The 144,179-nt window shown below is 41.5% G+C and overlaps 1 protein-coding gene across 6 annotated transcripts; it reads left to right on the forward strand.

The window, feature by feature from the left end:
• Positions 1-18,291: 18,291 nt before the first annotated feature.
• On the forward strand, positions 18,292-79,032 carry LOC132965696 (ephrin type-B receptor 3-like). Of its 6 annotated transcripts, none has more exons than XM_061033789.1 (16): positions 18,294-19,067; positions 48,185-48,249; positions 52,621-53,293; positions 56,624-56,779; positions 57,764-58,099; positions 60,459-60,595; positions 61,133-61,295; positions 61,757-61,865; positions 63,427-63,479; positions 63,680-63,886; positions 65,921-66,168; positions 66,695-66,910; positions 68,256-68,405; positions 68,781-68,980; positions 72,308-72,463; positions 74,552-79,032. In XM_061033789.1, the coding sequence occupies exons 1-16, from the start codon at positions 19,004-19,006 to the stop codon at positions 74,658-74,660; spliced, it is 3,042 nt and encodes a 1,013-aa protein (XP_060889772.1). In that variant the 5' UTR covers positions 18,294-19,003; the 3' UTR covers positions 74,661-79,032. The 6 variants fall into 6 exon arrangements, with proteins under 6 accessions (XP_060889776.1, XP_060889777.1, XP_060889772.1 ...); XM_061033792.1 differs by having other exon boundaries at positions 63,680-63,802; XM_061033790.1 differs by having other exon boundaries at positions 60,459-60,583.
• The last annotated feature ends 65,147 nt before the right edge of the window (positions 79,033-144,179 follow it).

The following is a 144,179-nucleotide window of genomic DNA, read 5'->3' on the forward strand; positions in this document are numbered from 1 at the left end:
GCACCTTTCAATTTGCCAGATTAGCAGCCCTATTGTACCTCTGGCATGTTCAGGAGACAGGAACAGCACAGCAACCCTATCCTAAACACCAGCCCCCCCCCCCCATCCCCCCGCTCCTCACCAGCCCTGCTCCGACCCCTCCCTGTCTCCCCAATCTTATTAAGCTAATTAACTCTTTCCCCCCTTCACCAATTTCATTCCATCTCATTTATTTGCGTTCACCATCCCAGACTCCCTTTTTTAATCATGTTTAAGGTAAACTTAATGCACCACTAACAGTACCGCTCGCTTTCGGGCATCACGAGCTGTGACAGAGAGGAGCCTGCCATTATCAGTGTGTTCGTTCAAACTGTATCTCCTCAAAGGAAAGAGAAAAAAAAAAACTGCCTCCATGAGACCAAAAAAAATATTCTGTTTCCATGGCAATATGGTCTTAGTGAAGCTTCAAGTAGCATACCATATGAGAGTTTAAGGTTTGATTTTTTTTTTTTTTCAAGTGAGGGAGCCAACAGAAGATGCTAATGGCTGAACATTTTTTGATACAAGATATTTGATTTTTCTATTTCAAATATTTTCGCCCAGATGAAAAGAGCAGCTTGCTGATGATGTGTGCTTTGATTTACTGAAAGTTATACTTTTATTACTTGTAAATAAAGCCCGATGTGCATGTACATATTAATGAAACTAATGGTGCAATAACAACAAAAGGATTATGATTATGATGATAAAATCATGGAACTTTTACAGTAAAATTGGAATAAAAATCCAATACCCACCATCAGATGCTGATATCAGTGTCACTGCATGTTAATAGTTTAAAGTATGTATGTACTGGATACAAAATAGTGTAGCAGTAAAAATAAACATTTTTTCCAAGCCACAAATCTTTATACATCTGCCTTCTGTTGGAAACTTTGTTACATTTTCATCAGTAACTGAAAAAAACACCTTGACCCTAACAATTTTATCGATAATGTCACAAACCATTAATGGCTAAGTGAAACAAAGAATACATGAGTGCATTCTTTACTTTCAATCGCCAAAGCCAAGTGTTTACACCAACACATAAACACAGAGTGGAGGGGAAGAGAAAGCGACACTCCCCTCTCCCGCAGCACACGTCTTCTCAGAGGAGAGGATGTGACCTTTCCCTTTCAGGAAGGAACACTTATGTGCGATGAGAGACGCTTCATGACAGTCTAACTCAAAGGGATCCAGGTTACCCTCCATTTTAGAATAACAAACATGCAGGTATAGGATTATTTAGGTATGACATTGTCTTCACAAGTACACACAACCAGCTTCCTGTTAATGACCTCTTCAGAAAACAGGTAAAAAAAAAATGTTGAAGGGAGATCATAGAGAAGCAGACCTTCTCAACTTTACATTTTGTTATATGGAACTGAAGCTCTCAACCAGATGGAGCTTGAGTATTTAAACAAAGTTGTTCTTTAATTTATTCTTCCTATCAAAACATATGACTATTTTGAAGTTCCCTGGAAACAAGAAAAAAAGTTATCTGCTTTGGAACACCTGGGGTCCATTTGCTGACAAAGACTGTGAGATAAAATTTCAAACTTAAAAAAGGGTATCTACTGGATTGATTTTATGGATGTTGTTGTCGCCAATTTTATGTGTTTTATCGTGCGTGTGTGGTAAGTCAGGTAAACATTGCTCGGCCACCTGCGCACCTGGGCATAGGTGGTAATTACAGCCACAGGCAGCGAGAAAAGGGAGGCGCAGGTGAACGGGGACAGGGACTCAGGAATTGGAGGAAGCCACTCAAGTTTTTAATTCTGCGTGTGTGTGAATGTGTTTTTGGGGTCCTGTTGGGTTTGCCTAATGCAGTATACACTCTTTTTGTAGGTGTTTTTAAAGATGATTAATTGTCAATAAAGAGTTCAAACGTTTCCCCTCAACGGACTTTATTTTTTACCTACCATGAGTTGGAAAGACTTCAATTTCCCTCCAGTGGTTTTTTTGGTTGTGAGATTGCCACTAGATGTTCTTTTGCCAAGAGGTGGTCAATTTGAGCTCGGATTTGATATCCCTATTAGAGTCATTTCTGTAACTTTTCAAAACCCACTGTCCTTCATACTCAATGAGCAATGTGAAAAGCCAAATACAAAACTATGTACTCTATGTCTTCTAGTACCTTTTTTCCTTATATTGCGATATTGCATCCCCTCCCTCTCTTTGACAGCCATCTTTACACACCTCTCGCAAATACAACACGTAATAAAACATATGCTCCCCCTGGTTTTCACCTTTTTTCTTCATGGTTTCAGAGAACCCAGCTTTGATCACGTACCTTCTGCACATAAGGATCCTGTGAGGGCCCAAACACCCCCTCCACTTCAACAGGACCCTTCTAAGAGATGGAATGATATGAATAACCCATTTCTGATTCATTATGTAGAACTTATTGGAGTTATTGGGTTCATCATATGGGCAGTGGCACTTTATATAAACCTTTTCTGAGCTACATTTTAATATTTGCAATTTTGATTTCTCATATGGAAACCCTAATGGTCCTCAAGCTGTACAAAGAGGGGTATCTATCTTCTCTCTGTCTCTCTTAAGATTTTACCACTTTCCTCATGCATTCTAGTTGATCTTGAATGGAGCTGACAGAACGGTTAACCATTTTGAAAGTCCAGTCAAATCTGTCTGGCTAATCCATCTCCACAACAGGGATTTTCAAAGAGTAACTTGACAGGCCCTGGGGTTCTTTTCTCCAGTGGTTTAACCTTTCACCTGGCTGCAGAAGGACTCCATGACCCTTTTGGGTGTGGTTACAGGTACAACAGAGAACACCCAACTAAATCATCTGTCATGTAGTCAGATGTGAAACAAGCTGGAAATGTCTTGAGGAGAAAAGGCAGAAAAACACAGCTTTTCAGCCTGCGGTTAAGTTCCTCCTTAACATCATCAATCTACATTCCTAGACATTTCTACCCTTGCTGGTACATTTCAGGCAAATCCAATAGCCCACACGTGGAAGGTGACTTAGAAGCTTAACACCCTCATGAGAAGGTTGCATGACTGTGAGAAGCCTGGCTATACAGTCTGAACTGGGATTGGGAAGTCAGTATGAAGAATCCGGCCTCTTTCACAACTGGTCGATAAACAAGCTGCCCAAATGCTTTCCAAGACCTTATGTCACACATAAATCATCCTAAAGACTACAATTGAAAATGTCTTTAGTCCGTTTCTTTTCAGTGAGGTCACATGACTTATTGTTTTGTCTGTTTTCAACACTCTGACCCTCAACAACCTCCCGCCCCTGTTAAAAACAACAGAGCACCTTGACACAACAAAGCCACTCCCTAACCACACACCCCTGACAAGCCATTGATCCTGGATTTTAAAATCCGGATCCTGCCTTTTCTTTCAACAACCTGCAAGGTAGAACCCCCCCTCTCAGGATTAAAATAAGAGATGGAAACAGGGAACGGACGGAAGAAAGGATGAGTCCTTGGTAATGGGTGCTGGAGCAGCAGCTGACAGAAGCCACATTGTCAATAGGGTGTGAAATTCCCGCTTGGATGGGACCTCCGTCTGGTAAATAGCTAAAGGGACAGCAAGGGGGAGGAAAGCGTCTGCCTGTCTGCCCACCCTTGCTCCTGTGAGCCTTCCCATCATGCCATGGACGAGAGGAGGGTTTATCTGTGGTTGTTGATGCCCGACCAACCAATCCCCCCCATTGACCTCTGTTGGCAACCAGCGGGGAGGCTAAAATAAAGGCCAACATAACACAAGGAGAAGCGGCCTTGTTGAAGCGGTGTGTGGCCCGAGCCATTACTGAAATAGCTCATGGTACGTCATAAAACAATGCCACCAGCTGGGACCAAAGGGCAACAAATGAAGGAAATGTATCACATAAATGTACCCGAGAGCGCCGTCAATTCTAACATGCTTATTGCCTCAGCATATCACTGTGATTTCTAAGTTGATGTAATGTGAGGAAACACGTCCTTTGATGAAAAAAGGAAGGAGATAATAGACTCAGCTGTCAACTTGAATGCACAGCTGTCACCACAATATGGCTTCAAAGCAGCCTGAATACTTTACATATTGCCACCATAATACAAAGAAATGAGGATGCAAGCCTCTCGACAAGAACGACCCGGGGCTAAACAGGGCAAGAATCCGTCTTCGCTTTTCAAGGATGTGAGCGAGGTAGATTGATACAAAAGTTAACTCTATGAACTTAGATTGGAAACTTCCACAAGGTTAAGAAATGACCCAGTTCCATCCCATTAGCAAAGGACCTAAACCTTTATTGGACCAGGGTCGCGCCGCTCTACATCCACTCACCTCCAACTCGGTGACACATTTCTCCAATAACAGCCCATTAATTAGTTGAGCGCATTAGCGTGTTCAGAGTTGGGACAGTTCGTCGCCTGGAGCTGTCCAAATCCGTCTCAGGTGGATAGACACATGCAAATCTGTTTGTTTCATCAAGTGTGAATTCAATTTGCGAGGGTTCCTTTTTAATCTAGAGCACCTTTGCCCCCAGCGACCACAAAGTTCCCGTTTTGACTACGTTTTTTTTTTGACAAAGAGCACAAGGAAGGGCAAAGGGAGAAGAAGAGGGGAACAAAGTGAGGTAATTATTGGTGGGTTGTTGTTTGCAATGGAGGAAGACCGAAGGTCCTGCAACCTTGTAGAGTCTATATGAAATGCTGCAAGGATCTATCCCCCCCCCCTATCAGCACCCATGGGATACTTCTGAACATTCACACTGAGCAGCATAAAATGTCAAACAATGACTGATACCATAGTCTCAGACAGAGACAGAAGAAAAAGAGACGAACTAAAGAAGACTGACGTTATCAGCATTTCTGTAGCCGTGCTTGCCGTTTGTAGTCTGTTTTGTCAGGGCGTTTCTCAGGCTTGTCTGTAGATTGTGTTGTGTTTCCCTGGTGGATGCAGCCAGTCGAGAAAATAGGGATTTTGCTACAAAGGCAGAATACCACTTTTTGTGCTGAAGTGGTTGGAGGAGAGTATCACAGTCCCTCGTGGAAAGTTTCCTGAAAGCATGAGAGGGGAAGTGTGGCTGCTTTTCTCACTGAGATGTGTCAGAATACTCACATACATCCAGACTTGCCTACAAGAATTTATGCTCACACACTTTAAAAAAGAAAAACACTTTGATGTATGGTCTCACTCACCAAACACCTTCAACACAACAGATTGTTGAACACACACCCACATTTTGTAATTCCTTGATCCAGTCTAGTAAACACAAAGCAGTCAGCTGGAATGCAAACACACACAAATAATGAACACAACGACTGTCGCTCAACTGACTAACTTGTGATTGTTGTGATTAAGTGCCATGGAATGCATTTGGGGAGAACCAAAAAGAGACACCTTACTTCCTATCTACAGTGACTCATTCAGGTCCGTTTGGGTGTAGGCCAGGATGTGTCAGTGTGCATTGATGACAGACAGCCCATGTTGGCTATGTAGGCCTTACACTGTCAATGCTGAGGCATGCAGTGACATGACATAGTCTGTTGTCACATAGATTTGAATCAGCCCCTAAAGCAACCCACTGCAAATCAGCGCAAAAAAACGAGACAACATTTTCCCTTTTTAGGGAAAGGGTTTGGTGTATGTGTGTGTGGGGGGGGGGGGGGGGGGGGGGGGATAAAGGCTCCCTGGGCTGAATGGAGATGACGTTACTTTTTTTTAAAGGGCTGTAGTATAGTCTCAAGTGACTGCATTTAGACATGCATTGTTGGTGCAAAGGTATATTAAATGTAGATTTATACAGCATGGCGGCTAATGGTGCTATCCTTACTGGCATTTGTTTCCCACCGTTTCGGCGAAAAGCAAAGGAATAATATTCTCTGCCACTTAATTCAAACTAAAAAAGAGTCGGCTTGGCAAGTGTGACCATAAACAACATAATGAGCAATTAAACCACAGAGGAATGCATCCTCCTTTATGGTGCAGGGAACCAAGTCCCCAGAATTGTAAAAAATAAAATATATATATATATATAACCATGTTTTTATCTGTATATCTTCTCCCTCTGCTATTTTGAAGAAGAAAAAAAAGACAGGAAAAAAGGAATCAGGGGGAGTGGGGGAACAATAGGCTTGTTAGGAAATATTAGAACAGCAGGGGTGTGCATAACTGTATGGTAAATATGCGGTTTTGTTCAAAATAGCAATGGGAGATGTGAAGCATTGCAAAAAGGAAGGAAAAACATTAATTCTTACATGATAAAATAAACAATGACTAAGGATTTTAAAGCTGGTGCAGGTAGTTAGATGACTTATTCATTTAACTTGTTTTCTGATTTAGATGACTGTGCCTTGTGTTGTGGATATTACCATATAGGGCTTGACTAGCATATGACCTCATTCAAATGTAGCTCTATTGGCATGTTAACTCATTCAAATCTACTTTTAACCTCTCATTTACCAAAATGTGTCCAGTACAATTTTATCAGAGCAATGATTTAGTTTATGCTGGTAATTCACCAAGAACATAAGGTCTTTAGTTTTGTGAATGTTTAGATGCTTCATACTCCAACGATCAGTATTTTCTTTAAGGTCAGGCAGTACTTTTTCTTGGAGTAGTTTTGCGAGAAAAATATTTAGGTTTCTGCTGTCTTATCACCAAACCTTGGTGTGTACTGTTTTATCTTTTCTTTACAGTAGATTCTCTGTGTGATGACTTCTTTTTCTGCCTAGATTAGCAGTGCGAAGCTGGTTCAGGCTCTGGCTTAGCTCTGTGTGGCTAGCTGGTATGATGACAAGTCGCAGCAGCCCTCAGGGACGAGGACAGACAGTCTTGACACACACCACGCCGCTGTACTGCAGCACCTCAGAGGGTCGCAGTAATCCTACCGTATACCATTACACTCGCCACAGACTAAACACAAGGCCAGGTGAGGGAATGACGGAGTGTGTAAGCATGCATTTCTTTTAGCTGAAGCAGTTGCGTCAAAGTGTGTGTACTTGTGCATGTGCGGGCCTGCTGGCCTGTCTCACCCCTGCGTCTCTGCTCCCGCTTTACATTTGTGGGTAACAACAGCGAGCGTGCGTGCAAGCATGCTCGTGTGTATGCCTACATAATGCAGAACAGCTACGACTTGGAGGGGAAAAAAAAAAAAAAAGTCACAGCAAGGAGGCCACTTTGAAATACCAGGTGCTCATTTGGCAAATCCAGGCAACTGGGGTGTTTACATTTCAGCGACTGAGAGGGGAAAAAGACCAGATGCTCGCCAGCGTCCATACAGAGATCACTCACATCGCCATGGGTGACAGACCTGTGTGTGCATGAGCGTGTGTGGGGGTCGAGAAAAGGGGTAGAGGTATTTAGAGAGCGCTGGGCAAAGTCACTAAACACCTTATGATGACTTGCAGCAGGGCGACATGATATAGTGCAACAATGCTGAAAATCAGCCACTATTAGAAAGTTTGTTTGCTTGAATGACAACCATTCTCTCTCCCCACAAACCACAAAACACAGACACACACACACACACACACACACACACACACACACACACTCATGCCTCACACTCTCGTCTGTTTTTCTCTTTCCTTCTTATTACCCCCTTCTCCTTCATTCAGGGTTTTTGAATAGCTCTATTGTCCTCTCCCATTGTTGACACACTGTTTGCAAACACCTCAAGTACTTCCTTATCAGTTAAGAAAACAAAGGGGCATGAATGCAAGCATGTAATGAAGGGTTGGTAAATTGATACACACACCACGTGCACACACACACACACACACACACACACACACATGCATGCATGCACACACACATGCAACCACAGAGCACCTTGTCCCGGCTGGCTCTGCAGACATTTTTATTGTTTCATTATGTCTACTATCAATTTACCAGCAGTAAATTCACTCTGTCGAGATAAAACATTGCCTGTCAATTTACTTCACAGCACCTGCTCATAACAAATCACTGAGGCACTCCCTCTGACTGATTGCTTCTTGGCAGAGCATTTTAGCGTTGTCTGTTTGTATCAGCGGCGGGCATTAGGCGGCTGACTGGTGGTTATGGGGTGGTGTGTGTGGGTTGGTGCTGGCAGTGCAACTGTTTCCTTGTGTGTGTGTGTGTGTGTGTGTTTATCTGTGCCATGGACGATGGGTGGGGCTACTTTAGAGAGGGAAAAAAAAACTGCACATTCATAAGTCGTCTGTGTCTGTGCATGTGTGCATTCAAGCGTGCATACTTAGTGCCATATTAACAATGAATTATGTTTCATGATAGACTGCACCCATGAAAACATAGCAGCAAATGTCTTGTTTTCTGTTTTGTTCCGCATGCATTGCTTTTTAAAATTAGAACACTTTCTATAATAAGATGAGTTCAAAACCTGAATCCAAAGCTGCTTTCAAGGTTTTTTGAGAGAGTCAACCAGTGCGTCATGTAAATGTCATCAGGGACTGGAAAGTGGCCACCTCATGCGTGTCGCTGTCTGTCAAATGTTTGTTGGTCACAGTCATGGGTTTGTGTGCGCCTGCACAACTGCATGCATTCATCCCGTCTGCCATGTGGATACTGTGCAGCCTTGTCTCTGCATGGCCGCATGTTCTTGGATTACATATCCGCTATACTAAATTCCCTACTCTGCGCAGGCATGTTGCCGTTCCCTCAGTCTGGTTGTCACAGCATGCATAAGGGGAGAAAGTTCAAGATGGACATGCTTTAACATGAGTCCAAACCCCATATTTAGTCCAACACAACCAGCGGAGCCCCTCGTTCATCTTTTAGCTTTGATTTTGTGAACATTTAACATTTAACATTTGACATTTAACAGTGTATGTATTTTAAAAGAATGTATGTATGTATTTTCAAAGAAAGAAAGACACACACAACTTAATGAGTCTCGCTGCAAAATATAAAGTCTGAACAGGATATATTTAAAAAAATGTAAAGGTTAATTTCAATCTCAACACAGGTGAACTCAAGATGAATAAATGTTGAATCAGCAAGATCACATGTTTACAGAACGTCATCTTCAGTCAGTCTATGATTATTGCTTACAGTGGCTGCTTCCTCTGATAGCAGACTTAATAATATAGTGACTAAATGTGAAACAATCCTCCTGCAGCAATAGCAGCGTAGCTTGTTGTTAGTCATACGTAGGTAAATTGTTATGAGTTGCAGCCTAGCAGCACTAGCTTCACTTGTTGCTCCCAAATATTGATGATGTAATCATATGTAAGTGCACAGACACGTCAGAGCCCTGAAGCAAAACATGAAGTCACTCAGCTTTGTTTGTCTCGAGTTTTAGTTAGAGGCCAAGACATCTGTGAAACTGAAGGATAGTTATGACGGTTTGTTTCATCTGTGGCGAGACTTTCATGTGATCGAGTACTCATAGGGGCCATATTTATCCAAAAGCAGAAAATAAAATGCAGCAAAGACAGAGTCATACTGTATGAACATGAAATGCACAGACTTGAAAGATGGAATTTTCACAGCTAAAAGTCTTCCCAGTTGGACCTAATGTAGAGCTCATAGTTTTGGGACCAATCTTTTATCTCACAGTAACATTGTTTAACTATTGTGTACAGACATTCATACTGTGTTTTACTTCATCATCTGAACTTGAGAGTTGGAAAATCAAATTTCTAAAATGTTAAGTCATATTATCTAAACAGAACTTCACAAAGTTCACAAAGAAAAAAAATCTAGCTTTATGCACAGTTCACTTATTGCTCAAGTTTGATATTTTTCCATCCCTGACACAACTATTTTTTTAACATCTCTTGTGAAAAGTCAAGTGCAACTTTGAAATGTCTGGGACAAAACACAGTCTGAAAGTCTTAACTGCATCTACAATACTGGACTGTCCTCTGTTTGCTAATCGTGTCATCATACAAGCTACTTCTTTTCAAACATATTATGTGAAACAGAATTTTTCCAATGCTGTAAAACCCCTTAATAACGAACATAGACTTCTATATTCTCCCAGATTTGCAGTTCTGAGCTTATTTTACAGAAACAAAGCATTTCCTGCTCCTTGTATGCAAAATATGTAGTTACACTAAAACCCTTTAACACTCAGTTTAATAAAATGTTGTGCTTTGTGATGTAGAAACCAGATGCCTGGCCATACAGCGAGCAGTGTGATTTCTTATTTCAATAAAGAAAGCGTCAGTGATTTAAAATCCTATTAGTCCTTTGTCTCTGAGAGTATTTACTTGCCTGTATCAGGGTCAATTATGTTTCTACCTAATGTTTGTTCTTCTGTGCTTTATTATTTACATGCTAACTAGTTCTCAGGCAGTTTCTGGTTAGGAGGTAGAAGTTTATAAGCACACACACACAAGCACAGTACCATGCCAGGGTAATAAGCAGTTTGTTTACATGACACATACACTAAGGTAATAAGGACTTAGCACGCACACATACACAGACCACCTCACCCACACATACTGAGGTAATCAGGGCTTGGCTTGAACACACTCACAGAGTACACACTGAATGACTACAGTCTTACACCATCTTAACCATCTTTAAGAGTCTGCTCTAGGCATAGCCAGAAGACTGAGTGACCAACTGAATCAATCAAAACTCAGAAAAATAATCTTCATCCTCTTAGAAGCAAGTGTTCATTTTAAGATGACTCAAAAGAGCCCTTTGACACAAAAATGCAGAATCATTAGGAATATTATTTTCCAAAGATGTGGATGACATTACCTATTGGATTTTCAGATTTCAAGGTGGTGGTGGTTGAGGCATTCTGCTTCCCATTACACAGCTTTTGGGTCATGACACGTCGTATACAAGTGCTGTGATCGCACAAAGAAGAGAGAGCGACCGGATGGGAACCATGTTGAATGGTAGCAAGCGCTAAACTGAAACCATGTGCTTTTGTGGTTTGAAACTTTGGCATGACTAACTACCTCGGGGAGAGCAGGAGTGAGGCTGGACACTGAGGAGGAAGAAAATCCCATTTCACCTAACTGACAATAACTAGACAGGGACGATTTGTTGTCGTTTAATGCTTATAAAAAGCTGACAGCCAGAGCTATTGACCTCTGCTTCTGCCAATGGCCTCAGCTTAGTCTTCAGCATGAGATAAAGTGTAGCAGTAACGGTGCTATCCCAGAATCTAATGTTGTTCCGAACAGCAGAAAATCCCTTCAGTACTTTTTAATAACTGAATTTCCTGGCTTGTTTTTGAGAGGTGTGTATAGGTGACCTCCTATAACCTACAGTGGAGAGCATCTGCCACTGTTTGCCACTGCTGGCAATCCTCAGGGCTCAAGACTGCGTGGAAGATTTCATTTTGCAGCTGGACATGCTGAAGGGTCAAAGGTCAGAAGAGGGTTTCTGGGTATGAAGGAAGAACGGCGCCCATGAGGGAGGCACAGTGTTGACATTGTGTTTGGACACTTTGAACAATGTTATCTCAGACAGTGTGGGGCTCTGGGCAAATCAATCATTATGTTATTGGACCAGCACTGGTCATTATTCATCCTGAACCTTTGATATAGGCCGACATTAAATGGTTCCTACATGAGCTGCCTTTTTTCCCCTCAGTGTTGCGACTTTGTACGTGGGATTATTTCAATGCTATTTTTCTCTCGAAACATTAAGTAATTAAAGAAAATGAGTGTTCTTATGAGTAATGTGAAAGTAATCCACTGACAAGATGGAAATGTCCAGCAAATGTATGATGTATGAACCACAAATAAATCTTGAGATATTTCAAGCTCAGCCATGTAAAGAAACCATATAAACATTTAACTCTGGAGTATAAAAAGTCTTGGTAATGGCAAAGTAGCAACACACGGCAGACAGGATTTTTTTCCATTGTGTTAATTGGAAAAGCTCTGGAGCATACAGTTGTGTCGTACCCAGGTCAGACAAAATACTGTAATACAGGTAACATGGGTCATGGTGGCAAAGAGCAGGCTGAGAAAACATGTATGACAAATTAAGGGTTCAGGAAAGTGACTGATATATGTTTGATTTGTTTGACTTTCAGCAAGGGCTTTTGAGTTAAGATTGTGTCCAAACTAGCTTGTTAAAATCAATGATCAAATTGGCCTACGTGCTACGTCAGCCAAAAGATTTCCATTAGGAAAAACGGGCTGCAAATTTGGAATATGCCCATTTTGAAAACACATTCCACGGTCCAGAACAAATCACACAATGGACATTTACCGCAAATGACAAAATGTGCTGCAGAAATACTCCAACAAAGACATGTAACCCAGCCACTGGAAGGTGGGATAGGCCCACAGGTTGGCTACTGAAACTGAACACAACTTTTGAGATCAACGGAGGTCAGCTTGATGACAAAGAATACAGTACCAAGGTGGTTTCCCTGCTAGGTTTGACTCCTGCATCCCAGGCTAACCATGTTGAAATCCCACTGATGCCTCCAGATGTGGGCTCTGACTGATGCCAGACCTTTATCCTCAGCTGTCCCAGCTGTGTCGTTGTCATCCCCCAGAGCAGAGTGCTGCTTTGGGCTAGCTGTCTTCTAAGTTCTGTAATGTAAACTAAACTCCATGGGTCGAACTATTTCAGTCATCCACGCTTAGTTAAGCATTTTTAATAGAGCAACTCCTTTATTTAGGAAACAAACAAAAGGAAAAACAAGTATTATTCACTTTTAAATTGTAAAAGCTGGACACATGACGTCTTATACTACGCTGATGATGCAGTGTTCTCAGTGTGTACGCTCGAGGTTTTGAGTTTTTACATCATGATATTATAAGTTACATAATGGAACCATGTACTCCTCTAACAGCATTTTGATTCTTAATTATCTCCACTTATTTACTCCGTGTTGTCTGTTTTAACTAGTTTAAGGTAAAGCTTTGTTAATGTTGTAGGAAACTGGAATCGTGTTGAGTTTAGAAAAAGGCCCTAGTGGCGGCTTACAAACGTTACATATCCTTCCAAGCTCAGAAACTGAACTCAGTTCAGAGTTGAAAGCGAATGTAATCACTCATCCGCCAGCTCAACCTCTATACCCGAAACTGTCTGTTTCTGTCCATGTTCCTCAATGTAGCCCTGACATATTGGTGAAAGGTTATTTCTCTCACCTTTTGTCCATGCAGCGTGTAATTTACGTGCTCAGGCTGTTTGTCAGCCGCGCATGTGTGCGCCTGCAAGTCACAGCGATCCTCACACACACGTATGACTGCGTCTATCTATGACTGCCGGTCTGTCTGCATGTCGGCACAAAGACAGTGGGGTCGGGGTGATGGGAGGGTGAGTCATAAATCTGCAGTCGGTGGAGACAGTGAAGTATATCTTTTCCCAGTTAGGTAGAGGAGGTGATGAAAGGTGGGGGATACTCACCATGAGACAGACAGTAGCTGTTTGTGGCACAAGTCTGGGGTGTTGTTGGTGGTGGAGGCTGGCAAGGAGGTGCTGATTTACAGCAGCAGCACTGGAGCTGAAGGCTAGACAGTGGATGTGTGTGTTGTGTGTGTGTGTGTGTGTGTGTGTGAGTAGAAGAGGGTGGATGATGGTGGTCTTGAGGGGGTTCAGTCAGGGCTGCATTTGTGATACTGGTGCTTGGTCAGTGATGAAGGCGTTTAGGATTAGACCCAAAAACCCTCCCCACCCCCAAAACTCTTGTAAACAGCCCCCCTTTCTCCTACACACACACACACACACACACACACACACACACACACACACACACACACACACACACACACACACACACATATCCCCTCATGCACACACACACAAACACACACACACCTACTCAATGCCTGGATTCCAGCTTTGAGCCCTTGTGAGATTCTCCAGAGCCACCCACCACCAACTCCTCCTCCTCCAGCATTAACAGTCCTTTTTGCCTGTTCTCTCTCTCTCTCTCTCTCTTTCACACACACCTACACATGTGCACACACACATGTCAAAAGACACTCTAACATAAGCAATGGCTCACCATTCCCTTAATATTGCGAGAGTAAAGCGATCCCCTCACACTCACATCACATTAGTGCTGCTATTAGACCATACCCAGACATAAGAGCTATGGTTGTGTGGTTGTGTGCGTGTGTGTGTGTGTTTGTATTTGCATCCGGGCTTGTGATTTCAGAGGGAGGATTGAAAAGTTTGGTGTGTGTGTGTGACTGATTGTAAATGTGTGTATGTGTGCGTCTACTTGATGTGTTATAGGAGAGAAAGTAGAGACACTAATACACTGGCACGAGATGAGTGGGAGGACGGATGGATGAGGTTAGCGAGAGTCTGGCGAGGGCTCACTAGGTGTAAGCTTGAGAAATTTCCATGTGGCAGTAAAATGTCTGCCACTTTACTTATTGAGTTTTTAATGTGGGCCAGGTGCTCCTCAGGAGCTTTTAATGGACCATTCCTCTCTGTCTGCCTACAGTATGTGTGTATATGTGTTTGTTTTAAGTCGCATTTGAAAAAGAAATGTCGACTCTTACCAGACCATCTATCGCTTTGGGACAAAATTGGCATCCAAAAGTCATTCTCAGGGTAGTTATATCAGGCATAGCTGAAATGTCCTCTTTGGGTTTGATTATAGGGTAAAGGTAAGGCCAATGGCTAGGGTCAGGCATGCTTGGTTATGGGTAATGGTCAGCCTTATGGGGAGAAAAAAAAAATCAGTGCAGTGTCTTCAGAAATAAGCTGCCATTTGGTGTCCGAGCACCAATTTTTTTCCTTTTACAGTCAGTCTATAACAACAAGGCTGTATGAACAGTTTTACTGCCGCCTTTCATAGACGAGAAAACTCTCAACCGTCAAACCGAGCCCCCGATGATACACACTATAAAATATAAAAAAATAAACCTGCTCCATAAGTTTAGTAAAAACCAGAAGCTTCACTTTTAAATACACAATTGTTGATTTATTAATGTGGACGTTCCATTCGTTGGAAATAGTGTCCCTACCCCCAAGAGTGTTGGTTTATACTGAGTCCATATTTATGGTTAGACACACTTTCTTTTTCACATCGGCAAACAGTTGGGGGTTTGGGAATTCTCTGAGGCTTACCCCAGCTAATCTTTTGTTTATCAAAGACCAAGATTTTTTGCCTTGTGATCTTCTGGAAGAAACCTTCAAAGCTGTGTCAGACCCCCGACAAAAATCCATGTTTTCTTTTCTTGACAAAGTTGCTCTAAAGTCTTTCTAGCTCATTTCCTTTAAGAGCAGACAGGAGCGGGTAGAAGAAACAGAAGTAGCCGACGTGAACTCGCTGTGCTTCTGGTTGCCCTTTAATGGCGACCGGGCAGCAGAGCCAGGGCTGCAGTGGTTTTGGCAACAAACAAGACCGTCTGCTTTGAAGCAGCCATGGATCCTCTTACCCCTTGTCACTTCACTTCAAAAATATTTTTCCTTTCAAACCTGTGAAGTATACAGCAATTCATATGGGAATTTGACAAAATTGTTTCAGTAAGAAGTACCACCCAAAATGCCCTGAACCTGAGGGAGGCTATAAAAGCCTTTTTCTCTGTGTCTAGAGTCTATCTTTTGATTTCAATAAAATCATTCTTTATTACAATTATATTACAATTAATCCAATATTAATTTTTTTTCGACAACATCAGAAAGGCTATGATACCTAACCATTGTTAAGACACAGTATTGTTTATTTATCAGTCAATAACTGTGCAGATATATTAGGAACATTATTAATTAAACAAATACATAAATATATTTATCATAATGTTTTATTTCGGTTGGAACAAATGTTTTTTTCAGAGCTCACATGCTGTGCTGCTGTATCATCAACAGTAATCATCAAAAGGAGAAATATTCCTAAACACGCTATCTATCTACCAGCAGTGATAGTTTTATTTCACTCTCTATCATTTATCATTTTGTTCAATCTGGTTTCTGAGCTGACCTCGGTCCAAACTGGTATTTTGACCTGTAGAGATTATTATCTTTAGTCATTATAAAACTGGTCAAATGAAATGGAAATATAAAAAGTCATTTTCAGACATGAGGGCCGAAGTATCCATTCGACGGGTTGACCTGTAACACCAAGCAAGAAAAGTTTCCATTTACATACACTAGTCCAGTGTTTTATGTGTATTCTTCCATTACCAAGTTTTTAAATAAAGAGAAGTTCTACAAGTGGTGGACCTTTTCACTTCATTGAATCTTCCGACTCTGAAAGGAACATCACGACCTATCAAACACACTTTAATACATTTTAGCTAAGAACATTTTTTTACCCCTTACCACAATTCAAAGAATATCTTCCATTTCACAAATAAATCAAGCAAGACATTTTTTTAATAACTGTGACAAATCAAATTCACTCCTTATTGGATTATTAAATTGTCACATCACATTTAGAGAAAGTTTGTTAGAGATGAAAAATATATTTTTTTAAATCAATTAATTTGACAAACACACTCAAAAGTTGCAAAAACGAGTCAATTGACACAGAATGTTCTCTTAACACTATTTCTTCCACCACACACGTGTGATAGCGGCTCCACTGACACATAAAACCGAGAGACACACACCAGAGCACGTCTGTCTGCCTGCCCCTCTCAGGAAATGGCGTCCAATCACCTTTCAACTTTACACTAACAGACATTTGGCTTCACTTGGACATTTCACAGGGCTGGTTTCCTCTGAGCACACGTAAAACATTTCTTTATATTCCTGCTGAATGGACGACGAATTCCATTGTGTGAACATAACTGTTATTCTCTGCACACGGGGTGAAGTGAAGAGTTGAAGCAGCACCGCCTATAGACTGCACTTCATTTACATGAACTTTAATAAGTTTATGTGAAGAGCTGTGCTCAGCTCCTCGCTTCCTTCTTATCTCCAAATACAGCAGTGAAGACATCAATATTCAACATAATTAATAATGTAGACTTCAGTATCTCAGTATTAATGCTGACTGTGCCTGTCTTCTCTGGACATGTTATATATCTTACTGAATGAAAGGAGCAAGTTACTAAACTAAACAAGATAAGAAAAAATATTACTCAGCACTTATATATATACATGTCAATATAATTGAAATGATCCTTTTATATGTATGCCTATAAGCCATGTGTTGAGTCTCAGGGGGCTTTATTTTGTCAGCAGTCCCCTACAGATCACAGCATTTTATTTGACTCACCAAATGGCAATTTCTGTTGATTTAAAGTGCCACAATGACCCACTCAATATGAATAATGTGATAAAGAAAAATGTTGTTTTTCTCTGAGTTAAGTCACTTACAATTAAGGTTGTCTTTTGCAATAAAATTAGAATTACTCATTAGATTAGTTGACTTAATTTACTCGTTTTTCCCCTTTTAAACTAAAACACTTACTGCTACAATAAAAACCAATGTGAGGGCTGAGCAATTAAGGAGAAAGGCTGTAAAAAGCCGGGTCGTGACAGATGCCCCTTCTTCCACGTTTCCAAGGAAAAAGGAAGTAGATCGCAGGTTTGTTATCTTACAACAAAACAACAGCACATTGCCTGCTGCCGTTTGTACCGATCGATTGAGATAAAATATCTCAGTGTACACAAGCGAGGGGAATCAAACAACAGTTGAGTGAAATGTTGCGCTCAAGTCACACAGTCGCTTTAAGTTTCTCATCAAAGTTGTCTGATTTATGTGACAGCATTTTCGACGACACACTGCAGGGCCTAACTCTTAATGTGATGTTAGTGGATGACTCTGATGTTCTATAAAAAGAGATGTGTTGCTGTTGTACTTTTTTTGAATGTATTTATATTGCATAGTTTAAAAGATATTTTGTTTTAAATAAAGCAACGACTCAGCAGAAACTTTCCTCTGCTTTGAATCGGATCTGTAGGACCCGCAGGGAGGCGCTGTGCGTCCATGCCTGTACATAGGAGCGGAGAGAGGGACGCGCTGCACAGAAAAGATCAAGTCTGTGTACAAAATCACCGGCCAGACAACTAAGATATTTGTTTCAGCCTTTCACATTCTTAAAGAATGCAAATTAAGATAAACGTTTACATTATAAAAAAAAAAATATCTATTGTAGCCTGTATCAATTAAAAAACATATATTTAAACCAATGTGATGTGAAGTCGATCGCTTTGTATTCTGAATTAATTGTGCGAGTGTGAGAAATTCTCTTGGAGAAAAATAAATACTATAAATGCAATATGGTTTTAAAAAGACTGTCAGTGACGACAATTTTACCAAGTTATTGTTAAAGTAGATATTTTATTTTCAATGCAGTTGCTTCTAACGTAACCCCTCCTCCTGCTGGTGCCCCGTCTCTCTCTCTCTCTCTCTCTCTCTCGCTCTCTCTCTCTCGCTCTCTCTCTCTCACACACACTCCCCCCGTTATTTTTGCACAGCCCTGAGCTTCGTACTAGTGCAGCACGAGCCGAGCGAGAGGAAAAGACAGACGGTTCACACGCAGCAGCCAAAGCTGATCAATTCGCTCAGGGAATAAATATCTACAAATCGCGCGGCTCTTTCTTCATATGAAAGGAATACCACTTGATCGTGGACGCATGTGAGCGCGCACATGCTTATTTGGGACTTACATACCATGGTTCTTCTGACACAAGTGCGGCTGTCTGTGCTTGTGCTCCTCTGACCATAGAGAGGGTCTTTGGATCTTCTCGAGAAGGCTGCTAGTTCTTATTATTTCTTATGTTCTTCCATTGACGGTAAACGAAACAGTTCTGGAAATATTCTCCGGATGGTGACCCCGGACTGGACTACCTGTTTTCAGCTGCTCCGCTCCATGCGAGGGAAAGGGACTGGGAGACTTGAGCGCATTGCATTCTTTCTGGTTTAACCAGGCACGTTGGAGCTCACATAAAAGGGACACAGGGCTCATAGATTTACACATTTTACGAAAAGGAGAGGTCTTTCCACTAAACACTTATCTGTGCGCCTTTTGGTGAATGGGAGGTATATAGTTCCAGTGGGTTTTGACACCGCTGGGACCAGGACTTGGACTGGGACGGGTCTGGGTGCGTGGAGCGTCGGATCACCCAGGATTGTATTCCCTCCTCTCTCTCGTGGGTTTATTTACATGTCCGACCTGAACCCTTTATGACAATGGATTACTTTCTGCTTTTATGCAGCCTCTTGCTGCCTGTGGTGTCCGCCGTTGAAGGTAAGAAATTTCATCTTTTGTATTTATTTTGCAGGATGCCTTAAAGCGTATTTTTGTGAGCCAGCACCAATGCCTGCTTGGCGGTGCGGCGGGTGAGGCTCCTGTCTTCACAAATACTTCATTTTTTGTTTTCCTCGGTTTCAAAGCAAACTTTTCACTTCCAAAGTGGCCATCTGGCTTCTTTTTAGGGATCTTTAATGGCATTATTGGCTTTACGCAGCCATGCGCTGTGGCCGGTGCAGGTTCCACCACACAATTGTTATGCGCGTCGACTAAAGCTCATCCATTTCAATAGAAGTTGTGTATTCTTTTTTGCTGGATCAGCTACTGCCGGGTGCTGGTGCTTTCTTCGTCACTTAAGGGAAATTAGCTCCACACTGTATCTCATCGGGGAGTCGCGGCTCCAAGACCCCCACCAGACACTTTCCCTCAGGTCGGCTGCGTGTATTTTAGTGCTGTGTGAGTGCGTGGCCTTTTGACATAGGACTATCAGTGTAAGGTCAAAGTAAACACTCAGAAAAAGGCGATAAAAGGCTATATCTATTCTCTATTTAGTTGTAAATACTGACATGTGATTGTTTATTTTTTTTATCCGAAACCTATTAGGATTGTAAAAACATTCAACTTTTATGAAGTAATTTTTCAATGATTTCATTTCTTTTTAAGTCGTGTTTATTTTATTCCAACAGAAGTGGGGTCGATTGATCATCGCTTATATTATTATAATTCATAGCAGTCGCTTCCAATAACAAAGCCATCTGTTAAGGCTGAGTGTTGATGTTTTACGTGCGTAAAAATCGATGGAGAATTCTAGCTGTCTTTTCGCCCCACTGAGGCTTCTCTTATTTTAAAAAAAAGAAGCTCTCTATCTGCTCTGTTTTGGGGAATAAGAATACTGAAGAATGGAAATAAGGTTGAAAGGGGCCTAAAGCATGACACTATGAATGCAGAAGCTCCGGCGAGGCTCCCGGATGGCTTGGGATGCCAGTATAAGTAGGACAGTGTGCCAGTGGCTCAGTTAACGCCTTTCTCTCTCGGTTTGTCTCTCGACCTGTCCACTCCAAGTCTCTGGAGTTTCTCTTATCATAAAACATGTGAAAAACGCCAACCCCTTTTCCCCAAGGCAACCTGTACTTTGATTTACAGTTTTACTGATTTGAAATTGAACTAAACACTAGCCACGTACAGTTGATAGGCTGCATAAGTACAGTAGATACAAACGCCGAATAAACAAAGGAACCTACAACATCGTAACTGTTTCACATGATCATTATGGTACAATTTATTCATTTAAAAAAAATAATAAATCTCAAACATTAGCTTTGAACCGCGGCACGACCTCAGTCTGTGCAATTTAGATGTAAGTTTTTCTCACTTTCCAGATTGCTGCTGACCCTAATATGTGAAAACATCCGCAGGCCTGTTACAGTCTGTGCTGCATGAGAAAAGACCACACTGCCGCTTGAACTCTTAATCACAATTCGGATCAAATTGCCCTTTACACCAGTGCTTCTTCTGCCACGGCCAGAGTGAAGCATGTCTGATAAGTTATATAGTTTTATTGGTAGGCTACGTATAAATAACAGGGCGATATAATGGGGGCAGTTATGAGAAAAGAGACTCATTCGCCCAAAGAGACTTTAGTAAATACGTGATTCAAACTTTTGATGTTGTTAAATGAAGAACTGGATGAATTAAAGGCGCACTATGTAGAAAGTGAGGGTAAAGCTGGCTTGAGTTACACATTTTCATATGCCCACCTCTCCTGAACAACATTATTTTGAAACCCTAGTTCTTTATTTTGCTAGGGACCCCCCTGGACAGCTCTCTGTGACCCCTGCAGGTCACCGGACCCCAGTTGGGAACCACTGACTTAAAACACATGGCTTGAATGGATGAGTGGATTCTTGTTGTGCACAATTTGGGGGGCACATAAGGTAGATATAAGGATGGAGGAAAGGAAAATGTGAAAAAAGAGAGAGAGAGAGAGAGGTAGAGGGAGCGTGGTGATTTCTTGATAATAGTAACGAGTTAGCTGCGCACAGGCATGAAGTTCATGCATATGGTTAGAACAATCTATTCCCTACACAAGTGATGCCATACATTGTACCTGACCGACCTATGTGGAGGGTTTTTTTTCCAAAGCTTTTAATACAGCTGGGTGATTTATGGCCGCTGCTGGGACTTCTTTCGGGGATATCAGGGTTTATGGAGATTTAGGGAGGAACAAGCGGCCTGCTGGGGGAGTTTCCTCGGCCCCACTCTGCGTCTCTCCGCGGGTCCCAGGGTCACACCGCTCGGGGACAAGCCCTTAATGAATTCATGTTTTCTTTTCCTTTTTTTTCTCCCCCGTTTTCTTCTTTCCTTTACTTGTTCACATCCGCTCCTTAAATATGGCTCTCGTAGTAAAACCCCAATCTCGTATGTTTAGTTTGTTTTTAATTATTTAATAAGAAGACGATTCACTCGTTTGAATTCACTGCAAATACCAGCGCTCAACACTATTTTTTTTTTTTTTTAACAAACTTTAACACTTTTGACTGATGGGCGCTTTTCAGTGGCTGAAAAAAAGTACATAAAGTTGTATTGCAAAGGATTTATGATACAATAGCTGTTTTGTGTCTGCGCAGGGACAATACTGAAATGTCCATATGACATCTTACATGTAGATTTCTTTCAGTGTCAGTTGTCTAAATATCATATAACCTTTCATTTAACTTCAGTTATTCATGCATACAAAAATGAATTATTTTTTCGTTTTTTATAATGAGAAATTGATCGTCACGATGCTCCTGGGGTCAGAAGATGTCCTCCTCTGGTGTCAGAGAGGCCGTGGCTGTTGAACTTCAGGCTGCTCTCAGTCTGCTGAGGAGACAAATTGTGCCGATGACAGTCCTGTGTCGCGCACAGGATCTGTGGTTAGTACTGGGTGTAAATTACTTGTGATGAAGGGAGGAAGCACTGACAAAAGACACGAGCACACAGGCACCATAATTATATTCAGGCCGGGCCAAAGAGCTGTAAACGCGATTTACTCAAGTTTAATGTCTTTATGTATTTTTTTAGATGATATTGTAGTTTGATTGATTCTGGTAGAATAAAACCTGTACAGTGTCTGGTTTTAGCACTTAGAGTTCCAGTTGAACACACTTGTATTGAAGTTAGTAAAGTTGAATAGTACTTTCTAAAAAAAAAGTGTGGCGTGTGTTTATTATGACAAAAACATCAACTTCATAATGCCTGCACTTTAGCCAAAAGCCCAAACCTCTCAAGACAACTTCAACCCGAACAGCTCTCACCTGGAATAATTATCAGTCCAAACGAAGACAAATGGGCTTTTATAGTCACAGCTCAGGGTTCCCCACTCATTCTACATACTCGTTTTTTTTTTCTATTTATGGTGGTGTGTTTCGTGGAGTGATTACGCACAAGCCGTGCCTTTTGAAGCGCACATGTTTATGTTTTTACGTGGGTGAGATCACACCTCCACAGGAGCTTTCCTGTGCCTGTTTGCAGTTGGCACATTTCTCCTCTTACTCTCTCACATGATTTATTCTCAACTGGTCCTTGTTTTTTTTTTTCCAATGCAGGGGAGGTCCCCTCGTCATGTTTTATTATTTTATTACCAAGATTAGGAGGCTATCGAACATATGCCGTGATATCATAAACGTTTGGGATTTAAGTGTTTAAATAGTTCTTAATTGACGAACACAAAGCAAAAAAAAAAAACGATCTCACACGCATTTTAAAATGAAATGTAAGATGTATGGTAGCTTTTTTTTCAGCAGAAGTTGAACATATGCGTAAACCACGCCCTTATGAATATAAAATATGGATTTTCCTAATTAAAAAGTAAGTGACTTGAATTCACGTGATTTTAAGGCGAAAGGCTGTCCCTGACCACATTTTTTTTTTTACACTAAACTAAAAAAAAATATATATTTTTTTTTCCAGGCCCTTCAATAAGTTTGGACTGTTTGGACCTTGCTGAATCACAAACTATACAGTAATGCAAAAGGAGAAACATGGCCATAGTGTCCGGCACAGTTATCGTCCGAAGGCCTCCGCGTGCACCAGGCTCTCTATCAGTCTGTGTGGCCCGAGCAGGACTCACCGTGAGGCTGCTGTGTTCAGCTTTCCTCCAGGAGGTCCTCTACATTACATTCAAAAGCAAACTACTGAGCAAATGTATTTAGAGTCGCAATTGAAGTGACAAAGGGAACTATTAGTGACTCTATGGCGGCAATCACGCAGACCATTCAGAGGTTCGAGTGGAAACGCACTAAAGAGGCGTGGAAGTGGATTAGCAAAATAAAAGCAAAGTCATTCTGCCTGTCCTGCTAATGAATCAATCCCGAGGGAATAAGGAGGTCAGGTACATGTTAAAGATATCTATCTATCTATCTATCAATCCATCTATTTATCTATGAAATATATTTTTTCGACTAAAACTCGACTTATTTAATACAAATAGCCTACGTGTTTTTTACGTAAATTACATCTTGCAGCGATGTAAACAGACAGTGTTTCTACGCACACACACCTACCTCTGTGTGTTGTTCAAAGTGTCAATTGATGTGGTCTCATTGATCGAGCAAATCAGCTCAGCCCTTTAAAACCGCACCATCGGTTCTGGTGCGCGAGACTGCGAGGCTCTCTCTCTCTTCACGCTAGAAGCAATCAGCAATGCATGAGGATATTTATCAATGAGGTACTGATCAATCAGCTGCATGAAGGATAAGTCCGCCTCTAGTACAAAATTGCCTGGAGTTCACATTGGGCAGAAAGTCAGAATTAAGGAAATTATTGTTTATTATCATATAAACCATTTATGATCATAGTTTATTATTAACCCTTTTTATTAATATATTATTGTACATTTTTGTTGAATGGTTTCCTGTCATGTTCATTAAAATGTCAAACTTTTCAGTTTGGTAGTATCCATTTGATTTAATACTTTCTTTTAATGTCACAGTAATGCAGATTGATACCATTATTCACATACAGTGATATATATATACACGAGAGGAAACAAAAGTACCAGTTCATCACCTCCAGCAGTCCTCTGGTGGATTTGACCTCGTCAGGCAGCACAGTCTCTATAGGTCATACGCTCGACAGCAGCCATGTTGAACAGATGTACAGTGACTTAGGTTCAGACTGTCCTAAGGCGCTCAGAAAGAAGGGGGAGCGGATGACGGCATGTTGGGAGTCACGGTGGGATGGTATGGGGGCTGTGGGGGGGTGGGGGGGGGGATTGTGAGGTTGTGTGCTTGGTGGCAAATTTGGATCAGAAACCCAGAGAGCAGCAGAGTTGACAGACTTTACAGATGCAACGGGCCTGCGGGAGCGCTCATGTGCACCCACTGATGGTTCATGGCTCATATGGCGGCCTCGGAAAGATTCACCGAGCTGGAATTTCACATGTAGGCAAGCAACAGCCGTGTCCGGCCTGCTGGGGCTTTTTACACACCAGGAAGTGGACCGAGCAGGATGACCAGTGGAAATAATGCAGCAGCTTTTGAAAACGCAGATGTTGTAAACTCTCTGTAGCTGTGTGCTGTAAGGTTTATTTATTTTATTATCAAATATGTGACAAATATGACACAGTGATGTTGTCAAGTCTTGTCCATTTCACCGTATTTGTTCAAGGCTTTACAATTAGCTTTTAAAGCTTCAAACAGGATCCACAGACATACAGTGTTAAACCAGCAGCAAAGTCATTCCATAAGGGAAATATGGGTGGAAGCACATTAGTATTACAGTATTCAAATATGAGAAATTATTTTGCAGTTATTTAAAGTGATCTGCATATCAAGCTAAATACTAACATGTTTTATCTGATATAAATAAATACAAGTCCATGTCTGTCCATACTGTACGTACGCATAGTCATTTAATATGAGTTTGAAGAATAGGATGAAGGTGAATTTATATTAGAACTTGCCCCATTTATCTAAATAGAATCTGAGTGCAACATATGACGCATTTACTGAAAATAAAACATGCTTTAACATGAATTACAATTCAAATATAGTTAGTATAGGTGCTCAATGTGTCCGATGCATATCTATTACAACTGTTCTCACTTATTTTAAGTTAAATCTTTGTGTTCATGAAAAAAACAAAAACATATTGAGCTGATGTCAGCTTTATAAGAAATTCTGGAGATACGTTTTGGACAATTTCTTAAGCTGTCCATGTGTGTACAGCTTGTGCATGTGTGCCTGTGTATGACATCCGTGTGTGTGTGCAGTCCATCCTGGCATCCGACAGAGGGGCCTTGTGGGATGGCAGGTTTTTGACACCGACTGTTGAGCGCAAGCAGAGGAGGGCGAATGTGTCTGGGCCTGCCCTGCTGCACACACACACACACACAAACACACACACACACACACAGCCGGTGTCTGTACTCAGTCGAGCAGAACAAGGGAGAGAGAGAGAGACACACACACACACAGGCACAGGGAGGAACAGAGAGTGAGGTAAAGATTTTGATCACGGGGAAAGCAAGTTGGGTGGGGCAAATAAGAGGTAGGAGTGTATTTGTGTGTTAGAGAGGTTACAGGGGTCGGGAGTGTGTGTGTGTGTGTGTGTGTGTGTGTGTGTGTGTGTGTGTGTGTGTGTGTGTGTGTGCGTGTGTGTGTGTGTGTGTGTGTGTGTGTGTGTGTGCTTTGCTGGGGGTACAGTATGTCAAGGTCTGTATATTCCTGAAAGTTAAGGTGGATTATATTAAAACAAAAGTAAAAGAGGTAGGTCTTGGCCACCATTGTACAGGAGATTTGTTTTTATTGAGGCACTTCCTTGTTTAATATATTTAAATAAATTAAAAAGTCATTGAAAGCCTTTCACTTAATTTTTTACACTATTACCTTGATTCAATTTAGACTCGATAATTATTTCACGATCTGATTACCTTCCAGAGGGAAAAAAGTAAACTTAAAGTGACTTAAAGTTATTCACAACCTGATAATGTTATAGGAAAGCCCAGCATATGATGATCACATATAATGAGTGTTTCACATTGCTCTGCTCAGCCAGACAAGGATGCCCCTCATCTTTTTTTTTTCCTGATCAAACTATATAAATCAACATTAAAATACTGATAAGATGTTAAATGAATGCCTATCAGAGTTACTATTTTACAGGCGCTGTCCATAAAGTGCAGCTGAAATGACCATGTGTCAAAATGTCCAGATTCTAAGTGAGCTAGGACCTGCTGTGCTTTTCCACCCACACTCTGCCCACGTCCTGTGACCCCGATCTGGAGATCATGAGGGTGTCCTGGATGGATGGATTTTGAGGGGGGGGAGGGAACTCCCAAGGCTTTTTTCTCTTGCAACAATAGTCATCCTAACACAATCAAGCTCCAGGGGTTATCCTTTTCCAGTGGCGAATAAAAATACATCGAAAGAGGATGCGTATATTTAGAGAAACCGACTGTGCAACTTTCCACGGCTCGTTGACACATCGAAACTAACACAAACATACCGGGGTCACATGCACAGCCGGAGACTGGGTCAGAGATGTGCGCTTGACTTCTTTTTTGTCGTCTTGGGCAGCTCGCGTATCAGGGCAGTTGTACTATTTTCATGCACGAACTGGAGCACATTATGAGAAATGACATGAGGCGGCCATTAAGCTTCACGTTACTTGGCCAGCACAGTATAGAACCAGTGATGTTCAAATGAACACAGGGTGGAGTTTAAGGGGGCGGGTAGACGTTTCCCAGCAGCAGTTTGATCCACCTCAGGGCCTCCTCCCACCACTTTCTTTACGAGCTACAGGCTCTTGTAACAAATTTTGCCGATGGAGCAGAAAGAGATCTTTGATATTTTTCTTTAAAAAATAGCCAGTTACATCTGTCTGGAGGGTGGACGCTGTTGTAAAATGTTTTGCCTTGAGGGGGGGGGGGGGCACATCACCTGGTTTCAGCCTTTTCCAGTCTTTTTAACTAGAAGAAGAAAAGACAGCTGGGGAAATTCTCTTTGTCGAGTTGAACCATAACTGGAATGTTGATGGGAGGTTATCTACATTTTGTGATGATAAGACCAGCTTCAATAGTAAGGCTGTAGTGGTGACTGGTTGTAGGCTTAAATGTCCATCGTAATAAAAAAAAAAAAAACCTGTGTGAGTGTTCAGCAATGTATATTTGACTTGCGAAGGGATATTTGTGTTAGTGTTCCATATTACATTTGCGTGCAGAGTAGCACACCTTGTCCCGCCCCACTTCTCATCCTCTGTGTCAAAAACACTCGCCACCTGCACTTCATCTACACTTCAAAAAGCCCCGCAGGCGAGAGGAGGGCTCCCCACATCTATAAAATATTTCTCCCCGTTCCCTTTTTGTCTTCTTGAGAACAGCAGCAGGTTTAACCAGAGGCCCAGTTCTCTTATTAACAGCGCACTAAAATTCACTCTGAACATCTGAAACGCGCCCTCTTCGGCTCGCACACGCTGAATTCAAGACATTTCAGTGGCAGCAGCACCAATCACACGTGACCTTCTGTCAAGACATTTACATAATCCCCATGGTTCCACGCTGCAAGCGCTTGGAGAAACTGCCAGCTGTGGGGAGCCTCTATTTAACCTCAGCTCAGGTTGAAATGCCGTGACATAGTGACTCTTATGTTCAAGTGAGCACAATATTAAGATAGCAATCGAAGGGAGGTCAAAGACTGATTATTAAGGACAGCAGTTCATTGGGTAATTTAGCAAATGTGGAGGTGTTTTTTTTGGTCTTTTGTTCCTTATAGATTGCCCTAACACCTGACCATTTGGTAGATGGCAGAGAGCCATAAAGTGGTATGTGTGTGTGAGTGTAAAGATACACTAATAAAGTGTGTTTTCAGCAGCAGTCAGATGAAGGGAAGGGAGGCCACCCCGTTTTTGCCATAAGCTTCAGTCAGTCAACAGAGCTGTGGGTCCAATGCTGCAAAAAAGTATTCTCAGGAGCACTGTCTATTTTTGATGTAACTGTAATTCTCCTGTGAGGATTTTTGAACTGATAATGATGCAGACTGAAATTAATATTGATACTTTATATGACCTTCAACAGCAAACAGTAGTAGTTATTTTATGCCACAGGGTACATGTCAGACAAAATGACTAACATTGGCTGCCAATACTCACTTGATATTAAAAAAAATAATAATCAAAAGAGCACAATGCTGAAAGTTTCTCCCTGGTTCTTTTTAGGTATAATTCTTTTCCTCAAATTAATTGAAACTTAATTTGATCATGAAGTCCCTCGACATTTAAGCGATGTTTTCTTTTCAAATCTGTCCCGATAAAAGATTTTTTAAATAATATCTGCTTTGCCGCAACCTCACATTTTAATTCTGTGCTTGTATGGCCATATGACATGCTTGTTGTTAGCTGGGATTGTACCAGGGATTTGACAACAAGCGCTGTGAAAGACTAATTGCAGTGAGCCAGATGAAAGCACAGGACAATATAGGGCTGACCCCCTCCCTCTGTGCCAAGTCAGGCCATAAACAGCTTCCCTTTCCCCTCTAACACCCTATGGAAATCCCTTCTGACCTCTCAACTCACACGTACACACATACACACAAACACTTAACACACATGAATGGTGACAGTTGCTTAATCATAAAGCTATACACATGCATGCACACATTACCTCCACCCAATACACATGCAACCCGCCACCAATACACACACACACACAACATCGCATCCACCCCCTTCTTAGGGTCAGAGCGCATGACCATATCCACATCCAGTCACTTCTCTGCAAATGAATCAATCAGCTGGTTCCATTCATTTCATCGCTGTCAAACCCCATCGATCAGCCCCTTTTCTCCACCATCCCAACAGAGCAGCAGGGGAGCTCAGAGATCGAGAGGAGAAGAAGGGGCTTGAAACATCCTGGTAGTTCAAAGACTCCTCATTTCTCATCTGCTTTGGTCCCCCAGAAATGTGGTGTTTTGATGGTGTGTAGCTTTGGGTGTGTATATGAGTGTGAAATGAAAGAGAGAGAAGGGATTAAAAAAAGATCAAGAAGGCACGATGTCTTCTCCTACAGTTTATACATGATATCTGACCTTTCTGTTACCTTTGCAAAGACTGCCGTGTTAGCAGTGTGGAATCCATCACCATGGGTAGGATGGAGATAGCAGGAGGCAGATTGTAAGCCAAGCGCAAGCCCATACACATCCAGGGATGCCCTTTTTTTTGTACCATGAGGTATAAACCTCCTCACCACCCTACTCTGGAGTCTGAGCCTGTAGCTTGGCTACGTGAACGATGTGGATGATCGGTCCAACTCTCGCCATGCTCCATCCTCCCCACATACTGAGTCAAAGTCAAAAAAGGTTATTAGTCAATAAAGCCTCTCAAAGTTGGAGCTTTGAGTGAGTGAGGCCATGCGTAGTGAGAGAGGGAAGTAAGAAAAGAGGGGTTTTCATTTTTCAAAAGCCATTTACTGCTGTTTATTGGCTGGCCACTTCATCTCAAAAAGTGTTGAGAGAAGTAACTCGACAGAACAGAGATCGCAAGAAGCCAAGGTCAGTCGTGTTGGGGTTGAGGGGAAAGGACTGGAGAAGGAAAGGTGGAAGGTGGAAGAAGCAGTTTCTGAAACTGTGAGGTCGGTTGGAGTTTGGGTAATCTCCAGATTTGGACACTTTCCATCATCCTACCGTGCAAGCTTCCCCTTTTCACGACATGCAGCTGCATCCCAGATACAAGATTGTGTCTGGGAAGGAAGATCCATTGCAACAGCACCTCTCCCTATTTTAAATCCTCAGTCTTTATATCTCGCTCACACATACACCCTCATCAGTCCCAGATGAACAGCCTTGGCTTTGATGCGGCCTGGAAGAAATCTGCCAGTGGTTTTTAATGAATATGACAAGCAAGCCAGTGCCGATCAATTGAAATGTTGTGTGACAATTTCAAGATGCAATCTCAGATAGTGTCAGAATGCGGGAGTCAATGGCAGATGGAATGTAATAATTAGAGGTGGAAAAAAAGGAGGAGTGCGCGAGTAAACACATATTTCACATGAGTCATTATTGCAGCCTTACAGAAAGCCGAACATTGTCTTTTTATGACCGGAATCGCGGTTAAATGTTGAATCGAAAAGCCGTGTTAAACTTTGTTATGAACAGGAACAAAGCATTTGACTAAAATAGTTATTGATTTATATGTCCCAATATGTTTTATGTTTTTAGCACAGGTTAATCAGGTAGCACAGATGGAAAGGTCCCAGTAGGTTTTGTACCAGCCAGACAGCTTGGCGCTTTCATTCTAGAGAGGAAGAAGCAAATGTTTCATGGCTTTCCACCAATAAAGGTGGGCATTAACAAAAATCCTCAGGAGACAAAGCCTCCTTTTAGACGCTGTTTACCTTCCCTTTCTTCACCTGCTGTCACTTTCTTAGGCTTTTACTACTTTCCCAGCCTTGCCCTTGGCCAATGGTCTCTTCACCCCACCTTTTTAACTGTCACCCCCATCCTTTCTTCTTTCTTCCCATCCATTTTGTTCATCGCTCTGCCCTCTGCCCCTCTTCAGTCCCCTCCTCTGTGACCCTAGCTTATCACAGTTACAGTAGGTCCTAATTGCAGTATTATTTTCCTTTCCCCGTTATCTCACGTCCTTGTGATATCAAAATCCCAGCAGAAAGAGTAAGCAGCTGGGAGACATATGCTATTTACTGCTCAGAGACCCTTTGTTGTTGCCCAAGACTTGATAAGGTCTTGAGTGTCAAGATGACTTCCCCTATTGTGTATTGAGAGAGGAAAGTCTGCACTTAAAAGCCATCGCAAATCTCCCCTCATTCCACTGGCTGAAGCATTTCCTTACATGAAAATTCTGACATGCACTTTTCTTTCAACAAAGTCATTATCACCCTTGGCTTTTCGACAAAACATGTCTTGCCTGACAGCTTGGACAATAAAAAAAAGATTAGAACAGAAGGAACGCCTACAAAAAAAAAAAGAGAAAGACAAGAGGGCTTCTGCGAGCTGTAATACAATATGTTGCTTTAGGTGGCAAAGGGTGTCTAAGTGGGAGTCGCGTGAGGTGTCTGGGTTTTAAATACCTCAGCCAAACAGCTTAGAGTGTGAAAACAATCGGCTGAGACATGAAAGTGTGAGCGAGAACACACACAGGGGTCAGATAACCCCCGGCCAGATGGTGATGGTCAAGTGAGCCGGGGGGGGAAAGGTTGTGCAGGGGATCGCAATTTTTTTTGCCACTAGTGTCAGAAGAGGGATACAAAACCATTAGCCCCTGAGCCACTTTTGGCCTCTGTAAACTCCCAGGGGTTCAGATATGAAAGGATAGTGATGATTAGAGATTCAATTTGGCTTGCCATCAATCAATGCCACCAAGTTGGTCAGGGTTGCTGCGGATAGCCCATCCTTGCAACCAGATTGGGCTCTTGCCTCTTGGGATTCACGCCCTTTTTTCACGCTTTGTTAATTAAGCGACCAAGCTGCCCCTACACTTACTTATTTATGAATCTTGGCTTCGACCGGTACTGGAGACCACTTGGTTTCCCCTAATTAGTCCCTCACTAATGGCTCAGCTTCGAAACAATCCATACAATCTCAAACCAGGCCGCCGACCCCCATTCTGTCATTTTCACACACGGAACCATAACACCCATATGACCTTGACGCTACACAACCCACGCTGTCTGGTGTTGTGTTTCTGGGGTGCTGGATAAAGTGCTCCACATGGGATAATGAGGCAACACTTAAAAAAAATCAATATCCATCTCTGTCCGTCTAAGTAATTCCTCACCTGTTCATTAACCCAAGGAGAGAGCAACACGGATGTATTGAGGCTTGATAGTCATTACATAAAGAAGAGCACCTGAAGGAGCACTGAGCCCAGAGCTGCAGGGCTTTTGCAGAATTAACTCTGCCATGATTTATTGAAACGTGTATCCACTTTTAAACAAGGGCTATTTACAAGCACAGAAAAACAACAGATGTGTACCGGTGACTTCATAACACCTTTCTGAATGATGTATGCCAGTATACATCATTGCTTTAACCACAGTCTTGTAATTACTGGAACTACCAATTGGTCCTGCAAACACCCTGCCCAAAAGCGTTTTTCCCTTCCTTCCAATGAAGTCACTTCTCAGGGTCAGTAAGCCCATCCGCTGTGGCCTTGTGTGGTGTGGTTTGAGTCCCATAAACACTGTTCCCGAGTCAGATTTACTGGCCAGCAGCCCTTGGGATTCATTTGTATTCTACCCACTTTGGCTGGTTCAGGGTCAGGGCCGGTGACTAATCAGGTCAGTGCTGATCCACACCCTGTGGTTAGAGCACTACCAACCCCACCTAGCTCACTTGGACCACCAAGAGGTCTGGCTCTGTGTATTTGTGCGTGTGCTGAAGGTAGATGGAACACATTCAAGCTGCATGGAAACAAACTGATATATTTTTTTTAAGAAATCCATTTCCCATGGCCCTGGTCCTTGCAGAAAAACAAACCTGCAACTCGTTGTTGTTTATTCCCTTCAGACTGTATTGCCACAGGCCACAACAGAACTAGACCCAGCTGAACACTTGAGCTAATGGGTGAGCTTAGGCATAAACATTGGGATCGTTATTTTTTAACTAGCTGAGTCCGCCAGGGGCTGTGTTATAAGGATCACAATAAGGTAGGTTGGGTAGGCGGGGAAAACTTGGGTTAGGAAACCCATTTAACCATTAAAGTTATTAACCATTGCTATGCTGACTTCCCTAATTTGTGTTGACTTGAAAGTACCCATCAATGTATATTAGTGCATGAGTCTTTGAAGAAGACAAAGAACTGAAATACAAAAACTCTTCTCTGGTTGTTTGGGCTGCAAAAACAGCGAAGTTAACTTATAAACTTGCTCAAGACCTTCCATATAACACATAACCTGAGCAAATGTGTTAATAAAACGATTTCCCCGTTGATCTACCTTCCATATTCCTTTTACTAATCATTTTAATTTCATTTTCGTTTTCACATAAACCACCCATCCCTGAATTTGATTTTCTACGATAGTTGAGTCAACAGAAAACTCTCCTATCCCCACACAAACACACGCAAACAAATACACTCGTACACATACCCAAACACAGCTGCAGGTGTTTGCTGATGATAATGTAGCATCCTAATACTTCTGTAGTCCTGTTGCAATTCCCAAATGACATTCTATGTCCCTCCATGCACAGACACACACAGATTGCACATTATTCAAGATGGGAATCCGTGTTTCAGATACAGTAAAATGTTTGTGTGAATGTGTGTATGTCGTAGAGATACACGGTGTGTCAGCATATAAATCAATTGGTGCCTGGCGGCCTTGTGGCTAGAGCTACTCTTTGTGTGTGTGTGTGTGTGGGGGGGGGTAATTGGTGACACCCTGCTCCCTCCAAACTGCCAGATTTAGTTACACATCAATGAAGGGTGAATAATACATTAGCCAGGGTAGCCCATAGTCCTCCTACATATCCCAGGAGCAAAGACAGAGGGACGAAGAGGTAGACAGCTGACAGAATAAAAAAAATAAAGTCAAAAGAGAAAAGAAATTTAACCCAGGTATCACAGTCCCCTCCTTTATCCCATTTATCATCCACACCATTTATCCAAACCGTCAAACTTCATCCTACCTCCCTTTTTGTTTAGATAGGCTCCCTCTAGTGTCCCTACTCCCTTGGCTTGATATATGACGCACCTCTTTCTCCCAGATTTATGCTGCTGTTCAGGTGCTTTAAGGACAACAGGACACCTTCAGAGGGAAGCGGAGACGATGCATAAACTCTGGCCCAGTCAGCTGGCTCCGGTTTTTAGCAGGCTCGCTGGAGTGTGCGAGGGTCCTTGAGCATGGATCAGTGATGCAAGTGGTTCTGTAATCATGGTGCAATTATTTAGACATCCATCTTACTGTGAAGACGACAGGATGACTTTGTGCGCCTGTTTGTCTTTGTCCATGTCAGCCTGTCCACTGTGTGTGTGTGTGTGTGTGTGTGTGTGTGTGTGTGTGTGTGTGTGTGTGTGTGTGTGTGTGTGTGTGTGTGTGTGTTTGTCCTTGCCAGTTTTAATGTTTCATTGCTTGTGTATCTGCAAATACGTGTTTCCCTGTGTGTGCGTTTCTGAATGCTGGATGGTTTATTCCATCTTTCTCTGGTGTTGCTGTCTGGGGCCCTCGTATGCCGTTCCAATGCACAGAGGTCTTTATGTAATTGAAGTGGGCCCTCTGAAGCCCCCCTGCCATATGGACCAAAGCAGCCTTGTCTGCCTGCCTGTCTGTCTGTCTGTCTGTCTGTCTGTCTGTCTAATTGTCCACCCATCAATTTATTTTAATTGCCCAGTGCCAGGACTGGTTGCTGTGACCATATATATCGAGTGGTTTCTCAATAGGTTAAATACATTAATATGTAATAAGGTTTGGGACATGCACAAATCCCTGACCATGAGAATGACCAGATAATGCTGATCTGGGCTGAGGCCTAAGCCTGCATGGATGCAATTTTCCCAATCCTCACCATTGTCAATGTTATAAGCATCTCTTTTGGTTTAAAAAGAATAAAAATGTCAAACTCCAACTAAAGTTGCTCTACGAAAGGAAGGTGCAGCTACTTATTTGTTTTAAGAGTGAACATAAAATGTACCAAACCAAAAGAAAAAAAAAAAGAAACCACATTATATTGGGAACATCTTGCTGTGGCAGTTGAAGACAGATTTGTATTGTTTGCTCTACAAATGTCATAAAGTTAATTCCCGTCTGTACTGTAAAGTTATATAGCCTGGAATCTGTGTGGCATAAAAATGTGAAGTGTGTTTTGGAGGTTCAGATTGCCAACCCTCACAGCAGTGATTTTGTTTATTACGGTAATTATACTAATGCCTTTGAAAAAAAAAACAACCATGTTCTGAATTTATTGAAGCAATACCAAAAGCCAGAAACCTCTACCCCGTCTCCTCAGCCATTTTATTTCCCTTTAATTTGAATTATACTGCTAAAGTCACACACAGGTTTTGTTGCATCTGTTGTGAGAATGCTCCAACTAATGTGAGCATTTTCACATATCATCTTGCAATGTTGCCATCCAAGTAATTTGAGCTTTTTTCTACAGCAATGCAACACTAACAGGAGGCTATACCTTTCAGGAGGCTAAATGGTTAAAAACAAAATTTAAGGAAGATGCAGATAATAACACTATCATCCTTGTATTAAACTGTTTCTGAATGCTCTGGCCGCTCTCTTTCTCTCTCTCTCTCTCTCTCTTTTGGCTGGTTCATTACTGACGCTTTTAGCTGCTAAAGAGGCAAAGTCCATTTGCACAGAGGAGGTCTAACATGTCAATATATTACATCAGCCAAGTATTAGATTAATTAACTCAGTAGCTAAGAATGCAGGGTTCGAAGAGGATCTCGACGGAAAGACACACTGATAGTGTATATGAGGGAGAGTTTCCACACAACAGATCAACGTGATTAATCTCACACAGCCATTTGTGGCAGTGAGAAACAAAATAGCCATAAATAATAATGAGCTCACCACTGCATCTTTTACTCTAAGGCAGGTTTATCTGCCACCACTTACTTAAGAATTTAAATAAAAAGCCTGGTAGTAAGAATAAATACACCATTTTAAACACTGTAAATCTGCTGCCGTTTGTCATTATAGAGTGCTATGTCACGCGTGAGAACAATGCTGCTGCGTGTTTAAAACTTTTAACTACTTCCCTTGAAAGCTCAAAAGATTGTTAGTCCGTTAAAGTCAGTAAACACACACCAAAGGAGGATTAAAAAAAATAAATAAATGGGAGCGGTAGTTGTATGTGTAAATGAGGGACTCTGTCAGAAAGTATAGGGACAAAGGCAAAATAAAAAAGAAAGAAAGAAAGAAAGGAAGGAAGGATTTGAAAAGGAATGAGAATACAAGGGGTAAAACCAAGCGACCTTGCCCGGTTTACCGTGCCCAGTGTTTGATGAACAGCATGTGTTGTGTGCATGCATCCGGGCCATTGTTCCTGTTTGTGTTTGTATTTGCAATGTTGCGTGCCACATTAGAATTTTAATAGTTTTACATGAAGTGCCACTCCTTGAATTCTGTTTGTGAGGGTACCGAGACAGAGATATCTGTGCTTTTATGTGCTCTTTGTCTGTGTGGATTTGTGTGGCTGTAACAGAAAGGGTGTGTGCATGTGTGCGTGTGTGTGTGTGTGTGTGTGTGTGTGTGTGTGTGTGAGAGAGAGCATCTCCGTCACACAGGCCCACAGAGCCCTGACCTGGCGGGTTGCATTCCTGACTGCAACTGCCCTAACCTCTCTTTTGTTCAGTGTGTCTTTGACCTGAATGGCTAATGACCGAGCAGGCAGGTAAAATGTAACAAGCCCTCTGTCTACCTAACGAGATGGTGTGAGACGCAAAGCCTTCCCGCAGGGTTTGCATGTCACCTGGATCTCCTTATTTCTCCTTTTGAAACGTGGAGGAGGAGGAGGAGGAGGAGGAGGAGAGTGACGTGTATGTGTGGCGGTTGACGGGTTGAGTGTAATTACTCATCTACTAAAACTCCCTATCTGCCATTTTTTTTTCTCCCTTTCTTTTTTCCCACCCTGTTCTTCATTTCTCCCTCATAGGTAAACGAGGGCATACCTGGGAAATTAACATGACTGGCGGTGATAATTGACTTGATAATTACCCTACAACATCTTCATAAATCATGAGTGGTTGCTCGGCGAGCCAAAAGACAGCTTTTACAACGTCTAGCCGGATCTCATTTTAATAGGGTAGTCCCCAGCTCCTATTTTGGTTCTTTTTTGTTATGTTTTGTTTACACTGTCTGTTCTAGTTTCTGAGGAGAAGCAGAAAAGAAACATGCGGACCTCAAAGACTTTTGGTCTCCTACCACCGCAGTAATTTTTAAACCTGTTTTAAAGTAATTGGAGGCCACTGGCATGTGGAAAATGTGGACCGCATTGGGGCTTTACCCCTCACTGCAGACACACGGGCAGCTGTTCCGGGTGTAGCAGGAAGTAGCCATCTTTAATTAGATTCAGCACAATCATTACATGCGGCATGGGAAGTGCGTTGTAAGGTGATCTGATATGTTGGCAGATGACTGTATTAGGAGAGACTGTATTGAGAGAAACAATGGTGAAGGGGCAGAGAGAGAGAGAGTGTGTGTGTGTTAGAGAGAGCAGGGACATGTGTTTGTGAGGGAGCCTCAGTGGCTATTGAAACAGAAAGGCAAAGCCGGGTGCTAAGCCCTTTTCTTGTGGTGCTCAGCCATTCAAAAAGCCACGGCTTTTATTCATTGCCCGGTTCCAGTTCTTTCTAGTCTACACCCCCAGTGAACGGACAGGATTTTAGTGTGCGTTTCACTTCTAACGTGCCTCATTTTTTATTTATGCCTGCATTGGTGTTATTATTGTTTTAACAAGGTATCATGCATAATGTGCATGCATTAGCATCATGTAAGTGAGTACAGTATGGGTTTGTGTTCCCTAGTGATTGACCTGTGTTTGTGGAGTCAGCCATTGCTGACACACACAGTTGCATAAAACCCTGCTATTAGAGCTGTGAGGTAACTGCTCACACACAAACTGATGGCACACACCGCACAATAGCCCAGCGCCTATTGAACAAAAGAGTGTGTATTTATGTCTGTGCATGTTTAGACTTCTAGTGCATCTGCAACAGAAAGATAATCAGCAGCTTGCACCCATGCAAGCAGATACACATTCATTCGCACAGGTGTGTGTGTGTGTGTGTGTAGACACACAAACATCATACTCAGCACCAATGATTCCATTGAAATTCTCACATAGCTCCCCAAGGGCAAGTAGCTGCTATCATGTTTTCATATATTTGGTCTGGGAATATGTGCTGCTGTCCTCTATGCATTCTGTTGCCAAGGTTAGCAAGCTGTTGTGAATGGGAGGAGAGGAGAGGAGAGAGGAGAGGAGAGGAGAGGAGACAATACCCTGCTGGGCTGCAGTAAGGCAACAAGCAAAAACAGTTCCCATCATGCTGAATGTTAAACACAGACACTTCAGGCAGACACACACACAAACCCAGACTACACACACTTCTACACACTGTCTCTGAAGGCCGCTGCATGTCAGCATGCCAAAAACACAGTGGCAATGAAAGAAGCACAGGGGCTGCTGGGAATACAAGAGAGCGCATACCAGCTCTCCATCCTCTCCTCTCACTCCTTTTTCTCTCCTCTGTGTTCGTCCCTCCCTCCTGCTCCCCCTCTTTGTTACCTTCCTGGTTCCTCTTGCCTTTCATTCCCCTCCATTTCTCTGCTTTGCCCCCCCCCCCCTGCACACACACACACACACCTTTTAAATATTTCTACTTTCCTTCTGCATTTCTGTCCTTTTCCTTCTTTTCTCTTTGCTGAAATCTAAGGAGACTTACAAGCAACGCTGGGATAAATGAGTGTGCTGAATGACTTTTTTTTTTTTTTCCGAACAGCCACACCCAAAGCTGGGAATCTCTTTCCAGCTCCCTTTCTCTCTTTAATCTCCTCAGCCTTGCTTATCTTGACAAATAAACCTACATTTAATGGTACTTTCCTTTGTGCTGTGGCTCTATCACACTGGGAATCAATGCACTGAAAAAGCAGGAGACTTGGCACATATTTTATTGTTTTTGTGGTTCAATCTAACATGAGCGTTCCAACATTTGAATCGCATTGAAATAGAGCCTAATTTTCTTTGTCAAATAAATCTTACGTTCTATATTAGACACATGACAAAACAATGTGATTTTAAAGATACAACGTGGTTTCTGTAAGCAGAAATTGTCTCTCGGAAAGTCTTTGCTCTCACAAAAGGACACACTGACCATGTTGGAATGTGACTGCAGCAGAGGTCGTTGAAGGTAAAGCATAAGGGCAGATTGTTGGCTGTCAAAACCCCCATTGGCAGACTTGACGTGCTAATGTGACTCGGACAAGGATAGCAAGTCCTGACACTCACCTGTCACAATGTTAGCCTGCACTGCTAATACCCAAAATCCTTCAGAGGGGGGAGAGGCGCCAGGTGAATTTCTGCTCAAAGACACACGCACAGAGAACCATAATGAAGAGATGATGCCGATAGACAGACAGACAGACAGACAGACAGACAAATAGACAGACAGACAGACAGATGGCTCAACTCCATTTGTATGTGTATATTTAATCAGCATTTTTTTTTATGCTTCCAACATTTAAATGAGACTGTTGACTAAGAGCAAAGCCCATTTCAAGTCTATTTCAATCCCGATATATATCTCTCCCCTTTCTTGTTTGACCTTTAAGGCACTTCATATTTATTATGCGTGTCCTCACACGTTTCCTTTATCAGTGTTTAAAGCTACTAAGCGGTGTTTGTTCATTAGCCATATCCACCAGAGTCATCAGAGCAGTCTGCAGGTTTGGCCAGACAAAGCAGCAAATCAAAGAATATCGACACTGATTTATCTTGCTGAGTAAATTAGTTCGCCGCCCCCCTTTTTTTATTCCTTTTCTTCCTCTGTCTTTGTAGACGAACATATAATGAGGCCATTGTTGAACATCAGAAACAAAATTCAAGTGAATGCCACAGTACGTGGAATACGGGATGGTTAGATAAAAAGAAAAATATATCTTTTTGCAGATAGTAGTTGTATTCAAATATGGAATATTTAATAACAGTATTTTCATGGTGTCCCTTTTCTAGATTTTATAATGGGTAAATGTAAGAATAACCCTACAGTATTCTTTTCTTTCCATAGTTTCACTGCAATGCCCTTGAGCAAGGCTTTGATTCCCCCACATTCAAAGGAAGGTAGTGCCTGAACAAATAACAGAGTGAAGTTTTTGCTATAAATAAGTGCAGTTGAAAGCAAAGTAATAGTGGATCTGATGTTTTGAGGAACGCTTCCTGCCTCTTATTTTTCCATGTGTCAAATAAATATTTTCATAGAAGTTGAAGGCGTAAAATATGCACCTACATGTGTTCATGTGTACGTGTGCGGTGCATTTTTTTCACCTTTCATCTGGGTGGCAGACTGGAAAATTCAATCAGAGCTTGCTGAGGTTGCAGTTACACTATATTGTGCTTTAAATATGAATCCAATTCCAGGTATTGCCATGCCCCCCCAGGGAGTGTGAGGTGAAACGCAAAGAAATCAACAGCTGTAGTGACACCCAGGCATACTCTATCATACACAAATACACATGCGGACAGACAGCCAAATTACTCTGTCTCGCTTCCTTTCTTACTCTGAGTAATGCAAACATACCCACACGCACAGATACCCCACAAAACTCCACAGTGAGATCCCTATTTCCATATGCAGATCCTTGGGGCAGAAGCGAACCTGCTCCTTGGTTGCTTGTTTGCATTTTTCAGTCGCAGTTGGCTGAGTCATTTGCCAAGAAATCAGATGATGGCATCTCGGCGTCTCACGCAGAGGCACACACCACACAAGTCACCCCCCGCCCGGTTGTAGCAATCTAATTCATAACTACAGTGTTATGCTTAAACAGTGTTTTCTGTCAGTGCTTGACATTTGATATAATTTGAGGAAAAATATATATATAACCCACGGGCTGAATTATGAAAAGTTGTAATACATACAGAGAGGGATGTAGAGAATTTCCAGGAAGCTTGGTAAGTGAAAAGTCACTTCATTTATGGTAACAGTTGAGGCAATAGTTTCCATGCAAGGTGATGTAAACATCCCATGTCCCTGCAGAAATCTGGTTGTGTGCCCATTTCCTGGTGGTGGTTAAACACAGGAACACATGGGGCCCTTAGCATAATCATTCGCAAATGAGAAACATGAGTTTCCAAACTGGAATAAGCAGTAAATGTGACAGCAAACCACATTAAAATCAATACTATAATAAAGAAATACGTAGTAGATTATCACTAGATTTAGTCCAAAGTCATATGCAGTGATTAAACCCTAATTCGCTGTAAATGTAGGTGTTCAATTTCCATTTCCAATGATGTCACGATCAAGTATGTTGCCCCATGCTTGGTTTTCCAGTAAGAGGTGAGTTAAAGCACTGGCAGCTCTAATTAGATTCCACATGACAAGGCCAAACATCTCAGTGTTGTAAATCAGCGGGGTCTAGGATGACTCCTTCAGAGGATTATTTCAGAGGGGAATGAAACCCAGTAAACTTCATGTCACGCAGAGAGGCAGGCCTGTGATAAAAAGAAACAAGGTGGTTAGGACTTCTCAGATGAGGGCCCTGAACTCTATTATTAGTTTGCAACAGTCAGAATCAGCAGTTCTGAAGAAGCAGCACATGCACGTGAAGATAGTTGTGTAGAGACATAAAGATAAATGTGGAATGTTCTGGGCGGCAAACAAAAGCTTTTTGGAGTTCCCTTCGTAGAGCAGAATGTTAAGTGCAGCCCTCGCAGGATTGGGGGGAAAAAAAAGCAGTAACTGAAAGGTTGCAAGTTCAAAGCTGTAGCTCAAGTGCTCATGGGAAACACCATGTCATGGCGTGACTGCAGTCAGCTGTACATTAAGTGGCTTGTCTCGGGCACATTGCTTTGCTGTTATTACATCAGCATTTGCATTTAAAGATGAAAAATGACAAAAGTGTTCTCATTAGGTTAAGGTATACTTACAGCAAAGATTGCATTCCTGATAAAATGCCCACAGTCCCACTATCAAGGATTCCAATTAAACCTTTTCGAGAATCAGATAGGTGAAGGTAATCTAAAGTGCATCTGCTAAAGTGCAAGTAGCCAATAAAACAAGTGCTAATGGTCCAACCCCCAACCGAGAATGTGTGCGTTTGTGTGGGTATGTGTTATGTTGTCATTGCTGTTGATGAAGGGGCTGCAACTTATTCAATAGCAACCAAACACAGAGTCATTCAATGAACCCCGGGGACAATGCAAGCAGCTGTGAATGCTGGGTCTCAGGCAGGGTGAGAGGTTGGCTGGTTAACAAGGAGGTTGGGGAAGTAAAGGGAGAGAATTTGCACATTCACAGCCATATGAACACACACCAACACTCAAAATAAGAAGGCAGAGGCAATCACTTAGGGGGACACTCTAGCTATTGTTAGCTTTCCTTTAAGATAAGATGCTAAATGTGGTAAACTAGTGATTTTAAAGCTCCTGTGAGGAACTTCCTATTTGTGTTTATTTTGGCACCCCCTATGGACAAGGCTGTATAATTAACAGCTTAAACACTTTACAGGAGCTTTAAAGTGAAACAATGAAATTAGCGAAAATTCCAATATGGCCGACATAAGAACAACAAACCTAAGAGGTAAAGGTGTAAAAGCCACAGGGACAAAAAAAAAGCATAAGCTCCAATTTCAACCACTTACATTTACACTTTGATGAGTTAAACAGGCATATGTACAATGAAAAAGACTGAACATGCAAACATGCACTCACACTTAGTCATACGCACTACTGCTGATGCACACGTATTTACACACATATAGAGGCACACCTGGTTTTGTAGACAGCTGCCCTAAGGGCTACCTGTTCGTCAGATCCTCTGTGCTTTGTAATTAGGGGAGGTAGTGAGAGAAGGGGAGAGGGTGGGGTAAAGACAAAGGGGGGGTCAAGGAATGAGTGCAAGGAAGAAAAAAAAAGGGAGGGGGGTAAAGACAAAGAGGCCCATTTCATCAGCTGTACAGGAACTAGACTAGACTTCATGAGCTCTTGAAGAAATGCAACACACACCTTGGCTGCAGTGGACACACACTCGTGCACATATATGTGATTTCACAAAGCAGCTGCACTAGTTCATATTTTCCTTTTTTCTGCGATCATAGCTCCAACTTTGCTCTCTCAAAGCCTCCTACTGGGAAAAAAAAAACATAGCTGTGTTTCTTTTTGTTTATTTATGACAAGTCTGTGTCATCAAGAGCTGCTTGTCTAAAATTGCCTCTGTAGACACAAAATAGAGCGGACAGACAAAAAAAGGCAAACTGCTAGAACCTAAATAGCTTTCGGCCCTGATGTATTTCTTTGACGAGGGGAAAATAATTGAGGGCAGGGGTGTAAGTGGCAAACACAGAGGGCAAATACTGGCATTAATTAGACTTCCCCACTGTGAGAGATGATGAGTAAGACTGAGTAAGAGGGAAAACATATTAGGAGTTAAGGGGAACAAAAAGGTATAAGAGAGCTTATTTCCTCTGCATCGACGGCAAAACCCTGTTCGCACACACACACAGGACAAATCTCTTGTGTGACAGCCATTGTGGGATGACTGACAGTGAGTGGTAGCAGGGGGAAGTGTGTGTGCGTGTGTGTGTGTGTGTGTGTGTGTGTGTGTGCGCTGGTTTGGGAGGGTTTGTCGTCGGAGGCCAGTCCGTTTAGGAATTCCACAGAGGAATCACCTCCTTGGCCTGTCCATGTCGCAGCAACCAATTACCGTGACTGTGTGTGTGTGTGTGTGTGTGTGTGTGTGTGTGTGTGTGTGTGTGTGCGTGTGCGTGGGGGGGTACTGAGGGGGAGGTTTCGCCATAAAATGGAAGGGACTTCTCCTAATCATGGCACTCTGGCCCGGCACAAAGGCAAAAAGGCTGCTCGGATGATTTGAATTTGAATAGCATCTCTCCTCCTGCTCTCTCTCTTCCTCCTCTTTCTCTTCTCTGCTTCACGCCGGATGACAAAAGTGCAGCCAACAAAGCTAGCGCACAAAGCAATCAGGCTAATAGCGCTAATAAGTTGAGCGTGGGGTCCTCACTCTCAATGTTGACACATTTCACTGTTTTCTGTGGCTAAGCAGAGGCTCAAGTGTTTGGCAACCAGGCAGCATAGTATTTTAATGGAGTGGCTACCCCATGCCAGGTTGCCATGTGCTCAGTCTGTTTGACTGTAGAAGAACACAACAAAAGCAGCTCGGAAAAGAGGTGGGGAGATGATAATTAACTAGCGGAGAAGCCCGTAGGGAAGTGTTTCAGGGAAGAAGTCATTAGGGGGCTTTTTCATAACTTTTCCCATCTTAAAAACATATCCTGCTGTCATCAATTTATCAATTTATTCAGCAGCTAATGCTAGCAGAAGGAGAAGCCATTTTGTTTTGGAAATTAAGCTAAGAAGAATTTCAACAAAAATAAATCTTCTGGTTAACGTAGTTCTTTTTCTTTAACAGTCGTCAAGGTTGTCCAGACATATCTTTTAGCTCCCTGCAGGCTTGGGTTCAGTTATTTTTCAGTTGTCATCTGACGGGGTCACGCTAACAAAGACGAGCATGCTAAAAAGCTCAAAGCTGTCGCGGTGAGATCCAAGCTAAATCCCTCACCTGTCCGCTCCTTGCAACCCAAAAGACTTTGTGAAATTACTACACATTCCTCTCTTTCTCAATAATAGCCTTTCTTCCCCTTTCCTCTTTCTGTCCTTTTCCCCCCCTTTCTTTTAAGAAGTCTGCTTGTTTGAACAAAGAAATGTTTTAAGAGGCTTGTAACTCTGCTGTGTGTGTGTGTGTGTGTGTGTGTGTGTGTGTGCATGTGAGTGTGTGTTGGATGCGGCCATAGGGACGAATGCCTCAGTGCCCTCCCCTGTTATTAGGCCTGCCCTGTCATTACGGGATTAGAGTGTAGGGGTTGGCTTCTTGTGCGTGAGTTTATTTGTGTGTTTGTGCACGTATTTGCCTGCTGATCTCTCCGAGCCTCTTTGTATTCCTGCAATTTTTCTCACACAATCAGAGTTGGCAGAGAAAAACTAATGTCACTGACATCCCCCCCCCCGTGTTTGTTATACTAATCCCAGGTGCATTTGACCTGTATCATAAATAACACTTTCCTAAAGCAATCGTCAGCTTACTCAAACAGTGACTCGCTAATTGAACAGTCTTCATGAGCCGTAGGAGGTTGAAAAAGATTCCCCTTTACACCGCACGTCACATCCATCACTGCACAGCATGAAAACACAAGTGCTGATAGTATTGAGATCAGCAAGAAAAACACAAGAGGGAAGAGAAAAAGCAAAAAAAAGAGGAATAAGAACCTCTCACTTCTCAGTAAAGAAAAGAGAGAGTGAAAGTAGCTCATGAAAGTTTAGGGATTGTTGAGAAAGGATGGGACATAAAAGAAGTGCAAGTGTGCATAAGACATATGTATTAAAAAGTCCTGTTTGTGTATCCTTATTCCCGTAACTACTTTAACTTCCCTGTCACTGTTTATAGACAGCTACATTTGCATCTTCATTTGCCTAATCTACTCTGTTTGCCCCTTTCCTCCAATATTTCCAGCTCTCATTGACACTTCCAGCCTTTGAAAGAACAAAGTGAAACGTAAAAATCCAAAAAGCAAACAGGAGCGCCGTCTGCGTACAGGGGAGGAGGGTCCTCTAGTCACACCGTTGCTTTTTCTCTCACAACCTGTCCGTCTGGTTTTTCTTTGGACTATTTTTGTTTTCTTCTCTGTCTCAACCCTTCCCATTAGGCGAAACGCCAGCTAAGTCTTACAAGCTTTAGGTGTTTGTTGCTTTTTAAAAAAAAAAGAAAACCTTCCCTTCTTTAATCTGTCCGACTCTGCCTCTTTGTCATCCTTTATCACAAACATAGCACGAGTTTGTCAGTTTGGCTTATGAAAAAATGACTTCTTTGTGTGTGGGCACATAGCTCTATATTATCCAGCTTGTTTTGTTTCCTTTGTGTAGGTGTTGTGTTTATTGTGACTGTGCAGGTGTCTGAATTTACTGTGCAGTCATGAATATTGCAGTGAGAGACTATTTCTTGATGTAAATGCAATATGTAGAAACAAGGTGGATACACACACACACACACACACACAGACACACAAGCACACACAGACAGACAGAGAGGGAGCGGCCAGGTTAGGTCAGGGTCATTCAGTGCTTTTGCTTTGGCCCATTGACTCAGGATTGGTGCTCCACTTTGAGCACAATACAAGGCTTTGCACAATACACACACACACACACACACAAGCAGAGCTTAAACAATGCAGATAAAACGAGAAGGGAAGGGTTACTGTCGCACATGCGCTCCTGAATGACCCACTGTTTAAACCAGGTTCAGACTGAGCAGCTGTAGCCTGTGTGTTTTTTTTTTTTTTTGCACATCTGACTTTCTGCTCCCCCAGCTCTCGTTCTTTCTCTCCCATTCATTCTCCCTCCCCCTCCCCTGTTCGACTCCCCAGGTCTGTCATTGTGTTTCACCGGTATTGTCATTTTCACCAAGGTCAGCCGTAATGACAAGCCGACAAACTAGCCGTACACACGCCTCAGTCATAACAGTAAACAGCAGGCAGCCGAGGTGTATCATTTCCCCACCACGTGGCTTACCTGCCTGCTTAACTGTAGGTAACAGGTCCCAAATCACACACTGTCACCGTATGAGTCAGGGGAAGTCCCGCAGCTAATATACACCGGTTTCAGAGATAAAAAAAAAAAAAAAACATTGGTAGGCCCTTATTTGTTCAAGTGACAAATACGGCTCATTTCAAAAAGAGTATTTGTCAAAAGCAGGCTCCTAAAGTTTTTTTCAAAGCTTGCCACTGTCATCACACAAAAAAATGCCCACAGACGGGCTAGAAAGAAAAGAAGTGCTTGTGACAAAGGTTGAGAGCTGGTTTTGACCCTGTGCTGCTGCGATTACATGACTCGAGCTTCCAGAGCCACTCCCCGAAAATACAGATCTCATTGCATGAACTCTCTCACAGTGAAGCTTCCGGACCATTTCGCCTGAGGGCAAAATGCCAAAACTACATTCAAAATATGGTTGTATGTGCTTTTTTTTCTCATTCTTAAAAGATGTCTCCCTTTGGCAGGAACTCTCTTAGAAGTTATGTTGCCTCAATAGGCATGCCAAAGACATTGTCACTCAAAGCGCGAGGGGTGGAATTCAGTGGGATTTTCCAGCTGTAGGATTGTGCCGTGGCTACAGAGGTAGACATAACCCACATGAGGTCTTTGGGAGGTCTTTGTCGCTTCTGCGTACTTTGTTGAGAGCAGGTACTTGGGGGGAAAAAAGGAGAGTGAAATCCTAAGGTTTACTCTTTTATTTTTCTTTCAAGTCCTGTTTCCTGTCAGCTTTCCCAGATTTCTTTTTGAAGGATGAAAGAAGAAGCGAGAGGCAGAGAAAACCTCAGAGATAGCGGTGGAGTATTAGTGAGCTGAGAGACTATCAGTTCATTTCCTGCAGCTGAAGCAGGAAAAAGAAAAAAAGGGAACATCTCGCTCTTCCCTCCATGACGAGGGACAGTGCAAGCTCACTCTCTGGCAGTGCCCGTTTCATCATCTTTTACTATCTTGTAGAACAGCACAGCGGTTGAGATAATAACGGTGGTTGCGTACTGCGCCTTGAGCGCCAGGTAGTAAAAGACTCAACATTTATAGTCTTCCTTCCCTGCTCTCACAAAGATGCTGCCTTTGCCAGTGGAAACAACAGAGTGGAAAGTGAGGAGGAGAAAAGGGATCTACAGGAGAGATCCCTGTCCCCCCTTTTTTGTCTGTATTGTCTGTGCATGTTCTTAGTGTGTGCAAAGACTAAACTGAAATAGGGTTATTGTGTAGAGTGTATGTGTTCAAGTTTTGACAAAAAGTGAAACCAGTTCAATGATATTGACCTCCGTTACACTCAAGAGCAGCTCTTTTGTGACACTCACTTTATAACCCCCCCCCTCTCCAGTCAAGCCTTCAGTTGGGTTGTATATCTTCTTGAGTTTTACAACCTGTTACTTGCTGCATGTGTGTGCGCGTTGTCAAGTGTGTGTGTGTGTGTGTGTGTCCCGCAGCGCCCTGTTGGAAGCGGAACCATTCCCCAGTGAGACCGAGACTGTTGTTTCCTTTCCCCTGCATAAAAGCAAACGTCTAATTGAAACTAATTAGCCAGACAAGGAGCTGCAATAAAATGTCACACAATACCTCACGGATCACCCACCTAGATCTCTGCCTGGCTCTCCCACCGACTCTTCTTCCTGTCACATGCAGACACACAGTTCTTCTTTGTCTAATTGTCTCTCGCAATCGCTCTCAGCCCGCACTTTTCTGTCACTGAGTCATTCAGCGGGTTTTGTGATAACAGCTTATGTTGAATTGCCTTATCTTACTCTACGAAACAACTTTTATGACATTGTTGTAACACTATTGAAAGTTCTATTGATCAGTCACCCTGTTTATCTTTGTCTGACCTGGTTGTTTCCTGTCTGCTTCCGTTCACAGAGACGCTCATGGACACGAAGTGGGCCACGACAGAATTAGCCTGGACTGCACACCCTGAGACCGGGGTAAGTTTTTTGTGTGCCTATGTAGAGTAAGACAGATTTATTAATGGAGGCGCAGAAGTAGAATGAAAAGAGATAATGTGTTCCAAACATGAATGCCTTTTACATTTTAGTTTGTAAGTGAAGCAATACAGACATCTAACCTTCATTGGCATGTCACTGAACAGGATGTGTTTTGGGATTCAAAATGATGCGCTTCTTAGCGAGCAGAAAAAGAAACACTGCAATCCAATTTCACCGACCCGCCCAGCCACAGATGTTCCCCTTTCCTTGTGGCTCAGTGCACTTAAAACATGTGAAGAACATCAGTTTCCCCATGAACTAATCCTTTTAAACTCGAAAATATCTCTTGGTGTTGACCTATTGCACGTCCGGGCATCCAAATCTACCACACACAAAGTGCCAAGTGACAGCCTCATCTTGCTTTCCCATGTGGTCGCCACAAAGGCCTAAAGAGGAGTAAAAAGAGTCTTGACCCCTTCTCAGATAGACTTCAAAGACCCCAAGCACTCCTCCCCTTGCCTTTGTGTGGCCCTCTGACTTGGCTCTTGTGTTTTGAAAGGTGGGCCCCCATTTTTTTATATTTTTGTTTTTCACCCCAACACTCTAGCAAGGGAGATTCCTCCCCGGCTGTTCGAAAGTCGCACACCCTCTTGTCTTATCCCCTCTATTTAATTCCAAGTAACTAAGCACTAATGAAGCCAGGCACACAAGCCACCTCAGCTGCAACAATCAGGAGGACAAACCCCCTTCTCAGCCTTCTGTGCCCTCGATCCCCTTCCGCCTTCCCTCCTCTGTCTATCTTCTTTTCCCTCCGTGTGCCCCCCCTCCTCCTCATTAAGCTACAATGCAGCAGAGATGCTCCCACTGGTCCAATGCAGAATGGCATAAGGGGGAAAAAAAAGCCTCCCAGTTTCTTTCCAAGCAAACACGCAACAGATGCTCCTTTTCAGAGATATACATACAGTCAGGAGCCTTTGCACTCCAGAATTCCCATATTACCTCCCAATAGACTGGAGAGGAGTTTCTCCCCTGCCTTTTTTGTTTTGCAGCAGAGCTCGCACAGACGGTAGCTGTCCCTGAGATGTCTTTCCAACATTTTTTTTCCCCCCCTCCCTTTATTCTTCTCATTTGTCTTTCTTTTTTTTTCTTTTTTTTGCACAATATGCTGAATGTTTATTTGTATGCGTCTGAGGTCCTGAAATGAAACTTTTCAAGCCTTTTTTTTCTTCTCCGGGCTGATGAGTGCTTCAGAAGAGCCGATACTGTTTCTGAATACAGCAACAAAACAAAAAAACCTGAGAGAGCTCAAAAAGAGAGGGAGAGCAGTGAGACTGAGATTAAATAAAATCCAGAGAAATGTCCATACAGAGCGAGACAGCCTATAGGAGTAAACAAAATCAATTTCTAAGAAAAAAAAACTCTTAGAAATAGACCCACTCACAGACTACAGACACTCTCCCAGGGATGCTGTCCAGCCAAGTGTGAGTCACAGCGTCTCTATCCTTGTTTCAGTGTTGCACAACACAGATAAAAAGGCTGCACAGAAGGAGCATAAGCGGTGTCTATTTTTTGACAGGGAATCCAGAGACAACCTGCATCGATGTGCTACTACAAATGCAAACACTCTTGGCATGAGAGGGAAGCAATTTGTGAAAGTCTATTTATAGGATTATATTCAATTACTGGTAACGTCCGACTGAAGATCCTAGCAATGCACCGCCATCACATGCCGTGATTGAAGTGTTCGTGTGTGTACATGTATTCTATCCTATTCTTCCACCACTCTGCCTGCACTTTGGTATGTGGATTTGTCAGTTTCACTGTCTAGCCCGTAGCGTCTTAGCATCACGGTGTCTGTGTGTGTGTCAACACCTTTCTCGAACTGCTCTTCTGTTATTACATATTTACATTTTCACTATGACTTTCCCTCTTTTGTGTCTTTGACCATACACTGCATCATTTATCTTCCAAAACAGATGGGTCATGGAGGGGAAATTCCACGTTAAAGTATGGCTCCCCTCAGACTCAGGATGGCACCAACACTAATAACAATACTCCTTGTCAGTTAGCTTGGGGAGATAATTATTGTTGCTGTATCATTGTCTGCTTCACAGATCCTCAGCATGCCAATACATGTTATGAGCAAGCTAAGATATATTTGACATTAGCCTTGGAGAGCTTACTCATACCAACACCAAACAGAAAAATGAAGTACTGCAATTACTACAGCTCTAGACTGTTTGGAGCCAAAGCATTGTATCTAATGCCTAAGATAAGATTAACTTGCTAGTTAAACAAGCTAGTTTATCCATGTTCACATCAAGGCTACTATCAGGTAATGTTTCACCTTAAATCAAAAGCAAAGGATAGAAAAAAAAAGGTATGTTTTTTGTTGCTTTGTTCAATATCAATAAGTACATTTCTCTCCACAAAGTTCAAGTTCTGCATAGTATTGTAAAACAGATTTTTCCATGTGGGCTTCACTGAGGGTGTAAGTGCGTCACAATCATTGTTCATCGTCATCTAAAAGTAACATTACAAGACTTGATTGGGAAGGACAGAAAATGAAGTGGATCGCAAATCTTGCATAACGATTTGTCTTGTTGGAAATCGATGCCAAGAAACTTGACCCTTTTTCACATGACCTACTTAATTCATTCAGGCTTGGTAAGCAGGCGCTCAAAATGTTTGGCCACTGGTGCGTATCTCAGAGGGGATGACCTCTCTCTAAAGACACACACACAATAAGACACACCTACAGTTACATACACACACACACACACACACACACACACACACACACAGAGCAAAAAGACACTCAGGCAGACGGACTCACACAAGCAAACACACACACAATACACACACACAAACACTTGGCTGCGTTGCTCTTTTGCAGTGGGTGATTTATTATAGCAAACTAAATACCCATTGACACTTCATGCTTTTAGCCATCCCATTGACCTGGCTGGCGATTATCGATTCCCTCTGGTCACTTCCTCTTTTGCTCTCTCGTTGGGCCATCGTTTTAATGCCACCGCATTAGAAGTACGCCCATACTTGCTCTCTCTCCCTCACAGCCTCCAGGGTCTTGGATGAATAGCCTTGTCTCCACCACATCCATATCACAGCCTTAATTAAGATGCTCCGAGCTGCAATGGAAACAGCGGGCTCTGGAGAAGGAATTTGTGTGTTTATGCCGGAGTTTGGAGACAGTCAAATGTTCCATGGCAAACTTTGGTCAAGAAATGTAATGTTCTTTTTAGTTTATTAATGTTACTAGCTATTACTATTTTAGTTTTTTTGATGTTGATGAATGGCAATGTGATGTAAAGTAGTACTGGGTTTGAGCATCCGTAACCACACACTGACTTTGATTCCTATCACGATTTTATTAATTCTGTTTCATTTTCATACTCATTGTCTTCTAAATGATCTAATGCACCGTCATGAGTTATGCAAAACGGTTTGAATTGGTTTTGTATTTGAAATGCACTATGCAAATAAAGTTACAAGGCCTTGGCTTAGTTAAAAACTAAACGCACTTCGTTTCTCGGATAGGAAAGGGGAGCAGATCCCTCAGCACACATGCACACTCTCAAAGATATGATATACACACAGGAATCGCTATTTGAAGTGAAATGATTTAAACGTAGTGTCCTCATTTGAGATTGAAAAATGCATTAGATTACAGTGTCTCAAAGAAAGCTTTCATAGTCTCGTTTGCTTGCACTCATTTAATGAAGCTGGTAATCAAAGTTTAGAAAAATGAATCCCATTTTATCCCAAGTAATTCACCCCCTGGGTATCGCGGTAGCATTGAAAGATGTAGAGGAGTGTAAAAACAGAGAAGCATGAAGGTTAACCGGCGTCTTTATTAGAGGACGTTGTGATCATTGCTCTGTAATTGAAGCATAATTGGTTGTGAAGCAATGTGGCTCCTACTCCCAAACAGATATGAGGTAAACATGCTGTGGTGGCTCTGTGAAAGGGAGGTGACAGGTCGCTGTAATTGTGATGAATTTGCAGTTCCTGTCCCTGGCTTTTCGCAACAATAACCAGAGAAGAAAGGCGTAGCATGGCAAAAGCAAGGTTGAAATGGAAAATACCCAAAGTACAGAAAAAGGAAAATAAGTGTTTGGTTATTTTTCTTTAAATTGCCACATATCCCCTATTTCTTTCATTCTCTATGTACCTTTCAAACTGACGAAATGGTGCTCTAAAAGCTTCAATGCAAGATGTATGAAGATGGAGGAATTGTCCGGCCAGACATGATGTCTCGCTTTGGCACTTGTCAGACCAAATCTATCAAAGTTACCAACAAACATGTACAGCCTTTAACCTGCTTATGTGTCTCTTCTACTTACTTTTCAGTGGGAAGAGGTGAGTGGCTACGATGACGCCATGAACCCTATCCGGACTTACCAAGTCTGCAATGTACGTGAGCTGAACCAGAATAACTGGCTACGCAGTGACTTCATCCCACGAAAGGATGTACTACGTGTGTATGTGGAGATGAAATTCACAGTACGTGATTGCAACAGCATTCCAAACATCCCAGGTTCCTGCAAAGAGACCTTCAATCTGTTCTACTATGAGTCGGACTCAGATTCAGCCACAGCCACCAGTCCATTCTGGATGGAGAACCCTTATGTGAAGGTGGACACTATTGCCCCCGATGAGAGCTTTTCCATGCTCGAGTCTGGACGGGTAAACACAAAAGTCAGAAGTTTTGGGCCGTTGTCCAAAGCTGGTTTCTACTTGGCCTTCCAGGACCTTGGTGCTTGCATGTCCCTTATCTCAGTGAGAGTCTTTTACAAGAAGTGCTCTACCACCATTGCCAACTTTGCTGTTTTCCCAGAGACAGCAACTGGGGCTGAGGCAACGTCCTTGGTTATAGCACCTGGAACTTGTGTCCCCAATGCTCTGGAGGTGTCAGTTCCACTGAAGCTTTATTGCAACGGAGATGGCGAGTGGATGGTTCCCGTAGGAGCCTGCACATGCTCAGCGGGTTTTGAACCAGCCATGAAAGATACCCAATGTCAAGGTGAGTGTTTTTACAACAATATCTTAGGTTATCCACAGTGAATGTGTATCAATCTAGATTTAGATTTTTTTTTTAAATGGGGTTTATGAGCTCTTTGTCTGCTGAAATGACAAGTTAGTGCATTTGTATAAATCTACAGAGCACTGTGCTATTTCCATATAATATATATTCCAGAGTTTCACCTTCCTGGAAAATGACAGTGGAATTGGCAGGGGATTTCCCTTTGGTGTTTAATTATTGATTGCATTATGACTGCTAAGACAAGTTCCATTTGCATTTCAGGTGGATGGTATTACATGTTAGGAGAATTACAATATGAGAGTAGTAAGGGATCTTACTGAAGGACACCTCATCCAGACACAATCTGCGAGATTGAATCGGTATTGTTTTGGCTACAGGTTACAGCCTCTATCACTAGAATGCCCAGCTGTCACATTATTATGAGCTATTTATATGCCTTGTATTTTTTGACTTATCAATCCCAACGACTAGAATGTAGAATAATACACACTAGATGACACTGTCAGCAAGCGACTGTTCCCCCGTCTGACCTCAGTTTTGCCTGGCGGTTGGTCGCTAAATAAATGGAAATGCAGGGGAGGCTGTTTGCCTCTGCGGGCTCGAAGGCTCTATGATGGTTTCAGGTCTGATGGAAAACATGACGGGTTCACAGAGGTTGAGAGCAAGGTGAATTTAAACAGCAAGGTCTCGGCTGAAATGGAGTGCAGGTGACAGCAGGAGGATGGGGAAGGATAAATGGAAAATGTGTGTGTGTTGAGGGGTATGGGGGCGTAAAATTAGGCTAAGGTCAAAAGGAGACAGCGGAATGAGAGACAGACAGGGGTGGTGGCAGGGATATTGATCAGGAGGGTTGAGATGGAGGTGTCTGAGCAGCGCATGAACAGTTGATGTATGTTTTGCGCGGCATTCTTGCCTGACTGAGTTCAGAGGGCTCATTCTTCGTCATATAGTCTGGAGAAATGAGTCTGGAAGACATTTTTGCTCAGTAACTACTGTGGCGATCAGGCAGAGAGGGCATGGATACAGCACTAAGTATTGATGTGTGCACAATTTAAGAGTTAGAGTGTAGGTTTGAGAGAGTATAGTAAATCTAAAACCTGGAGTGTATGTTTGTTTCTGGCAGCTCAAGGTTAAAGCCCTGGTGACTGGGCCCTGATAAAATGCTCTCTAATCAAGCTTCACTGGAAACCACAAGGCATAAATCTCCCCCTCTTTACCCCTTCTTAGGTCCACCCTCCTCTCCAACTACTTTACTCAGGACACGTTTCACATGTCTGTTCCTTTTCTGCTTTTCTGTCCTCGGTTAAACGGTTAAATATCCCGTATATACTGCCCCACCAACATTTCTCACCCCTTCTCATTACTACCTCTCCTTCACCCATTCCCTCCCTATCTGGAGGCTGTTGCTCTCATTAAAACACCACTAGAGTTACTGTAAGAATGTCTGCATTAATATTAATTGATGAGTTTTTTTTTTCTTCTTGCCTTTTCCAGTGGTTTACTGCAGATATTTCACCCCCAATAGTCTTTACTTTTTTTTTCTTCATGCTCCACACTTTCCAATTTCAGCATACATTCTAATCAGTTCCTTAAGCTCTATGTTCTGCATGAGAGGATAAGACACAGGGGAGTGGGGAATAGGGGAGAAAATGCCTGCAGGATTAGCATTTTCAATGCCTCCACCTCTTCCACCTCTCCCTCCCTTTTTCTCCAGCCCCTTGTCTCTTATTCTTCCTCATTCTTCAGTGGTTCCTCTAAGGGGGAAATGGATGAAAGACAGAGGATGACCCTTTTTACTCGTTGAAAGTGATTGATCAGCACTTTCAGCCTTTCCCTGATAAAAAGCTTTTCGCTCAACATCTTTCATTAGGCTAACATGTTCAAAAAACCAATTGCCCCAGCCCCAGTGAGATGAGAAATGGCTTGTAGTTTACTATTTTGAATGAACTTAAATGAACTAGTTCGGGTCGTGTTACAAAATACAAGAAGCAATTCTTCCACCTGGTAAAGCTCGAGGTCATTTCTTATCTCTTTATCAACATATCCTTCTGTTGGCCAGAGGTGTGGATCACTGTGATTAATGGTGAAAGAACAAATACACTTAGTGCTAATGTACACGTTGCAGTTAACTAGCGGTTTTGTGCTAATATTGACCTTTCAAAAACAGGATAAGAGCAGGAGCAGGAAGCGGCCTGCTGTAGATTTGAACTCCAACCTTTATTTTCCAACACAAGGTAAAAAGAAAAAAAGCGTAGGAGCTAAAATTATCATTCAGGGGGACAAACATAGAGCTGTGGCCTTGACTTTGACGAGCTAGCGCTCTAGTGGGTCAGCTAATCAACTGGCCCCTGTAAACTTTGACTGTCTTACCTGCTCTTGTCTTTTTTATTAAGCACTGCGGCAAACTCATTCATCTTTTAACAAGACTGTTTATCAAAGATATGGAGCCTGCCAAAGTGTTCTGGTTCACAGTGCCGCCGTCAGTGTTTCCCAGTATATCTGAAACTTATCAGCTGAGTTATAAACATCCCAACGGCTGCTATAAATGGAGAGGGGACATCAACAAAGGATAGCAGTGTTTTCATCTGATTAACTAGGCTTCAACAATCAGGAGCCAGTGTAGGTAAACAACATTTTAGATAGTTTTGCAAAGGTCTGTGCAGGGAGTGATTGAAAAGGCAGAAGGATGCTGATATGCTATTTTTCTTGAGAAAAGCATCTTATTATTGAGCACATTACAACAACTCGAGGACAGGATGGTGTGTGTGTGTGTGTGTGTGTGTGTGCAGAAGTAAATCTTCGCCTGGTTTTCCACAAAACCATAAACACATCACCACTTGTTGTGTGATTTTTGTCTGTGTATGCTTATTTGTGAATTCCATGAAAGCTTCATTCATATGAAAGCATTCTGCCAGCATTTTAGCTTCAAAGGGTTGGGTTTCTTATTTGGATTGACAGTCTCTTTGTGTGAACCTGAGTTAATGCAAAAAAGCTACATGCTGCTAAAGAACATTTTGCCTTTGCTAGTTGCAGTTTGCTGAAGACCCACTTTCAGAAAAGTGGGGGAAAAGGGAACATGTAGGTTGGGGGGATCATGTGCACAATCGACCTATGAACACGTGTTAATACACAAGCCAAACACATCGCATCCTGCACCCTACTGCATACTGCCTATTGGGAAATTTGTCTTGGAATAGAGAGGGAACAAAGATAATTCCAACGTAAATACTGTGCATTCCTTCAAGTCCAAAATTATTTTAAGTCAATACTCACTTGTTCATTTCTCAATTTCTCGCTCTTTTCCATCAGCTTGCAGCCCTGGAACCTTCAAGTCCAAACAGGGAGATAGCTTCTGCTTACCATGTCCAGCAAACAGCCGTGCCAGCTCAGGGGCATCTAGCGTCTGCTCCTGTCGAAATGGTTACTACCGCTCGGACACTGACTCTCCAGACTCTCCATGCACTAGTAAGTAAAGACTGATTTACTGCATCACACCTACATGAGTCAACAATCTTAATGAAATATGCAATATAACAATTCCTTAAAAAATGCAATCCTGTCCATGCTCTTTTTCTTGCTCAAAATGCAGGAATCGCTAAATGGGTCATAATTAGACAGTTATCACGTTTATTGGTAGAAATAAAACAATATTCTGTTGGAATTGTTCTGTCAGACTTCCCTCTTTGAATGGTGCCCTCAATTGCTTATGAAAGCTCTGAGGAGTATGTTCCCACCACACCACACGGAACAAGTCTGCTTGCTTTCCCAACGTTATCCTGAAATGTTATCATTCTACCCCTCCCCCCTCTGTGCCTCACCATGAGGTCTATTTGTTACAATACTGCTGTCTCTTTACAGATAGACAGTGGAGGAATTTTTCCAGCAGCAGTGTGTTTGCTAAGAGACACACACACGTATGAGCTAATTCATTTCCTAGTGAAGAGAGAATATCCTTTTTTTTTGTGTTGCTGGGGTGGGGGGCTGATTCTCCCTTAGTGCAGTGAGAGATAAGGCTCCGGTAATTGGATAAGAATTGCCAAAGCTCTGCCAATAGTTTGTCTCGCTCGTCCCCCCAAGCACTTTACACTCACACATACATACACAAATACATACACATTCAAATGTGAACTCCTGTTCTCTTTCTTTCTCAAGAACTGCTGCAACAATCTCTTGTTATACAGCAGAAAAATATGGCTAGTTAAAGCATTAAATATCCACAAATACCACAGCCAACAATTGTGTCGATAGCAGCTGTGAAATAATTAATGTACGTGTGTATAATGGTATGGAAACTGTCTTTCGCAATTTGAATCCCTCACTATTGTCAGTATGTCTCTGTGCTGTCACCAAGACCAATTTTTTTACACCTATTGTGCATGGGAAATTAAATCCATTCTCATTCCAAACCTATTTTTCTCATCTCATCCACGCTTTGCCTCTCTTTTTCAGCCGTTCCCTCCGCACCGCGCAGTGTCATCTCCAGCGTGAATGAAACCTCTCTCGTACTGGAATGGAGCGACCCGCGTGACTTGGGCGGCCGTGAAGACATCTTCTACAATGTCATCTGTAAGAAGTGCCTGCCCGAGCGGGGGATGTGCTCACGGTGCGATGACAATGTGGACATCTCGCCACGCCACCTGGGCCTGACCCAGCGCAGAGTGGCCGTCCGTAACCTACAAGCCCACACGCAGTACAGCTTTGAGATTCAAGCCGTCAACGGCGTCTCCAACAAGAGCCCTTACACCCCCCAGTTCTCGACTGTGAACATCACCACAAATCAGGCTGGTACGTAAACTTGCAGCCTCATGGCTACCTGTCAGAGATCAATACTGAACTGGTAGGCGCTGCCAGCTATCGAAGGCTAGAAAAAGATGTCAGAGAATGTCTTCCGTACTTAAGAAGTAGAGATCAATTCTTTGTATGCATGTAGGAGTATGTTACATATTTTTCCTTTGAACAAGGATTGAGAAGGAAGACATTCTTCTGAATGAGCTTAGAAAAGGGACCTTTTTCACACACCCACAGCATGCTCTGTACTAACACGGCTGCAAATAGCAATAGCGAGGCAGTGTGTATTCAAAGTGTTCAACCTTCAGTATTCTCGCTGCCCACTGCTTGCAACCCACCACTCATCCAACCCACAGCAACAAAAGTAACTGGGCCAATGTAGCAATCATTGCAGGGATTAAAATGTTCATGATGTACAGAAAATGTAAACCCTGATGATATGCAGAATCATTCGGGGCAGTCTTGGTAAGCTACGCTATTGCATGAGTGCCTTGTAAACTGTCAGTTTATAGTCAGGGTTAATTGTTTTTGATGATAATTGTTGAAAGGTAGGTTGGTAGGCAGTTGTGCAAGCAGGGAGGCATATACATCTTTTCTAATACAAGAAATTTGGTCATTTTAGGCAGATCAATTAACTTAAAGAACCGCAAAATATTTCCATGCTATCATGCTTAGTCTCTCTAGAGTTGGTCTCTATATTGAGGTTTTCCCTGGCCCCTTAAGTTTTGCCTTGGATGTGTTTAGCCGCTATGTAAAGTTTGCTATATCTGCTGGCTTAAACAGCGCCATGGATTACCCCTTTTCTCCCTCTCCTGTCATCGCTCTCTTCCATCCATGGCCTTGTCCTTCTAACCTCTAGCCTTGAGTTCCTGCTCCTTATAGATGTTTTTGGAATGCATGCTGTTTGCAGGTCTAGGACCCCAAAGACCCTACAGGACCCCATATGAGGGTCTCATTGTTTCACAAAGGGTCTGGTACTGGGCTGACAGGGACGGCTGTCCATCTTGGATGCTTAGGGGTCAGTTGGGTGTAGAGAGATAGAAGGGTTAGGGTAAAGGAAGGGGCAAGAGAGCATCAACTGTGATCAGATTATCCCCTGGTTTAGTTCCCAAACCACCCCTGCATGTGCATTCACCTTTTAAGAACCAAAATAAATAAAAGGGCGGTGATAAGCCCCAGAGGCCACCTCCATGGTTACCCCAATGTCTTCTCCCTGAGGAGGGCCCCTAATCCCCTGGCTAGGGTAACCGGGGATTCTGCCTAGGAAGCATTGTCTTCTGGGGGAGAAAGAGAGAGGACCTTGGTGGATGGTGCTGGCTTGGGAGGGAAAGAACCAGGGAAGGGAAGGTTTGGGGAGAAAAGAGAAACAGAAGGATGTCTGGCCACAAACACAGACAGCAGAAGGAGAAGGTGAATGCATGGGGGAGGATCAAATAACTTAACACTGGGGATTAAAAAGCTTGGAGGAAAGAAGTGAGACTAGATAGTTTGGACTTTGAGGTTTTATGAAAAGTGAAAAGTTGTGGCGGAAAAGCGGGGAAAGAAGAAGGTGGTTGAAAAGTGTCACTTTACTTTTGAAGGTCAGATACCAATGGAGATAGACAGTTGAAGTTGAAGCAACAGATAAGGAGTAGACTAGGGGGAGGAAGTGAGTCAGAGGTATAGAACAAACCTGCATTTAGAATAGAGTAAAGAGACAGGGAGGCAGTCAGCAATTGGCCATTAATAGGCACATGTGAACTAAGCATAAAAAGCTCAGGTGGGTGGAGGGCCAGTGTGTTTATGCTTTTCTGCAAACATTTGTGTCCGAGGACCAAGGCATGCATGTTTATATTTGTATTGATTTGAACATTATATTAATTATGTTGTAGTGTGTTGGGTACATTTTCTTGAGTATTAGTTGAACATGTTTGCACAGTATCTAAAACATGATTTTGACTAAGAAAATAAACTGAGAATGGAGCAAAAGTGCAGCAGTTGTTCAGTGAGGATGAAACGAAGAAAAATGCAGGAAAAGGTTGCATGTGTAATTGTCGGTTTCCAAACTTTTCTAAAGTTGGTCCAGGGAACTACGTGTTCTAGAGATTTATCCATCAGTTTTGCAGCTAGATTCTTTTGTCACAGGAGAATTAGACATTCCCTCTCCCTCCACGAGGACTCAGAGAGAGAATTTGAGCATTAGTGGGGCATGGTTCAGCATACTAACTACTGGCCGAAGCTTTGAAAAGGACCAGAGCCCAGGACTTTGTGTTTATCCTTGTGTGGATACACAAAGGCTATAGAACTTGAAAGACATAACACAGAAAACAACAATCATTAAAGCTAATTTTTCATTTATTTTTTTCCCCCTATGTAGCTCCATCTGCAGTGCCCACAGTTCACCTGATGGCAGCCACAGCAAGCACCATGAGCCTGTCCTGGCTGCCCCCAGAGAAACCCAACGGAATCATTCTGGATTATGAGATTAAGTACCATGAGAAGGTAAGCGGCAATGTAAGTCAATGCCTCTAATTCAATCCAATTTCAATGACTTGCATGGTTTCTGTTTAACCTGTGTGTCTGTAAGTGTGGAAAACAATGTCTCTGCTGATAAGTACATGGTTGCAGTGAGAAACGTCACCATTTCCAATCTCAGCCTCCGTGATCATCCTTCCCTACTTATTTCCCTCGCTCCGGCCTTCAAGCCTTCCTTTCTTTTTTCTCCATTTTCTCCCAATCCCCCATATTTATATTATTCTCTGGCCTTTTCTGTATCCCCAATTCCATCTCTTTCTTGCCTTCCCTAGTATCCCTGTTCTTTTCCAAATCCATACATCAGAAAGTTTTTGTATTTTTCGGGCCAGAAGTTTTGACCGGAGCTGCCTCAGGGAGAGAATAAAGGCAATTTTTGGAAATCTGCTGTTTGTTGTCTTGTCCTTCTCCTGTTGGATTAAAAAAACACCAGCACTATTTTCATTTCTCTTTCTCTGGCTTTTGTCTCAGACAGCTGGAGCTGGATATTTTGATCACTGACTGTCTCTTTCTTTGCAGGATCAGGGTGAGGCCATCGCTCATACCATGACTGCCCAACGGAGCAATGCCCGCATTGAGGGTCTCAAGGCTGGAACACCTTATGTGGTGCAAGTCCGGGCTAGAACAGTGGCTGGTTATGGCCGTTACAGCAGCCCAGCAGACTTCAGCACCAACCTGCAAAGTATGTCCAATACCTACTTCATTACCCAGGGATATGATAGGATATGCTGGGCTTAGCAGTATTACCTCTATAAAAGTGCTGTGCATAAGCTTGGGAACATAATTGAGGCTCAAAAGCTTATGAAAAGAGAAGCTACTACGACTATGTTTGGTGCAAAAGAACTGAAATCCTTTTCGAGAAATCCACTTTTGATTTGGTGGAATCTTCCATTTCTTTGAAATCAGTCATGGAATTCGGCCTTATCTTGCTCTGCATACTCATAATTTTGCAGACAAAATTTTATAAAAACTAAAAGTCTGTCTTGACTGAAGAACAGGAGAGTATAGTTTTGCATTTGTAGGCATACGACGTAAAGAATTGCACACAAGGTGGTACATTTTGTAGCTAAAGAAATGGTCTGTAGCTACTGTTGGTCTACGTTGTTAACTACGAGTAACCACTTTCTTTCTCACTTTCTAAAGCTGATCCTCCAAAGCCATGGCAGGAGCAGCTACCACTTATCGTTGGATCGGCCACCACCATCTTAGTATTCATCATTGCAGTTGTGGTCATCGCTATTGTCTGCCTCAGGTCAGTAAACTCCCCATCATCCTTTCAAATAGTCAGCTCTTGTGAAAGATGAACATGGGTAATTTGGGTAGCAACTGCAAAAAGCTGCTTGGTAAAAAAGACTTCTACACTGACTCATTTGCCTTTGTATGTCTAAAATAATTTATTCCAACTGCAAAGGACTTGCAAAAACATTTGTGGGAATATTTTACCTTCAAGTAAAAAAAAGAAGGGGATACCTTCAAATGTTAACTTTTTTTGTATGTCCTCTAAACCACCCCAAAACAGTCTCTGTGCCACCTGTGAGGTCACTGAATTCCAGATTAGCCTTCTGAATTTGTGAGTAGTAAACAGCTTTGGCCAAATTGCTACTTTGCTCACTGGACACAGCATGGTGGAGCAGCTGTTAGGCCTGATAGGCCTGCCCTCATGGCCCAGCACTCAAAATCATCTGTGCAGTTGCCCAACCACAAAGGACCCTGGATGCGCCCCTGTCTGCTGGGCCCAATTGACTGGGAAGATGCGAGCGGCTGCTCAGACCTTTCAAAAAGTCTGACACTGCTTCAGCTGAGTCTAACCACACTCGTTTATCCTTATACCACTCATTTGTCAAGCTGCAAATGCAGTGCTTGTGTGTATATAGGTGTGAAAGGTTGGCACCCACCGCTGACTGGCGCCCACTGGCTTCCCTCCACAAGTCAGTTCAGGCTGTGGCTGACAAGCGTGGGCATCAGTCACGCTAGACTGAATAATAATCTCCCTGGCTCCCCTCCTCTCCTGCTCCCCTCCTGCCTTTACGCTTGCCTCTATTTTCACACCACTACATTGTGTCTCTCTCAGGGTCTTGGCTTAGCCACTGCTTTGACTGCCACAGAAGAAAAAGGAGAAAATAGTCATCATACAAAACACAGAGCTTTGGCATATTCTGGATCGGAATTAGAATTTGAAATAGGATGCAAATCACCATGGGGTATTATTGCCCTGGTTACTGGTTAGACAACAAAGGAAGCACATTAACATGTCATTTCCACAACCAAGCCCCCTCACTTTGTCATCATCTTTGTACACATCCAGGAGGATAAGGATACAGACTGAGAAACATGAGTAAAATAAAAAGCAGGATAACTATGGAAAGAGAAGTAGTAAAGAATGAGAGCACGAGAGAGAAAAATAACAGGCCGTTTGAATAAAATGAGCAACGGATGTCTACAGGGCGAGCAAGGCGAGACAGCTGAGCTTGCAGTTTGAGTCTGCTTTTGTCTCGGCTTCTTCTCATTTTGGGGGTACCAAGAATGAGTGTCTTTCTCTTGCTCCTTCAAACAATGGTATGATATTCTTTGTTTAGAGTTGTGTTACAGTCCCCGAGTATGAATCATTTCACCGGCAGGCATTGATGCAATCTTTATCTACGGAGTATTCCTTGTTCCCAAAGCCAAAAAAAAAGGCACATTGTAGTTTGGCTACATTTTTGCAGACATTATTAGGGTCTGTTTTCTCCTCGTGCCTTTGTTCCTTCCAGTACTTGCGCCCTGCTGTGTCGAGTCCACATGACTAAGTGTGTGTTTTTCATCTTTCTCTACAGAAAGCAGAGAAACGGTTCAGAGTCTGAGTACACAGAGAAACTGCAGCAGTACAGTAAGTCTCTTTGCTGAGATGCCTGTCATTGAAGCATTTTTTAAATTCCAAGATTAGTTTTCCTATACCTCAACTTAACAACTACCTATACTTGGCTATTATAGCTTTTTTTAGGAACTTCACATACGAAATCATGCTGTTTAAATTGTGTTTGATTGCATGTATTCACTTTCCTGTTCTTGCCACTGAATCCCCAATAGTAACGCCGGGAATGAAGGTCTACATTGACCCCTTCACCTACGAGGACCCCAATGAGGCGGTGCGCGAGTTTGCCAAGGAGATAGACGTTTCCTGCGTGAAGATCGAGGAGGTCATTGGCGCAGGTAACCCACCAAAGCTCCTGAGCTACAGGGGGAAGGCTGCTAGTCACCTCCAGGCCATACCGTTAGAGGACTTCACACCAAGCGGTACTTTCACTCAATTCATCGAAAGCCCTCTCCTTGCTCCCACCCCTCCCACACTCGTCACCTATTAGGAATCCTCCCTCTCCAGTCTTACAGTCGTCTCCAGCACTCCTGTGTTTTAAACATCACTAGCCATAGTGTGCCCTTTAACAGTTAGTTTGACTCACAGTCATATCACCCTTTCGTTAATTTCGGAGTAGATGTTGTACCTTTTGTTCGACGTTATATCATCTCACCCAAAAACAAAATTGGAGCTCAATCCTGGAAAAAGAGTGATGCAGTGTGAGTACATGCATTTAGTAAATACAAGTAGGAATAAGTAGGATCATTCATAACTTATTAAAGTTTCTTTCTTGAGTTTGTTGTAAGCAGAGTTTGGATAATGCAAGTCTGCAGCTCCATACAGACAGGATTTATTTCTCTTGGGGAACTTTAAATCCTATCCAAAGGCAAATGTGTATTTTTCCCCTTATCTCTTCCAGCATTATTATTTTTTGGCACACTTGTTTGCCTTCCATTTTAAAACTTCTCAACGGATAGACACATCATTTAACTATGAATACTTGCACATGCATTTCCCCAGTTTTTAAGTTTGTATTTCAACAGCCAGTTGAGTTCTGTAAATGGCAGACATTTTTAGAAACTCATGACTTGGTGGTGTTGCAGCAAGCACCATGGGGGAAGGCTTACCCCCTATAGGCTTATCAGCTGGGTTAGGACTATCATGCATTACATTGTTTTAATGCGTCTCAGCCCAGGGTTGTGTTGTGCAAAGCAACTAGCAACAAAGCAGGTCTATTTCCTTCATCCAGTGAAGTATAAATTCTCTCTGGATGGGTTGTAAGATCATGAAATAGTTTCCAGGATTGGTGTCTCTGATCCTGTCCACTTTTAAATGTCTTCAGAACCTCTTTATCAAAGAGTGCTTCTACTGGATCACTACATTCGACCTCTGTTCCGAGCACCGTTTCCACTATTTCATTGTGTCCCCTCCCTTAGAATCCCTCCCCAACATTTGATGTTGTAGATAGTAGAATATTCAATGCTTTTGATGTTCTTGAGAGTAATATATATCTGCTCAAAAGCTGCAGGACTTGTGCCAAATGAGGTTGAGTTTTCTTAGTATTGTTTCTGAGCCAAAATGGAGGACGTTGTGATGGCAGAGATGGGAGTCTCTACTACTGCTTCTGCTACTACCATTACTACTGCTACTACTACCTCAAGAGCTCTTCTACTGCTGAGGCTACTACTTGAAACCCGTCGCTCCCCAGCATTCGCCTTTAAAGTGACAAACCCTCAAACCCCTGTCTTCCCTGTCCCCCTCATCTCCTCTACCCCTTCCTAAATCCATCCCCCCCCCCCCCCCCCCCCCCCCCATTCCTCCATCCCTCACCCTCTCCACCCTGACCTCCCTCACTTTTGTCACCTTTTCAACTATGTTGACGCCACATTACTATCACGGCCTATCATTAATGCACACGCTTGGTGTAGACTCTAAACGTAAAGCGTCCACGACCCCCAAAACCCCAAAGCTTCTTTCTCCGCCTATCTCCTCCTCTTGTGCCCGCTATGCAAGCCCTTCCGAAGCTTAGCAACACCCCCCTGATTCTTACCCCCCTTCCTCCTCTGTACCCCTCAGCACATTTTACAGTGTCACCCCGCTTTGCCCATTTATTTCTACAAGCATTTCCCATCTTCTCACATTTTGTCATCATGCCTCACATTCATCATGCTGTTTCTTTTAATCCGTAGCTTAATAGCACCAAAAACACTGAATGCTCCCCTGTCACCATCATCCATTGACACTGGCCTAGAGTCCTGGCTTCTCTTGCAGTCCCCCCCGTCCCACTTCCCTGCTACCCTTCCCTGACTCCTTGGTTCTAACCAGTTAACTGTACCCTCTCCCCTCTTTCCCCCCACTCTCCTCCACTCTTCCGTCATGCCTCTCTCCCCTCCCTCTTACTCTCACTCTCCTTCCATCTCTCCTATTCCTCTTTTTTTTCTGTTTCTCCTGCCGTCTCACCTTGGCTCTCGCAGGAGAGTTTGGCGAGGTGTGCCGCGGTCGCCTAAAGCTGCCTGGGCGCCGAGAGATCATCGTTGCTATCAAGACTCTCAAGGTGGGCTACACTGACCGCCAGAGGCGAGACTTCCTGTCTGAGGCTTCCATCATGGGCCAGTTTGATCACCCCAACATCATCCGTCTGGAAGGTGTGGTCACCAAGAGTCGGCCGGTGATGATTGTGACTGAGTTCATGGAGAATGGAGCGCTGGACTCTTTCTTAAGGGTAAGAGCAAATTAAAAACAGGAAAAAAAAAAAAATCTCCAAAATGATCAAGTAGTTATAAAACATGTATTTTCTAATTTTATCAATAAAGCTCTATCCAGCTAATAATACCATCTAAATCTGCTTGATAGATTTTAGTCATCTAAACCTTATAAGGTCTGCTTAAGCTCTGCTGCAGAGTTTATAAAGAATAAATGCATTCAGGAAATTGATGACATTTACAAAGCCCTCATACTGCATGAATCACGATGTCAGAGTCACACAATATTTTGTATGCTATAAAAAGGAGACTGATGAATAGCTATAGAGAAGGGATGAATGGAGGATGTTTAGATAAAGCTGAAAAAGACTTAAATGTGTGATGTAAGAGGACATTAGAAAGTATTCTTAGAGATACTGAAAAGAGAAAGACAGGTAGGACAAATAAAGGTAAAAAGGGTACAAACATAAATATTCATTCCTTTGAACATACAACCTTGATCTACAGTCCAATTTATCCCTGCCATTCTCTCTCTAACTTTGCCAGCTCAATGACGGGCAGTTCACAGTGATCCAGCTGGTTGGCATGCTGCGTGGTATCGCAGCAGGCATGAAGTATCTGTCAGACATGAACTACGTGCACAGAGACTTGGCTGCCCGAAACATCTTAGTCAACAGTAATCTGGTGTGTAAGGTGTCTGACTTCGGCCTATCGCGTTTCCTCGAGGATGACGCAACAGACCCCACTTACACTAGCTCCCTGGTGAGTCCGGCATAAAAACATGTGTGTGTGTGTGTGTGTGTGTGTGTGTTTGTATTTTTGTGTCAGTGTACTTGTGTTCGAATTCAATGTTTAACAGTGCTACATGTAATGTTTTAACATCAATACATCATAACTATATTACTCTAGTAGTTTTACTAACTATTTTACAAAAATAGTTCAGTGTCAAATCAGTTCCCAAATGTCCTAATCATTATATTCTCACTTAGGATGTAAAGCTTTGAACAGTTGTAAATGTCGATCAACACAAAAATATAGTTCAGCTGAATTTGTGCTTAATTTTGAAATTATGGAATTTTTTGGAACAGATAAATATTTTCTAAGGAGATCATTTTTGACACTTGTAAATGCAAAATGATTTCCTGCACACGTTGCTGTTTGTACCTATAAAAAGATTGGCCAGATATGGATCAAGATCCTTAGCTGACAAATGAATGGACTTTCTGTTATGAATTAATGACTTATAGTCCCACATGACCAAACGTGTAAAATTGGCAAAAGAGGTAAATGCACAAAGGCAAAGTTGGATTGTCATAACTAAACATGAACTTTGGCTTTAGACAGACACACATACTCCTCAGACCTGTACACAGAAATGTAGTTTGAATCCTCTAAGTGTGTTGACTTTTAAAACAGGAAAAGGTGTCTCTCCATCCAATACAAATCTGCCACAGTGTTTTGAATATGCCACAACGACCTACCATAAAACAGGTCATTTAGGTGGAGTGAAAGATTTTTCCAACTCGTCTATTCTGTTAAATAAAAAGCGATGGAAAGCGATGGTGTTAGCTGGGAAGTGTATTCTTACTTCAAACACTGTTAACATGAGATAATCGTGGGAACCACAAGAGTCTGCAAGCTCGTGTTTGATGACCTCAGGCAGATGGATATTCAGACAGGAATCCAGCTGACTCCACAATCACATCAGTATTGACTGGATGGGGGTTCTAGTTACATCCAAATGATACATGTTGGTTACTGCGTTATCTAATGTCAGGCTACCATGAGAATTCAGTCAGCTTGCCTTAAATTTAATCTGTTTTATGAATTATTATATGATGGTATATTGATGTTAAAAAATACAATTAGTAGCACATTAAATATTACAGCCTCACTTGTTTGTACATATCATTTCCTGTAACTGTGTGTCACTAACCTTGTGTGTATGTGGCGTTTGGGTTGCATGCACCCACGTGTTGTGCATCAACATTTCCCTTAGACTTGTGTTTTTTTCTCACCCTCTCTCTTCCTCTTGTATGTGTGTGACTGTGTTTGTGCCCCATCCTTCCAGTATTTCATGCTCACCTACTCATTCGCATATCCACAGGGAGGAAAGATCCCCATTCGCTGGACGGCTCCCGAGGCGATTGCCTACAGGAAGTTCACCTCAGCCAGCGACGTGTGGAGCTACGGCATTGTCATGTGGGAAGTAATGTCGTACGGCGAGCGGCCGTACTGGGACATGAGCAATCAAGATGTAAGCAGATATAAGGTTTTTTTTGTGTGTCATGTGATATATTCACACTTGTAAATAATAAGAAAAAAAAGTTCTTCTGTTGAAAAATTCATGAGAAGTAGCATTTTGCGTTTCAAGATAATTATTGAAGACATTTAAAATTGTAATAGATCCTCAATGTCTTAAAACAGTTTCAGCTTTTATTTCAATGCTTTCCCTAAAGCCTTTTTTCCTATTTATCTCTGACACTCTCATCATTTTCCTCATCCACCCGCTGCTGGCACTACTCACCTGATCTTTTTATTGACCCATCACTCACATTGTATTGTTCCTCCTCCCTCTACGCCAATCTCTGAGATTAGAAGTGATTGTGATTTCCTTGCCGCCCTTCCCCAGGTGATAAACGCTGTGGAGCAGGACTATCGACTGCCCCCACCCATGGACTGCCCAACGGCCCTGCATCAGCTCATGTTGGACTGCTGGGTGAAAGAGAGGAACCTGCGACCCAAATTCACCCAGATTGTGGCCACGCTGGATAAGCTTATTCGTAACGCTGCCAGCCTCAAGGTGGTCACCAACAGCACACAGTCCACTGGGTAAGTTGGAACATGGTGATACAAAAATATGTTGGTCACATTCAGTAACAGAAGTTCCTGTTAGACAAAGATAAAAGCAAATGCCATGTCCTTTCTATGTTGGTTGGAGCATAGAGTAGTGAAAGTAGAGTTTAACTTTGTACCTGGCTACCTCATTAAGTTTTAAGATAAGATTTTCCTGAAGCAGGCCTGCACGGTGGTGCAGTGATTAGTGCTGTTGCCTCACAGTAAGAAGGTTCCTGGTTTGAATCCCCCATCATACAGAGACTTTCTGTGTGGAGTTTTTTTAATGTTCTTTCATGTATGGGTTCCCACATGGTGAATTGGTGACCCCTATTTGCCAGTAGGAGTGAGCATGAAAGTCTGTCTCTGTATGTCAGCGCTGTGACTGACTGGCAACCAGTTCAGGGTGCAACCTGCCTCTCGCCCAATGTCAGCTAGGATCGGTTCCAATCCTCCCCCGTGACCCCGAATGGGACAAGCGGTATAGATAATGGATGGATGGATGGAAGGAATTTCCTAAAGGGCAATGATGTCCAATTATGTATCATTTGAATACTTGTGCCGGTTTTCTAAACATCTTCTCTGGTTTTCTTAAGTCATACATTGGAGTAGACCTGCAGGACTCACTTGATGGATTGCAGTAAAAGGTCATTGGTTGATCATAAGAATACACTTGACTTTTTAGCCACAAGAGTACTGGCCGAGCCATTTTATTTGGCAGTAATGATTTCCAGTGTGCAAACATTCCTTATCCAAGTGTATAAGGCGGGTGTGAGCCACTCTGACTCAGCTGTAACACTAGTAACAACTTAAAGTGCAGATTTCTTCGCATGCAACTCTCTAGTTCTCACAAATGCAGCCCGGGCCATTATGCAAATCCAAATTACCATGGCTCAATAAAGCCCTTAAAGCAACTCCCCTGCCAACTGGGAGCTCAATCAATGATGTCACATCTACATTTAGCTGCTCTCCCTCTCTCTGCAACCTGTTTCTTGGAAAGAATTCGGAGGATAGAGGTTGGCAGAGTTGGAGCGATGGGGAGGGGAGGAGGGGGTTGACCTACCTATCTGTCCCTGCAACAGGGTCTTTCTGTCTTAAGGGAGGGCTGCAGACAATCCTGGTTTGGGCTCATGGGGGAAACCAGGGTCTCGGTTGGCCACCTAAGTGACATTCTTGGAAGATTAAGCTTGCGGTTAATTAGCTCGATTAGGGCGATGCAAAAAAAAAAAAGTTGGGAGCGCCTTTTAATTAGCCACTAACGAGATTTTAAACGGGCCAGCAGAGAGGTGGCCTCCTGCCGAACAAACCTAACAAGGGAAGAGTGAGAGATGAGACTGTCATCGTGGTTGCCACTGAAGGATGGCTGGAGGTGAGATGACACTGTCTGGCATAAAAAGTCGTTTGGCGGTTTTGTTCTTGGCATGGCTGTATTGTTGCATTGTAGGATTAAAGTATCATGAGGAATTAATGTCAGGCCTCCTTTGTTAAAAGTCATTTCTATATTTATTTTAACTGTTGAATCTCAGTTGTAATTGCAAAAGTCAACATTTAAAATTGAATCACATCCTCTTTCCTGCCTTCTTAAAAATCCAAATTACTTGAACAAGACCTGGTGAAACTGCAAAAGTCCCAAGCATTGACCTTGAACCAGGCTTGGCCTTTAACTGTTTCACTAGCTATTGAACAAAATTACCCAGCTTTCCTGCCATTTCTGCCTGTGGCTCACATCTGGCCGGCTACAGCTTGGACCTTTTTTGAAGCCAGCTTTAGAGAGGGAACACTAACAATACTCCATTAAGAGAAGCCAGAGTCTGGTGTTAACGACGGCCCGAGGCCTTGGGCTCCAAAGCGCAGGCCTTATTAAAAATCACTCCATCTACACCACTCAATGGAGCCTCTGTATCACTGTTATTAACTCCCCTCTCCATGCCTTTTTCCTCTTTTCTCCCTCTTTTCGCTCTCCATTCCTCTTTTAATTGTTAATGAATCTAATGCCATCAAAAAGGATGACAGGGATCAGCCGAGCAGAGAGGAGGGAAGACAGTGGTGCTCTTTCAGTTTGCCTGCTCCCTCATCTGTTTCTCCTCCTTCACCTCCCTGCCTCCCCCCTCCACCTCCACCTCCACTCTTCTTCATCCGCTCCACTTCACTCTGAGTTGTAGACCAGTTTTATTAAAACTCCCAAGGTGGCCTCTCTATCTACAGCACTGATCAGACCAGGAGGTTTGCTTTTTCTTAAGAAAGGCCTTTTTGGGTTGTCAACAGGTGCTCAGGAACATGCAAAACACATTTTCAGGAATACACACACACTCACATTCACCCTTTAAACACAGCATATTAATATGAACACAGATGCACAGTTAAACACTCCTTCCATGTATTGCCAGCATCAGCAAAGCCACGATTAAGTCCTACTTTGCTAACCACACAGGGATTGTCAGACATGTTCTAATGATGATGTTCTAAAAGCAATATGCATATTCAAATCAGTGAGACAATGTAGTCCAAATGCAAAGACTTTGTTCTACAGAGCATCATACTTATATAACCTGCAAGGTTGGTTCCTGTGGCCCAAATCTGATATGCGCTGACAAGATAAAACAAATGGAATCCAATTTTCTTGAATCAGATTTAGACCAGATTTATAAATGGTTTTGAAGCGCAACTCCATAAAACCATTTCATTCTGTGGTGGGTTTTTTTTTTGCAATAGGAGGAACATAAACCAAAAACAGATATTACCATTCCATCACTGTTCCATTCCACAGAAATGTCCTTAAACGTTTGACATTTAGCATTCATTGAGTCACAGATGCTGCTAATCAAATGCATGCTTGACTAAGAATATGCCCACATGTTTACTGTGAAACCTGTTGTTTTATTAACAGCAATTATTACAAAATGTAGTGTCGCAACATCAGTGTAATTTGGACCCTTGTAAATAACAACTTGCTGACTCATCAATTAAGAACAGATTTGACATCTGTTCTATGAAAACATCTCCCAAGCCTCACCAGCTGCAGCACCAGCATCCACCACCCAAGCCTCCAGCCAGTCTCTCCACAATCATAAAAGCCCCCCCCCCCCCAAATATGCCCCCACCCCACCCCTGCACAGAACTCCTTACATGTGGAAGAGAGGAGAGGAGAGGAGGAGAGGTGGAGAGATGGAGAGGTGGAGAGATGGAGAGGTGGCGCTCAGCGGGGTGCATTTGGGGATGAGGTTGAGCCATTAGAGGCAGTAGAGTGACGACCTTAACCCTCTCTCTCTCTCTCTGTTTCTCTTCCTCCCCCCCCCCCCCCCCCCCCCCCGATCTCCAATGTAGGGTATCCCAGCCCTTGCTTGACCGCTGTGTGCCAGACTATACCACTTTCACCACTGTGGGGGACTGGCTGGATGCCATCAAGATGAGCCGCTACCGTGACAACTTCGTCAACGCTGGATTTGCTTCCTTTGACCTGGTGGCCCAGATGACGGCAGAGTGAGTGGAGAGGGAGTGGATTCAGTTAATCAAGCCCGCTGTGATCGACTGGGCTGAGTTTGAGAGTCAAATTAGTGTTATAAAAATTTACCTTCAGGGAATAAAGACAGTCATGTGGCCAAATTAAACTTTTTAAGATGTGGAAAAGGGACTGTGATTGGGCCCAGATATCAAATGACAACCTTAAAGGAGATAAATACACATATCTTACTTTTTTACTTTTTTTTTTTTTATACATTTGGCGGATAAGTGCTTTGGATAAAAACAGAAATGTAAACAAATATTCATTACACTTGAGTGTCTCAGTACTATGTACACATTTTATTGTATTGATAACAGTAGTTTTAAATAAAAAAATGTGGGATTGTTTTGCAACAAAAATTATGTAGAGAGTAGACATGATGATAAATGATGGCATGGTGCAAAACAGGAAAGACCCAAATCCTACTTGCTCTTCCTGTAATTTGGTTTGTGATTGACCAATCAGGAATGGTTTGCTGAAATAGTAATCAGAAGGGAACTTGTAACAACCATCTTCTTCAGAAGTGACCACAGCAGATTAAAAATCAACCCCCCCCTTTAACATTAAAGCAGGGATTTGTTGGAAAGCACTTAAATCCGTTTCCTTTCCTACGTTCCCCAGTTAACCTTGACCACTCACCCATCTTCTGCTGTGTTTACTAACAGGATATGATGTAATGGAAATCATGGAAATCGGAGGCTAGTGATGATCAAATAAATGAATTAGGATTATAATGATAAATAAATTATCTTCATTAGCCGCATAATAGGCGATGGAGGAGGTGGCAATTTGTTTCAATTTGGCCAGGCTGACAGGTGTGGTGTAGTGTGGCTCTCTGTTGCCCTTAATGGCCAGTAATTCCTCTAATGGTGCCCATTTATTATCATTTCATCCTCCATTGCTGCACTGATGGGGAAAGCGAAATATGAAAAAACAGAAAAACATCATTTATTTGTGAGAAATTGCCGTGATGCACCCTTATTTAGCTTCAGAGGGGATGGATGAGAAGTGGGGAATTGTGTGTGCTTTCATGCACTCGTGTGTGTGTTGAGGTGCACACATTTGTACTACAATAGATTGGACCACAAAGTCATTGAGACAAGCAGAGTGTATGCCGTCTGTGTGTAATATTAGATTATCCAGTATTTGTGTGTGTGTGTGTGTGTGACTAAACAGAGAGGACACACACTTTTGCAGAGCCCCAGTGGTCAGCTAATCACAGCCCCAGACGCCGTCCTTTTCTTTCAGCTATCAACTCGGGAAATCAAACATGGAAGCAGAGAAGTGAGGGTCACATTGTATTACTGTGGTGTTAAACCAACATGGCCATGACGATTAGATTATTCCGGGAAATTATGCCCAAAGCAGGTGCGTTCCTCCCAGGCTTCTCGGAAGATGTAGTAATGTATGTTTGGAAATTCCCACTGAACCCTCACGCTGAGGTTAAAGTCCTTTACACACACTAAATATCGCACTGAAGCTCGTGTTAGCCCTCGGCTACAAGACTAATTTACGCTCTTTCTTTGCTTTATGTTTTTCTTGGATGTGTTCAAGCATTGAGGAATGTTGTGCTAGTGTTACGATTAAGCTGATTTCACAGAGAAGTTTCCAAAGCATGAAAGATGGGCTCCATACCGAGTAATCATTCTAGTATCTAGCATTTAGTTTTTGCGGTAGGCTGATGTGAACACTGTGAAGTCTGCCAGCCGCTGAACAGTAGCAAATTGTCCTCTTTAATCATTAACTATCGCATGATGGCTCTGTGACTCCCCCTTCTCTCGCCCACCTGTCGGGCAACAGAAGTATGTTACGTGAAGCGCGACATTCACTGGATGAGACTCCACATTTTGTTGACTGACCCACTGTTAGACATTTTATAGGTGATTGCCCGCCTGCTTCTCGGTCCCTCTTCCCACCTGTTGGTGTGTTTACTTTTGAATGAAAAGTGAAATGTGCACTTCTACTGACATGTCTTGTTTAACTACTTTTTTTTTTGTTGTTTGATAACTGAGCCATCTGTTCTCATTTTCTTCCTCTTTTTTTTTTTTTTTTACTCCCAACCACAGGGACTTGCTGCGGATAGGGGTGACGCTGGCCGGCCATCAGAAGAAGATTCTTGGTAGCATTCAGGACATGAGACTACAGATGAACCAAACACTTCCTGTCCAGGTGTGAGCGGCTGGACACACACACTGATGCAGTTGAAAAAAGGACAGCCAGACAGGAAAAAAAAGGGGGGAGAGGAACAGTGCAAGAGAGAGCCATTGGAAAACCCTAGCTGCCTGACCCCAACTCTGCCAATTAGACGCTTCGAAACTGGCTTGCAGTGCCTCTGACTTGTATTTTTCTTTATGTCACTACCACTTCCATTTTTCCTCTGCTTTTTTTTTTTTTTTTATAATTCAGCATTGTTTCTTTTACCATCCAATCAGATTTTGTGTGTTTTTGAAAGAAGAAGAAGAAGAAGAGGAGTTAACCCCCCCTTTATATCCCATGCGTGCCTCACCAGCTCTGGTGTGGGTTGACGTTTGCATGCATGTGTGTTTTTAGTGAGGTTGGCCTTAGCCCTGTAACTGAAGTGACACACTTCTATCCTCGTGCTAGAGTCCCTCCCCTACACCTCTCTACCCAGCTTTGATGGACAAAGTCAAGAATAGACATCCTGCTGTGAAAAAGTGGATAAACAAAAAAAAAAAAAAAAAAGGACGGTGTCTTGGACCCACAGGAAAAAAAGAGGACGATTCTTTCCCTGATATCTTACTGTGCACACGTGTGTCGTTCTCCATCTTCATATTGAAGGTGTGTTATCTTTAAGGGCACTTGCTGGAGAAAGGGGGAGGCGGTGGAGGAGGAAAAAAATGATCATCAGGAGGGTGACAGAGGTCAGAAAGGTCAAAAGAGGGCAGCCACATTTTTGGACACTTGTTTTGTGCTGCAGAGTCCTCAAAAGGTCACCAGACCTCTTCACCCTGACCTGACCAAGGATCGTTTCACAGCTTGGGTTCACCTGCTCATCAACTGTGTGTTACACATACAAAAAAAAAAAAAAAGTTTGATTTCTGTTTGTCCACACAGCATTTTTTTTCCCCTTCATTTTCAAGCTTTTCTTACACATATTTGGGAGATATTGTGGTCTGAACATGGCCGGTCACATCTGAGAAGGCCCCCCCCCCCCCCCCCCAACCCCCTCCCCCCACTGGACACTTTCTGTGATGAAGTGGAAACAAGGACTGTGGCAACACTAGAGAAAGACCACTTGGCCTTTACGCGTGTGTTTTTTTTTGTACGTGTGTGCGTGTGTGCGTGCGCATGTGTGAGTATATGTGTGATTAGGTGTGCTTGGATGTGCGGGTGTCAAGTTGCACACGAGTATACTGTACAATACGGCTTCCGCTATTTGCCACCGTGGAGAGTTAACGCATGAACTGAACAGTGACAAGGAGCAAATATATCTGAAACAATTACGCTATATTCTGTGGACAACTGTTAAACCTTTTCTATTGAATCCAAAAAATGAACTTTGGAAGAACCTACATATATATATATATAAAATTATATATATATGCTTCATGGAGAAACAGAGACACCTTGACGGACACCTTACTTTCTACTTACTATTATCTGGATTTAGAAATAATGCATTTTCTTGGTTTAATTTTTTGACAACCTGCCCAATGTATTTATTTGTACCTCACCTGTTAACCCCCATCCTGCCCCCTCCCCCCCTCACCCCACCAAAACCCAGATGGACTGTAGGCCATATGGGGGAAATGGACTTGGAACAATCAGAGGGACGAGAAGCTCTCAAGAGGATTTGCCCAATGAATTGATAATTATTAAACAAAAAGAAATTGCATATTAATTGGATATTGTATTTTTGTTGTTGTTCTAAACAGCCTGTACATGTTTTGTAACAAAAATATCATAAATAACAAAAGAAAAAAATGGTGTTTTGACAAAAATGGAAGTGCTGTTGTGAAATGTTTGATTCAGAGTGAAATTAACAGAAAGCAAAGAAAGAGGCGAGAGAAAGGAAGGACGTTAGGAGGTATAGAAGAAGATATTTACATCACTCATGGTTTAAATTTTGGTATTGACGTGTTGCCATTTTGCCCTCCGTCCATTGCTGTTTGAGTGTATGTGTAGGTGTGTCTAATTGTGTGTGCGTGCGTGCCACCTGAAACGACTATTAAGCTTCCAAATCCATTCTCATTCTAAACAAACATAGCATTTGTGAGGCCCTGAGCTGTCACAAATTGTCTTCCAAGTACACTGCATTCAACTTTAAACTTCCTGCTAACCACCAAAATGCATCTCCCTGGTTTACCATATATTTTTTGTAAGTATTTACCATCACATCCAACAATAGAATCCTCCCAACCCATCCTACGTAGGACTGTTAAGGAGCCATTAGGTGGAAGGTCCATGAATGATGTAGCCTACCTGCCAATCATTTCAATCAAATACGATGTGGCTCCCTCATCAGAGAATCAGACCTGTCAGAAGAGGAAACATATTGGTCTGGTCTTTTTTTTCTGTCAGGTTGATTAATGCAGCAGCCAATCTGGCATTGGGAGGATACGCGCATGCAGCGAGTGCAGACATACGGCGTGCTGACCTATCATTATCTCTCTTCATTTCCTGTCTGGCCTGCAATCATCCTGTCTCAGCTCGGGCTGTTGCATGATTAGTACAGTGCAGGATCAACAGCCGCGGCACGCTGACAGACACACAAAATCTGCAGGCCCCCTCGTCCTAAATGATCGCAGCTGCATCACGGAGAGCAGACTCTTTAGGCTTCTCCCTGAGGGGTGTTTGAAGGTAGCGGATTAAAAGATGAGGCTGTGATCTTTCCAGTGAGTCTCCATACTGTTTGGGTTGGAGCTGATCAATGCAATATGTGAAATATTATTAAGTTAGGTGTGTAATGACAGTGTGGTGTTTGTGTCTTCCCATATTACTTTATAGTCAGCCTCTCTTAAGTCCCTTCAAAAGTCATGGAGGATATTATGCAAACCCACAATGTGTTCCCCACTTTCATCTTATTCAACATACAGACTTTATCACTCCTCCTAGAACACTCCATAAAGGTCTTACTAACCTGCAACAGTTGTAGGGCACAACTAAGTAGTAATCTAACTGTTGTGATCTCAAACTACATAGGAAATAAGTCACATATTTCTTTATTTTTTCATCAAAGTGTCAATTCAGATGTTCGAAACAACACTAGCAGATCAGGATGCCTGCTGTAATAATGCTCAGAAAGCGTTGAAAGTGCCTGTTACATGAACAAAACATTTTTTTTAACATCCTCTACAGAACTAGTTTGTTTACCTCCAAAGAAAACTGCATTTTGATTGGAAAACAGTGACTCTGTTTGCATTTAGAGATGACTAAAAAGAGCAGATTTAATGCAATCAGAAGCTCACTTTTACCCGCTCTCACAGGAATATACATTCACTTTTCCCTGCACTCAGCTCAATTATTTAATCAGTCGGTAAGTCCCGCTGTTACAAAGTTGCATATGACACCAAAAAAAGACACCGTTGATGAGCATAAAAATAAAGAAGGGTGGGGGGGGGGGGGGGGGCATATGGGGAGCTAAACACAATCAGATGGCAGACATTCCCACTCTTGAAAAATGGCAGTGCTTTGGAGCTTGCATGAGCTATTGATGAGGTGCACATGGCGCACTGGGGTCTGGATTTGTGTTCACCAAAGTCAACCAGCCGTGAGTGATGAGCTCGACTGGCACTGTTGCACATTCTAAAACGATTAAACTGCCACCACATCAACAGCAAACCATTTATCTCCTTAGTGGATTTTTAACACGTCCATGGGTGTGTTTAATTTTCGACATTCACAGAGAGGACAGGAACGCACTCTTGTGTGTTTTGTGTGTTCATCCTTCTGCTGAAATGAAGATGGACTGTTACGTTTGTGTGTGTGTGTGTGTGTGTGTGTGTGCGCGCGCGCAAGTGTGTGCGAAATAAAAAGGATTGCCATTTTATACAGAAATACTTTGATCCACAGAGTTCAGGCTTTGTCAGATGTGGTCACCTCTACAGTATGTGTGTCAATAAGATTCAAACCATCCCAACATTCCTTTCCACCTTTCTTCCCCAATTTTAGATCCTCCACAGATCATACAACTAATATTCAGCATCCTGCACCCCCCCCCCCCCCCAAAAAAAACCTTAACTTACACAACCTAACTTTTTTTCAGTTGTCTGTTTTGAATAAATATATGCATTTTTTGTCTTTTATACTGTCTTCTAACAAGTTCACTCCACACATGTTTTTTGTCTTTTTTTTTTTAAACCCCTCCTCTCCATGCAAGGACGTTTTAGCGAGTACTGTACATGTATAGTGAAGTGGGAAGTGGGTGGGGTTAAGATGAGAAATGCAATTGTTAATTCCCCTTTGAAAAGCATTAAGATGTATTTAATGGTGCAGACATACACAACAAATTACTAAAAAAATGATGCATTCTTGTAGAAATATTTTTAAAAGACCCTTTTGCAATTAAATTATTTAAGAAATGTGACCCGATCTCATGACTGTTTTTTTTGTTTATTGTGTTTTGAATCAAGGTTACGAATGCCAGCTCCTAATTGCACACATGTTGTCCAGTCCTGTAACAGCCCAAGACAAACAACTTTCACTTTCTCTGCTTATCTTTTATGGCAATCGTGTGCTGTTAATCATTACCAGCACTTCATGCAGTTTTTCTGCAACCACCATAAAAAACACTTCTTGCTAAAAGGAGTACCAAGTCCTTAGCCCAGATAACTATCTGCTTCAGATAAACATACCACTCTCTCAGATTTAACTGTGTGTTTCTATTAATGTCCTCAGTGTACCTGCGAACAGGAATCGTTCATTTTTCATCCAGAGCCCTCTGATTTGATGGTTGTGTTTCAGGCAGGTTGAGGTTGCATTATTCCCCCTGCCTTTCAAAAGCCTGAGGACATTTAGAGTAACAGTGTCTGTGGAAAAAAAAAAAATATATATTTTTTGTTATGCTGTCTTTCATCTTCATAGCTACAGGCACCTGATGAATGGATATTGATCTTTGGGAGAAGGTACCAAGAGTTCATCTATTTCTAAACCTCCTTCAGTGGCTAAGTTGTATTCCGTTATTGAAGTTGTTTCTACGAGTTAAACACCACCATCCTCAGGTAGTTTGCCAAATTTAGCTATAAAAAAAAAAGAGAAGCACAATCAAAATGAGATATAATTCCCCCCGAAAGTAACTATCAAAAAGGGGTCAATTCGCTCTCAGCCTCACAGGTTTTAAAGACATGTTGCCACAATCAAATATAAAAAAAGTTTGCAATCCTCCGTAAAGCTGTGTCACGACCACGCAACACAAAAGCTCCCCGTATTGTCTTTCAAGCGCGCTAATTTATCAGAGCTCCACTCATCTCTGCAGGCGCTGAGCCAACAGTCTTGTTTTCCAGCTATGAAAAAAACAAAAAAAACAAAAAAAAAACGGTGGGAGGAAAAGATGCTCAGATCATAGATTCTACCTCATCCTCCCCTCTGCTTGTCCCCTGGCTCGCCTCTTCTCCCTCTCCCTGTCCAATTAAATACAGAGCCTTGCATCGGGTGGTCTCGGTGTCTGGGTAGAGCAGATATTTTTGAAACGCTCCCCCCTAGATGCACTCTGAGAAGTTTCATCTGAGGATTATTTGGGTTCTTTTTGTGCTGCAGCAGACGGAATACATTTAATCTTAAATCTCCCTGACTTTCACAGCTTCTTATCCTCCATTGTTGCTGCCAAATGATGGACTCGGCTGTACACCTAACAAAGGTCCGGCAATATTTCACAATCATACATTCACCGTTTTCTTATATCTTGTCTATTTTTTTTCCATAATTGAATAACAGAAACCTCAAATCCTAATGTAATGAAGTGAAATAGCCTCAGTTACCATGTGTATCCTGAGACGAACTGAGTACACTTTCATAGTTTTCTGAGTTGTTTTGACTAGCCTCGATAGCTGTTGCTCCTTCACTGCTCAACACAGGAGTGTAATCTGTCAGGTTGAAGTAAATATGGACGCATGCCAAGATGAACTAGAGCACTGCAAACTTTTCCTACGGCTGTTGACACTGTGTCACATTACTCCGAGCTGGAGAATATTGATTGTACGCAGGCGTGTTTCATCAAAATATGTCGTACAACAGCCAGGGAGAATTATTGAGACGTCAATTAAGATCAATTTCTTATCCCTACTCGGACAGTGAGGGGCATTAGCATACATTTATATGTATTAGCATGTCTAAGTCACATGTCTGTCAGAAGGCGGATCAATGCAGAACATGATCACACAGCAAAATAAAGAAAAATAAATCCTCTCCCTTACACCCTCCTTTGCCTCATCCCCAAAACCCAAACTGCATCTCCCTTTATTCCCTCTTTATTCCCTGCAGACTATTCTTCACTCTCACAACCTCCCCGCCAACGTCCCCACACAGCCCGTCCTCTGTCTACTGTTTCATCCTCTCCCATCTCCTCTGCCGTAATCCCTCTCTTTCACTTTGGTTTGGCACAGCTAATTGGTCACGTCTGTACTGTGACATGGGGACCTGACATAATTGCTGGACAAATAGTGAGGCGTTTAGCTTCAGACCTGTCTCAGCTAAGCTGTACACAGACACCAGCCGACTGGAAAGCCTAATTACCACTCCAGCCCCACTACTTGCTAATTGGCAAATACTTTCAACAAAGAAGTGTGTGCGTGTGTGTGTGTGTGTGTGTGTGTGTGTGTGAGTGTGAGTGTGTGAGTGCATTTGTTTCTCTTATTTAAAGGTTCAATGGAAGAAAAGTAAAAAAGTTACAAGATGCATGATGAGAAATGCCTAAAGTCTTTTAAAATGTGTCATTGACTTTCCCGTAAATTGCATTTCCCCTGGTCGTCTGTGTCAGTGTGTCATCACAAATGTTGGTGTTATGTATCATTTTGCTGTCAGTAATGGCAATACGAATCAAAACTTAATGTTTCATTAGAGTAATTAGAGGAGCTCGGTCCACATTTTCTCCCTGGTTTTTTTTTATACACCCCCAACATTTTCTAACACGAATCCACTAGGAGACCCGATTAAAGCCGATTTTTACATCCCAGGTTTTGATTTAACTTCTTTTTTTTTTTCAGAATGATCTCCATTTGTCATGGCCCTCAAAAGCAGTCAAATAAAAAGATGTGTTTTGTTAACAACGCTGGTGAAGGCCTAGTGCTGAAAGGCTTCCGTTGTTGTTTTGTACGCTGCTCTTACCCAGATAAAGGAAACTTGAATGACATTTAGTGTGCTGACTTTTCTGTCTCTTGTTAAGAACTTTTCCAACAAACTTAAATCTGACATAAAGGGTTGTTAGAGAAGTCATATTAGGCACCATACTCATTATGCCTTAGTTATACTTAAAATGCTTAGTAAAAAAGTCATTTTAAAACAGAAAGATGAGTCTTTACTTTTTTGAATACATTCATATTCTGCAGAAGATCACTGGCATTTACAGAAAAACCCCGAAGGATTTATCCTGTTGCAAAACCCCTGAAATATTTGACCACCCGTTCACATCACCCCCTTCTTCAAAAAACGGGGACCCGACCTTTTCTGTCCCAGAACAAGCATCCTATTGTTGGCTGTTTGGGTGCAGCTGCACAGTACTTCTGTCTGATGGGCTGAGCATGTCTGCCAGAGAAACAATATTCAACAGGACTGCGCCCGGGAAAAAACCATGAGGTGACCTGGAGTTCACGGTCAAAGCTGGACAGTTGGTGGGAATCTATCACATGTGAGAGGTACGGCAGCCTTCAGGTACAAGCGGGGCCATTGAACAAGAACATCAAAACGCCGCTGTGGAAAGATAAGACGTCCTCGTGGCGGCTGTTATCAAGATAGAGCCTTCATTTACTTTAAACAGAGCGCGATGCCAGCTCCATGATGCATAAATCACATGGCCTAGCATGAAACTGCTCTGACGTTACCCCCGCTGCTCAGGGGAATGGAGCTCACACGTACGGCTGTATATACATAATGCTCGGTGAGATAATGAATTGACTTTCTTCCAGCACCCTACTGAGCTCATAACCTCATTATAGTTCAGCAGACACCTAACAGGCTTGTGTTTGCATGTCTTTATTTGAGTTCTATGCACTGCGGTGTTTGTGAGAGGCTTCAGGCATGTTTACTTTACAGAGAAAAACAACGCTGTGGCGCCGTGGTCATGATAAACATAAATGATGTTTATGTGTCCCTATTTATAATGGCATTGTATTGTTCAAGACTTGATAATGAACTTTAATTGATATAAGCAAAAAATAATTGAAGGCATACATTTTTAATAATCTTTAGTCAGCTGCCTCCAGTCGCGTTCTGTTGACTCTGTTTGTGTCTGAACTCGTTGAGGGAAAAGAATTATGGAACAGAATGAAAATGAACAATAATCATTCTCACTTTATCTCTTGTAATTATGAAGTATAATATCCCAGCAAGCATCTGTTGGCCATCATTTCTTCGATGGGAATCAAACAGCCTCACTATTGATAATTTTGCTCAAAGATAATTAATAACTTGTGCTTTGCTCTCATGAAAGACGGTCATGACATTGCCAAGTTGAGGTCATTTTTCCAACTCTCCACCGGCGTCGTCGGTAGGCATGAAGGGAAGGGCCTTGTTCCTGCCTGACATCTCATTAACTGCTTGTCGATATTTATCAGTCTTAATCAGAGCTCTGGCAGGTCGGCTGTGATTACTTCCTGGGTGTGAAAGCAATCACACCTCGTCCTCCCCGCTGTCCTTGATTTACGGAGGGAAAATAGTCCAGCATGTATGAGGAAGTTTGAGAGGACCAGGAAGAAGATGGAGTTGAAAAAAAAAAAACTGTTCCCAGCTTCTGCTTATCTTTCTATATAGCGAATTAATTTCAAAAGGTTCTCTTCTTAGAAAAGTCATTAAAGGGTTGTATTATTGTGTCCACAATGACTGAGGTAGTTTAGAAAACTGTCAAGATTTTACATCTCAGGAAGGAAACACATTACCTCTGGGTGGGAATTTTGCTGTTCAACAAATTATTTTTTTCCCAAGATTTAAAATTTCTCTATCCTAAACATGATTTCCAAATTAATTACATGCAATAAAATGACTGAGTAGTACAGATGAATGAATAAAATTGCAGTGGCTATAAAATATAATCATATCACAGAAATGTCCAATTTTTTTGTTGCATATTTTTGAATATAGTGCAGTAGCACATAGTTCACACGAAGGACAGAAGAGGAGAGTTCCGTTTTTTTCTTGCATGGAAATAAAAATAAAACCATACAAGTTGTAACAATTTAAAATAAATCAGCAATATAGTTACATCATTAATGGAGTCAAAATGTGAAGAAATAAACTGTTTTGAACATTTGAGGGGAAAAAAAACACGACAAATTTTTTTTTAATTTATCTACCGCTCAATTTGTACCACCATACACCACATGACGAGACAATTATTTACTTTGCATATAGACAGATGGAATCATATCACCAAATACAAAGCTTAGAGTTGTAGAAACAATTCTTACTATGAAGTCAGTCAAAGAGGAAAATAATCACCCAAAACAAATGATTAAATCAACGAATGAGACTGCATGGAATATTCTAAAATTTAGGAAAATTTTAAATTCAGCCATTAAGAGGGAAAGATGTACGAAAAGGCACATTAAGCTATTATCTTTTTTTAAACAAAAGCATCAAAGTACAAATTGGTTTCTTGTATGTATTAAGGTTTTATTATAAAACTGAAACAAGTTGAGATTTTTTCTTTACAAAAATACGTAGTTTGATAAACTCAGTCCCATGTAGGATCAGAATGATTTCATAAAAATCTGCTTATAGGGTAAAATTTGGTTTTAGGAAACTAAAAAACTAAAGTAATTAGAATCTACCGTCGGGTGTCCAGTCTTACCCCTTGACCTCTCTAACGAGGCCAAAGTGAAGCAGTCTAATTTCAGTTGGCAGGAAGACAAAGGTGAGGCAGTGGGGGGCGTTAGATAATGTGCCAACATTCCTGGGGTCTGTGCAGCTGTGTGGGTTCGTATTCCAGTGAGGTGTTTTCTATGTGAAACAAAATGTCAACTCATTACAAACTCGGCTTCACCCCTCTGCACCGCCAATGACCTGTAAACAGGACGAGTCGCCCAGAGTTGTCATGAAACAAAGGCGGAGGGCAAGAAGGTGCAGCTTGAGCGTAAGCTAAACGCAGCGGGAAATCCAAAGTGTTCTTTGTCCGATAAAATAACACGAATCACGAAAAAAAAATGGGACATCGTCCAATTTCACAGATTAAGACCGGCCATGTAATGTCAGATTTTTTTTCCCCGAAAGACGTTAGATTTGTTGTGATCGCTAGTTGACGCTACTCCAATCACATCACCGTACTCAGCCTCACCACCTACCACAGCCAGTCTCCCACAGCAGAGACTTCTGATTGGACGAAAGTGGCCGATATGTGACCCCGCCCGCGGCCAGACGTTGGCATCATGGCGAATGGGGTCATACAAAGGCCAGATCGTGATGCATCATGGGTAAAATGTGTCCTCTTTTCCACAGCGGAGGAGGGCAGTTGTGAAAGCGAAATGTAGGACAGCTGGTAAACAGAGAAGCCATCATTCTGTTTAACTAGACGCAGATTTAAATAAACCAATCAGACATCCACGCTTTAGGGATAGCAGTTGCCCTCATGCTACACCAGTGAGCGCCGTGTTTAATAGCTGTATCGAGGCGGGCCTGAACACACAGTGCTCACATATCGCTCATTATCAAAGATTTGCATCAAGCCTAATTTAGCAGAGTGCGCTATCAGGGTGTAAATGGTGTCCAATAAAGAACAATAAAGGCTTTCGATGGAGGCATAGTTAGAGCCCGGCAATTACCTCTCATTACATTCTACATCGTTAGAGCCGTCATATTAAACACATGGAAAATGTGAAATAAAAACTATGCTCCACACATCAAAGGCTGCCCATAACGTGGGCTTCTATAATAAGATTGGAATGTGCTAATTTGTGCAGCAGTATTATCTGGTACGATGTTGAAAGTGTTGATAGAAGAGGAAGAGACTGTCAGCGAGGAAGGATAATGGCTGTAGGAGCGTTTTAGCAGCAGATATGTGCTGTGTGTTCTGCAGTTGTCTTCTACCCTTAATCCTTCTCCCCTTAATCCTACACTTGATGATTAAGTATATACTGTATAGGTTTGCAAAAGCAGGGGAAGTTTTAAATACAAAGCGCAGTGATTTTCAGCTATAGCTCTTGCACTAATCAGTGTGGAATAAAAGGACGTAGCTAATATTTGACCATTATTTTCTGCAGTTATTTAAATCATCTCTTACTCTCTGAGTCAAGCATCTTCTTCAGAAAGCCCCCCCTTCCGATGGTTGCACCTCTACCAGGCACCAAGTACATCTGCATACAACCAAGACTGTGTGTGGTCATACCCCTCTGGCTGTGCATGTTTACTCTTCGTGTCCTCACACTCGGCTGCAGAAGTGTGCGTGTCTTCAGAAGAAAAATGGTTTTGCTGTGTTGACATATGAACACCATCCTCCCCTGACGAGAGCAGAAAAAAGGATTAGCGGCAGGTTTAAGAGAAAGAAAGAAAAAAAAAAAAAAAAACTCAGACATGCTTGACAACAACAATACAAGCACACCTCCTTTCACACATGCTCCAGTGGGCCCGTGTGATGTGATAAAAAACATCACAGGCTGAGAGGCATGGCAGACAGTTGGACGACAAGCACAGACACAGCATGATCAAATACATGTCTTTCCTTCTTGCACTGAGCACCTGCACCGTATAAAAAGGGGTCAATAGCCCAAATGCATATTAGGCTGCATAATTCAATTGCCTTAATTTCCCTGGAAAGTATTTTTGAAAGGGTACAATTTTATAATGGCATCCTACTGTTTGACTACAGTGTGATATTTTAAAATGTCTAGCCCTTGACTCTAGGTATGTTGTATTTACAGAAATTCCCTTGCAGTATAGTTGCAAGAAATTTGTAAGCAAAATCAAATTTAAGTTCATAAAAAAATAGATATTTCAACAGATAAACTTAAGTTAAGGTTTGCCTAAGACTTTTCTTTGAATCAGGCTTATCAGTGACTAAGTCTTTGTCCAGGATTTGAAAAACATAAATAAAAAAAAATTAAATAAGAAAATCTCAACTTTAAATGTGATACCAGAAAATTCCATTAAAATAGCTGAAGTGTTTCTTGAAATTCCAGCCCTGTCATCTTTAGTATTTATAGCAGCTACCTTGAAGAACAGTACTAAATAACGAGGTACAAAAATGCTCGAACCGCGTGTGTTTTAAAGTGTGTCACAGAATCATAAGGTAATTTCTTCTTAGCCTCTCTTAGCCTCTCGTGATTTTTGATAGCCAAAAAAGCCTTCATCATGTTTGAGCCACCGGTTTGCTAAACGGCACTTAGAAGGTCACATCTTGCTCGACGGTGGGGAAAACAGTAATGACAGGGCGAGTTTGTGAAGCAAACAGACATCTTTTACACCTTCCTGTTAAAGACAGTCAGTAGCAAATCGGTTTGAACTGTTGGCCCCTCTGGTCAAAAGCCCAATTCTCTCACTGTTAACTTGCTGCTCAAGTAGTCAAAGTAATGTGGCTGCGTTTACCGTCTGAGCTGATTTTTCCTCAGGACACACACCTCACTGGACTGCTGATTATTGCCAGACTTTATTGCCTCTGCCAGAGAACATCCTCTCCACACACACAAACTGTTCACAGAGTTGCACACACACACACACACACTGTATGCACGCACACATGCATTCCTGCACACAAGAGCATGCACGCTTCACCTTGAACAGAGATACTGATGTTTCTCCCAAAGGACTTTGAGAACAGTGGAGGGGAATTGAATCGATTTGATGATAGTGGAGAAGCGGTGATTATGGTAATATGTCTTTGTTATGGTGTAGAGAGAAGAAAAAAAACACAGCTAAGCTCTAAAAAGGGACGCTAATTTCTCACTGCTCTCCTCTTCTGTTGTGTCCGCTTTGATCCCCCCCCCCCCCCCCCCCGCACCTTTAGCCTTCCTCCCTCGTCTGTTGCCTTCCTTTTAATCCTCATCTCCATCTGCCCCCTGCTTCAGAGGTCAAAGAGTGGTCAGCGAGTTCAGCTGGGGTGAGATATTATGATGTACTGTGCGTTTATTACAAAGCCATGCTGTTCCTCCCCTCAATCAGATATTTCCTCCTCCTCATATATATCCCATGTCCTCAGTCACTGGGATACCTGCAGACACAGGATGTGTTTTAAAGCCATACTGCTGTACCATATACTGAGTGAGAAAAAAAATTAGAATGTCCATGCATCCTATTATAGTTCTGAAAATAACTGAATGCTGGTATAACGCTGGGTGTTACCTCTAAACGTACAGTAATATATCAAAGGGATAATGCTTTAACCAAGAGCAAGGGGGCAACTTATGCTGTGTCATTTGGTACACATCTTATATCCGTCTCAATTATAGGACAACTGCACCTACAACAGTTGCGATACATCACTTCCCTGACACAAATGAAATCACTCTCACAATTAGACATTTTTTTCCGGTTTCTCTAGTAGTCTATAAAGTGCTGGTTAAAGGGAAATTGTCCATTTGTAACGCAACCTGGAACACATCTGTTAGCTAGCTAGCATTCTGCTCATAGATGTTGCCTCCAAACAGCGACACAACTCTCACTTTTCAAGTTGCTTGTCAGACGGTTAACAACGACAACATACAGAAAAGGAAGTCTTGGCTGAATGTGTGTTATTGCTAACAGCTGGCTGCTTTAAAAAAACCCTTGAGTAGGCTATATGGCCATTGCTTCTAGAGGCTATGTCCTTAGACAATGGGGTTCAGAGATTACTGACCATTTGACTGCTATTTGGCTGCACGCTCACCTACTGTCACCAACTTCCAGGTGTTCCTATAAGATAGTACCTCCACCACAACAGATGATTTGCATACAGTGAGGACTGCAACTCGATCTATGGCACAAGTTGCACAACCATGACCAGAGAGACAGGCACAAGACGATTTGTCCACTGTAACCACCAACAATAAGTCAGCAAGTCAATATAGATTAGGTTTTATTCTCAAAGCACCAAGTGTTCGCCCAAAAAAGCTAGAATTCCTTTATTTTGCCTTGGGCAGTAAATACATACATACTGTACAAATATCACTATGCTTGGTTCTGGAAAGTATAACTTTTTTGAGATGTGGCACATGTTCATTCACAACACTGCCAACTGTGATGAATAGCTTTCAATCAGGCTACAAAATGGGTTCACACACCTTTTGGAAGTGGTTTAGTCACATAATTGCTGTTCAGAGGAAAGGCTATTCGGAAAGGTCTGTAGGAAATTTATTACAATCTGATGGGATTCATCAGTAAGCATAAAAACATTTAACCTTGTGAGAGATTGAAATGTCTTTTGAACACATTTTGAGACCATTTGTATTCACCTATGATCAGTGAAAGTTAGTTAATTGGTGTGAGGTTTGAAGGTTGTCGAGGTCAGTCAGGACTTTGCTGACTGGGGGATTGGCAGTAAGAACATTTGTCACCCATCTGTACAATTTTATTACAAAGTTATAGTTTCATTTATTTTTACGACACCAATGTGTTGAATAATTATGTTGTCATTTAATACCGACAACTGGACGTTTCTAAACCTGTTAAACTGTAGATTAAATCAGGAGAGACCAGTCATGAGTAAATAGCAAATAATGTGGCGCCAATATGTTCAACATCACCACAGCTAGTTTGACTATCATCTTGTCTAAAATGACCCTACAATTTGTGTCACTTGATGACTTGAGGACAACAGAATGTCTAATCAAACTGTAGACTAAAAAATATTTCAGTACCACGAAGAAGTCACAGATGTTTTTGGATGTTGAGCATGAAGTAGGTGTGACATAAAACTGATAAGAATGCTATTATTTCCAGGGTTTTTCTTGGTATTATCATTTGCGTTGGACTGATTTGGTTATATTAATAAATAAATAAATAAATTAATATTAAAATATAAATTGGTTATATTGTCAGTGCCACTGGTAGCTGAGTAAGACAATCTGAAAGACATAAAGAACAAAACACAAACTCCAGACAGCTAAAAAGAAAACTGCCCTTGAAAAGCAGCAGCTGTCACCCTCTTTTCTAACCTTTGCTGTTAAACCCCCTTGTTGTGCCAGTGAGTGAGCACAGTTTAACCTGTCCTAAGCCAGTTAACCTGATAAGGACAGGTGCGCCAGCTGGCATGATAGTAGAAAAAGCGATCCCAATCAATCTTCACTTAGCTCTTTAAAGCTTGCCCAGCCATGCCACTCAGTGTCTGGATACAAATATTTTGTGCCCTATTGCATGCGTGCTCTGCAACAATAGAACGAAGCCACATCCTCTCTGCGCCCTGGGCCAGTAATTAAAACACTCCCACACCTCACCGCAAAGCTATTACATTAATGATAAAAGGATGTTTAGCAATTTTAGTCGAGTGATTTTCAACTTGTGGTTATTGTAACAAAACAAAACAGAGATAGGTTAAGTTCCAATTACTGACTTTGAACAAGTTTTCCCCGGCAACCAGAAAGACCCGTTCTTTTTAAGAAACACATTGGGCTGGGGGCAACAATATACAACTACAATACAGCAGAATTCACATGGGTAGCAGCCTCTATGTGGTTAGAGGTCTAAGTTTAAAATATATAAATAAAACAAATGGAAAAATACAGCGAAAGAGACACATTTAAATGTAACCTGGGCTAATGCTATAAGCTAAACTAACATTGTTAATGTTAACACAATACAGAAGATATAGACAAGCTCCTGCCATCATGTTAAAAAAGCCAGATACAGGATCACCGGAGGAGTTTATAATGTATGTTGCCTAGCAGTACCTCAGGTGTACAAATATTAAAGCTGCAGAACCAGAGGAGGGAGTTTTAACTGTGTCCAAATGTCACATAAAAGGGTAGGATACACACCAGAACAGACAATTCTATGATTTATTTCCTCAAGCAGGCCAGTGGTTGTCATATAAGTTGTGTACTTATGCTAACCATCACCCTTTTTTTGTATAACAGCTTGTGGCCTTAGGCTAATTGAATATATCGCCATGAGGAGTGTAGCATGCCCACATGCTAGCAATGTACATATCAGGCCATTTCAGTTTGTAAACTGCGACCATTTACATTGAATAATTAAAGAAACTACACGTTCATTTTTCATACACACATTAAGTTTAGATATTGGGTTGATGTTTAGCTTTGGTTTTATGTAAATGTTTCTCTGTAAATGTCACCTGCTGGTCATGGATCCAAACTGCCAAACAGGAAGTAAGAGTAGCAAATGGGCTTTGAGGTCAGAAGATTACAGACTGTACCATGTTGGATGGAGTTCAGAGGGGGGTTTCATTGTTGCTTTGTTTTTCTAGTTCCCTAAACAACATCAATTGTTAACATTTCTTTGTTATGATGATTGGATACTGGCTGATAATTAATTATTTTGACATAAAATTAGAAATATGAAGTTATATAAGATACATGTTTTTTGTATGTCTTAATTGTTTGTGATACAAAGTTGTTTTGGTAGTGGCCTCCTGAATAAAAGGGTGGAACAGAAGTTGCCGGCATCAGATCAAAGGTGATGCAGTTCCAGTGCTGGCCTCTTCTTTAGCAGGTGCAATTCAAAATAAGGACATCAGGTAGGGCTTTTATTTTTTTTAGCTTCAAGTACATGCATTCAAGATTGTTATTTTACCTCCTTATATTATTATTATCACACAGACATGTGCTGAATAAAGCTCAGTGTAATTGTGTTTTCCATTTTTATTTGAAACTTGACTTTTAAAAGACCCCTTTGATGGTAACGGCACAAAGAAAGAGGATGAAGTTCCTGTGTGTCGGTGAGAGAGACAGAGCAAACTTCTACCTAGAGCTGCTTTAGTGAAAATAGATGTGCCGCCATATTTGGAGGCCTAATCCAGTGTATGTATTGACGTTGAAATTGGAGCCAGGTTGAGGTGGAGACAAGTCAAACATGAGCTGACACTTATGGCATGTCTGCATCAGTGGGGGGACATTATGAGGTCAAAGAAAAACTGGGAGCGTGGCGCCAGAGGTTAGCATGCTGTTCATCTCCCAGGGTGTGCAGGACATGTTGCGCCCTTGCACCTCAGGGTGCTCTGCTCTATGGACATGCAATCAACTATACAGTCACCTTTGCCCTGCCTGGTCTAGACTGACATAGACTGTCTAGAACAGACTAGACATACGGTTGTAGTTACTAGCATGGCCTCTAGGATCTAGGGTTAAACATGAATAGATTGGAAGTAATATTTTTAGCAGTCATGGTGTTTACAACAAAGTTCAAAACCAAAGAAGAAGAAAAAGACAATAAAAAACGTTTGGTAATGTGAGAAAATTGTGGTTACTGTGTTTTCCTTTGTTTGTGTTAACTTCTACACCATGTTTGTTTGTCAGTGTTTGACAGCTCTACAGGAAAACAGCCCATTTTTTGTTAGCATGATATTGGGAAATATCAAGGTGTGTGTTTTAGGGACTGTGTTCTTCTTCGTTTGTGTCTTTGTGGTTGTTATTCAAAGTGATAAATAAATACACTATGACATTAATTCCAAAAAAATAAATCAAAGATTTTATTATGACAGCATAATAGTACCTGATGTACAACTATTCCACCTTTGCAACTCAATATTCTATACAACTCAATATTGCTTCATTCGCCTCCTTCAAAGACTGCTACATTATCCAGAGCCATTACCTACCTCTTTCCAATTCAAGCTTACTTTGCCCCAAAGTGGAATAAAACACGATTAATGATTTCAATTACTCTGACCCTGCTTGCCGTTTACAGTGCCTGCAGTCTAGGGGAGGGAGCTGTGCTGCATAAAAGCCGATGGTGAAGGACATTTACTAGGGGAATGATTCAGTGAGGGGACTGGCAGTTTGTGCTGGCTCATCAGCAGGGAACAGAGCTTCTCTTTGTGCTGGAACCTTCTTATTGCTCAGCTCAGGAACCATATTGTAGTATCATGCTGCTGATGCTTCTTTCTAGCTATTCTCTTAGACATGTGGCATGATGGGACACCTGTGCAATTGCCAATTGGTCTGTGAAATGTCAGAATGATGAGTTTTATTTAATTATAAACAAACTCCTTAAAAACATGTGTTTTCTACCCAGGTAATTGAGGCACAATGACATTATTTCGATATTGTGTTATTATGAAGGGGAGTTGCAAGACATCGTTGTTTTTTTCTAATTGAATCATCATGACTTGAACTCAAGAATATTCAGATGTGCTCAAATGTGACCGTGAGTCAATGCCTCAACTAGATAATAAAAAGAATAAGTATGATCATTAATTATCCATTGGCAGCCAATCATCTTCCTCACACTGCAGGTTTGCACAGAAAGATCGCTGCTGCTGCTGCTCAGACATATTTCTGACTTTATACCACACACTGTAATTTCATACTTTTATGGAATATATTAAAATATGCATGATGGAGAAAGTTATATTGTTTTGCAGTGTTAGTATTGCTACTTATCATAATGGAATCTCATTTAGCAAATCAAAAATATTTGATTAAGTAGAACATTATCTGAGATCAACAACAGAAATTAAACTTTACAGTCCCGTGCTACTAAACCAAATATTATTAGTCAGCAGAGAATCGTTGTCTCTCCTACTGAATTTTTTGTGACCATTGAAAAAAAGCAGAGAATTAAACATAAGAGGGAGATATTTTATGCGTGGTGGGTTAAAATTTGAGGAGCATGGGCATTCTCTTTTAATACAGTAAGGTCTTTTGGATAAAAAGCAGACGCTGTATGAAAAGAAGATGAGGTTAGATGGAAGAAAGAAATGCTTTGAGAGTTTTCAGTTGAGGGTTAGGGAGACGCTTTTGTTTGGCTGGAGGTCAGAAACATAATACCTTTTTATTTTCATCGACCCAGAGAAGGCTGAGGAGTCATAGGCATGGTTAAGGATTATCTAAAGCAGACCCACTCCACTGAGTCAGCCCTCACCATCTTGACTTAGAAAAACCTTTAACGACAGGATTGCCTGAGGACATCTTAAATATCTAAGAACAAGGAAAATTTAAGAAAGCTACCAGGTAGGCTCCTAATAGGTTTTCTTAATTACCTCAGCAGCTTGTCAGAAGGCTTTTAATTGGAAAATGATGCCATATAATTAGAGATTTTAGGATACCATTTCTTTCCTTCCCAATTCCTATACCTTGACTTTTGTATTTTATGATACCGACTTCTCCCCTGATACAAGTGTGGTTAAAACAAAAACACAATACATGTGGAGAAACTCTGATTTTGCTGGCCTTGACATCCCACTCTCTTCCAGCTAAAGAGTTTTTTTGGTGTCGTCATTCTGATACGATAATTTACTTCAGCTAAAAACAGTTGATTTTTTTGGGAGGCTAATTGGTTACAAAACTGGATCGATACATAAAACATTGGAGGCAGTATTGGAGTGAAAACTCATACTGGTTTTGCAACAACTCTACTTTGGATCACCGAATTTACGATTGACACTGCAAAATAACTGAAAGCAAATTAATATCAGTAAATAGAACCAATTGAAGTGTTAAAAAAGTTTGCAAATGAATGCATATGTAATTGTTAACCAATGCTCTGGGAATAACCTTTCAAATGGAAATTCCCAGAGCCTTGTGTAAGGTATCACTCGTTGTTCCCGGAGTTCTTCCTCCTGCCATGTCATTGGATACGACGGTTTTGTGACCCAGACCAATGGTTAGATTCCACAAATCCAAGCCTGTCATTCAGCATGGTGTTAAGTACCACTGTGTTAAACAATTATTATGACGAGAAGAAAAACAGGTGTCTCACTTCAAGCCGCACTTCAAAGCATCCGTTGGCCTTTGAAGTCATGGCATGCCAATACCTGGCTGCAACAGATAGACAGCAATCCCATTTGCGTTCAATTTCTCCCTTTCATAGGTCCGCTGCCGAGCAATAGGAGGAGACGAAGAGATAGACGTGCCAAACAAAACGTGTTAAGTGGATTCTTTCGTCGCCTGTAATCTCCCCGCTCTGTTGAAACGCCTGTGGAAGTCAGCGGTGAGGTCGGACAGTCACAGTGTCCTTTTCAACGGCCGATGAAAGAGTTTCGAGTCATTCCCTATTCTGCGTGGGCCTTTGTGCCCTCTTATCCACTTATTCAAATCAGTATAAACGGCAGTGTGTCAAATTAGCAGGCTATGCAAAAAGCACTGAAAAAAAATGCTTTGATATGTATGAAAACAAAAGTATAAAGACTAGCAGAGAGGGCAACGTGAACACACAGGCCCCATCCACTGAGCCTCTCTTGCGCTGCTTTGTGACATTCTCGCTTTGGTGGAGGTTACAGGCAGCCACAGTGTGTTTGTGTGAGTGTGTGTAGCCGTCTCATTTTGCACATGTGGCTTAGAAGCAATGGATTTAGAAGTGAGGCCTTTTCTATGCAACATACATGCCGTCCTCCTCCCTCCTGATAAAGGGAAATGAATTAAATCTGTCAGCCATACTGGGGCCCAGATTGACACAGCAAACTAGGAGTCACAGGCTACGCAAGAAAAAATAAAAGAGAGGGAGGCTTCAGCAGCAGAATCAGGAGGCTGAAGATGTCAGCACCATATCCATCATCCCTGCATATTAGTGTATGCAAGAACTATGAAGCATAATCGTTAATTAGCTGGGGCATGAACTCGCCGTGGAAAAAAAAAAAAACCCTGAACATTCCAAGGTCTTCCCACCCTCCCTCCTGCTTTCATGCCCACTCCCTCCCCTCTCCTCCCCTTCGCTTCCCCAGTGGCCCTATCTGTCCTTTTTAACACAAGTGAGGATAAACCGAGGCCCCTCTTCGCTCGGCCGTCCCGTTTTATCATTGGAAAAAACAAAAGAGGAGGGTTGAGAGAGAAAGGAGAGAGGAGAGGGGAGAGGGTGGGGGGGGGAAAGGCCATTCAGAGTTCTGAGAATGTTGCTAAACAGGATTAGAATTGGTTGGAATAGGGGTAAACAGTAGCATGCTGCATGGGGGGGCCAATGGGATGGGAGTTTGCTCAGAGGGGCTGGGTGGGTAGAAGACAATGGTTAGATTAGCCATCTGTGGGGCTTCTGGTGCCCGGCGTCATTAACCGGCTTAGGGCCCCACAGTTACACCAGACACCCTCCTTCCCTCATGCATTAAGTATCAAGCCTTGTGAGACGTGTCTGTTTGCAGGGGTGGTTTGGCGATGGGGGTTGGGGGGGATAGTTGTGACAAGGTAATGTCTGATGAAGCTGATAATTGCATATACAAACACGTGCATCCATGTATAAATACACTAACATGTGTTGGCGCACATCTGCTTGGGTACTTAAGCCCTTGCCAGCACAGAGACATGCGCACACCCACGGACATTTTGCATAACCTCCCCATGACACCAACACGCCCCCCCCACCACCACCACCCCTGCAACCCACAGTCCCAGTGTAGCACAGTTTGACATTTGCTTTGTCTCATTTTCTGTCTCCAGAGTAAATCGCTGCCATTTTGCATATCACTGCGCATCAGTTGGAGGGGACACATGACGAACACTGGGACCTCATTCAAGTATTTACCACATAGCAGAGAGGAGAGATGGTGAAGCGGAAAATCTAGTCAGTACACAAAGGGCATTGATGCTGGTTTCATCCCCAAATGGGGGAAATCTGATCTGTACCCACTGCCTGCTGTGCAATGCAATGGGTACATCCATACTTTGTGTTTGTTAAATTTACATTTACATAGATTACATTGATCAGGCATATACACTTAGTTCACTTTATCCACATGAAATTAAATACAAGTGATAAAAAATATTGAAGCACCACATCACACAATAAGACACACCCAACAAAATGTCCTCAGACGAGCTCCTACTGTCCTACGTTACAAGTCATGAGTAGTATTTCCACCTATCAGGCCATTATCCTCAACATGACCATAAATCATTCAGCTAACAGCGTTTCTATGTTGACTCATTAAGGCTACCCCCTGTCAAGTGTTTATATAATATCCACGACATAAATACATGGTTCACTGTGTGAGGTGGAGCAGCATGCAGTGCATAATAAGTGAAGTGCAATTTCAGTGATATCCTGGCATTATCAACCTAATTGATGAAGCTTAAACGCTGCGTGTGTGATCTCGTTGTCAACAACATCCTTGTGTATCTGGGTTGTGTGACTGGCAATTTCTTGTGGACATCCTTTTATTATTGTTGTTTTTTAATGCCATTCCGTTCTTTATTTCTAGTGTCATACGAACTTGGACTTTATGGCCCTAGTATATGTCTTCAAGCAACGTTAACTACAGCTTTTAACACTTTGATAGCCCTTAATCCTTATTTTGGTGAACAACTATAGTAAAAGAATCCTCAAGTGGACCTGAATAACCTTCAAACCCTTTGCTTTAGCTTAAATGCTATGATAATAATGCAACTTAGATCTATTTCATTAGCCACGTAGCAAGAGCTTTATTTTGTTACTCAACTAGTAACCATCATATTCACCAGTCACCTTCTTCCCCTCACACCAATCAGGCTCTCGATTAGATATTACCAAATAAGGTCTATAGGCTTGACCACCATGTCTCTGCGCTCTCCCTACAAGTTTGGCAGCAAGACACTAAAGTGTGTGTCTCCTGCTTTGTATGTGCCATTGTTAGCCTACCTTGTAGTTATCTCTGACATCTCAATCCTCAACACTGGTTAAGAGATGCCCTACATATCAGAGAATAGTCATTGTTTGATAAGATTTTGAAGCAAGGTGGTCCATGAGGAGAGGGAAAAAGGGGGAGTTTTAGCTCTGAGAAAGTGGTAGATAACTGCAATTTCATGTTCTGCATTGGTTTACCTGTGATTGATGAGAATAGTGGAGATGAAAAGCATTAAAGTTTAAAAGTGCACTCTGACTATGCCTGCAATTAGCTTTGGTGAAAGCTGGTTCACTACATTAAAAAAAGATCAATTTAATTTATTGTATTCAATAGGGACAATGCAATTAAAGAGTTTCAATACAGACCATGAAAGTGATGTTGCTGCACAGAGAGTTTATAGCTACTGCTAATTTCCCACTCCTGTCCTGGTTGGGCTTTTGAGCATTGAAGAGTATACACACACACAAAACATTCAGTAACAAACAACCACATAACACTACATATATTAAAAAAGAAAATGAAACAACATTATATCACAATACATAAAGTCTAAAAACCAATATAATATGCAAAATTAAAATACAGCAATCTGAAACTGAGCACAGCTCTTGATCTTTGCTGTGAAAGATTCAGGAATTTATTTTATTTCACTCGTTGATTTGTTCCAGACATTACAGCCCTGAATAGAGAAAGTTGATTGTCCAAATGTTGTGCATTACAGATTCCATTCACCATGTTTCTCGTGATTCTTTTACTATCATGTCTTTGAGAGAGATTATTGATACGTTTGAAAAAAAGGTGAATTACTTTGCAAAAACAGACGTGTATAAAGCTCATGGAACTGAGATTAGTTTTCATAAAGGCACTAAGGATAAGATATGATACGATACGCTATACTACAATATGATACAATAGGTTAGTATATGATATGATACAATATGATGCAAAACAACATTATATGAAAATGCTTTCTGGTTGTTGTTCCATGACAGCAATGTGCAACTTAATGTAAAAAAGGAACAAAAATCAACAGGAATACAATGGGATGTGATACGATATGTTATGATCCTAAGCAATGATACTCAGCGCTCTTAATATATGTAACAGCTTAATATGCAATTTATTTTAATAATTATGGGAGTCACAATCTAGTCATCAAACTTCATAAACTGCCTACTCTATAAGTCTAAATGTGCATGTTCAGCTTTGCACATTAGGCTTTCTTTCTGAAGGTGATGTACAATGATTCATTATATGCATCCTAACAGGCCATTGCCTTCACTGATAAAGCACAGAAGAGCTGTTTGCTTTAGACTGATTAGTCCTATTGTACCCATTAACCCTTTTGATGGAGCCACGCAAACACGCCAACTCAAGTGCCACTCTGTGATGACGGCAATGTACAAACGAGATCCCGATTAATGGATCATAGAATTGTTCATTAGCACTCCACCTGCCAGAGAAGTGCTTCAACATGCAAATTGCTTGCTGTTTTTCCTCCCCTCCCAAATCACCTTTCAAGTGCTGTATGAAGTGCAGCTGCACTATTAGTAACATTTGGGTGTGAGTGACTGGATTATGGTTGAGGTTCAGCTCAAACCCACTTCCGTAAAAAAGTGTTTGTTTCTGTGCATACCACAGAGCTCCACTTTTTCTTTTTTTTCTGGCCAGTTATTTCAACAGAATCTTCAAACCAGATGACAGTGTTGAGATGTCCTTCGCTAGCAGTCAATTGAATTATTAAACGTCCATGTTTACAGAGTGAGTCTGATTCTAAGTGATTGTGACTGTCAAAGGATCAGATTAAGAGAAATGTATTATTGTCTCTCATACCACCTCCTAATAGTTCTCAAACCAAGATCCTTGAAATACTGAAATACTTGGGCATGAGTCATGGATGCCATTGACATCAATGGGAAAGACATTGACTTGAAACAGCTGCACCAACACCTGACAGCAGTTTGTTTTTAAGGGGTTACTATTCGTCTATATAAACTGTAAAAAAATTAAATAACCTTGAAGGTTCTTTGGGAATATAACCCCACAATGTGTCAGTTACCAAACGTGGTCGGTGATTAAATGAGTTGTCACGGTTTCCAAGCTATTAGCCCTCATACAGATATGAATGTCAGTTAATTACATCACTTAAACAACAAAGCATTCTTTTAAACTCCAAACCATGTCGACAGTACATTTCAGTTCTTTGAGGATGACATTCTTCCAGACAGTTGAGTTGATCAAATCAATTAAATGTATGCTGATGACATGCCCTTGTATCCGTTCCATTCAAACAAATTCTATCATATCAGCAGATGACTAAACCCAATCATCATAAATTAGCTGTCAAAATACAAAAAGAGCACTAGTGATAGCTATACTGAAATATTCCAGTGTTACAATATAATATCATCTCTCACTTTAGGACTACCAGTTTATATGAAGAAATATAAAAATGTGAGGATGTTGAATTTGGTTTAACATTTAAAGATCATTTAATCTTTTCATGAAACAGGAAAATATTGTTTTCTACCTCCTGAAAATGTAGACCTTCGGCAAAACTGATTAATGTAGCTGTTCAAAAGAAGAGACTCATCACAATGTAATCCGCAGAATACACGCTGACACTAGTTTTCCTAATTAATCCTCAAATCTGGCCTTTGAGGCCTGTTGTGGCCCAGACTACTCTCTGGAATCCCCTACAGTAATGCTGCCAATTGGGCTCCTTCAGGTATATTTCTATCCATCTGGGAGTGATGGAAAAGGCTCCATGGGGGTTTGTGGAGATTAGGTGTTTTCCTAGATTAGGGCTGACAGGGCGCCACAGCTCATCCCCCCTCTCCCCTGAGTATTTACACAGCACTGGGCTTGCCCACAGGTGGCTAATATGCCGTTAGCTGGGCTTCCGTCACCCCCAATACGGCTTGTGTACACATGTGTGCGTTTGTGTGTGTGTGTGTGTGTGTGTGTAAAGAGAAAAGAGAGTGATAGATAGGGAAGCAAAAAGGTGCTGAGAGGCTGCGAGATAATCAATCAAACAAACAGAAAAAGAATGTTAGAAGTGTGCACACACAGATGTGTTCACACTGCAATATCACACAGAGGAATGTATATACAAATACACTCACATACACACTTTCACAAAGGAGTCAATGCTTCTTTACTGCCGCGATTCAGCGTGACTAAATTTTTCATGTGTTTCTCTCTTCTGAATGCTTGCAGGTGGTGTGAAAGGAAAAGGAGTCCAACAGCTGCTGTGTAAAAGTCTGCAAAAAGGTTCTGGTCGACACAGGTTTGTCAAGATGTTTTGATAAGATAGCCTTTCTGACAAGGAGTCACTAATATATGTTTGATCGAAGATAAAACTATTTAGCAAACACAGAACAGACGTCTATTTCCAGGAAATAATCGACTATGAGCACAGGTGTGAGAATTTAAAAAACTTCAGTTCCTAATGGGTTACTCTTACAGAAGATTCTGGGAGACCTTAAAGTCCAAGCTTCTTTTATGATTGATACTCTTTTATTCATACACAGCGCCATCATTCACTGGAGCCATGGCTCAAAGCGGGACATTTCTAAATAAAAATACAAGTGTCAAAGCACAGTTTACAAATAATTACACACTGTCACAACAAAGTGCAGTTAAAGTTGTTGGCAGAGGTGCCTTACAGGTACAATGTGGCCTACATTGGTCCCATTCTTTTCATGCATCTATTTTTTCCAACAGCAGGTACGTAGGTTACAAAATTTTAGAACTGGGTTTAGAATCCACAAAAAAAAAAAACAGGATTGTGACTGTTCCAAATATTTAGAGCTTATCTGTTGTTTTTAGTGCATTTCATGGCATGATTCATTTTGTTTAAAAGCAAACAGACGTGTGTACTCTACTCCCCCCCCCCCCAAAAAAAAATGTTTTCTGAGAAGGCAGAGACTTTGTGAGAAAAGAGTCTGACTCTGTCTGTGTGGGGTTTTTACGACCTGAGCTGGCAGGAGGAGAGTGAAGATATACTTTAAGTCGACCTCCCTAATGGAATGGGGGGCGGGGGGGTTTACTGATCATCCGAAGAGAGTGTTTGTTAATCCTACAGATGGTTGCAATCAAGGTTTTTCTGTGTAAATAACCTTTTGGTGTGAATATGCAGAACACTTGGAGCATTGTCTAAGTCCAGGTAAGGCTGAAAAAGTTGCATTTGACAACCATCTGTTTTATCTGAGCTTTTGGTTGAAACTTCTGGTTTGTTTTTACTAAAATATATTGTTCTTGTATCTGTATGCTGTGCATTGCACTAGTTGTTGAAGCAGCTCAGGCTAATTTGAATGTTAAGTACACTATGTGGATCATGAAGGTAAGTGCATCATTTTCTGCATCGTAGTGCGCAACAACTGCACAACTGTCGACATGTGAGCATGCAAATCTTCAACAGACATTTCTCAGAACACTGAGCGGAAAAAAAGACAACTATATGTGTTTCATGTTGCCACTGTGGTCCAGTAATGGGTTTTCTGGTGTTTCTCTGTCTCTTGGGGGGCTGTTCATATAAGCAATTAATTTTATCTTGTGTATTTATGTCAAGTAGAAAGCATTGTTATTCATCATCCTGAGTAAGTGTTGCTTCTGGTTCACTTGCCGTTTTAATCCATTACAAAGTGAACGTGCTACTGGAGGAGATGAAAGTAAAGGGAAGGGAAAGCTATAAAGTATGTGTGTGTATACAGCAGCAAAAAGGGAAAAAAAGTGTGGAAGGAAATTACATCAGGTGTTTTAAGCTTAGATATGACAAAACTGTGTTGCTTCTAAAAAGTAAAGATGGACATGTGTCCAGGAAGAGCATTGCAACACATTTTTAGTCAGCTTTTCTTTATATAGATTATTTCCCCTCACAGTGAGTAGAATAAACATTTGAATTAGCACCTTTTAGGTCAGAGTTGTTGTAGATTTCTGAGCCTCAAGTGAAGAAGTTACTGATAGTAAATACAGTATCATCAGCAAAGAGGTTGACATTTTGGAACAAATAAGTTAGAAGTCGTAACTGATGTTGCCAACATGTGAAAGCAGAAACAGCAGTGGAGTATATGAAAGCCATCTACAAAAACTGTCCCTTTAGACACACAGCTGTGAAAGCAAAGATTACTGAATATTAAACACGTCCTTGCCTTCTTCATGTTCACTGTGTGGGAGTAAATATCTGATGCATTATCAACTGTGCTCCGTCCTCGGTTAACTATTCTTCAGAGGGAACAAGCCATGAGAGGTGTCCAGGAAAATATAGATGACTTGCATTTTAATGGTAAGAATTCAGTGGCAAAGAAAGGCAGAGTGGTTCGCTGAGTAGGAGTTATATGTGTGGGTTTATATTATTGTGGGATCAGGTCCAGTTTGTAGTTGTAGTTGTTTTTCCATGAGCTTCTCACTAACTTTGTTGGAGAAAGCAGGGGCACGAGAGCAACACAAGGGTTCAAAGTTCCCCATTGCATTGGCTCCGATGAGGTGCCTGTGTGCAAGAATCTAGCCAATAATAATTCTGCTGCTGACCCTGACATCCATACATAAGCAGACTATTCTCCCCATTCAAACGGATAATAGAAAAAAACAAATGTATATCAGTTATATAAAGGCCCCAAATTGCTTTAAGGATTTGTTTGTCTCATTGGGGGACGTTAAACATCCCCATTATATATGCATCATTAGCATACTATAGGATAGGCTATTATGTATGCATGCCACAATTTACATAATTCCCTCTAACTGTCTGCTGTTATGTTTGCTAATGAATTTACAGTGAATTAGTTTATTATCCGGAGCCTCCATGACCAAAGGGCCATTAATTTCCCGGTTAAGCAGGAAAACATGGTCCAAAGCTGCAATTGAGAACTAGCTGGAAAAAAAAGGGCCAATAAACGTTCCACTTCTTGTAGGACAAACCAGGAAGGCAGCTTCCGGCAAAGTATTGACTGTTCATAGAAACAATGCAAACTGAACTCTCTCCTTCTGCATGTTTGTTTACTTACTGGCCTTTCAATTTGGTCCACTTTACGTGTTTTGCTAAATCATTTGAACTGTTTGAACTACTTTCAGTAGCCTATGTATCTTTGAAAAAAAAAATAGTGACGCAAATTAACAAAATAGTAATTTAAAAAACTTTGGACCGGGTGCATTTGTTTGAGTTTAAAGGATGCCACCCAAATTATGTCCTGTATATCTTTTGTCCCTCTTTCAGCATTATATCAGTATAACAATAATTCCACAAGTTCTCCACTAACATAATAATTATACACTTAAACGTGACACATTTTTGTCCACGTTAGATGAATTACATTAGAAACACATGTGTCTCATATAAGCACATATAATCATAATGTTCATTGCATCACCACCCTCTTGGTTTGGCTTTTATAGCTGAGTCATAATGATGCATTACAAAGTTCTTGATGTTTGACAGCATATTGCACATGGTAAGAAATCGAATCGCTTGTCAACATACTTGTGCATTCAAACACACATCATCAAACAGTATGAGTATTGATTGAGCCAGGTCGTGCAGAAGTATTCATGTGCTGAGTAATAAATGGAATCAAGTCTACCCTCCAAGTCCAAGGATGAAATGAAATGAAAAGAAGCACTGATAGAAATTCTGTTACTGAAAGATTGGCATATTCAAAGGGAAAAAGAAGAGAAAGGAAAAGATAAATCACCCTCCCTCTAACCTATAGCTTTCCTACTGTAAAATGATATAAAGTGAAAAGCCACTGACACTTTAACTAAAAAGTATTTTTAAAATTGTTAAAAAAGTTGTAGTGGTAAGGAACTCTTATCCTGAATGTTCAGCAACTATCACCGACCAAACCTTGATCTTTTCTTAAAATAAGACAAATCCAGCTCCATGCAGAGTTTCACAGTTGCTTTATACTTTGTGAACATTCACACTTCCTTGGCATTTACAACCCACAAGCCCTTGCTCCCCATGTGGTTATTGTACACCCAGCTTGCACTGTTACCTCCATGTTGCTCTACAACACATCCAACAGATGGAAGCATTTAAGTCTTGAACAGTTTCTTGCTGTTTGTTACAGATAACACGGCATCGCATAATCTTTTTTTTGTTTCTTTGACAGAATATCAGCTTGAAGTCTGAAATGCAGCTCCATAGCAGTGACACCTTGCAAGCAGATGTTGCTCTGTATGTAAATGAGTGAAATGGAGAGGGGTCTAGTGTAGTTCTACAATGCCAGTGCTAAATTTGGCTGGAAACCATGTTCTAACAACAGGCCTAGATAATCTGGAAGAGCGATGATGGTAATAACCATTACTGGGCTGCGTGATGGGCCCCACGGTGATATTTGTTTACAGTTATTAGTCAGCGCTCTACATCGAGCTGCGTGACGCATATTATTAATGTGTGCGTGCGTGTTAGGAAAGGAGATAAATGCAGTGTAAGGAGTTAACTCTCTGCACCTGAATGCCACTTTTGGATAAGAATGTCTGACTGTCTATGTACCAGTGTGATTGTTTTCACATGTGTGCACCAATTGGTGTCTTTTTTTGTAATGTAATGGTATCCTTAATGTGTGTGTATGAAGGCATATGTGTATGAGTTAAAGTATGTTTTCAAAGCTCTGTTTCTGCTCAGTATCAATCTGCAGCGAAGCCATCCATCAATCTGTCGACTCCCCAGCCCACCGTATCACCTTTCCTCTTTCCTCTTGCATTCCTCCCATCCTTCCCTTTTATCTCACACCTCACTCTCTCTCTCTCACCAAGCGCCCCCTTATCCTACTTCATCCCTGTCACCTACTCACAATCCCATTTTAGGCGCTGCAAGACCATGTGTCTGCTTGGGGGATAAAAAGTAAACAGTCTTTTTTGCAAAGTTATTTTTTTCAGGCCAAAAATAATCATAATATTAATAAACACATGTTGTCAGTCAGTTGCGGATGTAATTAAGGCAGTTTAGCAGGTTGACAGTGTTCCGTCATAATTGCTTGATGGGTCCCAGCTTATATAAAACTGAGTATCATCTGCATAAACATGTATACTGTATACTGATATTGAGCCTTTGTATGAGTTTGACAAGAAAATGCAAGTGAGTGGAAAGGACAACTGGAACTTGTACAGGCTGGGCCTTGGGGCACAACAAAAAAATGAATATATGTTGTGTATACTTTGGATTTTTGGGGGGGTTAGAAAGAATCATGTTCTGCACACTTTTAACTTAAAATATATTCCAACGTTACAGCTACCGGATCCCCCTACTGCTTTATACACCCACATACTGTAGACACACAAGACCTTTTCATCCAGCTAAGGCCATTTCCTCCATTCCTGGGGGCACACACTGGAAGGAACTAGCTGAGCTCAGTGTAATTGTAGCGCCCTTGATCAATGCTGATTTGCTTCTATGGCTGCTGTCTCTCACTCTCTCTTTCTCTCTCTCTCTCTCTCCCTATGCCCCACCAAACTCCAGCCAGCCATGCATCATTCATAAGGAGTATAAAGAAAGGCTCAGCAACTCTGTGGGCATCTAACCTCTAGGCCAAGGCTGGGCCCCTGGTGCCCTTTGTGAGTTATGCTCTCTCCTGCCTGTCTTGCAAACGTGACAAGGTGTTTGGCTGCCGGGTAGAAGTGTCGTCAGGGGCAGCAGATTTTTACTGTCAGAAGACGAGCACAAAGTGACTGATGCCGGACCGGGGTTTGAGGCGGAGGATCGTATTATGACATAAATAATTTGAATAACAACGACTATTTATAGAAAATGAGAATCCCTCTCTTAACTCAGTTACTTAAGTATCCTGAGCATTGCTGTAAATGTCATTACATTGTTCCAACCTGGGTAAGTCATGGTTAAAGGGCCCACTCACACAAACTATTAACTAGACACACAAGGGAAATCTGTGGCAGCGGAAGGACATAGTACTCTGGATAACAGATGTGCTGCCATCAATTTGTAGAGCAATGTGTACAGTAAGGCAACACAGTTTGCTTCGGCCTCTTTGGGCAGAAAATTCTTCAATGAAACAAAAAATGTCTGGATTTTTTTAAATAATACATCCTGCCATAAATTTTCAGCAGAGCTTTTCAGGAGTAACATTTTGCAATTCATGCCAATTCCAATATCTATTTTTAACATTTGTGATTGTTTTCACTGAAAATAAGAAATGCAAACAAATCCAGAAACACCATCAGACCGACCTCTGATTCCCGCAGTATTATGCTTTTATTCGAATCCAAGACACACAGGTTGTTTCGGTCATCTCTCAACTGGAAGGTCGGGGGTTTGATCCCCAGCTCCTGCAGCCACATGTCGGATGTGTCCTTGGGCAATACACTTGCCCCCAAGTTGCTCCCCCTTGCTTCGGCAGCGGTGTATGAATGTGTGAATGGGTTTAGTTACCTCTGATGGTCACTTTACATATAGCAGCCTGTGCCATCAGTGTGTGAATGGGTGGGAATGGTTAGGTTGCAGTGTAGTCAGAAGACTAGAAAAGCGCTACAAGCTCAAGTCCATTCACCATTTACACACTAACCAGCATCTGAAGGATGCTAGCACAGCAAAATCAGAAGAAATTCCATAAAAAACTGTTTACTTTATACTTGTAACCTTAAAGTGAGGAGTATATGATTTTAATTTAAAGTAAAGCTTTGATAGTCATGTCTGCCTCAGGGCAATGCTGCACATTTTGATGTTGGGGGGGAAAAAGAACAAAGACAGCTAGAGGTGTGTTTCTGTTAAGATAAACAGTTATTTCCCCTGTATTAGAAGTAACTGTCTTTTAAGTCTTCTGTTTTAAACAAGGTCAGTCTTTTGACAAAACATTTAGTTTTAGCAGGGATATACTAATAACTGGTTTATTTGAATTAGTAGGGAGATACAGCTGCAGGATATCACAGCTTAAAGGCAACACTTAAACCCAAATTTGACCAAAACTGCTGTTCATTTAGTGTTTATGGTTCAGATGCAAAATGAGCACGCTGCACTCTTAACTGCTCTTACTAAACCAACCCAGCACCTCTGATCTGCATACAAATTTGCACAATAAAAAATCCACCGAATTTATAAAAATTAGTGTAACCCAAAAATGGAAGGAAATGAGATTTGTTCCACACCTTCCACGTCAGGAAAAAACAAATCCTCTCCCTTTGATCTCTGCATCCCAAGGCCATGAAAGTCAAGGTTGCAAATTAATATCTCATTAGCCCATCGCACCACTATGCAGGAAATCCCTATCTTGCTCCCGTTACTCTTTTCTTGTTCCTCATCTCACCCACAAGACTAACACATTAAAGTACAAGTAAGCCGGGGAGATTGGTAATCAGGGAGGCATTATGTAAATAACTTCCTCTGCTGCTGTGTCGGAGCCACATGTATTTAAACTTTCCTGCTGTTCCTTCGCTTCGGCCTCCACTGGTGTGTGTTCATTAGTTAGGCAAGCCCGGCAAATCAGGTAATGCAGGAAGGCAGTGTGGCACCTGCAGCATCAGTTGACGGTTTTTTCGAATGTAGTCAGGATAACAAGGCAGCGCTGTGAGGCACTGTGTGACAACATCTTTTATGGTCGTGGTGCTTCCACTGCCCGACAGTTGAAAAGCTGGCATGAAACGTGGTGTTTGTGTGTGTGTGTGTGTGTGTGTGGGTGGGTGGCTGGAAGGGTGGACTGATGTGTGCATGCATCTGCCAGCCGGAAAGAGGGGGGGGGGGGGGGGGGGGGGATCATAAAAGAAAAACATTCCCATAAAGATAGGGCACAAGACAATAAAGTTGCTACACACACACAGGCATTGTGGCACTGAATGTACCTCCCTCTCTTCCCTGTGTCTCCCTTCCCTTGCCGCCTCCATCGCCTCATGTCTTCTTTGATCACTGCCCTTTTCTTTTTACAGGCCTCAATCCTTTTGTGCGCTTTCCCTCCTTCCCTTCCCTCGCCTCCCTCGGTATCACCTAGACTTTGATCTGCATCACAGACCTGCACATCCCTTTCCTCCTTTCTTGTTCCGCCTTTGCCGTTTCCTTGTCTTACTCATCCCAATGCATGAGCTTTGTTCCTCTGGACTTCTTTCCATTGCTTACTACCTTATTCTCCCTCACACTAACACATACCTTATTTAGCCTACCAAGGTCACCTGGTGATAACTTGCTCATTATATCCTCAAAACAAAGGTTTGGACCAAATTAGGATTTGAAATGATCCACAAATGGCCCCTTACACTGAAAAAGTCCTGAATAACTCCCACTATCAAACACCAACAACTTTTTCTAAGTATTTCATTCTCTTTCTTGTTTTTGATTTGAGGTAAACAGTAACTGGACAAACGAGACAACATGACTGCACAGATCTGTCACCGGTTCAGCATGACTTTCCCTTGGCAGCGGTTAATTGAAGATTTGAAAGAAATAAAGATTTAAGAGGGCAGAGGGAAGGACACTGATGAATGGCAGGAGTAACGTAGGCCCCTGTATCTTCCATCACTCCTCCTGCCTCCCCATATCATTCAAAGGAGGCAGTAGCCATGGTAACGAGGACAAAGAAAGGCAGGAGTGAGAAGAAAGTGTAAAAGAGAAGAGCCTGGAAGAGTGAAGCGGGAGGGGAGAGGCAGTGGAAAATAGAGTATTATTGATGGAGAGGAATAGGAGATAGAGAGAGAGAGTATAGAGGAAAGGTGTGAACATGCAGAGGCAGGACGCAGACAGGTCATCTCCACCGAGGTCTGACCCCGAGCCAATGGCAGGTCCTTCCTGCTGTGTGAAGATGTGAGCCCTGCGAGGACAGCGACATTTACAGGCATCACGTCTCAAGGGAAGCAATTTCACAGACACCGTGTACTGCCGCAGGAACTTCCATTTAGCAAATTTGGCCCTCCGGGATCATAAAACCTCAGGGCCATTTACTACCTCCGTTGCCTTTGTTTTCCTGTAGATTTCAATCCGTGTTCATCACCGTGACCTGTCCTTGTTGTGATAGGTCAAATCTCTCTTTCTGTGTTTTCTGCAAAGTCTTCCAAAGTGGCACTGCATCAAGGGCTGCGATCACAGATCCTTTTGCGTCCTTATCCCCTTGCACGTTGCGCTCCAAGAGTCGTCCCTTGGAGAAAGACACTTATAGATGGACCAACTGTTTGTGTACATGGCAGTCTCGGAGGGATGTTTTCCCCATAGGCACAACTTTGGGAGCTCCTAGAAAGCCCATAACACACACAAACATAGTTGGTTCTGACAGTGGCAGCCCACAGCCAAACACTACAGTGTAGTAAACACTGCCTAGACAGTGCTTTGCTGCTCGCAAAGTTGGGAAAATAGTTACCCAAGCCTTTTGGCAACGTCTGAGTGCTGGAAATTGTCAGGGGCAAACTTGCAGTTCTTATGTTGCTTCTTCAGCTCGACTTACATTAAGGCTATTGTGCCAATCTGAGTGGGCAAAATTGGTGCTTGTACATGTTGTTGTCACTGCTTCTTCAGAACACCAAGTTTAAAAAGAGGGCGCAAACAACCATGAACTAAGATCTAAAGTTCTTCCTTATACTTAAAATAAGTACCGTGTTGATCTAAAATGTGGTGTGCTTAATTGAATAGTCTTGCCTTTTATACATTCATTTGGCCAACATAATTGAACATATTAAGTGGTAGAACATGCAAATTCCAAATTCAGAAACACTTTGCAGGGACCATTTCTATGTTTCTGTCTGGCACAGTTTGTTGCACCAACACCATTGTCTCACTAATTGGTCAACAAGCACATGCTGTATGAGGCAATTATCCCTAACTGACTTGAAGGTAATTAACAACATTATTTTTCCTTGTGTGGCTGGTTTTAGTTTGGGTCTACATGGAAACACAGTGGGCTGAAATACTACATACTTGTCTTTGTTAATGAACGAGTTATCTTCCTCGTCAAATCTGTTCTTAGACGCCCTTATAGTAAGATGCTTTCCACTGACTTGTTATGTAGCTATTATTTGTCCCTTTCAAGACTTTATGTTTACAGAGGAAAAACGTAAATCAAGTCATCATTACTTATATTGAATGAGGAGGGAATCTAAGTTCTCACTGAAATCTGAAACAAGGATCCGTGCCACCAGTTTATATTGGACAAGAAAGGGTAATTTCAGGAACTGTGTCTTTCTAGTTTTAAATGTTTAAAAGGAAAGAGCTCATGCTGGGTAAAATTGTGCGGGGTAAGCTCTAACAAGCTATTGTCTCTAAGATCAGAGGGGCCAAATTTAAGGTGAACCCTCATTAGGGAGCGAAAAGAACTACACTGGGCTTTCATTAGCTGAGGTACAGCAAGTCTACCCTTATGTTGGAATACACTGCTGGATCCTCGCCTGAGGTTTCACTCTAATCTAAACGGTCTGTTTGACTGCTAGAATAAAATGGTACAAGCCTTCAGACACAACTCTTCCTCCTGAGCTTTTTTTTTCACTTAAATTCAGCAAGCATAGATTAAAATGCAGTTTAATCAACATGTGGTCATGAAATGATATCCTACATCCCTCCAGACACTTGGAGGGAAACGTAAAGTGATGATCAAAGTGCAGTAAAGGAGAATAAACTATGAAAGATGCTTTTTTTTCTGCTTTGAATTAACAGAGTAGGACATTCAAATAATGTTACATGGCCTTTTTAGATTATATTGTCCGGTCAAATGGTGAGACCAACAACTCTCATTTTCACTACAATATTCTAACTTGTTTTAGAAGAGCAATGTAACCATAACATCTGTCATCGTGGGGTAGCACTGAAAATGTGAATGCTCCGTCCATGCTCCTGTTGCATTGCTTGATCTGCTCCACCCAAATATCCGTCAATATGCTTTGACTCTGACTTCCTCTGTTTGTATATTGTAACTATATTTAGCATCAGCATTAGTGTTAGCCTCTCATTAGAGTTAGCTGACTAACCTGAGATTGAGTTCAATTTATGATAACAATTCTGGGTGTGCTGTCACTCCTGCATATGTGTCAAGTTAGCTCTGCATTACGTACACTTGTTTGATGTAGAATAGAGCCGTTTCCCTAGAGACTAAAAAGCTGAGTACGCTGCAAATAAACAGAGGCTGACCTGCTTGTGCTCTGTACCTTTATGTGCCTCCTCCCTCTCACTTTGTCCCTCCATCTCTCCCTCCTGTTTTACCCTCATAAAACGCTATGATTGACCCAACCCAGGAGTTCACAAACATGCCCATGAAACTGGCCATCTGTTCCAGGCACAGCTTGTGTGAAAAATACATAAATAAACGGTTGTGTGTGTGTGTGTGTGTGTGTGTGTGTGTGTGTGAGTGTGCGTTTGTGTGTGTGTGTGTGTGTGTGTGTGTGTGTGCATACATGTTTGTATAAATGAGAGCCAGGGGAAGGAATAGCCTCTGCACCCTAAACATGCATGTGGCCATGTTTAAAATGCAGCAGACATATTGTGGTTTGCTCTGTAAGAAATCAGTGTCTGTTTAACTCAGCTGTTCGGCCATGGAGACATTTTAATTTAAGATAGCTTGAGATGCCACAAATGTACTCTCATGAATGAAACTCTGTCAAATGAAAAACTGTCAACTAAAGGCGCATTTTTTAGAAAGTCACTAAGAAGTTGCAACAAAGCAAACGGCCTTCTCAAATCATTCCTCTACAAGGCTCAATGTTTAACCACAACTCCAGAAACGATGGCCAACATGCTGACAGGTTCCTGTAGCTGCTGTCCTGAACCTTTGTGACCCCAAAAAACTCCAAACAACATGTAGGTCTGCAGCCCAGAGTACAGGAAGCAGATTATGACAAGTAGAGCCCATGATTAAGCTTACCACGACCACACACACACACACACACACACACACACACACACACACACACACACACACGCACACATGCACACAAACAGGTTACACCACTACATGCCCAGGCACTCAGTGCAGGATGATGCTTGAAGGGCCTGTCAGAAACTTGCTTGCCAGTTCACTGCTGCCCTCCCTCCTTCCCGGGTCTTAATCCTCTCCTCCTCATTTTGATGTAGCAGGACTTTGGGTTCTTCCTATAATTGGACCGCACTGGCTCTGGGCAAGGTGTGTGTGTCCATGCATGACTGTGTGTGTATTATTTTGGATGTGTGTGTGCGTGGATGCTGGTACGTGTACACTCAAAGACGACCTTGTGAGGTAACTAGCCTTTTGCAGGAAATATGAACGCATTAGTGTGAGGTAAAGTTTTAACACTGACAAAACTTGTTTCACTTAGTTTAGCATTTTTTATTTTATTGGTCAAATTATTGCCACTTTATGATTTGCTGTTAATTATAATGCGGGCAATACACCAAATACAAATAAAACTACTAAACAATCAATTTGAGAGGCATTTTTTCACAGCAGCTTATATAGTAAGAGCACAAAAAGTAATAACAGCTTGGTTGAATAAAAAAGTGTCCCAGTATTTCATGCCAGGCTGACAGTGAGCCAACATGCAACCTAGTGAAAGGCATAGAGCTGGAGCTGTAAACAGCTGCAACGTGCCCGTCCATCATTCAGCTCATCCACGCCCATTATTATGAATAACTCTTAGAGGAAATGTGTTTTTGCCTGCATTGCATTCATTTTTTAACACCAAAGGTTGCCACATGGCGGCAAGTCTTAATGGGTGTAACAGTCTGATCTTGAACAAGCAATGTAGAAAAGTTATAGAAAATACATGATGTTTACTATCATTAATCATATTTAATCTACATCTTGAGCACATTAAAACATCACTCTTTATTCTTAAAGTGAATTGAATTCAGAAAAACTCGTAAGTCATACATTCTGCGGTTGCTTGGCATTGCGCTTCACTTTTGTTTTGTTTGTTTCTCTGCAAGGCTACCATCTGCCTAGAAACAGCTCGTTGTTATTGGAGTACTGTGGAGTACGTGTGTTAGACAAAAGGTTTTGTTGACATTCCGCCTCACTCACCAGAGTCCATTCTTTGCATCATCATCATTAAGTGCTAACAAACAAATGAAGTGCATTTTCTTCTTCATTTGATAAGCATTCAAACATTTTGAACCTGTTTTTCTTTCACTCATGTTTACTTGCTAAAGAGTCTTCTTCTTCACCATGTGTGAATTGAAACCATTGAAACCATTGCCTGAGAGCATTAGAGAGACTGTGTTTAACATCACTTGCATGAACATGTATATGTGTCCTTGTGTGAATGCATGACGAAAACCAATATCAAACTAAAAATGTTTTCATTGAGTCAAAATGCAAACCCACCATGTAAAACTTAGCTTTTTGTATGTTGCTTTATTTCTTCAATTCTCTGCATTTTTGTTCTTATTGCATTATTTCTTAATATTTTTGTCTTATTTTATTCACATTTCTATTAGTATTATATGTCTTACTGCTATATTGTGTATGAGAGTATCTTTATCCATTCTTTACCATTCCAACATTGTACACATGCTCAGAAAATGTAGCTTTTAGTACTGTTAGCTTTACTATGATTTTGTTTATTACATGTTTGAGAAGACTTACTTGTCCCCCTGCAGAATCCCTATTTCTGCTTCTTTGAAACCCAGCTACTCTTTGCCAATAAATAACTTCCATAAATGGTTATTTGGTTAGCACAGAGAAAGTGTGTCTGAATCATACAAATTCTACATATTCCAACCACAAAATCTGTCCTGTTAAGTTTACAGATGAATAAACTTCTCTACATTGATTTACTGAATGGAGCGCCTCTGCCTCTGAAGTGTGTCTGCATAGTCCTATCTTTTCTCGCGTCTGTGTTGGAAAGCATGTCTGCAACGTTCAAGGTCTGTTTACGTCTGTGTGCGAGTGCATAGTTACCTGAAATGCTTGGCTGGAAAACAAAGCCTAACTTCCTTTCTGTGGTTATTGTCAGGGGGAAAGACATGTCAGGGTGCTGTAATTTTTAAATCACATTACAGACCACATGAAAGAACATCGGTGTCGCTCAGAAATCTGAAGTGTTTCTACTTGTCTTCTGAGTCGCTTGAAGCAACAAAGCTTGGAATTTAAGCCAAATAGAAATAATGTAAATATTATGAGCAGTGCTCTTCTTTAAATACCAAACAAGTCATAATGTCTGTTGAAGGTGTGGTTACAGTGTTGGGTTGTAGACAGTGGTATAGATCAGTGGTTCCCAAAGTGTTTAGGACCCCCTGGGGGGTCGCGAGACACTGGCAGAGGGTCGCGAGATGCCTTCCAAAAACGAATACAAATTTGAAATTACTTAAAATTGCATATTTTACCCATTATTGTGAAATAGTCCTTAAGTGAGATTTGCGCTGAAATGAAAGTATCACAATTGACTGCAACAATGCAGGTATCTTTTGCGCTCTTTGTTTTAATTTGTTTGATTATTTGAAGGCTGAATTATTTGTAGCATCGTTATTTTGGGGGTCGCGGGATGAAAAGTTTGGGAACCCCTGTTATAGATGACCATATTTACAGTGACTTGAATTTTGTCTTAGGTAAGTCATTAGGTTATAAAAAATGCTCAAATTGAATACAAGTATTAACACAAGTTAGATTACAATCACCTCTGGCAAAGAGTGCCTTTATTTATATTTATTATTTTGATATTCTTTGAAACTTCTTGAAGGATTTTTTGATCCGTTCATTTTGGTGTTCCCTCTGGACAAAGTTTGACCTTTTATCTCTTTGCTGATTTTGTCCTGTACATCAGGATATATACATGTATAAGAAGTGTTTCTAACAACGAATAAATCTCATCTGGCTTTCTTAAACGTCAAATGTATCACTCATCAGAACGTTTTCAGTGTAAAATGGTAATAGTACAAAAAGAAAAGAAAGGCTGTCTCAGCAGAGTGTCGTTTATAACTTCATCTGACACCTACCCCTCGTCTGTGGTTTCAGGCTTAAAATAAAAGCAATACAGAAATGGTAAATCTTTTTACTGAAGGTCATGTTTGCTTTTTCAGGTCACATAGAGGCATCGTTATTAATTCCAGTCTGTTTCATTACCAGCAAAAAAACTCCTCACATGAGATTTAAGTTTAAATGTTTATCTATGTCAACCTAAAAGGTCATTGAACTTGTGAGTTTTCCCCAAGAATAATTCAGAAGAACTAGTACTATGTAAACCAAATTTATAAACCAAATATGCTAGAATCACCAAATGTGACAGGCTTTTTACAGATAGATGGAACTAACCTCCTTGATGGACAAGAGTGCTCCGTCAATCTCACACACATCTGGGCTTTTGTCACCATGGAACTCATGCTCAGACAGACACAGTCACACACTGCTGGCACTTAGAGGTTCACACCCTTTGCTAGTCTCCCAGAGGCGCAGTCAGTCAGTCAGTGTCAATCTGCGAGTGTCACTCACAACGTGCGCGGAAAACCAAGTCAGCTGCCTGCATTCCTCGGATGCTGTTGCTCTCTCAAAGCCCCATAATGACACATTTAAGAGCAAATCGGTGCAGTGGAGCCTTTTCAAATTCGTCATAAATATAGATGACAAGTAAAGAGCTGGGTTGAGATATTAGACAGCTGAAAAAGCAAGCAAGACACATCTAGCTAAAGTGATTCTATGTAGCCAAAGATTTAAAGGATGAGTTCATTTTTCTACCAGCTTGGATATTATTTGTCTGTATATGACCATCGTTCACGTCAGTAAAAAAGATGATTGCAACTCAAAGCACTGAGGAGACGAGTCATACAAGCAACCAGAGAAACCACATGTTAATCCAAACACATTTGCAAGAGAAAAAGAGGAGAAATTGTTCAATTATTTCCCAAACTGTCCACTGTGGACACACCTGTATAGAGCTGCAATATACTTAATCCGCAGCTCCTGAGACGCATTCGGTCCTTTAGTGACTAGTTGTAGCTCTTTTAAGTCGTACTTGGAAAAAAAGTCCCCTTAAAAATATTTAAACCTACCTTCTCTGGTAAAAACTAATACAGATCATTCTTGACTGGTATCAAAACTTAGGAGTGGGACATATTGTACTGGCTGCTGCATTGTTGACAGAGAAGCCAGCACTTCAACAAAGCATGTTTCATTAATTTCTGATGATATAGTGAGGTCTTTTTATTATTTAATTCAGTACATATCTTACATTTCGCTCCTTTAAAGGCATGCCCACACGTCTGTTTTGGACGCCCCTTGGTTTGCTTGATATGAGACCAGTTATCACAGCAAACCAACAGGTGTTGCAGCGATGAAAGCGGTCAAGTGAACTGGTTCAGATATGACTGATTCTACCTGACCTAAAAAAACCTCAAAAATGTTCTAAAAAGCTCCACAATCAGAAACGTGGTAAAACTAGGATAAGGTTTTTTTTAGATTTTTTTTTAAAGAAGAGCAAGGTTAGAACGCTAAAAGTGTTTCAAGACTGATGCAGAGCTGGCTAAACACTGGAGCTTCTTTGTCAGTGACATAGCAACCTGCGTGCACATTTGCTCTATGGCAAGAGGGAGGGTTACATATTGTTGCTTTAAAAAGCAGAAATCAATTATTGTAAGTCATATAAATCACTAAAAATTGTACCATACAGACGATACTCGGGTGGGCCGTCCAGGTATATTCACGGCTATATTATCATCATTCATTTATAAATGCTGTGTGCTGTGATGTAATGGAGTGTCAGCAATGTGCTGTCTGTTATGATATTTGTGTTTGCATGAGGATAATAATAATTATAGATTACAATTATTGCACTATAAATAATGCTTTTCATTCATTTATAAACTATAAGTTATATCCTTTGTCTTTGAAAAAAAGCTACTTTTTGCTCTTTCTGTGGTTAAGTGGTTCAGATCTTTTGGCTAAACTGTTGGCTTACGTGAAGATTTTTTTGGATCATCAATAATAATAAAAAACGTTACAACTGTTGCATTTGTGAATTCAAATCCAATTCAAATGTATTTTAAAACCAAGGGCACCAAGACATGCTTATTGTATAAAGGAAGATAGAAGAATAAGATCAATGTTTGTATCTGTTGTCTATGTGATTCTAATGCTTTATAATGCTGGCATAGAAAAAATAAATGTGATTGAATCTAAACTCCTGAGATTCAGGAACAGCAGATAAGATAAAACAAGGCACCAACATCAGTGGCGTTCTTCATAAATTACAGTTAGGTAAACATATGTTTTTGTTTTCATCCACTCAATTGACTTCCAAACTACCAAATTGTGTGACTTTTATTGACTGTGATTTACATTAAATAAATAAAAATATCACAAAAGTTAATTTCCTCCTTCCTAAACCAACATAAACAACTTATACTTATAGCTGTGGAGCCTAAAATTTAAGAGCAGCTGTATCAAACAAATGTGAACGCATCCTTTTCTCCAGTGAGAGAGTTTGCACCAATTTCCCCATCGAGACCTCTCTATGAATAACCATGAGTGACCCGCCTGGTCTAAAGTGTTACCCCACTCGTTCTGTATGCAGCTGATGTTGGTGATTTTGCACTTATGTGAAGATGACTATTTGAGCGATGTGAAATGTCTGAGTATTCCGTGCTCTCATCTCCATACCTCTCATGCCTGTAGCAGGTGATTGCCTTTCTCACTCCTCCCATCTCTCCCTGTCTCCTGTTTTGTCTCTCTCCCTCTATCTTCTTGTTGTCAGCGTCTCCTCCCCTGGGAGATGTATTGCTTAAGGCGATACAAGAGACTATGTTTTATTCTCTCTATCTTAGAGTCTCCCTCCCCTTATTTCTCCCTCTCTGTGGCTGTTACCTTTCTTTTTTTTTTTGATGGGAACATTTTACATGACACAAAAAGAAGGACCATAAATGATAACTTAGGTGTAATACAAATAACCATAGTTCTTCCAGCCATAGTTTTGATTATAATAACTTTGACTTTAACTGTAGTTAATTGCTTATATGTTGCGATAGAGACTCATCATTACAACAAAGTCAGATCAGGTGAGAGTTCAACAATGAGACAAATCCCAAAAAATGTGAACCACTTTATGTCAAAGAAACTTAAACTGAGAATATTACACATTACATACAGCAGAAATCAAGTATGTAAATGTCACTCTGAGTCATAACTGTCTTCAATGATTGAGAAGCTTGAGTCCTGCCAGCTGTACTGTACTCAGAGCCGTTTTCACATCATGTTTACATGGACGGGACGGCCTAGCGTATTAAGCTGTTAAGCCGTGTCAATTTATGTGTAATGTGAAGCTATGAGGTAGCCAAAGTGTGCTAACACAACAATGCAGGCCATATTTGCAGCTCGAGCAAAGGACAATTTTGTCCGCAGCTTGCGCTTAATGGTGCTTAATTATGGTGCGTTCTAATTTATAATTCCTTTGTGCAAGCGCGAGTGGAGAAGGATTGGAGGTGTGCTGCTGGAGGACAGCGGAGGCTTCAGAATAGCGGAAGTGTCCCCAAACAGCAGTTTGTTTTGGTTTAATGCTGGTGCTCAAGGGCGACATCTACTGGATCAAAAAGTTGCACATTCTTCCTTTAAGGTGACAAAACACAAAATGTTCATCATGATTCATAATTGTACAGAAAAACACACAGAAATTACACCCAAACAAAAACCAAACAAGTCCCTTTGTAATCTTTCTAAAAGGCTGTGTGGAAATATTTGTACCATTTTTTTCTTCTCAAATATATTTTTTTAACCGGATATTAATGTCTGAATGCTTATGTCATTAATTGAACGCTAATATTGGTAGTTCATTTTGTGAGTACAATGTTACTACTAACACAAATTTGGTTCCAAACCATGAAAATAACACCAAAGATGTGGTGAATTTTCAACCTTGAATTTAAAGAACGGTTGTTTTGAACAGTCGCCAGTGTTTTACACAAAACCAATGGGAATCTTAAGGGTATTTTGACCACCTCCTTTAAAATCATCTGCAGACCTGCCTAACAAAAACATCCATCTTACAAAACCAGCATGAATTATCGGAGCAATTATTTGCAAACAGTGCAGTCAGTACCCCTCTTCTTGTGAGCATGCAGAGTTAATAGTAATAATCACCATGACTCGTTCTTATTTGAATGAAACCCTTGAATCACTCTTCACTGAACTCCATCAGTTTAAAATGAAAACGCAAATCAAGAGCATGGAGCATCTTTTAATCCTCACTCAGAACGAGCAAAATGATAAAAGACAAATGAAACCTCCTAACAGTCACTGCAGCGCCCTCAGCTTGCACTCGACGACTAAATGACATTCATGTTTCATCTTTAGATGATAAGATGGTGCTCTTTAACAACAGGGAGTGAGGCGTGTCACTGTTGGAAATACAATGGTCTAGATAGCAATGAAATACATTAACTCAGGGGAAAGGATATAACAGCCAAAGGGGAAGAAAGTAAATGTATGTAATGCAATTGTATTATACTTATATCTACCAGTTTATGAAAGTAGGATTTCAAAATAAAAGTTGTGCACATGTCTCCTCCAGAGCAGTAACTGTTTTAAAGATTAGTCCATCACGAAAAGTTATGTAAATGTCGAGTATTTCACCTTTATTCACTTCAGATTTTACTACATCAAGTCCAAATTAATTAGTACATTTAGGTGTTTTTTTTAAACAGGGCTATAAACATGTGTCGCAGGTGACACAGGAGTCTGTTTTAGTTTACTTGTTGTCAATCCTCTATCATATGAAACATATCTAAATGTACATTATATGTGCTGCTGTGTGTAATTGAGCCCAAACATGAGAATCTTTTTTTTTGGCAGTTGTATTTTGAACCACCAGTATATGAAAAACAAATCATGATGTGTAGTTAATCACTCTTAAAGAAACCTTCAACCATTGTTGACCTTCACTTTACATATGCTTTCACAGAGTCTTAAGCTTTGTTTTCCTTTTAACCTGTCCTGCTCAGAATCTTTACATTGTTTCTTCTTGCACTGCACATATAAGAGACTCATCTAAGTAGCTGCAGTTTTGAATAAGAAGTGTAAAGCCAATCTACTTAACTGTATGAGCAAGTAAGCCTTGCATGTTCTGGACATAGAAGTCAACATGGGGGCCATCATTGACAGAAACATGTCAAGATGTAGTTTATCTTTATAAATATTTCCCTCTTAAATGACTATTACTTTGGAGACTAACATGTTGCTATAATTGTCCTTTGTTAGAACTAAAGGGCACTGAGTTTATGCAGGGACACACACAGGTGTGGGGTTGATTTAGTTTGACATGTGTTTGTTTTGTTTGCATGATCCTCATGGATGATGGATGGACAGAAATACCAGAATGAGACAACCTCAAAAAAAAAAAAAAAAAAAAAAAGGAGCCACTGGAAGATATCAGGCCTTTTTTTTTAGATGGTTAACCAGAAGTGTTTGTGACCCACAAGTTTGAACAGGAAGTCAAACTGGTTTTCTGTAAACATGACGGTTGTTGTCCCAGATAGGTGTAGACAGCCGTCGTCACTCAGGGCGACCTCTGAGCTCTCCCATCCATCCATCCATCTTTCCAGCCATCCTACACCCGCACCCTACCTGGATCTCTCACTGGCTACTGTACCACACGGTGATGAGAGATTTACAAACTGATACGGGTCATGAACAACTGCATCTGGGAATGAGGAGGGGGAGGGGCAGACATGAGGAAACTGTTAGTTGATAGAGATCTGAAGCTTAGAAACATGCAGGTATACTGAAGCATTACAGCTGTGATAAGACAAATAGTTTCAAAATGAAAAACAATGGAGACAAAGGCCAGATTAATGAGATAGAGAATGTGACTGTGTTCTGTTTTTCAAACCTTGTTTTGTAACATTTCTTTTCTCAGATATAAGATAATACAGTACACGCCAAGATCACTGATTTTCTTAGGGTTCATGAGGGAGGGCTAAAAAATTTAATTATGACTCAAATGTGACCATGCTTTTAAAAAAAATGTGGACTTACCTTGAGTTTTTTCTTGTACTTTGTTGTTGACTTGTGCCAAATATATTCTTCACTCTTCTTTTTGATGTACATACTGACTCTATTATGGGGGTCAAAGTTCAATGATCAAGACCAATAATCCTTTTTTTGAACCAGGCTGTAAACATGTTTATTTCTGCTTTACAAATTCTGGTTTCTACAACTTGGTAAATAACCATCAGTCATACTTTTAAAATCATTTTTATCACTTTGCTTAAATCTTTCCTGGTAAATAAAAAAAGTGCTACCAAGCAGTCATGTGACCTTATGACTGTACGTTATAGTCATAACAATGATCTGCAATATACAGATAATGTAGAAAAACAACATCTTATGGACCTTGCTGATTTCTGTTGTACTTTTTCTTCTCGTAGCCTAATTTTTATAACTTGGATGTTCTGTAGCATATTCTATCCTGTGCACACAGCATGATATAGTATCATGATGTAATATCATTTTCATATTTACAGTATTTATGTATGATTTAAGATACAATTATAATGCTAAAGTTGGTCCTACATAAGTCACTGTAAATACTTTCCATTTTGTCCATACAGTAAACAACCTGCGACCTCATTTCCAGACCCTGAGCTCACACACAGCCTGATAATGACCGTGGATTCTTTATCTCGGCCATGGTTTGACTCACAGGGAGGCTTTTTTCTTTCTTTCTTTTGGTGAGGTGTCCTTTGTTGTTGTGTTTACCTTCTCTGTGCCTTGTTGTTGACTTTGCTGTTCCGGTCCCCTGGCACGTACACAAAGTGTTGTGCTCCTGTTTTATCTGATACTGCTGCCTTTACTGTACTGTCCTCTCGTGGCACATGTCCATCCATATGTAACATCAAGGGCTCCCGGGTTTAAAGTGTGGATATCTGAGTCCACACTGAAGGCTGCAAGGGTAGATTGAGTGATGGAACATTACGTTTTAATTTAATAAATTACTGAATTATTGAAACATTGGGATGAATGCTGAACCTTTCTGTATTCCTCACTGAAAACAACCCTGTTTCATCCCTCCTTATACTGATTTACAGACTGTGATTAGATATACCAGTGCAGTGTGCAACAGGTAAGATAGAATCAAGCCTGTTTAGACATGCAGATGTCTGTGTAAGTAGTCCCCTTCTTTAACTAAAGCATCTGCACAATGCTTCACTGTCTGATGCTCTCTCTCTCTCTCTCTTTCTCTCCCACATTGTTGTTATCGCCAAATGACGGTTAATCGCAACGTGCTGCATCCACCTTTGCATCTGCCCTTTAGCTGTGTCTTGTGATCATTGCCACATTCTCTTAGCCCAGATATATCAACGTGGTATAACATGTGGGTTTGGCATGTCTGATACGTTTGTTTTAAGTAAGACATGGTGGAGAAAAAAACCCGGATTCCCTCTGCATGTTGTCATCTTAAATACATTAAGTTATTTTGTTAAAATATGGATTTATTTTCTTTGCATTATTGAGTGTTGTTAAACGTTCAGATTTAGCTTTCAGTCCTCTAGGTCAGTGTGTTGACACCAAGCGGCAGCCTCAGGCAGCCTTCCGCTTCAAAACGGAAGCGTAAAAAAAAAAACGCAGTTCCTTGAGTGTCTGTTTGAGGCTGGATGCAGAAGCCCCAGGAGTCACATACACACACCCTAAAAAAAAAGCCTGTTTTTCCAGCAGAAATGAACATGTTTACAGCCTGGTTCAAAAAATAAAACTGATCTGAATAGCTCATGTCTTCAACGACACACATTGTACGGCAGCTGGAATTATTTACACCTCATCTGTATTGATTTCATGAAGGATATGAGTTATTCATAATAAGGCCCATGGCTAACCTGACTGACATGTAGCTTTTTCCAGCTCCAGCTCTTTGGCTGGTATAAGTCGCCTGAACGATAGGTTGAAACAGCCTTTTCAATATGGCCAGCGCCACTGACAGGCTTCTTATCCAACCAAATTATTGAACTTTTTGTTATGAAAGTAATGTCACACCCAGTTACTTCGCTTTGTGTCAACCATAAACGGTAAATACACATGACATAGCCTCAGAGACGTCACCGTTTGGTTACTGAAGGTTGAAGTGTGGATGTTTTCCCAAGCTAGCTGGATACTGTAGCTGCTTTTGATTAAAAATATATATATGCCCTACCTCTACACTCGTGTGATAGCAAACACCTAGGTTATTAACGATTTAAATGACAGCACTTAATCTAAGAGATGCTGTGTGAGATATCTATCTGTTCCTCTAATAAGAAAGGAAGCAATCGTAGTTTACCATACAGCTCACTTAAAAAAAAGAATCACAGGAAAGAGCGTTCAGACTGTCTGACTCTGTAGTCATCGACATAATCCTTTCTGACACATTCATATTCAACTACCATCTGTCATGAGGCATTGGTTTTTATTCCGACAGATGCACACATTTATGTAAAGGCCATGCACCATGCAGAAACATGCATTAAATGGGGGTTCATAGTTTTGATGTTAAACTGAAATACAGGCGTAGTTCCTGCTACTTTCTAAGGCAGATAAATGTGTTATTGTTTCATACACTTTACAGACAAACAATGAATTGGTTTGAAATGTTAGAGAGATATATTAAATGCATTCGTAACTGCTTTATGCTACAGGACCAATACCAGAATAACGATTTAGGTAATTTAAATCATCACGGCGAACACAGATGGACCTTACCTATTGCAGCCTCGCTTTGGCACCGCGATGCTGCAACAGGTAATGCGTCCCTCTCAGAACCAGCTCTCTCTTCTCCGTCTATGGTTCCAACCAAGCGGCAACCTCCGGTCTTGAATAATGAAGCCAATACGGAAGTGCAAAATCCTACAGTTAGTTGAGTGTCTGCCTGAGGAACACCGGAAGTCACATACACATAACTGGTAAAAAGTCGTTTTTACAGCATACATAAACATGTTTACAGCCTGGTAAAGAAAAAATTAAAAAGGTCTGATTAGATATTGTCATCACTGGCTTACACTGTTTTGACTTTGAAAACTATACGTGTTATCCATAGTTAGGCGAGTAGTACGTAGCTAACGGTACGTCAGGAGGTTTAAAACCCACCTCAGCTTCGGCACTAAGCCTGTCGTTAGGTTGACTGAAAGTTAGGTTGAGACAGCATTTCCAGCATGGCGGCTGCTGCAGATGAGCCTTCGGAGCCCCCTGCTGTAACAGATGGCTGATGTGTCAGGCTTTGTCCATTAATATTTATGGTCTATGATTCCAACACGTTCTCCTCCATGGTGGATGGCAGCTCATTAATAAAACACGCCACAAAAACTCAACAGAAACTTTGTTACAAAAAGCAATAAACACTCTCTCATCCAAACTCCCACTAAGTAGCTCACAGTCCCAAACATTTCCATTCCTTGCACGCCTACCCGCCTCAGCTAATTGGCTGAGGTGGCTATGACGAGCAGGCAGGAAGGCCCGCCCCTTCTCGAGCTTGACAGCCATGCTATACAACCTATCAGGGCAGCTGTTGGCGTAACAAAAATCAACTTTGTGGACCATTTGAGATCATCTATTTTACAAGATACGATTATTAACAGTGGTCCTTTAATTCTTCAGCACCTGTAACCATAAACATACACACACCAAAATAACACAGAAAAAAGACAGAAACAAAGTGCACATGCGCAAAAAATAGAGCAAATGGGTATGATACATGCTTTTCTAACACTAGCAACAGAGTTAATGAGACATAATACCTGTTTTTACTTCAATTCTGTGGCCAATTAAATGGGCGACTATGTCTTACTTTGTCAGCATTTCTACAGTCACAGAATATGATGCAAACACTTGCATGAACTCACTGTATTTACTAGAGTCTGTCAGCACCAGTGTGCTGGTGTCAGCCAAAGAGAAGGCATCACTGCACTCTGTGACTAAAGACATCTGATAATAAGACAGCCCAGACTCAGCCCTCACAATTAATATCTGCAGGATAGAATAATATTTGTTTTGATGTTTCTGACTGTGATGTTAGAGAATATACAGGAAAACTGCTGAATATGTCTGGTGTAAGGCACGCATAATTGCTATGCAGCCAAGGCATTTTTTTTACCAGACAAATTAAGGGTGTGTTTCTCAGATAAACAGAGGTGAGCTGCACAGCCAAGAGGAACACAATAACAAAATATTTCAAAGAAAGCGGTGCCTGACAGAAACTGTCTTCATGTTTGTAAAGACACATTAGGCCAGTGCTTAATCTGAACCCATTCTGCCCACACTTCTGTCAGGATCAGGGACAGGTTCTTAAACTCAAAACACTTTTTTCAATGCTCAACAGACAATGTAGCATTCAGGGAGAGTGGGGACACACCAGCTGGTGGTGTTGCCGATTCAAAAGGGAGCAGGGCTTAAGCTGCCAGCGGGGACACATAAATTAGCATCCTGAAAGACACCAACTAGATTTACTATCCATCTGGGAGAGTACAACTCGACAGGGGTCACTGTCCTCTAAATGAGCAACCTTAAATATAGACCCCACAAACTGCAATGTTCGCGCCACAGGGGCGGCCTACTTGGCAGGAAATAATTGGTTGATTTGAATAAAGCCTATTCGTAGGCGTGTTTAGGGTTCACTGTCAATCATTAAGGTCTATGGGCCCACGAGGTACCTTTTTATTTAGCTGAACCATCCAAATGTTTTGTGCTTAGTCACTTACTATTGTTCTGATATTCACTGGGGTTTAAAGTGTGGATACAAAGAGGCAACATTGTCAAATTGAAGATCAGGTATACATCATTAGAGGTGTAATGATTCAGACACTAAACGATATTTAGCACCACAAGGCTCCACCATAAAGAAAAACAATTATTGTGTTAAGATATACACAATAATTGTCAATAGCAGTGGGAGGCGTGGGCTTGCAGAATCTTAACCCAAGCTAAAAAAAAATGCCTTCTTAATGCCCCCTTTCCCCCTTCAAGTGTCTTGTGAAGAAAAATATTTAGGGAATAAAAGGTGTAGTGCATACATTTGAAGACATCAATCATGCCTCTTTTAAAAACTAGATGTCATCAAATTTCTAATTTAGATCATGACGTTCAAGTGACACATGATAAGACGATTGGCCTTTACTACCTGTTGATTGCTTGGTTCATATCCTTCAAAATCTCCACAAACCCAACACTGTCTAACTTGCAAACATTTTTCCTAGATCATTGGCTGATTAAGATCTAGAACTCAACATCGCCAGTGGATAAATGTTTGCAAATTAGACAGTGTCCCTGAGCTTCCTTGCAATGTATGATTGTTTCCTAGAAAGTTTCATTCCCACATGCACATACATACAGCAACCGTTTTGTGTTTAAGAGTTACTAAAATAGTGGAATCGTCTTGGTCAAATACAGTACGTTCCTGCTAATCAGCTGATTATGGACTGCTGCTTTACTTTTGTTATTGAAAGAAATCAGGTAGAGTAGATGACATTGGTGGCTAAGATTAAAGATTTGCAAATTCCAGCAATTCAAATGTGAATTGCCAATGTGGTGGTGGATAACCTAACGTGAACCATGGAGGATAATGAGGATGATGACGGGGGATGAATAAGAGTATTTTCTGACAGGCTAAAGCTGGTGGGCAGCTGCTTGCTAGAAGGGATAGAGTATCACTTTTTTTTCATGGTAACTTGAGAAGAGATTGCTTTGCCAAAAACTACAGAACTGTTGTAGTGCTACAGTAATTTTTCTCTTCTTGGGATATGGATTTTGTCCACAGGTGCTTAGTGTGGTGACTTGATTTGGATTGTTTTTTTCCCCGAGGGGTTGTCTTAAAATATTTGTGTTGAATAGAGCTGGGACAATTGAATCTCGTTGTTCTGTTATCATATTTATTTATAATGGTTTGTTTTGTCAATCAAATCTTTAGTATTAGCTTCAAATGATCAAGCCCCAAATAGCTCCCACAATAAATATCCCCTGGTGTCATTACTGTTAATGGCATACTAAGAGGGACAAATCTAAGCTAATGAAGATTTTGATGGACATTTTTAACATGTCTGGGAAGCAAAGTTACAACAAGACTTTTGGCAAATTGTGTTAATGGAGCAAAATAGCACATGCCTGACCCCATAACAGCATATTTTCAACATGATTTTTCAGTAGGAGTGATGTTTATAATGGCCAGAAATAAAACACTGATATTCTCATCAGTGGGCCAAGTCAAACAGTAAAAGGTAGTGAACCTGGACCTTGGCAAACAACCCCTTCCCTCCTCCATGCAACCTCCCTTTATCGTTCCTCCCTTCACTGCCTCATAGATATATGTCTCTCCTATAGTTGCCTGGGGAGTCTCCTGCAGCTTCAGATAACTCCGACATCACTGACATCTCTCCTCCCCAAGTGTCAGGGGGTCAAAGCCATATATCTGGAATATTCTGTGGTCTAAATTTGGGTTTAAAGTTAAAATGAGGGAATCAGCGGCAGTGCTTTATTGGTGTTTAAACTAGGATAATTTAATCAGGATCAAAGGGAAGTTACTCAGATACAGATGGGAACAAAGTTGCTCCAGCCCCGAGAGTAATACAGTTATGCATCATGCAGCATCTCTTTGGAAGCTGCTATGTTTCACACAGTGTAATGATGCATTAAGGCACTGAATGGTCACTGCAAAGTCTTGGGACAATATTTAGACATGTTAATCTCACTTACATCCACTGCAGTTGTCCAGACACAGGTTAAACAAACACACACTGAATTCTCCTTGTAATCTACTTTCTCTGTCTTATCTTCAGCGCTAAAGACTTCATTATTCTGCAACCCTAGCATCTGGGAAAACACACAGGCCCATTAAAATAATAGGCCTTTCACTGGGGGCTGCACATATCTCATCTGTCCTCAAAAGGTAGTCTGTCGGACAATGTTTGTTCTGTTACAGGATCTCAGCTGACTTCAGAAAGACAGTATATGTGTTTGCACATGAGCGTTGAAGGAGTAGGTGTGGAGAATTGGGCGACTGTATGTCTGTGCATGTGTGTATGTGAAAAAGGGTGCCTGTTATCGTTGCGTATCTGCATGGATCTAGCACAAGACCCATGCCACTCCTGAATACACTGCTTGTTCAGAGGAGGTGTACTTACCGCGCTCTCTTACAGCACAGCTGGATTCACAAAAACACAGCAGCCGGGATCTGATCCACTCTCCAGGTTTAGTTTGGTCTCTCTGTGAGCCTGCTGTGAAAACCATGATAGTCATACCAAGCCCTGGTTTATACCCGGAGCCGATAATATCATGTTGGAAGTTCCACTGTTCCCTCAGGATGTTCAGTGAGCTTTTAACCCTGTGAAAAATGTTGCTGTACTGTACAGATCTGACAGATTAGATTAAAGTTGAACTGATTCTACAGAGTACAACAAAAACTGAGTTATTACAAAATGCATACTGAATTTCAATTATATTATGTTATGTGAAGCATTTTGCTTGAACCTATGACCCCTTATCACTTATCATCATAATCTACTTTGCCATCAGCATAGTTTTTTATTGATATAACTATAACTTGCAAAGTGTTCAAATTGTATATGTATTGTAAACTTGGCAGAAAATATACTTTTGTTTTTTTCCTAGCAGTTATTAAAAAGTGAGTTGATATAAACATCAAATGCAACTCATCAGAAAAGCTTGTTGATACTGGTCTGCAGCCTCTTTTTATGAGCAATGGGGCTCTGTGTATAAGACCTGGGCAAAGTAGGGCACAGAGTCTGAGTATATGCTCCCAGTCGGAGGCTCACAGGAGCATCTTTACTGCTGGCAGATAAATATAGAGGGCAGACCTGCTTACAGGTCTTAGTTTTAGTTTCCAGGAGAAAAAAGGGAGACAAAGCTTCTCCGGAAGCAGAAATAGTCTTGCTAGACAGATATCATTAAGCAAGTTAAATATCTGTCCTGTTAAAGTGGGTTTGGAGAAGAGAATATATATATTTTTTGCTGATACTCCAATAGTGCTTTGTAGCTAGTTAGCTTCTAACAGTCTTATGGATGTTAAGGATTTCAAAATTGTCACCCCTTTCTTCAATGATGTCTTTTCAGGAAGCTCATGCACAAGAAGCATGTAGTTGACAACCTCTCCTAGTTAAAGTCCTTGTTCCACTTGCCTCTGTTTTTTTTTTTCTTCTTTGTGGTTCTGAGAAGTTGAAACATGTTTCCAGGGTTTAACTGTTCATGTTCAAAAGGAATGGTCCAGCAATTAGGCCAATAGGCTGATGCTTTTTTTGTTATGTCCCAGAGTAACATATTAGTTTAGCTAAACAACAAGACTGGGAAAAAAATGCAGCAACTAGTCTACATATTTTTTTCAAATGCAAAAACCCCAATTACAATCAAAGAAAAGGGTTTGTCCATGTGATGTTTTTCCCTCTGGCACCTTGGAGGACCGGGCCTCCAACTGAGCTAGACTGACTCTTCACCCTCATTTCCAGTCTTTGTGCTAAAGGTAGCAGTATTTCTCTTCTTATCAAACTTTCTGCAAACTAAATGATATAAATATTTACCATAGTGTCAAAATTCATTTTTACAACCAAATTCACTTTGTATGTTAATGTGTTTGTCTGCAGCTACATATGGAAGATTGATAATTGTGCACATAAATGTCTCTTGTATCTTAAGTATTTGGATTCATAGAGCAGAACTATTCGGGTTATACAAAGGTTGGAGGATAGAACTAATTTTTCATCCCTTAATGATATCCACCTGTGCAGACAGTTCAGTTGGGTGGGGGGTTCAGGGGTTATCAATCACAGTCTGAGGCAGGAAAGGGGGGGGGGGGGGGGGGAACCAGAAAGGCTGTCAGATGAGTGGGAGAGCAGACAGATAGGGCCTTTTGACAAGTTACAGACCATTAAAGCATGCAGATAATGTGAGAGCCGAGAAGAGCGATGTGAGACATCCCTGCAAAATACAGAAGGATCAGAGAAAATCCAGCTGCTTCATTTAAGAGCTTCAACTGTTCTAAAAAAAACAACAAGGGTCAGACCTCTTATGCAAATGATTTGTTTTCTCTGAGGGCCACAGGGGTGTGATTTTCTAGAAACATTCACATCCAGCTCGGTGAAATATGTGAAAAAATTGACTTTTATGTGGAAACTACACACATCTGCTTTTCCAAGAAACCTGAAAGAAAAAAAAGAATTATGAGCAAAAGTTCCACCTAGACTCAGCGGGAGAGACATTACACATAGATTTAACATTGTAGGGTTACTCTTTAAAAAAACAAACATTACATTGACACCTTCTCAGTGTAGCTTACTGTGATACCGCTGACACTTTGGCACAAAACACGAGGAGATATTTGGACTCAGAGCTGCACATATGTGGGAGCAGTGTTGAGAAAAATGTCAAAGGCACACACTCTGCAGCTTTTTAGCAAAACGAGCACACGAGCTGAGACAGCAGTCATAAAACAAAAAGAGTGTTGGCAGGGGCCTCGAACCGTTGTCTCAAGGTTACGAAGGTATCTGCTGGAACGCCTGTGAACAGGTGTACCGATGCCCTGTTAGCCATGTTAATGAAATCATTAGTGCCAGGCTTCTGGATCCAAGTGTCTCGGCGGGATTCGGGGAAGAAACCCTCGACCGTCTGTTTTGCTCACCTGTCACACTCGAGATGGCTCTCATGATTTAATTAAGCAAACAAACGCCACCAAAAGCTCCCCTTTGAGAACGTGGCTCAAACCTCAATTGTGTCCATTCATTAAAATAGATGAAGTGTTCAAAGAGGATATGGCATGTTTTATAAGGATCTATGAAACAGACAGAGTGTTGTATAAGCAAATGTAAACTTTTAATAAGGGCCTTTTACAAGTTGTTGCTTGGAAGTGGATTACAGAAAACTTGGTAGATTTATTCCCCCAAAAAATCACTCCTTTTGTTCTCTCACTTTCAATTAAAAGTTTGACTTGAAACGGAAAGCTTTCTCTCCCATCATCACACTTTTTCTAGAGAGAAGATGTGTAGGGGTTTCCCCATACGCCTTTGTAATTAATTTAGTTCAGCTGCGCACCAGTGAAAACAGAAATGGAGGTTTTTAAAAGACGGCAGTAACACCTGAAGTGTACCAGGTTGAGGCATAAATGTATTTTAATTTATGGCCTTCGGGGAAATAAAGACAGGGAAGCGTGGATAAAACTGACTCGAAAGAATCCCAATTAACAGAACAGACTAAATGATCAGTGGGTTTCAATATACATTTAATTCATGTAGCTTTAGCTTTTATTGATTTTGAAAGACTCATAGTTAGGGGCAAGCCGTTGCAATGGTTAGAAAGGGAACTTGTGTGCGTGTGTTTGGGGGAAACAGAAGCAGATGTTTTCTGCTGTGTGTGATTCAGATGGGCCTGAATACGTCCGTTTTTACCAGCTGAATTATTTTGACAGGCAGCAGGTGGAAGACTCCTCCAGATCCCTGACTGCTAGGGTCATTTACTTTCATTGCACAGCCCGCTGCTGGTTCATGTTTATATCAGGTGTGATATAAAACAGAGCACAATATATACATTTGAAAAGAAGAATTCTTCAATTGCTTCCAAAAGCAGAAGTAATTTCATTTAAGATATACCACTGACACATTTTTTCTTTTCTTTTTCCAAATTATTCTTTTGCCTTCATTGATGAGAAAGCTGAAGAAAGACAGGAGTTACAGGGAGGAGAGAGGTAGACATCCATCAAGGTTGGGAGTCAAACTTGCAGCCAGTGGTGGAGGCACTTTGGCCTCTGCTCTGTACGAGGGGTTTTTGCTCTACCTACTGAGCTAAAGCAGCATCACAGCACACACATTCTTCATGCTAAACCTTTAATAGTTTAAGTTGCAGCATGACTTATGAAGGATGCACATACACAGCTTTGGAACATGCTGGCTTTTACTCCTATTCCTTAACTGTCCACCTGCAGGAAGGCTTTGACAGCCAGAGATCCGCACACTCTGTATATCTTTTTCATTTTATCGAGCTACTCCTCCAACTGAAGACAGAATACGCAGTTGTGGCATTGATTGGTTGTCATCATGTGGAGTAATAGCTCTGCTCATTGTGCATTGAAAATACATATTTTTTCCCCTGCTGTTCTGAGAGGCTGACGCGGTGATGAGAGGGAGCAGGGTGATCAATGAGCTGCTGCCTTTGTGAGCATGAATGCGCCGAGGTTGTAACGTTGATGCTCACTCTGAATGACTCAGTGGATCACATGACACCGAGCTGAGGTGCATCATAGACCTTCAGTGAAGTGTGCATAGCCGAATATGCAATCCTTGTGTTATGGTAACACCTTAGAAGCTAATGGATGCATGATGCAACCCCTGGCTCTAAGATAACTTGTCAAAAACTGGCTGACCACACTTCTGAAATAATTTCAGCATTCCTGAAAGACACTCTATAAGATCCCTTTACAAGTCAGTTAACTCACACACCCAGTGAGTTCTCCCAGTGTTGTTTTACTCCAGCATGTCCTGCAGTCAAACAACGGCACATTCATTCTGCAGTCCTAGACTTAACAAGAGGGCGATGCAAATTAAAGTGGCATTAATTTCATTACAAGCAGGGGGGGGAACAGTGCGGGATAAAACATTAGAGTAATTCAATTGAGAGGCTGACAGCGAAGGCAGCAGTCCACTTGCCTGCAGCTGGTACAGTATTCTACAGCCCCTGAATAACCCTCGAAAAAGTGGATTCTTTTTTTTTTTTTTTACAGCACGACTGCCACGGGCTAATGTGATACAAAGCCATTCTTCAAGCTGACGGCACTGATTATGCATTTGTAGTAGCACTTCAAAACACTGCCGTTCACCAGTGGGCCAATTCTCCGCAGACGGATTAAAATAATATATATGAATTTATCTTCAACTGACAGAAAACAGAAAGTTTCATAAAGTTTAAAGACTCGACAGCTAATGGAGAAATCACTCATTGAAGCACCACGTGCGAAAATATCTCTCCAAAGTGTTTGTGCTGTGGTTATCTCCCCTTCCTGTAAATGGCAGCTCCTTGCTTGGTCACTGCTGCTCCAACCTGCTGTAGGTTTATTTTTGTTGGTTGTGAGAAATGTGTGTTGGTACTTGAGTCTCAAGTGGACTGCTGGCTCTGACAGGAAGGGAGGCTCACAGACATGCCGTAAGTGTCACTTAACAAAGCACATTGCACAGTGCACAGCAGCATGGACCTCGGGTTACTACTGTTTTTTTGCCAGGTGGAAACACAGCAAGCACACTTTGTAAGATTAAACTCACAAAGTGTTTGCTATTTGAACACTGCACACGTGGTATTTGAACTGTAAGATGCACTAAAGCCAGGATTTTAGTTTCTCATCATATCATGACATCTGAAGAGATACCCGATTTTCAATACCAATATCAAGAACTGAATATCTCTGATCCTTCTGATACCACAAGTGATTAAAAAAACATATATATATATATATATATATATATATAGGTTGAAAGACCTTTTTTCTAGCTTTGATTTATGTTACACTCACCACATTTCTTTTTATTGAGGCCTTATGCAGCATATACTGTACATACATATTTACAATATGGGGGGGAGTTATTGGTCATGGTATAAAAATGCATGGCAAACTTGCAGACATTGCATTTCCCACAGTATCAGAGGCTGTTAACAATATTATCAATATTCCAATTCTGATACTGGTATCAGTATTGCTACACATCGCAGCATTAGATCAAGTACCAGCAACAAACAAGGCTGCCGTGAATATGGGAAGATTCATCAAAGGGTTCATGTGCAATGAAACAATCTTTTGAGAAGGTATGTGTGTGTGTGTGTGTGTGTGTGTGTGTGTATGTGTGTGTGTGTGTGTCACAAACCTGTTTGTCCTGTGGTTACCTTGTCTTATAAGTATGGAAAAGAATGACTTAGACACCCCGAGCCAAATAATCATTAGCAGTCTGCAGTCTGAGGCTGAAGAGTGGACAGATTTGTTACATCAAAGCAGCTCCCTCACTGTGAACACCCATGCTGCAGCCTGCTCCATAGCACAATACTGGAATAATTATCTTCCCGTTGTTGCGTGAGAAATGGAGACAGTGTCTGTTTAGCGTGGCTTTATAAACCCTCCAAAGAAACTGGGCTAGTTATTAAGTGCAGCGTTGAGTGCTTTTACGAGTTTATGTACAGTTCCAGTTTGATCATTAGGGGCTCGGCTCTGACTATAGGGGAGTATCGTTAAAACCGTAATGTCATCACTCTAATGACTTTAAATGCAGTGTACAGTATGTTTCAAGCCGGTCTGCTGCTTTGATGGAGGGTAATAGTTGCTTTGACTCAGGCGCTGTGAAGTTAAAAGAATTGTAACATTCATGGCATTCCATGACACATACTTTTCGTATTATCTTTTACACAGCGTACACTGATTTATTTTTTACGCAGTCCCATACTCTTAAAGTCTGTGACATGGGTTACCTCTGTGATCTTGGTTGGTTGGTGGTTTGTGATGGTTTGTGATTGCAATATCTTCACAGTGTTTCGCACAGGATTTCATGAGACCATGGTGGGGGGGCACCGAACCCTTTAGGGGGTCCCGGGGCATGCACACCGGTGAGAACATTCTTTACATTTTAAAGTTAAATGCATCAATTTTGGGCAAAATTAAGAGGTTAAATCTTATATGAAAAAAACTTTGTTCTCTTCTAACAATTTTGCTCTTGTAGTACACAGATTGTGAAAAACATAAAATCCAATGCCCATGGAAGTTAAATGGTTTAGGCTTGGCCCAAATTTTGCTAATTTGCACCATTAACCAAACAGTCATCAAAACACAGAATGGGTAACTCATTTAATGGATGAAATTCTTTTTCATAACACCAACACAACTCAAACTGGAAGAATCCACTTTGGGTGAGATATCAACATGCACCCAGCTTTTAAGTAACAAACAATGGATATTACCACTCTTAATTATCCATGCCTGCACATCTGCACACCTCGGGGGGGGGGGGGGGGGAATATCAGCGTACACCATGAAGTAATGTGAGCATTATATTTACCACTAATGATGGAAGTGACAGTTTGAATGAGCCATAATACATACTATGAGACAGAATGACTTGAATGTTGAGCATTAACATTAGTCACCATGATACTTTAAATATCCCCGATTGGACGAGCTGTAAGCCTAGCTGGTTCTCATTGGGAGTGTTCATTAACCACATGCCATCAGAGTCAGTGTGACTGAGCCTGACCCATTATTATTGTGTCTTAAGTGAAATGCAATATAACTGTCAGCATTACCAAATGACAAACTACTGATTTGACTAAGCTGTCAAATCTACAAAGCTTTTAAACGAGAACTGAGGTTTGCTTCGCAGCACTGTAAACAACAATCTTTAACACCATGTTCTAAAATTATCCAAGAGGTATTTTCCCCCCCAAAAATGTAAGTATGCAAGAAATCAACCCAAAACTGACTATCAGGAGAGAGATTCAGGGAGGGGTAAAAGCTTGAGTGAGCATGGAGTAAATGCTGCAAGGAGAAATGAGCGCTACAAACGATTCTGTGACAGTGCCGCGTGTTGCGCTGGCAGGGGCTTAGACGTACGACAGGGTTGCCGTGACACTGATGGGCCTAGCAGACGACAGCACATCACAGGGCGTCCGGCGCTGTAGCGGGGTGGGCAGAGATGATGACACGCTGTCTGATGACAGAGAGAGAGAGAGCTTGTTACTAGCAGAGCTTGCCGGCTAATTGGGGATAATCTTCGGCACTGTCCGGTGCAAAGAGGTTTGGGTCATTTCAAGGGGAAAAATGGGGGCAGTTTACTTTGGAAAATGATGGACATGGTCAAAAAAAGGGAAATAGTTCAGTTATACACATGAAGGAGATCAGCTGTAAGTCATTACATGACAGAAATGTAAGATCCGACCATATTGTACCTGGAATTCAGTGAAGGTGATATTTGATCAGCCCACCTTCCTTGCACTCGAGCCAAAACACACTCAGTAACTGAACTTGTTTTGCTTTAGCAGCGCCAACAGTCTTTACTGTACCTCAAACACCCATTAACATACCAGGAATAAATTGACTCCAGTTATGTTTTAATAAAAAGATAAAGAAAGACCCAATGTTGTACAATCGTTTCCTTTCTTGGTTTCAGTCGACATGCCCGGCCAAACAAGCTTTAATTGAATTAGATGCTGAACCTCAACTGAGGCTGCTCTCCAAAATGCTATGTTTAATTAAAGTACAGATGGACTATGGAGATAAAGATGGTCTGTACAAACGAAAAGAAGGAAAAATCCTGCTGCCACACAAGCTACAATTATCAGTTCAAGGTGCTTGCTCTCAACCACCTCTGCAACAAAAAAGGAACTAATTCCCCCCCACAAGCACACAGCAATATTCAAGTATTTAACTTTTATTCAGACTCCGTCTTTGAAAACGAACTCCTGTGTTTAGAATAATGCTGCCGTTCTTCTTGGAAATGAGACCCAAATGAGTCCATGAAGAAGCGATCAATTCCGAATAACAAGAAATTAATCTTGCCCACAGATCCCACAAAGGGATTCGAGAGATCACATTGCCGTCCTCGGCCTCTTGGAAGAAGTTAAAAACACTGTCCAGACTTTCTCATTCCAATGTTCCCCTTTATGCCCATGAGAGCTGACTCCATTCGCTGTGATCCACTCAGCAGATTCCAACCCATTTTCCCATCGATTTCCCCCAGCGAACGCCCTCCAATCTCACCTCCCACAGAAGAGCAAATTAAAGCCCGACACATGGTGTTAGGGTTCAGGTTGAGGCATGAAAAAAGTAGTGACACAACTGGAGACCTTGTTGATATAGTTTTGTTCTCACCTCAAAATGAGTAAATTAGACCAAGTACCGCAATTAGGATCAAAATGTTGGCAGGAAATAAAAGTGCTTCCCTTTGATAGTTAAAGGCAGGGCATTGTTCTTCTGTAAAAACATCAGAAAATGTTGAAATATTAAACAATAACTACAGAACCTCACATGTGGACCTCCTCTTGATGTCAAATGTTAAATTATTTCAAGGTTGGATCATATTTTTAGTATTATCTTAGCCTCATTTGCTACTTTGTTTCATTTCCTTCCCCGCCCAAGAACACTTTGGACTCATTTCCCAAACCTCGCAAAAATCATAGTCCTTCAATTTTGCAGCTGCCTAACAAGTTAAACAGCCACGTTAGGGTAGTCTCAGTCAGGCCAGTTAGCTTGTGAAATAATGTCAAGCATATGAGGAACATTTTCACTGATGTTTTTAATAACATAGTAGTAATAGCTTCTTATACTGTATTATTTAAGTTGTTGCTAGTTCTGCTTTATTTCCTTGTTAATTGTTTAGCACCAATACACCAAGTCAAATTCCTTGTATGTGTAAATGTACTTGGCAATAAAACCCGATTCTGATTCTGATTCTAATATGTCAATTCTGAACCGAATGCTTTGCGTTTATTAGATCCTGACTGAACTCAGAAATGTACTAGGAGTATGTACATTTTCAGTTTTATTTAAAAAAAATATATATTTCAAGTACAACCTATCACATCAAGACCTGAGAATTTGGTACAGTGACCAGCTATGAGCTGCAACAAATAGACATGGGAGCTTATTAAAACTGAAGTGAGGCAGAAACAATGCAGACCTTTTGTTAAGAATTCTATTTATGACAGTGATGGCTACAAGGGTTGTAAACTGTCATGTTTGAGTAGGAAAATCTATCGGACATATAGTCACAGTAACTTCATATATAAAGCTACAGAGCTTAAGAACATAAAATAGTGGGCCAATGAATCTATTAATAAGCTAAATTGTACACAATTGTGTTTTTTCACATGTTAATGTTACTCCACTGCATAATTGCAAACCTTTTTAATTGCAAAAGTTTTGTTTCCCTTCCCCACTGCTACATCAATGCACTCTCTTACTATCTTAACTAGGCCCTGAAATTGGGAAATTATGAGACCGTAACTTGCAGGCAGAGATCCAAGTATTCCCAAAGACAGTATCTTTACACTGTTTTCTCCAGTCTGCAGCCAAAAACACCGACACTCCAGAGGTTCGTTGGTTTTTAATAACTTGGTAAACTCAGAATGTTGATGTCCTCTCTCTACACACAAGATATATGGAGTAAACAAGGCAACATACTGGTCATAACCATCATCAAAAAGGTAAAACCATTTATTATCGGTCAAAAATATATGTAGATCTTGTGTTACCTTTTCTTTGCTTCAGTTTTGGGTGTCTAAATTCTGTGAAAAAAATTGCTAAATGTTATTAGAAGTAAGGAAATGGCTGCATTTGCATTTCACATTTTAGATCTGATTTGATTTAGATGCAATAATAATGGCTTTCCCCGATGCGACAGACTTTAATGAGTATTCTTGTTGCTAATTAAGCATTAATGATAGACTTCCTTTTTAAGCACTTACTGGAATGCTCACATGTTTGTCCTATCATTCTATCCCTGCTGGGAACTGCAGACAGGTTGGAACAGCTCCGCAGCTCTATTAAACCCTGGAGGGCACAGGGTGCATTTCTTTTGTTACAGGAGGTGGTTTACCTCCTGAGTCAGATCTGTTTATGGTCATTTCATAACAATGATTTTGAACCTCGGTGGTTCATCCTTGCTTTACCAAGGTCATACTTGAATGATTTTTTTTTTACAAAACTTGAGTTTAGTAAGACGATTTAAATTAAATTGGTTTAATCACTTATATCTCAGAAATGAGTATTTACCCACTTGTTGAATGTGAAAATCTACGACCTTAATCATATCTATTTGCTCTGGTTCCCCATACAAAAGCTCTTAAATCGCAGCCATAGTTAAGCCTCCTTTTCAGCGCAGGCGTGAATGGAGTAGTTAACTGAAGCAGAGATCCAGCACATTTATCAATAAGTTATTTAGAGGCTTACAGTAATTACACTTCTTTCAGTACGTTTTACTGGACAATCAAAACTTTATTGCTACTTGATCTCATTGCAGAATTAAAGTGAAGCTGATTATGATATCAAGGACTTCTACTTTAGAGAGGGTAGAGAAGGGACGTCTTTCTGGAACTGTTTCTTTAATAAATAGTTTCTCTATTATCATATGGGAAGATCTCCATGTGCAGTAAACATAGCTTTCTATGACTTCCCGTTGATACAGTATGAACCAGCATCAGCACTCTACCACATGCATTGGAGTGCATTGTGCACTTCAGGTTCTCTTCTCAATGCCATTCTCCTTTCTAATGCCGTCCCTTTACTGTGGTTTACTGAGTGCTTTTACAATAGACCGCTATTCACTCTTCCTTCTTTTCATTTATAAAAGCCCATAGAGAAATAACATGGCATACCTGACTCATACGCCTCGTCATTTCCTTTCATGAGACACTTGATCTTTCTGGATGACAATGTTTCTGGTTTGACTAGTTATGGACCAAGCCCTCTTTTTCAACAGTATGCTCCATATCATTCTTTCTTTTCTTTTCTATTGTTGTTCCAATGATCTAATTATTGTTTATACTGAGCCACCTGTGCATACTTTAGGCGGCAGGACTTTAATTGTACCCGTTAGTGCCAACATCTTTATACTCTTGTGATGATACATGTTCCTCTGGATAGATGTGAAGTGGCCGCATGAACATTATATTTTTTATGCAGAGCCTATTGTAAAATATTGAGAATAAAGATGACCAATGCTAAGAAGCCTGCTAGCTTGGAACTGTGCCTCTGCTACATTCACATACTGTCACATATGCTTTACAGTCCAATCTGGCCCAGATATGAGCATACCCACCTTTTGGAAAAGAGTCAGCTGATGAATTCTGTCTGTGATTAGTCCTTGTTGTGCATATTTGCATGCATACCTTGTGGTGTAGTGTTAATGTGGGAATTGGTAAGCCAAATCCCCTTCCATGGCGATGATAAAGCAGATGTGTTTCTCTGACATCTTGACCTCTCATCTCTATTTCAGGTTGTCGTCATATTTTTCCACTGCTGGTCACAGACACATCATTCAGTACATTTACGTGCTCAGCTAAGTCAAGCTAAGGTAACAGCTGGATTAGGCCATTTAATTGGAATACTGTCCTTCTCGCAGTATACATGCACAGAGGGAGAATTAATTTATTGACTGAAAAATATCTGACACTAGCTCCTTTTTACTGTTGAACCTTCTTCTGGTTGACCTTGCTAATAGCAAATGGCAAAGTGGTGGTTGTATGTTGAACGGTGAAAACATAGATGACTTTATAGCTCTGTACACCTTGTCAGGTTTTGGTCTGATTGAGGTGTATCCATGTAAGAATTATCTATCTATCTATCTATCTATCTATCTATCGTATCTATCTTTCTTTGTAATCTATTCCATCTATCTATCTATCACTCAACATTTAAAAGCACTGGTGTTGCAGCAGGGACAAAGATAGACTATACTTTTGTCCAGGGAGTTAACTGTCTCAATTGCACTTCCACAATATCAAAAACAACAGCAGATAAGTGATAAGACAGGAACACTTAACTGAGGCAATAGGAGGCATTATCATCCATCTCTGCCTAAGGGCGCTGACCTCCTAACAGCTTACAGGTTATGTATGAGATGCATTAGAGGGGGACTGTTTTACCTGCCCACCCCAGCCTGGAAGATGGCTACTTTAATGGCCTCTGTGAAACAGGGGGGCAACACAAAGACTAGCTATACACATGTCAGGAATGATTGAAGTGGTAATAAACCATTGTGTCCATTAGCAGGGTGTTTTTTGCTATTAACAGAACCGGGGATGGTGTTTTAGCTTGTCAGTGCCTTCAGCGATCCCATATTGCCTGAATGAATTGGCGGGTGGGTGGAAATTGCTGCATCTGTGGAGTTAAAAATACACAAGGGGGTGATTTTGTGTTTAGTTAGGGGGGTGAATCTCGTCCGTCTTTCCCCCCTGACGTATGCTATTGAAGGATATGGGGAACAGGATGCTAACAAACACCGCTGAACGTCCTGTGTGTGTTGGTACTCCGCCTCTCTCAACAGTGATCCGTCTCCTTGATGTCAAACTGAGTTGGGATGACTCCCAGGCAATGTTGACCGACAGAGATGCTTCCCCCCGGAGCATATGCACACACTAACACTAGCCACAAAGCCTCTGGATAAACACAATTAAACAACCCCACCCTCCACTGTCATTCTTATCTTATCTGGCCTTCTATCCTTAACCCCCTCCCCTCCTTTCTCCAACACACACTCCAAAAGGCTCCAGGGTGGCCCCCAAATCCCAACCTTCCACCAAACACATACAGACAGAAAACTAGTGCCAATACATTTCCACCTAATCATTCCATCTCTTTTCCCTGTACCCCCATCCTCATTTTATTACACCAAAATGTAACAATACAAGGCTGCCAGTGGATAAAAAGAACATTTTTCCTCAAAATTGTCACACTTGTAACCATCAAATTCGACTGAGTATCATAGTCCATCCTATTAGTCACGATTTTCCTTGATGGGGCAGTTAACGACTCAATGTTCCCAGTTGGTCTTGTGGCCCATGTAAAATCATCTAGCCGTTACATGGAATGAGATGCCTCAATGCCAGGAGAACCGTTTGGCATGGCTGCAGAGTGAGACATTCTGTGTCATTTTCCACTGCTCAGCTTGCATATCCAGTGCCCGACATGACCCTGCCTCAGCCAGTTATATCTGATGTATCCCACCTCGGGGTGATACTTGCAAGCACAGATGGCTGAACGCTTGGCCGCCTTGGGTAAATAGGTAACATAGTTCTTGGACGGCAAATTCTGTATAGCCCCGAAGCTTAAGTTTATGACAAACAAAACAGAAGGTATTATCATGTATCACAACGATCCAGGTACGGGCTGATAATGTACTGTGTGGCATGGCTGGTGATACTGTCGGGGCGTCTTTGTCTGTGACTTCCTGTTATAAGAGTAAATGACTGTGTTGCTGCTGTGGATCAGTGAATGCCTGGCAGCTTTTACACTGTCCACTGTGAGATGTTTCTGGGCTGTAATTGAAATGGAAAATTCCCTTTATAGTGTACTTGAAAGTGAGAAGTGGGTGATTTCATACACAGCCCAAGTGTATTACGTATTTGTCTTGCCCATTCTTTGTCTTGTCCTGTACTTTTTTCATCAAAACCTATGAACCTTGTTCCAGTGCAGATTTATTTCATACAATTCTTTTCTATTGTTTGCTTGCTCCTGTGAACGTAATATCTGAAATACATCAAAAAACATCTGTCAGTCTGCCTGCCCAAGTGCAAGGCCACAGTCATCAGCCAGTTAGCGTCTTATATTAACTGGAAACAAAGGTGAAAAAGCTAACATGGCCCTCTTCAAATGTAACAATATCTGCATACCCATACCTTTAAAGCTGGCAACTATTAAAATATGTTTTCAGTGGGTATTTGCAAAGAGAGCCTCTGGAAAATAGCCAAGGGTGCTCACCACACGCAACCATAATAAAATATGGTGTCTAGCCACCTAAGACAGTAACTTATACTCTTTCATTTCCAGATGACTGGGCCAGACAGGAGTGTAAGGCTATCTAGTGGAATGTAACGATCTCTACACCGCCGTAGAACAAAGACTCTTATCTCCATGTGCCTTCTGCCATTTCCTTTTACCCCCAGGCTCCATGGACACCAGGACGAACAGGAGTGTAAATCACCGCCTCAATATCTCTTCTCCTTTCCTTCCTTCCTTCTGTCTACAGCGTCACACACAGCCTGCTGCTACAGGGGTGAATCTGTCTTCTGCAATAGCAAGAAATCTCACGCTGTTTATTCGCTTTCTTTATATTTGGCCTCCCTGTGGCTTTATTTTTTTTCCTGCATGGCAAAACAATTCTTAATTTCCTATTTATCTCCAGCTCTTCCTCTCAGTCTCTTTGATGCATCCTCTGTCTTTCTCAGCCTAATTTTTCTTCCCCTGCTGCCTCTCTTCCCCGCTCCCACTTCCCCTCCGTTCCTTACAGTAATGGTTTAATTGGAGCCTTTTAAGGTTGGTTGTGGTGTATGCAGAGGGTGGTGAGGGGGGTGTTGAACTGTGGAGGCTGCAGTTAGTGTGCTGTCTGTTGAAGCGTGGTGTGGCCGGCAAGAGATAAAGCAGCTCTGTGTGTTTGTGCAAGAGACCAGCAATTAGGGACCTCAGCAATACGGAGAGGAAGAAGAGCCAACGTAAAGTGCAGTTCCACCACATTGGATCTTGAGAGATGGAGTTGATTAATTAACAAAAAGGAGGATTGGAGATTGACAACAGAAAAAGATCATAAAGAATCTCCATAATGAAATGATAGATTAGATCCAAGGATTTGAGGCATTTTAACAACCCACAATGAAAGATTTAAAAAAACAAAGACTAGCCCTACTAGGCTTGAACAAGTGAGTATTAAGAATTTTCATCATCGTCATCTCCAATAACTTTACGACAAAAAGCACCTTAGATGTTTTGTGCATGGTGCTTGGTGAATTTTGCTAGGCACAAGAGAAACACAAACATGTCCAAAAGTGTCACTGCGGCTTTACCTCTGACCGCACAAATCCAAGCAACCACTGTAAGAATGCTTCTTGTCTGTGTTCCTTTGGAGGCTAGACATTTCATGTGGCTGACTACAGATGGTTGAGGTCGAGAAAATCACCACAGAATGATGTCAGTGGCCTGTGGCGTCATTTACAGTCGAGATACGTCAGATGGTCACTGACTCACTCAACCAGACTGACTAGAGCGGTAGAATTGTTCTGGTTTAACTAATAATATGTTAACATTTGTGGGAATAAAAGCGTTTTCCGTGTTACATTAAGCATATTTATTACCCATGTAAAGGTCTGTGATTTGCTGTTCGAGAATGTATTCATTACAGAGAACCTCTGTTGCACATATAAAGCCGGCATGCAGTAAGTAGTATAGGAATGGTTCCTCACCATCTTATCTTTCTCACCATCTTGCGCATGACTCCACAACCATTAGCATGTTCATTATCCTGTAATGATAGCAGCAACAAAGTGCAATTGCAGTGACCCATATTTAATCAACTTCTCCTTACCACGTTTGGAATAATTTAACCAGGGTAAATATCATTTAACTCA

This window comes from Labrus mixtus, chromosome 3, assembly GCF_963584025.1.
Source record: "Labrus mixtus chromosome 3, fLabMix1.1, whole genome shotgun sequence".
Classification (NCBI taxonomy): domain Eukaryota; kingdom Metazoa; phylum Chordata; class Actinopteri; order Labriformes; family Labridae; genus Labrus; species Labrus mixtus.

What these genes read in the sequence shown, in the direction of transcription:
- LOC132965696 (XM_061033789.1), top strand. Translation starts at nt 19,004, where the DNA reads ATGACAATGGATTACTTTCTGCTTTTATGCAGCCTCTTGCTGCCTGTG. An exon ending in TCCAGACTCTCCATGCACTA is followed by an intron (nt 56,780 to 57,763) that starts GTAAGTAAAGAC and finishes TCTCTTTTTCAG; the next exon opens with CCGTTCCCTCCGCACCGCGC. An exon ending in CGCTGGACTCTTTCTTAAGG is followed by an intron (nt 66,169 to 66,694) that starts GTAAGAGCAAAT and finishes TAACTTTGCCAG; the next exon opens with CTCAATGACGGGCAGTTCAC.